This window comes from Pantherophis guttatus, chromosome 1 (assembly GCF_059756535.1).
Source record: "Pantherophis guttatus breed Tessera chromosome 1, ASM5975653v1, whole genome shotgun sequence".
NCBI classification, from domain to species: Eukaryota; Metazoa; Chordata; class Lepidosauria; order Squamata; family Colubridae; genus Pantherophis; species Pantherophis guttatus.
The window spans coordinates 207056582-207200760 of NC_142063.1; the positions used below are offsets into that span (position 1 = coordinate 207056582).

Here is a 144179-nt window from a genome sequence, read left to right on the forward strand (position 1 = left end):
GTTCTCGGTCATGGCCATCTCACATTCCACACCCACTTTTCCTGTAGCTTCTTCCAAACAATGATTTCCCAGTGGAAGATAAATTAGAGTGACAGAGTTTATTGCCGTTTAAAAGGGCAGATTCAGGGAGAAGAGGAAATGTGATCTGGATTTAATTTCACTTTCTTTGATTGGATTTCTAATCTGCAAAGTATTCAGGGTACCTAACAGCAACAAAACACAATCAGGCAAGTCCCACCATCGAGTAAACCTAACACATACACCAAAACAGGCTCCATAAATTACATTAAATAAATGTTATTATAAAGCAGCAGAGCAATAGGATAAAGGATTTAGGCTGAAAAATCCATTTGTGTGGTCATTTAATGAGAAGATTCAGACCTCAGAGAAGAAATCCAGCACTGAGTCCTACTGAGTCCCAATTTTTGTCTCCTCTCAGGGCAGGTCTTTCATATTTTGAAAAATTCTATCTTTAGAAAGCTGAAAAGGAAGAGTGGTAAGCTTTTGGGCACTGCCCAAAATAAAAAGAATTGAAGATAACTCTCCTAATCCTTTGTTTTTCAAAACAAGAAAAAAATTTATACTAATTTTAGTCATGGTTTAATTAATTTTGATTTAATTAATGGAACAGATGATTTTATAAGAAAAAAAATGCAGAGGCAGCAGCAAATGCTGTTGTTTCCTGCCAGTCTGTCTCTGGTAGAACCTGGGTTGCAGTAAAGAGCATTCTTGCTTGTCAGTAGAATTGCTGTGTTCTGGAATCTAATCATCTTTTTGGGTGCTGAAAATGCACTCGAGCAATACTGAGCATCCCTAGAAAAATCATTCCAAAACAGGATGCCATATTTAAGGTGCAATTCCATTTTCTGTTAAAGAAAAACCATGTTTTTATTGAGCTACAGATTGTAGCTCCAAAATGACTGCCATGAGGACTAGGCTTCTTGTCTTAAAAAATGGCTGCAGGGATGGATATAGTCAGCCAGAAATACTGAACAAAAATGATTAATCACCCTCTCCCCTAAGCCCTCTTCCCTCCATGCTCCCTACCACTCCAGCTAAGCCATCATCTTTCTCAAGGCAAATAGGCATACTTCCAAACAATGCACTGGATTGTAGCCATTTATTTATTGAGAAGGCCTGTAAGCCTCAGGTGGGCCCTCTCAAGCAAATACCATCTTGGAAATATCACTATTCTGAATTAAGTTTCATTATTTGTTTTTTAAGTCAGGATGCTAGCATGTGCCAAAGGGGATGTCCACATGGATAACATCCCATTGGCTACTCTTGCTCCATAACTTCCTTGGCAATATTCTGTTATAAATGTCATCCAATTTTGTGTCAAAAAGTCATTCATCTAATTAGCAGTGCTGGGATATATAATATTATAAAAATAGTTTTGGTAGTAAGGGAATCTTGGTGATCTCTGAGTTTGGGTGTTTTCTTGCAGATGTTTCATTACCAAACTAGGTAACATCATCAATCTAGTTACCCAGTTTGGGTAATGAAATATCTAAGAAGACAACTAAGCCCAGAGAGCATCAAGGCCCCTGCATTTCAACCCTACAAATATTCCCCTCTATCAGTTTTAGTATTATAGGTTATTTTCCCTGTTCCCATTATTTGAGGAATACCAGAATCCATTTTCCACAAGCCAGAGATCAGAATGGCACCTGAGGATGGCTTTAAAATTAAAAGGCATCGTTTTCAGATCAATGGTGCTTTCTGCTTCAGAGATTTTCATTTAATAAATTGAGTATCCGTATTATGTCATTACTTGCGACATGCATTCTTTGCTGATTGAAGATAAATTATTTAAAGGACAGGCTGACCTTCCAAGAAACATTTCTCAGGTTATCTACAAAATAAATAATAACAAGGAAGTTAATCCTTGGTTTATCTTGTATACCCATTACCTTTCAAGTAAAAATAAATAAATAAATACTGTTTTCTGATATTAGTTGAATTATAAATAGCTGTGTTTAATTTATTTGCCTTAGCACATGCTGAAGTCATTTTTGTAAGAAAAAGTAAAGATGAGAATACAGACTTTAAAAACATGCATTTTATCTCTGGGACAGGAATTTTGATGGTCAGGGAAGTATATGGAATGTCACCTTATCGCCTGGTTATCTTTGCAGAAAACTTACTGTATATTGTCATTTCTCCGTCATACCTGATTTAGGTTTGGGATTTTCCTCAGAAGTTCAGTTCTTTTTATCCCAAATTAGAATTTATTTAGGATATTTGGATGAAGCACACAATTTGCCTGCAGCTGCCAGGTACACAAGAAACATACAGCCTGTCTCGCCAAGGTCTACTGCCTGGGGCAGATAGCCAGGTCTGGCAGAGTTAGCTTTGATTCCCAGCAATACTCTATCTGTCTGACCCAGATGAAACAGCTAGGCACTGAATACTCTGTTTTTGTCCTGTTTTTGTTATTGTTGTTAGTTGCGAAGTCATGTCCGAAGTTGGAATGGGGCTTGTTCCAAGCATGGCTGAATTACAATTTCCAGCAACTCTTGTTATTGGTCCCGCTAACTGGAATTGCTGGGTTGGAGATCATCAACCCCTAGAAGGCCAGAGGTTCCTCTCCTTGATTTAAGGTTTTGTTTTAGGGAAGCGAGCCATCATGAAAGCGATGTTGACTTTTATTAATGTTCATTAAAGTATCTGGAGACATAGTATTGAAAGGATTGTGTATCTTCTTGTTAAAGGCATGAAGTAGAAGACCTAAAGATTTCTGGTTATTTCCTTCTCAGTAAGTGTCATGTTTATCTGAGAAGAAAAAGTAGGCTAAACTTTTAGCATATACCATTTATTTATTTATTTATTTATTTATTTATTGAATTTCTATACCGCCCTACTCCCGAAGGACTCAGGGCGGTGCACAGCCATGAAATAAAACACATAGATATACAAAATTTAAAATCGAATAAAATGAATTAAATAAATTTGGCTGAATTAATACCCAATTTAAAATACCCATATTTTAAAATCCATTAAAAATTTAGAATTTACACTTTAGAAGGGAGGAGATTTAGGCGAGGCCAGCTTGATGAAACAAAAGCGTCTTCAACTCGCGGCGGAAGGTGCGCAGATCCGGAATCCTCCGTATCTCTGGGGGGAGCTCATTCCAGATCGTCGGTGCCCCCACAGAGAAGGCTCTCCCCCTAGGGGCCGACAGCCGACATTGTTTGGCCGACGGCACCTGGAGGAGCCCCTCTCTGTGGGAGCGTACTGGTCGGTGGGAGGCTGTTGATGGTAGTAGGCGGTCCCGTAATCTAGAAACTGCTGAGAGTCCAGATAATTGAAGAGAAGGAGAGAGAGGGGGGGAATGAAGAAGCAGGAGAGAGAGGGGGGGAGAGGGAGAGGGAGAGGGAGAGAGAGAGAAAGAAGAATTAGTTGATAATCTCTTGCTTCGGGGAGATTATCAGCCAAAACTCTTAGCCAGGATAAGTACAATGGGACTCATAAGAACCTGTTCTCATATCCTTCCTGCCATCAAATTCACTGGCCAGAAGGAAAGAAACTATTATATATCTGCTTCCCACCAGTTAATGACGTATAGGACCATGTGGAAACATCCCTGCTTGTTTCTCCAGCAGCCACATTATTATCAGCAGAATGAGCTGGCTGTCAAAGGACAGATCACTAGGCTTCTGCTGCCAAATAGTTGTAGGATCCCATCCATCTGAAACAGGCTTTTGGAGAGGAGGAGAGAAATTGATTTAGATGGTTGGACTCTGGTGTTTGGAGATAACATTTGTGTGTGTGTATTGATGAGTGTGCACAGATGTGCAAAGATGTGACCCTCAGGACATCTGGCAAGCTGAGCAATGATTTCAAGTTGAATATTTATTCTCTGCAAAGCTGTTACAGTGCAGCTATTTATGTCACCAGAACAGTACCATGCACACACAAGAGAAAAGCACAGGTAGTCCTCGGCTTACAACCACAACTGAGCCCAAAATTTCTGTTGTTACGTGAGACATCTGTTATAAAATGAGTTTTAACTCATTTTATGACTTTTCTTGCCACGGTTGGTAAGTGAATCATTGCAATTGTTAAATGAGTCACATGGTTGTTAAGTGAATCTAGCTTCCCCATTGACTTTACTTGTCAGAAGGTCACAAAAGGGGAACACATGACCCCAGGACACTGCAGCGGTCATAAATACAAGTCAATTGTCCAGCACCTGAATTTTGATCATGTGACCACAGGGATGCTGCAATGGTCTTAATTTACTTTTTTTCAGTGCTGTCGTAACTTTGAATGGTCACTAAACAAACTGTTGCAACTACTACACTCAGGAGGTGGTCAAGGTTTAGAGAAGCAGAATGTATATTGACAGTGGGACTCTTCCTTTAAAAAAAAAAACAATACTAAATTAAGTATTTGAGTGCGCTTAGTGATAATAAAACTCTAAATTTCTCTTGTAGGAAAAAAGTGAGGAAGACCAAAGCATGAATGAAATTGAATATTCTGAGAGATGACATGACTGGATGGAAGTCAGGATAGATCAAGTAAATCTCCTGGGTCACATTTCGTTATAAGTCCCATTGGCCACTTAATATATCATGTAGGGCAGAAGACTATTTAGATGTCTTCCAAACATCTCAGAATAACAGGAAGTCATTTAGTTGTGCGCACAGAGCCTTGCTTTTGTGATGGTGTGAAATCACACCCACTTGTAAAGAATGTCAGCCTCAGGAAGAAGAATACATTATGTGCTCTGCCAAGGTTTGCCTCAAAAACTGGCAAGCTTCGATTACTGGTCTGTTACAAAACTACACGTGATGTTGATTTGTTACCCTTTTTTTTTGTTTGCCTTCTGATACTGAACATTAACAAGCAGTGACACACAGGGAACTGCTAGCAGGTTTCAACAGCAAACATCAGCTGGAAGTCCATAAAACACAAAGCTTTATCTGTCTTTCTGTGATTTGTTAAAATCTGGTGCAGAAAATCCACAAAACATAACACTACCTCTTCCAGGCTGATTTCGGGCCTTGTTTGTTATGGCTACCTTGTCTATTTTTCCCATCAAGAGTTCAGCTATTCTACCAGTAACAACTTTTTGGCTGGTAACAGGTTCATGTAGCAGACAGCTGCATTCGTTTTCTTGAAAAAGAATTTCTTTTACACAGTCTTTCCAAGAAGAGAATTTCACATAAATTCTCAAAAATAGAAATAGCATGAGCAATAGCCCTTAGATTTAAATACTTCTTCCTAGTGCTTTACAGCCCTCTCTAAGTGGTTTACAGAGTCAACCTATTGGCCCCAACAATCTGGGTCCTCATTTTACCGACCTGGAAAGGAGGGAAGACTGAGTCAACTTTGAGCCGGTCAGAATCAAACTGCTGGCAGTCGGCAGAGTTAGCCTGCAATGCTGCATTCTAACCACTATGCCATCACAGCTCTTGTATTGGAGCTGTTCTCTTCTTGCATTGTTTGATGTCACGCCCAGTACGTCTTTCATTCTACAACATCTTAGCCCTACTGCGCCACTGGTTTCCCACTATATTTCAAGAGACGAGATCATGAGGAAAGTCTTCCAATGGGGCTTTCTCAGTAACACAGCAGCATCACTGTTGAGTCATGCCCTTGAGAAAATGGGGGAGAACTTCAAACCAATTTCTCTGCCTACAAATTTGCTCAGGAATATCGACAGCTCATCCAGAAGATGCCTACTGGCATGTTTTATCATGTTATGAGAATGTCTCCAGGAATAGGGTGGTGGTGCTAATGATGGATTTGCCAATCTTCTTATGGCCAGCTTCACCAGCTGGCATCCCTGCCAGTTAGTTGCCAGTAGTTGTCATTTTTTTCCAGCCCATTGAGAGACATTAAATGTGGGGCGTGATGGAAGTTTAAAAGAGCAGCTAGGATCAGAAAAGATGTGCTCTTCTGGAATACTGCCTATTGTTGTTGGTAAGCCCACTGGGATCCTTGTGGTAAAACATGTCCTTCCAAAATAATTTGACCTTTTCCTTCCTTTGCCTGAAACCTGAATTCCTATAAAAGCCTGAATCAAGAGGTCTTTGATGCTCTCTGAACTCAGAAATGAGACCCCTCATTTCAACCCTGAGCTACAAATATTCTCCTTTATTGGAGCCTGAATCAAGCTCTGCTGAAGGAAGGTCAGGTGTCTCACTCTTCTTCTTTTGCATCCTCTGCAGCTCTTTCTTTCCCAGTTTCATGTTAGTACCTCAAATGACATTATGGGCAGCCATTTTTTTTTCTAGACAACCCAGGTGGCATATAAAAATTAGTTATATAAATGATATACACTTAATAGTGGAATGGTGTGCTGTCTGTTTTCTGGGAAGTGACCTTTGCTTCCTCTTAAAATCGCACTCTTTCTGCTTTATGTAATCCCTTTTCTAAGTTTATGGTATCATAATCCTTTGAGCAATTTACTGGAATTAAGAACAGAAACAGACATCCAGGAGAGAAAACAGGAATGTGGAGATCCTGAAAAGGAATAAATAACATAGTAGAAAGTATCATAAAATAAGCAAAACAAAACAAACTACAGCTTGTCACAAATGCTTTAAAATAGGACACGCTTTTTTAATCCTGTTTAAATAAAACAATTTACTGTAGTTCAGTAACTGACAAATCATATTTCAAAACCATAAGGGCAGTGTTTACAGAGCTCTCTTTCCAGCCAATCACAAACAAAGGCGGGACATAATGACTCTCACCATTGGAACCAAATGAAGACAAAATTGGCATCAGCTTGCTGACTCTTCCATTGGCTGAGAAGTAGAGAAAAGGGTGCTGAAGCAGGACCATAGAGGATCCTCAGGACATTTGAATGGCACAGCCAAAGGGAAGCAAGGGAAACTGGATGGATCAAAGAACAGAGAAGAAAACCACAGAGATGGCTTCATTGCTTTACAGTGCCTCATCTTTCTCTTTTTGTTCACTATTTTGGGACATTACTTGTAGCGGTCATGCTGGTTCTGCCACTGCCCTTTGGTTATCGGCTTCTTTCACAGGGTTTGGATCTGGACAAGTTCAGCCATATCATTACATCAAAGTGGAGTAACATCAAGCAAGCTCGGAGGGGGGGGTTGGTGAAAGTGATGGTTTATTGTTTAATTTCCTGTTCCTCAATTTCTACAGCAATGGGAAAGATGCTTGTGGTATGGCTATGAATGGTGCGGCAAGTACCTTGATTTGGAGAAATTGGAAGGTCTATCTTAACTAGCAAAATATCTTAAGCAGACCTAATATTTCCAGAATGGAAGTGGAAACATAAATTGCATCACAAGAGCAAATTCTTTCCTCTATGGATGGTCGGATATATATATATATTTTAAGGAAAACTGGAGTGATGTGGCTGCCTATGGTGCAGCTAGCTAATTTTAGAACCTCCTCTTGCTTTCACACCTCTTCCCCACTATATGTCTTGGGACTATGCATACTTTTTGCCAAAAAAATAATATGCATGTAGAGGTATAACCAGGAATGTCTGCAGCCTACTACCAAAGAGAAAACATCACTTCAAATAGGTCCAGAATATCTTCTTAACGACATCATCTCTCATCTGCAGCTTCTAGATAGTCTTTTTGAGGTCCACTTTGAATTTAGCCCATTAAACCTAAGGTCCACAAGCCAATTCCTGCTTTTGTGTAAAGTTCACAGCAGTGTTTTCACTTCTAAATGAGCAAGAAGGACTCCTCATTTCAGAGAAGATATGTGTAGTATGTGATAAAAGGTGTGAGGAACAACGATAGGATATGAGAGAACTTAGATTTACCAAAAGTTGGAGTTACCACTGTTATGGGGGAATCTGGTGTGCTCCTTGCAACATGTTAAATTCCATCAGAGTTGAATCCAAGCAGATCTTAGGCTCAGGTTTAGCAAAAAAACCCTAAGTTTGGTTAAAATAATGAGTATGATGCCCACTCAAACCATAGAGAACCAGCAGATGCCTAAAAGGCAAATTGCAACAAATACAGCACCCTCTTTTGGGTAAGCTGAGTAGTGATGGTTTCTATTTACGGTATTTATTTTTCAATGGATGCTCTGAGGCTGTTCAGCAGAACCAAACTTTACGGGCAATGTGGTAAATCAATAAGTGAGGCTTTCAGTTAAGATTTCTATGGTACCTGAAAGTAATAAGCTGTCATGAAGAAGAGGACAAATAAAAAAATAACACTCTTTGTGACAGTGTCTGGAGTAGATGCCCTTGAACTGTACTGCACACTTATATTCGTGGAGGAAGAAAAAAGCCCTGTGGCAAAAAAAATAAAATAAAAATGAGGCCTTCGAAAGAATTTAACATATGAAAGATTTGTTTTCCAGTTATGCTTACAAAAGGAGCTTGAGACAGTCAAGGAATTTATAAAATGAGAAACTTAGGAGCAAATCTTGGGATACTGGTACGTAGACCGAATCTTTGATCAAAGATCACATTGCTCTGTACTTAAGGAGTAAAACAATGCAAGCAGACTTACTTAAAGAGGTGAACTTGTACCTAGAAAACACTACATATATACATATACATATATACATACAATACTCACATACATACATACTGTACATACAATTAACTCAAAATTGAAAATGTTGGGATATAGCAAGAAAAATGCTCCAGTATTGGCCATCATCCAAGTTAAAGACTTACTTAAGTCAGAAAAACAACTTTGACCCTCAAAAAGAAGAAAAAACAAAACAAAACAAAACCCTCAGGCAAAAAACGTTGGAAATGCAAACATCATAATCAAGGTGATATGACACATACCTAGAAAAAATGTTCAGCATACGGGCAGCAATGTCACAAGTATAGAAAGAAAAACCACATGACTAAAATGGGCAAAAAAACCCAAAACAATTCCAGGTATGAGAAAGGAGACTAGCTCCAAACATTACTTCCTAGTGAAATTCCCACTGAATACAAAATAAATACTAGTGTGCAACTCAGTCTAAGAGTTGAAAGTGACTACAACTGATTAAAAGCTAGGTCAGACTTTTCCTTAGTAGCCATAAATCTAAAGACACATACTGAAAACCCAACAGCCACACTGGCTGGCTATGAACCCACTTTGAAAATCATTATGATAGAAAAACATTGATATCAAATCTGTGAAGCACCATCCTGGGTCTAGAAGTATCTGAAAAGTTACAAATAGTGCTGACTCAGTCAGTAAAAAAACTCACTGGAAAAAAACCCTCTATGGTTAATCACATAAGGGAGGGTTTTTTTCATGGTATTCGGTGTTTCCCAATAACACATGACGTTACTTTTAATATAGAGAGAATGGTACATGCTATGAGAAATGTACCAGTAGATAATTGAAAATAAACTAAAACTACAGCAAAACTGGATGGAATAGAAACAAGGAATTATTCACCAGCAATTGTTAAATTGTTCAATTGTTAAAGTAACAATTGAATGGTCCACTTACATCTGTAGTTTACAAGACAGATAGATGGAAGCCTTACAAAATTGCCTGGATCCAAACATTAAACAAGCGTATAGACAGAGAGCATTATTAACAGAACTGGCAGGCACAAACCTATTCTCTAAGCCAAATGCATCTTCTGGGTTGTGGCATAGACCACCGGTTGAAGAAAACATGAAACTATGTACATTTAACATACCATACGGTTGATCAGCTTTAAATGCAAGCTCTGGGGATTGTGGTCTGCGCTTAGAATGTTTCACTGTACCATGTAACAACTAATGGAAGGCTTATAACTAATGATATACACAATTGTCCTACTTGCAAAGGGGGTCACAGAAGAAAAACATGGTCAGTGGTAATAGTAAAAGCCTAGTCCTCAATTATTAAGTTGGAAAAAAATGTTTTGTTTTTTTTTAAATTCAAGAAATACAGCAACTGGGAGAAATAGGAGCAAAAAATGGTCAGACCAGGCTAAAAGAAAGGCTTGTGTGGATGTGCCAAACCTTACATATCTGAGAGAGGTTTAGAGGAGTATGGGAATGGTAAATTTAATCCCTAAAATCTTGCCTGCCTGTATCACAAATCTGGGGGTGTTTCTTTTCAAAGACACTATTTGGCTTCATCTTCAGCTTACCACAAGAGTCTAAATTACATAAAGAATATTCTAAGCTTAAAACCATTTTTTCCCCTCATTATTTATTCTTCTAAAGGAAATAAAGTCTTCGCACATGTTATTGTACAAATAACACAGAACAGACATGCGATCAAGAATCCAAATGGCCTTTATTAAGACCCATATTAACTATATTTTCTATACATTGGCTGAAATTAAAAGAGAGGGGACAAGAAGAAACTGGAATAATATAAAGAGAAAAGGGGGGAAATGTAAAAATTAGAAGAAGATCATCACGAAATAGCTGTTAAGACAGTATATATATAAATGTTGTATGTCTTGTAATGTCATTTTATGTTATAACAACAACAACAACAACAACAACAACAACAACAACACTGAAGAAAGAGACAGAAGGCTTGATTCTTGCAGCCCAGGAACAAGCCATCAGAACGAATGTAATCAAAGCCAGAATAGAAAAATCTGCTGATGACCCCAAATGTAGACTCTGCAAAGAAGCAGATGAAACCATTGATCATATACTGAGCAGTTGCAAGACAATAGCTCAGACTGATTACAAACAACGTCATAACAAAGTCGCTCAGATGGTCCACTGGAACTTGTGTCACAATTACCATCTGCCTGTAGCAAAGAACTGGTGGGATCATAAGCCTGGAAAAGTGGTTAAAAATGAGCATGCAAAACTACTGTGGGACTTCCGAATACAGACTGACAAAGTTTTGGAACACAATACTCCGGATATCATGATTGTGGAAAAGAAAAAAGTGTGGATCGTCGACATTGCCATACCTGGTGACAGCAGAATCGATGAGAAACAACTTGAAAAAGTCACCAGATATCAGGACTTGAGACTCGAACTGCAGACACTCTGGCATAAACCAGTGCAGATGGTTCCAGTGAAACTCAGCACGCTGGGTGCTGTGCCTAAAGACCTAGGCAAGCACTTAAAAATAATTGGCGCTGACAAGATCACCATTGGTCAGCTGCAGAAGGCCACCTTACTGGGATCTGCTCACATAATCCGCCGATACATCACACAGTCCTAAACGCTTGGGAAGTGTTCGACTAGATACGAAATCTAGCATGGTCATCTCGTTTGCTGTGTATACTGTCATAAAAATTAAATAATAATAATAACAACAATAATAATAATAATAACAACAACAACAACAACAACAACAACAACAACAATAATAATAATAATAATAATAATAATAATAATAATAATAATAATAATAATAAAAGCATCCAATGGTCTGACTGAAGAATATTGAAAGTTTCACAAATAAGTTATTTTATTTAGAAAAAGAAGAATGTGAGAAAGTTGAACCTCTTTTAGGAAAATTCCTACGCATGTTCCTTGCAGTTAGTTTAGTTCCTTTGTGATTCAGGTCAGATATGGATCTAAGCTGATCTTCTATCAGTTTGCTTCTTGTGTTTTTGTCTTCTCATAAATGAACACAAAGTGGCCAGACTTTGTACTTTCCCATCATGCATTGCAGGGGTGCTAGTCACTTACCTTTCCTACCGGTTCTCAAATGTGCGCACTCGCGCTCAGTTTGCTCGTACGCGCCACCTCCACGCATGTGCAGGGCATGCGCAGAGTGTCAAAAATGGGACATGATAACGTCCAGATGGGTGGGCGGAGCCTCGCACAGCCGCCGCTACCAGTTCGCCCAAACTGGATAGAACCGGCTGAATACAACCACTGATGCATTGATTATTCACTTAAATAAACTGCCTGAAATGGGGTATCATGATGGCCATTGCATAAGGGAAATTGGAAAAACAACCTCCTACCACTAACTTTTTAAAAAAAAAAATAGCCTAATATAGATCCAGATGTTGCACATGGCTTTGATATTTAAAATATTCAGTGCACAGGTTTGGGTAATAAAAACACTGCACTTTTTTTCCCTGGGAAATTAAAGGTCAAGTGGTCTGGGAAGCATCAAAAGTTCCTGCATGACAGGCATACTTTATAGCTTGGGGAGAAATCACTTACACCCCTCTTCCCTCCATTCTTCTGAATGAGCTGTGCTGCCAAGAATGTTGTTTATTGCTCAAGTAAAGCATCATAAAGGGAATTGCTGCTGAGCAATCTGCTCATGGATCATCCTAATGGACAAAGTTACAAATTATTCTGATGACCTTGTATCCATCCTGTCTTGTGTGTATGTCGAGACACACAGGGTTTGTAGGAATGGTAACAGAAAATTACTTGCCTTCAGTCTACTAATGCTTAGCAGGGGATTCTATTTGGGAAAAGTTCTTACAGAGACCTATTACATATTGAAAGTAACCTGAAATAAATGTTTTTGGATCAAGAAAAACCAACACAAGTTACGACCCACCAAGCAGCCGCTGCCATGGGTTTTGTATGCCCATGGAATCTTTATATCATTATATTGGCATCTGCATCTATATATCTGAAATGGTGAAGTTCCTTGTTTTATCTGGCAGGTTGATTTTAATCTCCACTTCTGCATAGCTGCCTGTTCTACTTTGCTACTTACAAGCAGGATGCTACTTCCTCTCATGAGCCGTGATGGCGCAGTGGTTAGAATGCAGTACTGCAGGCTAATTATGCCGACTGCCGAGTGCCAACAGTTTGGCAGTTCGAGTCTCACCGGCTCAAGTTTGACTCAGCCTTTCACCCTTCTGAGGTCGGTAAAATGAGGACCCAGATTGTTGGGGGCAAGATGTTGACACTGCAAACCGCTTAGAGAAGGCTGTAAAGCACTGTGAAGTGGTATATTTATTTATTTTATAAGAGCCTTGGTGGCGCAGCAGACTAAAGCACTGTTAAGTAACATCAGCTGCCTGCAATTACTGCAAGTTCAAATCTCACCAGGCTCAAGGTTGACTCAGCCTTCCATCCTTTCGAGGTAGGTAAAATGAGGACCCAGTTTGTGGGGGCAATAAGCTGACTTTGTATAAAAAAGAACACCACTTGGGGGGAGGCAAAAGCCCTACTAAGCAGGTATATACAAAAGTATGAAGGCTATTGCTTAACGCATTGTAAGCCGCCCTGAGTCTCCGGAAAAGGGTGGCATATAAATCGAACCAATAAATAAATAAGTGGTATATACGTCTAAGTGCTATTGCTATTTGCTTGGATATCCAATAAAGCCAAGTAAGTACCCCTCGGAAGATCTGCAGATCTGCACAGTTCTTGCATGAGATTGATAAAAGACAGACCACTTTAATAAATAGCAGAAAGCGGCCATGCTCACCCAAGATCTGAAGACATCTTCCAAATCATTTTCAAAGTATGCATAATGATTAAAAAAAATGGGGGGAAGGTTAAACTGCCTTCTAGTTATATGTGAAAGCCTATTAGTTGAGTTTAGTTGATTCACCTTGCATAAAGACGTGTCAAACTTTCTATTTATTGAATTGTGCAACAAACACATGTGTTTCTTCCCTTTGTACCATTCCCTTTCTCCAACGGTTACACCATGGTGTCCTTTCCTTTTTACTCTCCTAATGCATTGTGGTCTAAAACTCCCAGGTAATGGCTTCTATTCACAGCTGCAACACCAATATAAGAAAGGAGGACCCTGAATCCATATTCCTTTCCCTACCCCTTTCTCTCCACAAAAAGAGGAAATAAATATAATGCTAAATTGGCTCAATCCCAACTGATTGGGATTCTTTCTTTTTTTTTAGGGTACACATCCCTACCTGTTCTCCTTAAGCTTAGCATTGCATAATCAAATGTATGGAAAAAGTGCAGGCCCTGGGAAAAATCAAATCTAATTTCCCATGAGACTCTTCTGGAGACAGCAGGAAGCTAGCTATCCAGATCCTTTCAAGTTCAACGCTTTCCTACAAGCTGTGTAAGCTAGTCAGGAAACAATATAATTGAAACCCAAAGCTCATCAAGTATTCAGTCCCAACGGGTGAAGCTTTGCCTGCTAAACGAAATGACATGATCACATTGTTGCCTGCTTGTTTTGTATCACCCCAATCTCATTAATTATGGTCCAACTAGTGCCCTCCCAATGGACTGCACATGTCCGGAAAATTCATACCATGCATACCGATCACTGAAAGAATGCATGAAGAGATCAAAGACGATAATACAGGCTAGCTACTTTTGCTGATGTTGTTGCAACCATGGTCTTTGGTCTCCTTTCTCTTTTCATTTTCTAAATTTCTTTTATTCGAGAAAACGCAGATACGTTGTCTCTTGGCCAGAAAGTTTTCATATCAGTGTACAGAAACTCAGAGTGAGTGCATCATTACAAAAACATAGATTTTGCTTCCATCTCTGCAATAAACATACTGTATTTTTCGAAGTATAAGACGCACCTACCTTTTTTGGGGAGGAAAACAAGAAAAAAAAATCTGCCTCTGCCTCCCAGCAATTTTGTCTCTTTGCAGCAAACAGCAAATAGCCTGCTTTACTTTCATTTTCGTTTTCAGCATAGCTTGATTAGCACAAGAAAAAAAAAATCTGCTCCCAGCAATTTACCTCCTTGCAGCAAGCAGCAGAAGCCCATGCAAAACAGCTGAAAGCAAAACAGCTGAGAGTCGGGAGGCCAATCCAATCAACTTGTGCTAATTAATCTGTGCTGAACCTGAAATGAGCTCTTTCTTCTTGCTGCTTGCTGCAAGGAGATAAACTGCTGGGAAGCAGAGGCCAAAGGGTGGGGGCCAGTGGGTGAGCGGGGCTACATTCAGTGTATAAAACGCACCTAAATTTTCACCCCCTTTTAGGGGGAAAAAAGGTGTGTCTTATACTCCAAAAAATACGGTACTTCTAACGTCATATATCTAATAAACAGAATCAGCCATTAGCAATGCAGATGCTAAAGATTTTAGATCAGGCTGGAGAGCAGTTCCTTCTCGAATGCCGGAGTTTCATTTCTGAAAATTGGGCTAAGTTTTATCATTAACCAATTGTAGGACTGCAACAGTGTAAAGGGTATCTGTGGTGTTTGCTATGAGTCACAATGTGCAAATAAGATTGTTCTGGCCTGCATCTTAGCAACCAGCAAGAGGTTGTCTAAACAAGGCGGTTCTCTGGGAACACCCACTAGGCAACATCCTGAGCAAACATGTTATATTCTGAGGAAATAAATGGATGGCAAAGCCTTGCCTGTCTTGTCATCTCTTACTCCTTCAAACTCTAATTGATAGAGCAATCCTGTCAATCAAGGATATAAAACACGAGGCCTAGAGCAAAAATGTGCTGTTGACACCTCCCTTCATGCTCATCAGGTTCTTGCCCCCACCTGGCATTACTTTTAAAAAAAGTTTCTTTGTATAATAAAATAATTATTCTACGGCAACGTGCCAACTTCCAGTATCAGCTTTATTCCCAGTAATGGCTGACTCTTTGAAAATGCAATTTTAAAAAATCCTTTACTATATATTTAAGAACAGAAAGAAAAGGAAAGTGTGTTTGTGGGTGTGATGTGTGTATGTGTAGTGTGTATAATATATTATATATAGAGCCTAGGTGGTGCAGTGGTTAGGGTGCAGTATTGCAGCTACTTCAGCTGACTGCTAGTTCAGCAGATCAGCGGATCAAATCTCACCGGCTCAAGGTTGACTCAGCCTTCCATCCTTCCGAGGTGGGTAAAATGAGGACCTAGATTGTTGGAGGCAATATGCTATTTAGTATACTGTCTTGCATTTCATGCATGTGTATAAGTATATTTACAAAATAGTTTCCTCGAGTTACAACCAGAACTGAGACTGGATTCTCGGTTGCTAAAAAATGCAGTTGTTAAGCAAGTCATCATGTGACTGAATCCAATTTTACAACTTTTAATGCCATCGTTAAGCAAATCGCCATGATTATTAAGCAAATCAGTGAATGAACCATATGGTTATTAAGTGATTCCAGGTTCACCTATTGACTTTGCTTGACAGAAACTGGTCTCAGGAAAGTCACAAATCACAGTCATAAGCCAGTCATAAGTCTTTTTTTTTTTTAGCACCAATGAAAACCTTTGAATGGTCACTAAATGAATGGTTGTAAGTCAAGGACTTCCTGTACTGATTATTTGCACCAAGACCTACAGTTGTGGGTCTCTAAACTTTAATCTGTGATCTTACTTTGAAAGCTCCACTGATGGGAAGCAGAAACATTTAACTGTAGTTGATATAAAATAATAGCCAGCGGCACAGAAAAATTCTAGATCACTCCATTAAGACAGTTTTAGCCTTATCTCATTTTGCTCATGTCTTAGAAATGATGAGGATGTGTCCAAGGTCTGACATATTTCTATAAAACATCCTTTCTCTGCCCAGTTGCCTTCCGCCTTCATTGAGCTATGGCTCCCAGGTTATACAGCTACTTCATTAATAGCTACTTTGTGTTTCTGGACCCAGAGCAAAGCTGTCAGTTGGACCAAATCATTCTTTATCACTACATCAGGTTGAGGAGAAAAAATGTGAGATCAGGCTTAAGTTCTCTGTAAAGTCTTCTCCATTTTTAGAGCTTTTTCTTCACTGATTTGTGTCTTGTCTCTTTATTGTTGTGACGGTGTGCCTTTGGAAAGTTCTGAATGTTCCACCGTATGAGCTTGTAAATTTGCACACTAGTGACACAGCCATAACTACTTTGATTTTTATGCAGATGCAACAGCAAAAATAATGGAGATGAAACAAGGGCTGTTATTTCTCAGACACTTAAGTTAGTGCCAACATCACATCACTTATCCCCAAACACTAAGATATTGAAATGTTTTCTCCTTTGTTTAGTTATGCCTGGTACATTTGGGGAGGGGAAAAGGGAATGTTGAGCGTATGCTGTAAGCTACAGATGCCATCAAAATGAAAGATCTCTGGATGTTTGAGTTTTTGAGATGGAAACTATTTTTCTTACCTAAAACAAAACTTAGCAAAATCAGATGACAACCTTCTGCTTTAGGTGTAGCATCATTTGGGGTGCAAACTGAAACCCATAAGTTCTCTAATACTAAGATTCCATGAAATAGCATTCACCTCTTTTCAGATGTTCTTCAATATCTTTGCCACTAAATGTTATAACACGGGGTATTACTTTCAACCAATATGCAGGGTTGACCAACAGAGGAAATTGAGTATATAAGATTCCAAAAACAGATGATTTAGAGTAACTAATCCCATTTTCTTGCTTTGGCAGTCCAGAAATCAGGAGGAAGAGGTTTTTTGATCACTAAGAACTTGGCATATCAACAGCAATGCTTCTGAATAACATATAGTATATCCATTTTTAACAACTACCATATCTACCCTTTGCCACAATTTCTTTGATCTCCCAAACAGCCATTTAATTACATGACCATTATTTTGTAGATAAATATTTATTTTTATTTAGTTGTTTATTTATGTGTTTGTTTGTTTGTTTGCCAAACATCTCACTGTTGCAGTGACTCTGGGCAGCTTATAGAATGGTAAAAAGATAAAAGATGACACAAAATGATTAAAATTAATGAACATTAAATAAAGATTAAAGATTAAATAAAGATTAAAAACCAAGAAGTCAGGCAACATGGGGATAGGGATTTTCTCTCTACCCCATCAGCCACCCCCAGAATACAGGGCCCCTCTTGGGGTCCCAGGCCAGCCAGCAAAGCCAGGTTTTAATGCTCTTCTGGAAGGCCAGGAGCATGGGAGCTGACCTCACTTCTGGTGGGAGAATATTCCAAAGGATGGGGAGCTACAGCAGGAAACGTGCTTCTCCTCGACCCCACCAGCTGAAGTACTTTGGCAGACAGGATCCAAAATAGACCTATTCTGCTGGAGTGACTGAGATGGGCCAATCACATTGGGGTGAAATCCAGCAGGATCTGACAGGTTCTGGAGAACTGGTAGTGGAAATTTTGAGTAGTTCGGAGAACCGGTAGCGAAACTTTTGAGTAGTTCAGAGAACTGGCAAATGCCACCTCTGGCTGGCCCCAGAATGGGGAGGGAATGGGGATTTTGCAGTATCCTTCCCCTGCCACGCCCACCAAGCCACGCCCACAGAACTGATAGTAAAAAAATGTGGATTTCATCACTGGGCCAATCTCATTGGGGTGAGATGGTTTGTCAGATAGAGCCAAGGTAGAGCATTCTCATTTACAAAACAAAGATAAACCTGGACATCCCACTTTTAGAAATGGGGAAGTTGAGAGTTTATTAATATTTTATGACTTCAAATTAGCCCGAGAAAGCTGTCGGATCTGACAGCTTAATAAATATTGATATTGTTGATTGAAATCAGAAATGAAGCTGGGGATCAAGTGTCCCATTTAAACTCCTGTTCAGATTCTGAGCTGGATTTGCTTGCCATGGCTGAACTTCGCAATGAATATTTGACACAACGATCTTGTAGTATATGTGCTCAGACTAATGAAAGTTGCACACAGATACTCCCTCATGACACCTGAATCACAAGTCCCAGAATCTGCAGAAGGAACATTTGCCTTGCCATCTGCCTTGAATTGTATAAGGCTGTGTTTTCATTCTGCTTGCACAGGATTTATCAAAGGAAAGGGAAACATGAAGGAAAAGGGTAACATGAAGTTCTGGTAAAGGGCAGCATATGGTTAGGACAATCTAAGCACCAACTTCAAAGCAGCAAGAGACAACAGCGGCTTCTACTGAGTAAAGGGTGGAGAGTCCAAACCTCCCAGGACCTGTGATTTGACCCTTAGTTTAACAGTCTCTTTTATCCGGGTAGTATAGAACTGAAACTTTACAAGCATACTTTAACATCAATTGCAGCTCTTTTAGGGAAGAACCCTAAGCTCTGTAATGCCTAGGCTTAGCATGGATAATCTTCCTATGTGTGAACTGATAACTACTCCATGACAAAAACGCCTGTTAGATCAAAAGAGGAAGTTACATTTTCCAAATGTTAAATTTTGTACTTGAAGGCACATCCTGTGCTCTCAATCTCTTTTCTGTTTATATGCAGGATTGGCTCAACCATACAGACAATCTGAGAGCTGCTCTGGGCAGCACAATCAAGGCAAAAGATGTATTATGAATCAAGGAGCTATTGTATTGAAGGGACATAATAATAATAATAGAATAGGTAGAATTAGTGGGACATAATAGTAGAGTCAGTAGAATCGGTTTGACTTTCTGTTTTGCTTCTGTAAGAATTGCTTTGCTAAGAATTGGAATTGCCTCTGCCATTTGCTTCTACCAGTGATCTAACTTCTAGTATCTTGTTTTTTTTGTCCAACTCCGTGCCTCGTAGATATCTCAAGAAGCAGGGTATGTTATGGTTTGGCAGGGTTACATCGGGCAAATACCTGTGTTGCTAAGTACCCAGCCCCTCTGTTGCTAAGCACTCAAACCCCCTGTTCCTCGCTGCACTGCCAAAGGAAGGCATGGGCCAGGGGGTCAGAACTGAGTACTAAGCTGATGTCTCTGAAGGTATAAAAGGATGCCATACCTACCCCAAGGTGTGGCCTTTCACTGCATGCTCTTTGTCTGTATGTAGTTGTATGGTCTACCTAGCTCTTCTTTGAACAAATAAAAGCTGATATTTTTTCCACGCCTCTTCTTGGGTCTCTCTCTTTGGCATTCTGGTGACCCAAGTACATTTTGGGACCTTACAGTATAATCAAAGAGAAGCACACAGATCTGAACTGTACATTTCAAGCCACAATGTGGCTTCTGCTTCTATTCTGCACGAAAGTAGTATGGCTTTTATTTGGCAGTAAATCAAGTATCAGCTAACTGGAATAACATCTTGTTTTGGAGCAGGTCCATTTTTTTAAATTATTATTTTTTTATAGTTAAGAATATTCTTTGCATTGATCCAGAAAGTGACAGAAGGAGTGCTTCTGTTCTGTAATTTCTTTTCTAGCCATTACAAGCAAACAAGCCCATTTTCTCCCACTGATTTCAACAGAGGGGAAAAAAGCATGAGGACCAGCCCAAACTTCTTGCCAATTGAGAATCACAGGATATATCCAGTGGTGGAATTCAAATTTTTTTACTACCTGTTCCATGGGTGTGGCTTGATGGGCGTGGTGTGGCTTGGTGGGCGTGGCAGGGGAAGGATACTGCAAAATTCCCATTCCCTCCCCACTCTGGGGTTAGCCAGAGGTGGTATTTGCAGTTCTCCAAACTACTCAAAATTTCCACTATCGGTTCTCCAGAACCTGTCAGAACCTGCTGAATTTTACCCCTGGGTATATCGAAGCTGGATGACCTCTCGCTTTTCAGCTCTGTGGGATCTCTTTGATCTAACTGTGCTTTCCAGAATGCCCTCCTCGGAACTACAGGATTTGCAATACTAATTGTAGAAATTATTTAAACAGTGCTGAGCAAATATAGTTTTCCGGGATATCTTATTTTCATTAAGTATATTGAATTTCATAGATGCATAGTGAGCTACCTAGTTTTGGATTTTTTAAAGAAAGAAAAGTCTTGTGATCTGTTTACGCATAAATAAACATCCTTCACTTCAAATTTCATAGGTCATACTCTACAAGGCCATGAAGTCCCTGACCTTAAGCACTTTACTATTCATATCAGTAAGCTTGTGAAATTTCTTATTAGACAAAGTAGTCTGAAAACATTGGGCTACCAGCAAAGTACCTGGCTAGCTGGATATGAGCCAATTCAGTCTGATCTAGTTCAATACAAACAGCTTTTCTCCAGCCTTCCTGAACTGTAGAAATGCACATATAGTTTAAACATTAAACTTTGTCCTGCTACCACTTAGAAGAGCAGTCACTGACTGGTGGTCCGTGGATGACTGGTGGTCAGTGAGAAAATTTTGGTGGTCTGCAGAAAAATTATTTGCATTTTTTATATTGCACTAAATCAGGGGGTCCTCAAACTATGGCCCCTGGGCCAGATACGTGCAATGAACATTTGTGTTGCTGCAGAGAGTCTCCCCCTTTGGGGTCTTTTTGTGTGGGTCGGAGGGCGGCAGAAATTCTGACTTGGGGTCTGCTTCAGCCTCCTTGTGCGGGGCTTTGGGCAAAGGCTGGAGGGAAGTGCCGCTGGTGGCAAAGAGCCGGAGGGCCTCGTTCCAGTGGGACTGTATCATGGCCTGGAACTGGCTGACTATCTCAGCCCGCTGAGCCTCCAGGCGCCGGTACCTGGCCTTGCACTCCCGCAGGTCTTCCCTCTGTTTGGAAAGCCTATGCTTGTAGTCCTCACTGAGGTGCTTCTGCTGAGCCTCCTTCTCGGTCAGATCCAATTTGAACTGAGCCAGCTGTTTTGCCAACTCTTTCTCATGGTGGCTGCTTAGCTCCAACAACTGCTTCCTGTTGGGGCCCTAAGGAGCCTGGGCAGGCAGGCGAGGAGTGGCTGGGAGGGGAGGGGCGAGTAGAAGCCAGCAAGGTGCCCCTCGACGTGAGTGACATCAAGTTGGCTACACTTACCCAGTCACACGCCCACTCAGCCAGTCATTAGGCAGATCATATTAGTGGTCCGCGGGATTTAAAATTATGAGGTTATTGGTCCCTGAGGTCCGAAAGGTTGGGGACCCCTGACTTAGAAGACATTGGTGCCTTCTTATGAATTTGTGCCAAACTGGGACAGAGCACTACCATTATGCCTTATCACCTGGATATTTTCACTGAGGCAACACTAGTGCCACTTTACCATTTCTGAATAATCGGATTGCTCTTTTAAGTCACGTTTGAGATTATCACATATTGATATCTGTCAATTCACTTCATCATTACCGCTCGGAAACCAAGCATGTAGAAATGTTGAAATACGGTTTGCTCATTTGCAACCAGATCACCGATTGAGATTATCTTGAATTCAGTTTCCATCCTAAGCATCAGCTGCTCTTTCAGTTTGGTGTCATCTTTTGATAAATATTCTGTATTTATTCCTCCCTGTCATTGAGGATGATAGTGTCTACATATTGTTATTTTTTTCTAACTTGACAAAGAACCTTTTTTTAAAAAAAACTAAATGTCAATCAAATACTATTGGGTTGGTGTTTCATCTTTTTCCTTTAGAACGTATTTTCTCTGAAGAGGAAAAAAAGGAAATATCAGGCAAGAAAAGGGTTCATATGGAGGGCATCATCTCTATTTTTAAAAAATTGCAATTGTACAAAAACAAAACAAACTCTCCAATCCTATTGTCAGCCTCTTTTCTTTCAGGATAGTTTGGAATGTCCAACCTACTAGAGCGTCACCCATTTTCTATAAAAGGAGAGAAAAGATTTGATCTCACCACTTGTTATGTATATAGTTTTGGCAGGAGATTTAAACAACAATAGGTCACTTGTGATTGGTCAGCTCCCTGGCCAGCAAGGTATATAAAGGGAGCTGTTTGCCTGTAACTTTTGTTGAAGTCCCACTATACATTAAAGAGCTGTTGTCACTACCTTGCTCCTGCCTCTTCATTCCCACGACTCAACACCAATGCTTTGATAAACTTGATCATCAGAGAAGTTTCACCTTTAGTATATTTTCAGTTATGCTACTATTGACTTCCTTCCCAGATGGCACATTGGAGGTAGGATCTGTTTGCAAACAAAACTTCCGATCTACTTTTCATGCTTGGCACTGAGCTTTGCAACATGCAAAATATCTTTCTCTAACCTGGTGCCTCCATATGTCACGGTTTATTACTCCCTAAATTTCCAAGATAAGACGATGCTCACTACAAATTCTGGAATCTGTTCAACACTTTGGGAAAGTATCAAGTTGTCAAAAGTTTGTTAAAACCAGTGATTAAAAAGCAGGCACTTTAAAATGAGCAAAATATTTATAATATACACTCTTACATAAAAAAAGCTTCCAGGTTAGATAGGTTTATTTTCAAGGTGGTCCTTTTGTTTAATAACCCATTTTATAGAAAATTACAATCTCTTGTAGAAAAATAAACCACTGACGAAGGTTTGTTATGCTAATTATGTCCAGAATCACAGAGAGAATAAAAACAGGAAATGTTGCAACTTTCTAAAAGAAATGAGCAATTAATTGTAGTGTGTCCTGATATCAAGACATGAATCCATAAAAGGTTTATTTGCTGACAGTCTCCATGCATCTCCAGGAAGTGACCCAAGGAAAGCAATAGATATACAGATTCCAAGAAAGGGGGGCTACAGAAAATCCTTGCAGGGCATTTGACAGGTGGTAAAACAAAGCCCCCGAATCCTGTTTATACAGACCAGGTTGCCCAAACAGGAAGGGATGACACTAGAAATCTAAATCCGTCTTCAAAAAATTCTGGCACAGGATGCTTAAGGCTGGCCAAGTCTGCCTAGGTTAGAAATTCCAAGCTGTTTTTATGCTCAGTTTCTCCATCCTTTTGATGCATACAGAGAGGGGGTGATGTGTAAAGTTTAAAAGCAGTTTATGGCTCTGGCTCTGGAAGTTTGGAACTCCACAATTTCTGCTGTGGGTTTGGAAAGGAAGCAGGAGAAACGGTTTCCATGAAACAAGACTACTGGATTGATATCACTCCCGCTGAAACTTTTGATGTTGGGATGCAGGAGGCAACCTTGAAAGACAAGCCAGATAAATGTTTTGTTGCTATGTTCAGAACTGCATAAGTGGACTTTTGTTTATGCAAGAGAATTTTGTTTTCTTCCTGTCACAGAACAGATGTGGAGGTTGCAGTGGAGAAGGAGAATCCAATCCACTCTCACAATGTCCTTTTGAATTATGCATGGATTCCACTGGTCACTGAAGGCTATTTATCACTTCCTATTTCCATTCATTTCCACATATTGAGAATTCCAGATAAACTCTGCACAATTATCTTTTTTTTCTTAAAAAAAAATCCCTGTTTTTTTCCTCTGCATATTCTAGTTTCCTGTTATATTATTGTAAAAGAAGCAAGGAAGCAAGCAACCCTCCTACCTTCTGTCAAGATGGCAACAAAATAATCCAAAAGAGGAGGCAGGGGAAGGAGAATGAGAATGAGAATCCTCTCCTGAATCTTGGTTGCTTAACAATAGCTAGATCTGCAAATGAGGTTTCCACCATGCAAAACCTGTTTTGCTCATAATGTCTTCCTGTCTCCTTCTTTGTGCCAGAAATCAGACCGCTGAAACCCAGGGATAGGCTGCTGGGGGTTTGCAGGGGTTCAGGAGAACCTCTAGCTAAGATTCTGTGCAGTTTGGAGAACCCCTAAATCCCACTCCTGTCTAGCCCCCCACAGCCCACCCCGCCCTTCCCAGGAGTCCCCATGTGGCCAGTTTTTGACACGCAGATGTTCGGGGAGGGTGAAAAACAGGCCTACTGGAACTTCGGGAAGCCTGAGGAGGCCATTTTTGCCCTCCCAGTGGCTTGAGGAAAGCCTCCAGAGCCCAGAAAGGAACCCCCCCCCCCCCGCCATGGTGCAGGAGGCCAACTAGGCCACACCCACCATGTGGCCATGGTAGAGAACCCTTGCTAAAAATTTTGAAGCCCACCCCATGAAACCAATTTCCTCCTCTGTCACTGAAACTTCACCTGATCATCAAGTTTCCCATCAAAGCCAATAAAACACGAAAAGAGAGACCTCTGTGACAAAAGCTCTTTGTCAAGGTAAGTTTGCACAAAGCCAACAGGGAGAGCAATCAATATTGGAGTTTGAGCTGATGACCATAACATCCAGATCCGTTAAACAGGACAGAGTTTTAACCCTTCTCCTATTTGACTGCATGCTATTACTAACGACCGAAAAAGTGTGCCAAGAAAATAAAGTTCTGTCATAATAAAGGCAACATTTCCAAATGAACAGTGTGTTCCCACTGCAGCCTAAGATTTAAATGCCTCTTGGGTCTTTTTAGTCTAAAAGGAACAAGAAGGCCTGAAAGTCAAGTTTCAGATACAAGGAAGGAAGGAAGGAGGGAAAGGTTAATGTGTAAATTGAGAGAGAAAAGGGAACATATAAGTCAGTTTAAGATGGAATTGGCAAAGAAACAAGTAATTGGAAAGTTGACAATAAGATGACCTGTGACCTGTTCACCAGTTGTTAAAGGCACAGATCACACATTAGCACTTTGCCCAAGGTGATACCTTCCAGCAGCTGCTGTTTTAACTATTTGTCCCTTCTTTCTCCTACGTTTTTCCAGACATCTTGGAATCCCAAGTAAACCTTTACAGATATGCATCCTAAATTCACAGTTTTTGAAATGGCCTTTCCATGCCCATAAGAATTTCAGATCTAATTCAGCACTAAGCACTTGGGTGCTCTGCAGGTATTCTGAATTTTCCCTGGCTACTATATCCAGTGGAAAAGGTTAATGGAAGTTGCAGTCTGATGCATGTGAAGAATATCAGTTAGCTTCTTCCGACACCAGTGGATAGGAACAAATGCATTGGCAGTATGTGACAGGGCATGAGAGCTAAGAAGCAAGACCAAAACTTCACAAAAATAGGGTACTGAAGCATATTTATTACAGAATTACAGAATAAGAGAATAACTGAATTAGAAGGGACCTTGGAGGTCTTCTACTCCAACTCCCTGCTTAAGCAGGAGACCCTATACCATTCCAGACAAATGGCTGTCCAATCTCTTCTTAAAAACCTCCAGAGCTGGAGCACCCACAACTTCCAGAGGTAAGCTTTTCCATTAATTAATTGTTCTCGCTGTCAGGAAATTTCTCCGTAATTCTAGGTTGGATCCCTCCTTGATAATTTTCTATTGGTTACATTTTGTTCTGCCCTCAGGTGCTTTGGAGAGTAGATCAACTGCCTCTTCTCTATGATAGCCTCTCAAATGCTGGCAGACAGTATCCTGTCACCCTAATCCTTTTGTTAGTCTTGACATACCCAGTTCCTTTAACCAATCATTGGACGACTTAGCCTCCAGACCCCTAACTACCTTTGTTGCTCTTTTCTGCACTCTTTTTCAGCATCTTTTTTGCATCATGCAGACCAGAACCGTGGGGACTTTCCAGTGCAGTATAAAGTGATATTAATACTTCACATGATCTTAATACTATTCCTCTGCCTACAACCTAGGACTGCATTCAGTTTTTTTGGCAGCTGCAGCACACACCATACTTAAGTGGTTGTCCTTTAGGACACCTGGATCCCTGTCACAGTTACTGCTGTTGAAATAAGTATTGCCCATACTTGTACATTTGGCTTTTAGTTTTCTCACTTTTCTCACCATTAGATTGCTTTTTGTTGGATAGATGAGAATGTTTAAGCCTGTGAAGATCTTTCTGTATCTTGGGTCTATCATCTAAATTATTGGCTATTATCCCCAGCTTAGTGTTGTCTGCAAATTTGATGAATTCCCCTATTCCACCTTCTGAATCATTTATAAAGTATTAAAAGTATTGGGGCTAAGACAGAGGTACTTCACTGCATGCTTCTCTCCATTTAGATGTAGTTTCACTGGGGACTATGTGTTGAGTACGGGTGGTCAGCCAGGAATGAATCCATCTGGTGGTGATGCTGTCTACCCTACATTTTTCTATCTTACCAAGATGTAAGATAGAAGGCGTAGATAGATGTAAGATAGATGTAATGCGTATTTGCCTGATACGCCAGTTGCGCCCCTTTCTGGATCGTCACCTCTCATCTGGACTATTGTAACGCTCTCTACATGGGGCTCCCCTTGGGTACACCCGGAGGCTCCAACTGGTGCAGAATGCGGCTGCGCGGGGGATTATGGGAGCGACGGGGCGCTCTCATGTGACTCCTCTCCTGCGCGAGCTGCATTGGCTTCCGGTGGACTTCCGGGTGCGCTTCAAGGTGTTGGTGATCACCTTTAAAGCGCTCCATGGCTTAGGGCCAGGGTACTTATGGGACCGCCTTCTGCCACCAATAGCCTCCCACCGGTCAGTTCGCTCCCACAGAGAGGGCCTCCTCAGGGTGCCGTCGGCTAGACAATGCTGGCTGGCGACCCCCAGGAGGAGAGCCTTCTCTGTGGTGGCACCTACCCTTTGGAACAATCTACCCCCAGAGATACGAGTGATCTCCGACCTCCGGACTTTTCGTCGGGCCCTAAAAACTCATCTCTTTCAGTTAGCCGGTCTCTCTTGATTTTATGATTTTATGGTTGATTTTAAATTTTGATATGGATTTTAAATTGATAAATTTTAAACTATGGGCCAAATTTAATTATTTTAAATCTATTTTTAATCGCACTTTATGTATAAATGTTTTATTTTGGCTGCTCACTGCCCTGAGTCCGAAAGGAGAAGGGCGGTATAGAAATTTGAATAATAAATAAATAAAATAATAAATGTAGTACTTTAGTATTACTTTACCAATTCTGGTCTGGTCATTGTCTTGTCTATGAGACAGAAGGTCTGGGCTGATATAATAGTTTTCTACCAGTACTTGAGATGCTGACATAGAGAAGAAGTGGGTCAACCTATTCTCCAAAGCACCTGAGGGCAGAACAAGAAGTGGTCTTTCTTGTAGGCCAGTTTGCCTTCTCCAATACTCTGTAGGCCTTCCTGATATACTAGTTTCAGTGCATCCTCTTGCACAGTCAGTCAGATGTTCAGACTGGATTTAGACTCACCTACTGACTCCTTCCTGAGGACCTGGGATAGGCAGGTGTTGATGTTTGATGGTGTTAGAAATATTATTGCAGGATGTAAGCTGTTCCAAGCAAAACTGGCTTTTGCAATTGACTGATGGTGATTTTAACAAGGTTCCTGTAGCCCAGGCAATGACAGAGCTGGAATGCATCTCTTTTAATTATGTCTCACCATCTTTATGGCAGAGACCCTGTTGGTCTGACCCCTTTAGTGATGAGGAGGTTAGACATTTGCCCAGATGGAACATATTAACTTGGCTGGAATGGATATTGCCCAAAGAACGTTTGATGTCTTCCATCTGGGTGTTCTTGAGTTCTTCTTTCTTAGCATCCCAGGTACTCAGGACAGAAACTTGCAGGGCATGACCATCTGCATCACATACAAATTGCTGGAAGCCTTTTCCTCACTTTGATCTCAAGACGTGGATTCCAAAAGCAATTTCTTCAGGAGCATCATTGGTGGTGAAAGAGAATTTTCATAATAAAGGTAGTCACCATATTACAATTTCAAATGGGATGAAATTTGGACCAATTGCCACTGTTGTTGTTAAATGAAGAGGTGCAAAATCTGATGCCACATGACTGCATCTCTTAGCCACAGCAATCCAGCCAGTCCTGGTTGTCCCAGGTTGGATTAAGCCGTAAGAGGAAGGAGTCCCAGAAATTAGTACAGTGTCTGAATTCACTGAAATAGATTAAGAAGAAGTAGGTTAGAATAGAATCACATTAGTACAATCCTGTAGTTGAGGACTGCATTTGAAGAGAAACCAGATCTCCCTAATTAAAAAAATATATAAGTATTTCAATGAAAAAAACAACTAACACATTAAATTATATATCAAATAGCAGTTTTATCCAATGCAAAAGATGACATCATGTGCTCGGTAGATATTCAGTCTTTAGTTACTAATGTTCCACTTCATGAAATGGTTGACTATATGTGCAGTTTAGTGGAATCTAACCAGTAGTGGGTTACAAATCACAGTGCTACAGGTTTGCTATTGGTAGCGTGTGCCCGTGTGTACTCATTTCAGGAGTGCACGGCGCTTCTGCGCATGCCCAGAGCATTTTTGATGATGTCTGGGCAGGTGGGCGGAGCCTCCCGCTGCCACCGCTACCGGGAGCAACCCACTACCAGATATCAGTCCTTATACAAACTGACATTCTCAAACAGACTGTATTTACCTTTTGTATGCAATCAGGTGTTTCCTTGGACTCTTCTCTGGCAGAGACTGAAAAATGTGAAACAAATATTTTAGAACAAAGTAGTGAGTCATCAATTGAAACACATCTATTTCTCTCCAAGAAACGGAAGGACAAATCTTACTGTCTTGGTCTTCTCTGACAGGTAAGACAGCTTCTTTTAAGACCTCCTGTAAAAAGAAATTGATGAAGTACAATCAAAATTAACTTTTAATGCATCATAAAATCTCGCTTAAAGAGGTTGTTCTAATTTCTTATTATCATGCACGATACTTACAGTCTTCATTCTCCTTATGGCTTTCTGGTACTTTTCATATTTGTCCTTTAGTACCTCGTAGTCCTCTCTGCCAGCATCTCCTAGCAAAAAAATAACAAAAGAACTAAAACTTGTACAGTCATGCTTAAATTGAAATAAATCACTTTTCTTTTTTGAATGAAAACAATTAAATGTTGTTAAGTTAAAATGATACTCACTTTCTGGATTGTCTTTTATTTTCTTCTGCAGCTCCTTATTCTCCCTCATAAGGTGAGCCATTTGCTGGCTAAATGGCTGTTCTCCTCTTCCAACTAAGATGCAGAAATTACAAGAAGCAAATATCAGTCATATAATATAAATATGTGGACAAAAAGAGGAGCTTAAAACAGCATTGTAAGGGAAACGAATGATTTACAGCTCTTCTGGCGACATCTTTTTCTGCCAGCTCCCTTTCTTGCAGCAACCTTAGTTCTTCCATTTGCTTCTTTTCTGTATTTTTATGGAAAAAGACTTGTGCTATTAAACAATATTCACAAAAGACATTACATATTAACCCACCAAGAACACTGAAATTTAAGACTAAATAGGAAGGGTCAGGTGTGATGCAGAGGGAGGATTGGTTTTTTATCCCCACTCCTGCTACAGGTTCTCACACAAACAAAATAGTTGGTTGCTTACTTTGGCCTCTTTGATGCTATCTGTAAATTTACTGAGTATTATAAATCATAGTGTGGATACAGTTATATTGGATGCAATTGCTTGTTGATTGTCTCTTTTGCACAGTGTGTAGATGTTGTTTATGCTTATGTGCCTCTTGATGGCCAGTTTGTCAGAATGCTAGGCTTCCAGGAATTCTCTCATGTTTTTGGACTTGGCTTGGTCTAAGATGGTCAATAATATAGATGCATAAAGGCAACCTCTGTTCTGCCCAATAAGATTGTGCAACATTTCTGGGTCAGAAAACCAAACATTGCCTCATAATCTTTATTTTTCCTATAAAAGTCTATCTCATAATTAGGGCCAAATTTAACATCACTAGATCAGAGTTTCTCAACCTTGGCCGCCTGAAGGTGGGCAGATTTCAACTCCCCAAATCCATCCATGCTGGTGAGAGAATTCTGAGAAATCAAGACATCTTCAAGAGGTCAAGGTTGAGATACACTGTCCTAGTTAGTGGAGATGGGGAGGGGGAGTTGGCAAGTAAAAAAATAAATAAAATGGAGGATCTCTTACCTCAAAGAGAAGTTTCCCCCATAATAGAGGAATGTCTCCATCCCTAATGCCCTGAACTTAACTATACTAATCCTAAACTAAACGTATTAAATATAATAAATAATATAATAAGTATATATAATAAGTAAAAATAATAAATATGTTAAATAAGTACCTTTTCTTTAAGCTCTTTTGTTAATTTATCCATCTCAGCACATTCTAGGATTTTTTTTATCAACTCTTCTTCTGTTGGTATATTTTCTTTTTTCCAATTTTATATGTATACTATACGGGCAGCTGTTATAATATGTAAAATCAAATATTTTATTTCCTTAGTGTATTTTTCAGTAAATATCCCTAATAAAAATGTCTCTGATTTTCCGCTTATGGGTGTTCTATTATTTTCTCTAACCATTTTTTAACCTTAGCCCAGAACTTCTTTGCAGCTGGGCATGTCCACCAGAGATGGTAATATGTTTATACAAGATGCTTGGTAATATATCTCCCATTCTGGGGGAACTCCCAAGTTTTTATGGTCCTTACACATCTCGACCTGATGCCGGGCCCCTTCCAAGTGATGTCTCCAGGACTCAAAGGCCACCTTTATGGCCAGATGGTGTAGTTGCACTCTGCCAGATTGAGCTTCTGGGAATAATAGGCACAACGGAAGAGCGTACTGCCGGGTGCGTGCTCCTGGAGTAACACCACCCCCACAGCGTTGTCAGATGGATCGGCCTCCATGACAAACGGATGGTGCAGGTCGTGATGCTTCAGGATGGGTTGATGCTGTCATGAAGGCTTGCTTCAGACTCTTGAACGCTCGTTGCTCCAGGGCACTCCACTGGAAGGGAATTTTTTTCTGAAGGAGCCAAGTGAGAGGCACAGTCAAGGAAGCAAAGCCAGGGATAAACGTCTGGTAGTAATTCACAAAGCCCAGGAGTCTTTGAACATCCTTGGCCGATATGGGGCCTGCCAGTTATGCAACGCCTCAACCTTGCTAGGTTCCATGGCTATGCCCTCAGGGAATATGCGGTGACCCAGAAACTCCACGGTCGACTGGTTGAAGTAGCATTTCTCCAGCTTGGCATATAACTGGTGCTCCCAGAGCCATTGCAGAACTAAACGGAGATCCTGTTGATGGCTCTCCTGGGAGGGGGAGTAAATCAAAATGTTGTCAAGGTAAATAACAACAAACCGGTCCAACAAGTCATGGTAGTTTTCATTCATTAAGTGTTGGAAGACAGCTGGGGCACTGGTCAGGTCAAAAGCCATGACTGTATATTCGAAATGCCCATACCGGGTGTGAAACACTGCCTTCCACTCATCTCTAGCCCTGATCCGAACCAAATTATACGCCCCCCCCAATAAGTCCAGTTTTGTGTCCAATTCAAACGTTCCTTTGAGCCATTCCAATTTCAGTCTTTGTTCTCCCCGCTCCTCTTGCAATCACATTCTAGATGTTTATATTATTAATCATAGAAATGATTAAAAAATGGAAAAAGGAAATCTTGGCAAAAATTGTAACTGAGTAAAATGTATTTGAATTTGTTAAATTGTATAAGTTATGATAGGGCCAATACTCTGTTCATAAAATATCCCATGCCACTTCCTCCTCTGATTCAGTTGCTGGAGGGGCCGGCGACCGACAGCTTGATGCCTAGATTCTGTAAAAGAATAAACACTGTGTTGCAAAATTGATTTTATTTTTATTACCAAATGTTGCATAACAACTTTTCTACAGAATAAAAATATGTAATGTCTTAAAACTGTATCATTTACCTTTTGAACGCAATCAAGTGTTTCTGTGGACTCTTCTCTGGCAGAGACTAAAAAATGTTAAACAAATATTTTAGAACAAAGTAGAGAATCGTCAACTGAAACACGTCTATTTCTCTCCAAGAACGGAAGGACAAATCTTACCGTCTTGGTCTTCCCTGGACTGGTAGGGATACAATTTCAGAGCAGACGTCATCAATTGCCTGATCCCGAGCCCTTACCAGTTCTCTGGCTTTTTCCATTTCTTTTGAAACCTCCTGTAAAAAGAAATTGGTGAAGTACAATCAAAATTAATGTTTTTATATATATATATATATAGGTCTTTGGTTATTCGGGTCTTCTCCCACTCTCAAGGAGTATATGAAATCCCATGCACCGCCTGCCCCACCACATACATCGGACAAACCAACAGACGAATAAGTGCACGCATAGAAGAACACAAGAACTCAGTCAGAAAAGAGGAACCAACTTCTTCCCTGGTCCAACACCTTAAAGCCACAGGACATGATATTGACTTTAAAAAGACCAGAACTATCGCCAAAACTGAACACTTTAACAACAGAATAATCAGAGAAGCCATCGAGATAGAAAAACGCCCACACAGCATGAACAAACGAGACGATACCTCCCGCCTACCAGCCATTTGGAAACCCGCCCTTATTGACAAACGAGTCCCTAACACGACGAATGACACCAGACCCACTCTCACGAAAGCCGCACAGGATGTCACCACCACACATCCACGCAGAAAACAGACTCAAACCCACACTGATAATGAGCCACGACCAAGGACCAGAAGCCAGACCGCAGCTGCATCATTAGCCACTTTAAACCCCTCCAATCCATACATGAAGCAGACTGATACCCACCATGAAGAGCTCGCACGGCCACAAACACGAAGCCAAACAACAACAACGCAGCTCACCAGCTCAAATCCTCCTGCAACTCAGACTAAGCTGAGCACAACCAAGCCCCCACCCAAATAGAACACACCCCCAGCCAATCAGAGCACAACCAACCCCCCATCCAATCAGAGCACAGCCAAGCCCCTAACCAATCAGAACACACCTCCACCCAATCAGAACACAGCCAAGTCCCCACCCAATCAGCTCACACCCCCACTAGCAGTTAAAAGGAAGAGACAGCTGCGATCTCACATTGCTCCTGGAAGCACGAAGCCGAGAACACCAGCCTGAAGATGACAAATGAGACTTCGTTGAAACGTCGCCAAGACACTTCCAATTTTACGTGGGAGAAGACCCCAATAACCAAAGACCTACATACAAACACCCGCGAAAACCTGAGAAAACAAATATCCCACCTCTACGGGGAGGAAATCCACCATCTGACCAGGACCTATGAAAAACTCGAAGTCCAAAGAGCTTCCATTTTATGTGACCTTGCATTCCTACGCCACTGCCGAGATCAAAATTTAATCCCCACAGGCTTCCAACTGAAATTCCACTTCAACTCTGCAGCCACCAAACGCATTCTGAAAAGAACAGAACTAGCCCTAATCAGAAATGAACTCCACAGAAAAAGATTCCTCCTAGACCGAATCAACAAGGATCTCCTCACACTTCACCTCAAACTCAGCAACAAGATCCACCCCGCACTTTGGGACAAATCCAAACAACTTGCCATCTGGAGAGCCGAAACACAGACCACCCTCAAGACAGACACACACACCAACAAACTCCGAAGACTACAAGAACGCCAGAAACAATCCCCTCCACCCTCACAGCCACACATGAAACAAACAGCGCATAACATCTCAGATAGGATCCTCACCAAAGCCGAAACCAATGTCCTTTCCAAAGGATTCAACTTTGCAGTCGCTCCCAAAAGCATCCCCACTGAAACCATTATATGCGGAGTTGAAACCAGCCTGACCAAAATCAACCCCGACGATGCAAACAGAATCAGACTCGAAATCACCAATATCCTCTGCACCAGCAAGCCACCCAAAAGTAACTTACCCAAAGAGGAACAGACAGCACTACTTAACCTGAAAGAAGACACCAGCATAATAATCCTACCAGCAGACAAGGGCAATGCCACGGTGGTTATGAACACATCTGACTACCAAACCAAATTAACCAACCTACTCCAAGACTCCATATACAAACCCCTAAACACAGACCCCACCACCTACCTGGAAAAAACCACCAGATCCAAAATAAAAGCCTCCCCCATCAGCGAAGAGATTCAGCAAAGAATCATACCCAGAGAGAAATCATCCAGATGCCCTAAGCTTTATGGTCTCCCCAAGATACACAAAGAAGGAACCCCACTTAGACCCATAGTCAGCTCCATAGGCTCACCTCTACAAAACCTAGCCAAATTTCTCGCCAAACAACTACAGCCCTATGCAGAATCCATCACCTCATACATAAAAAACTCATTCCAGTTCATAGACATCATAAAGCAACAAAACTTACAGCCCAGTGACCTACTCGTGAGCTTCGATGTCATATCCCTCTTCACCCAAGTACCAATCAAAGAAGCCTTGACAGTTATCCAAAACAAATATAACCCCCCCAAGCACATCTTAGATCTGACCAACCACTGCCTATCCAACACATACTTCATCTATAATGGACAGAAATACAAACAAACAGAAGGAGCACCCATGGGATCACCCCTCTCACCTGTCATTGCCAACCTCTATATGGAATACTTTGAAACCCAAGCTCTAGAAAAATCCGATCACAAACCCAAACTCTGGCTCAGATATGTGGACGACACCTTCATAATCTGGCCACATGGGAAAGAAAAACTGGACAACTTCCTCACACACCTCAACAGCCTACACCCCAAAATACAGTTCACCATGGAAACAGAAGTGAACAACCAACTTCCCTTCCTGGATGTCTTAGTCTACAGAAAATCCAATGGCTCCCTAGGACACACCATATACCAGAAGAAAACACACACAAACCGCTATCTGCACGCACTCTCACACCACCACCCTGCCCAGATCAACTCTGTAGCCAAGACACTCATTTCCAGAACAAAACGCTTAGCTGACGAACAACACCTAAAAACCGAACTACACACCCTCACTAACGTACTCACATCCAATGGATTCCAAAGAAATAAGATCACCAACCTAATCCAAAAAGAAACCCCCACTAAAATCCAAGACAGAGAACAAGAAAACGGCAAGGCCCTCCTCCCATACATAAAAGGCACCACAGACAGAATAAGCAAAATCCTCCACAAACATAACATCAAGACAGCATTCTGCACAAACCGAAAAATATCCACCATCCTAAGGAACCCCAAAGACAAAATTGAGTTAGAAAATCAAGGAGTATATGAAATCCCATGCACCGCCTGCCCCACCACATACATCGGACAAACCAACAGACGAATAAGTGCACGCATAGAAGAACACAAGAACTCAGTCAGAAAAGAGGAACCAACTTCTTCCCTGGTCCAACACCTTAAAGCCACAGGACATGATATTGACTTTAAAAAGACCAGAACTATCGCCAAAACTGAACACTTTAACAACAAAATAATCAGAGAAGCCATCGAGATAGAAAAACGCCCACACAGCATGAACAAACGAGACGATACCTCCCGCCTACCAGCCATTTGGAAACCCGCCCTTATTGACAAACGAGTCCCTAACACGACGAATGACCCCAGACCCACACTCACGAGTGCCATACCTGATGTCACCATCACACATCCACGCAGAAAGCAGACTCATACCCACACTGATAATGAGCCACGACCAAGGACCAGAAGCCAGACTGCAGCTGCATCATTAGCCACTTTAAACCCCTCCAATCCATACATGAAGCAGACTGACACCCACCATGAAGAGCTCACACGGCCACAAACACGAAGCCAAACAACAACAACGCAGCTCACCAGCTCAAATCCTCCTGCAACTCAGACTAAGCTGAGCACAACCAAGCCCCCACCCAAACAGAACACACCCCCAGCCAATCAGAGCACAGCCAAGCCCCTAACCAATCAGAACACACCTCCACCCAATCAGAACACAGCCAAGTTCCCACCCAATCAGCTCACACCCCCACTAGCAGTTAAAAGGAAGAGACAGCTGCGATCTCACATTGCTCCTGGAAGCACGAAGCCGAGAACACCAGCCTGAAGATGACGAATGAGACTTCGTCGAAACGTCGCCAAGACACTTCCAATTTTACGTGGGAGAAGACCCGAATAACCAAAGACCTACATAGATATAGGGGAATACGAATATTACAGTCCACCCCCATGCCAGAGACCTTTTTTTTCCTTTTATTTTTTCTTCTATAACAACTATAAAAGATATACAATATATTCTAACTGTGCCCTTATCCCCTCCAAAACAACATATATTTTTGAGTAGGTTTATTCCCTTTGCCTTCCAACAACACTGATTTTATAAAATCCCTGCACTGATTTTATAAAATCCCCGCATATTTCATTATAATAGTTTGCTTTGATCATCCCTTTTTAAAATTTAATTTCTGTTGTTAATTTATCATTATTATCATACTCCAAGTTTCATGATACCACTCATTTCTTTGAATATCCCAATTTCGTCCCCAATATTTAGCCATCATTAATCTAGCTGCCATTACCAAATTTAGGATCAATTCCTTTTTTATTTCATTTATTTACTGTTTTTGCAACAGTAATGCAATTCTCAATGACGTATCTAAATTTACATTCAGAAGTGCTCTAATTTCTCTAAGCACCATGTCCCGTATTTTTTGTGCACTATCACAATCCCACCACATATGTTTATGTGTTCCAACCTCTTTCTTGCACCGCCAACAAATATTTGTATATTTACCATCTATTTGATTTAATTTACGGGGTGTTAGGTACCATCTCCATGGTATATTCATTTTCCTTAACTCTAATTGACATATTCTTATATACTCTTCTATTTCAAATATTTTTCCAATCATTATCATTTATTTATCCTAAATCTGATTCCCAAATTAATTTTAAACCTTTTGCCTGCTCTTCTAATTCAGTTAATATTCTATATATTTCCCCAATTTTTCCTTTACCTATATATTCTTCATTCACCTCACATTCTTTTATAATTATTTCAAATTTTGTTAACTGTCTATCTTTCTCCTCAAATCTTTCTTCCACTTTGATTCATTTCTCTAATTGTATTAAATTCAACCAATTTAATTTAATATCTGCTAAAATGTTCTTTAGTTGTGTTACACTCTTTATCTTATTCTTCCAGTCTTCCCATTTATATATCTGATTTTCTTTTGGTTTACTAATCCATTCTTTCAATTCAATCTTAGGGAATTTCTCCATTTCCACCACCAGTGTTAAAGGAGAAATTCCTGGCATTAGCCAATATCTCCATTTATTCCACAAATCTAAATTTTTTAAAAAGGGATTTTGAATCATTAAAATTAAATTTTAATGCAAGATGAAATCTTGATTAACAAGGTTGTTCTAATTTCTTACTATCATGTACGATACTTACAGTCTTTGCTCTTCTGATGACTTTCTGGTACATCTCGTATTTCTCCTTTAGCACCTCATACTCCTTATCCATATCTCTGTCAGCATTGCCTGGCAAAAAAATAACAAAAGAACTAGAACTTGTACAGTCAAACTTAAGATAAAATAAATCACTTTTCTTTTTAGAATGAAAACAATTAAAATATTAAATTATAATGATACTCACTTTCTGGATTGTCTTTTATTTTTTTCTCCAGCTCCTCATTCTCCCTTATAAGAACAGCCACTTTGCTAGCTAAACGCTGTTCTCCTCTTCCAACTAAGATGCAGAAATTACAAGAAGCAAACATCAGTCATATAATATAAATATGTGGACAAAAACAGCATGGTGGGGGAAATGAATGATTTACAGCTCTTATAGTAGCATCTTTTTCATCCAGCTCTCTCCTTTGCAGCAACGCAAGTTCTTCTATGCATTTTATTTCTGTATTTTTATGGAAAAAGACTTGTACTATTAAATAATATTCACAAAAGACATTAAATATTATCCCACCAACAACACTGAAAGTTAAGGCTGGCCACTAAATAGGAAGGGTCAGGTGTGAGGCAGAGGGAGGATTGCCTTTGTACCCTCACTCCTGCTACAGGTTTTCACAGAAACAAAATAGTTAGTTACTTACTTTGGTCTCTTTGATACCGTTTATATTTCTTCAGACACACCTGCCAAAAGAAGACATTTTCAACATCTGAGGACAAGCCAACTGGAGGAGGTGAATTTATTAAGTATTATAAACCATAGTCTGGATACAATCATACTGGCTGGAGTCTTATCTAGTTGCGATGTTCTTTGGCTGTGCTCTGGCCGTTTTTTCTAAAACAATTTGCAGTAGTTCTGGCAAAATGCTTGGACCATAAAGCCACCTTTTGAAAAGCAAGGTAACTACATCAATCTATTGTCAATCTTACATTGTGGCATCTTCATGTTTTCAGTGGAATTTATATATGCCTCCTCTAAGGAAAATGTTAATACATGCAGTGCGGACAAAGTATGGTAGATTTAGATTTTTAGCAGCAATCCTTAAACAGGCTGAATACAGATGAAGCTGCTGAGAGTAAGTATTTTGTCGACCTTCCCTCTACTTCGAAAAATCTATAAGGAATCCTTTAGCTCTAAATATGTGTGTTTGTTTGTGTGTGTATGTGTGTGTGTGTGTGTGTGTGTGTGTTTCAGGGGTGAAATGCTACCGGTTCACTCTGGTTCGGGCAAACCAGTAGTGATAAAAACTACGGGTTCAGGTGAACCGGTAGTTAAAAAAAGCTACCGGTTCACGCGAATCGGTAGTTAGCTACCAATTAGGTTGAACCGGTAGTTAAAAAAAGCTACTGGTTCCTCTGAACCGGTATTTCCAATGATCAACTGTGCAGCAGGGTTTAGCTTTGCTAGAAAGCAGGAAATCCTGCTTTCTAGCGAAGCTAAATCGCGCGCCACAGCTGATCCCCCCCGTTACTACTTACTTTCCCAGGCCTTTTGGCACGTACTGCGCATGTGTGCACGTGAAGAGCATGTGTTTGGTTGCACTGTGCATGCGTGCACATGCAGAGCGTATGTTTGGTCACACTGCGCATGCATGCATGTGCATTTGGTTGCACTGTGCATGTACACGCAGCGTGCATTTGGCGCACAGTGCGCTTGCACAGCCACCAAACTGGTAGCAAACTGGTTCGGACCACTGGTGTTTGTGTGTGTATATATATATGTATATGTATGTATGTGTATGTGTATATGTGTATGCGCGTGTGTGTGTGTGTGTGTATGCTTGGATTAATGAAAAGGGTTCATTTTTATGTGCTCTGCCTCTGCAGCTAGTAGAACATAATAGATTGTTTTCTGTTAAGTTAAATCAAGCTAATAAAATAGGAGCTAAACTGAATTTTCTTGGGATTTTATTTATTTCTTTATTCATTTCTGGGGAAGTATGTCTCTATTGAAGTCAATGTGAGAGAAAAACAGCAATTTCCATAGGCTGTACAATTTGGCAGATTGAGCCCATTTTTTAAAGTATATTGTTTCTAACTCTCTACACAATAGATTAAAAAATAGTACAGCAAAAAGTACTCCTAGAATTTGTTTTCAATTTGGCATGCTGCATCAAGTGAAAATGGTGAAGCCCACATTTTATAGGATCAATGTCCGGGGATTAGGTTCTTTGTTCTTTCTCCACTCCCTTCCTTGTCCTAATGTTTTCTTTTATTCGTATCCATTTCATGTATTTATAATTATGTTTACACTTGTATCTGTCTTACAATACATGCTTGACGAATAATACAAATCATCTTTGTTTACTTGCTTGCCATCTTTCCAGAAGTCAAAATCAACATGATGCCTTATTTATGCTGAATAAAAAGTTTCTGATGTGAACATAGGGGGCTATTTCTGTATAACTGAACAAGGAGAAGTAGCGCACCTCCTGCCTCTGGCCTGTACTTCTGAGGCAATACAAAATGTGCTCAGGCAGCCCAGTTTTCCAAAGATGCATCATGAGACGCTTGGCCTTGCGTCACTCTAAGTACACTCCCAATCCTATTTCTTTATGAACATCCACACTGCTGCTGAAAGTCACATCAGAAACATGCTTGAAGAGAAAGGACAATCTTGAGAAATTAAGGGTCCTTGGTGTTTTCTGAGCCTGGTTCCTTTCTTGCAGATGTTTCATTTCCCAAACTAGGTAACATCGTCAGTGCTAGGAAGGAGTGGGGTTTGCTCTCAATTTATTTTCTAGTAGCTTACCCCGTCACTGTTGGAGGGAGTGGTCTTGGAGATTTTTTGCTGCGCTATTTACATTAGCTTGTTTGGTACTTCCTTGATTGGGGTATTGTTTACTTCTTGATTGTTTGTAGGATGTTAATCTCAGTGTTAGTCTATGCTCATATAAGTGTTGTTTCGGTGGGGAAGTGTTTTGATCTTTTTGTTCCCTTTTTCTCTTGTTGACTGTCTCTTTTGTACAGTATGTAATTATTCTTTATGTCTATGTATCTCGAGGGCCAGTTTGTCAGAATGCTAGGCTTCCAGGAATTCTCTCCTGTTTTTGGACTTGGCTTGGTCTAAGATGGTCAATAATATAGATGCATAAAAGCAACCTCTGTTTTGCCCAATAAGATTGTGCAACATTTCTAGGGCAGAAAACCAAGCATTGCCTCATAACCTTTCTTTTTCTTATAAAAACCTATCTCATAATTAAGGCCAAATTTAGCATCACTAGCTCAGTATTTCTCAACCTTGGCTACCTGAAGATGTGTAGACTTCAACTCCCAGAATTCATGCTGGTGAGAAAATTCTGGGAGTTGAAATCCAGACATCTTCAAGAGGTCAAGGTTGACATACACTATCCTAGTTAGTGGAGATGGGGAGGGGGAGAGAGAGAGAGTGAGACCCCCTACTGACTACATCCATGTTTTCATTAATTTTTGTGGCAGCACAAATCAATGGTGGGCAAATGTCTTCTTTCAGATTTTGTTTTTTAAACTGAGAAATAAAACAATTCTGGGAAATTATACTTCCAAGGCTTTTCTTCAGATGGTCTTTTGCTACTGGGGTCAAAGCAAGTCAACTCAATTTTGAAAGATAAGTTTCTGGACACAGAAGGTCACTTGGATTTTTTAAAATACACATATGGTAGAATTTTCCAATTTTGGAAAAAAGATTAACAGGAACAAAAGTTCCATTGGATCCCGTATGCTAATCTTATTTATAAAGTTAGAGTGAATCAACTCAGCTAGTTCATCCTCATGTCCCTCTAACCATAGCATGAAGACCTTCACTAACCATTGTTAAGCAATAATCCGCATGACATCACCTGAATTTCACCTCTAGCCAGCTGCAGGGACAACTGAAGCTGCCTTCAGTTGCTCTGCTGTTAAAATGTTTTAATGGCACTCTTCTTCCAAGATAAACCTTGCGGTACAAACAATTGACAGGGCCTCCAAGATAGTGTTGATGACAACATGGTCTGAAGCTAGGATCCTCCCATCTCTAGTTTAGTGTAAGGTGATTCTGGGCCTCGTGACTACTAGTTGTATGGATGTTATGCAGCTGTTTGTAAATTGTCAAGACTTCCTATGGAGCCAGCAGTATAAAAATACTATGTATTATTAAATCATACAGCCTGAGCCAGCTTCTATCCATCTTTCCTCTGATACAGTTGTCAGAGAAGACATTGCTACATCTACTGTTCTGGTTCCAGTGTTGCGTATAGTTAAATTGACAACATAAGATTAAATCTCAGCTTCTTCATTTAGAGCCGGGGTGTCAAACTCGTGCGGTAACGGCAGCATCACGTGACATATCAGGACTTTTTCCCCCTTCACTAAACTGGGTGGGGGTGGGGCCAACATGTGACGCATCCAGCTCATGGGCTGCGAGTTTGACACTCCTGATTTAGAACCTAACAGCCCCCAAACACTTGGTCAGGACTTTCACCATATCCGTGGCACATCCCTGGGATAGGCACTTGGTTTTCCTCAGTGTATCAGTGATCCTACATCCAAAAGTGAGGGATGACCTTCCCTCAGCAGCTTCATGTACTCAAGTGAGCAGCCACTGGATGACTTCTCCTCTCCTCCCTTATTTCCAATAACTGGTATAACCCACTCAGAAAGTAGCAGCATCACTACAAGTTGCTCTCAACTTCCTACCCTTCTAAGCAGTCCAGGATGTTTTGGTGAATAATACTGAAGCCCCTAGAAATGTAAAAGACCCAAGAAAGGTGCCCTTCCCCAACCATCCACCAGGGGCAACCAGTGCTGTTTCTGCCCAAATCTTGAGCCTCATCACTTTTTCAACAATTTCCCTAAAGAAATTACCAAAGAAGCAGATAGAATTTCAAATCCTGAACTAATCCTAGAGTTACACATACAAGTTGGCAAGTAAATAAATAAATAAAACAAAGGATCTCTTACCTCAAAGAGGAGTTTCCCCCCATAATAGAGGAAAGTCTCCATTCCTAATGCCCTGAACTTAACGATACTAATCCTAAACTAAATATATTAAATATAATAAATATAAATATAATTAATAAATATAAGTAAATATAAGAAATAAATATAAGTAAATATAAGAAATAAATATAAGTAAATATGAGAAATAAATGAATAAATCTAAGTAAACAAGTATATTAAATAAAAAATAAGCAAATAAACAAACAAATAAGTACTGAAAAGTTAAAGAAAGGCAAAATCTGATCTAAGTTACCACTAGTCAATGCGCACACAGAGTAAAACTCGTCAGTGAGCAACTTTCATTTAGCCCACCCAAAGATTTTATATACCTCCCCTTTGTGAGCTCATCTACCTCTCAGCACCATTATGAAGCATCACCTCACAAAGGAAAAGCAAAGCAAACTCATGGGCTGAATGAAGGTTACTCAGAGTTTTATTTGTTTTTCAATATTTCAATATTTTTCAATATGGGTAAAAATGTCAGTACAAAATCCTGTTGTTGTGTTTGGTGGAATCAGAGGATTAGCTAACAAGAAAAATGCCATAGAAAAATTAGTGCCACTGAAGAAAGCAGGGAGATCTCTGGAGAAATATGCACAATTTAGAAGGGAAAATGGTGCAGAAGAGAGAATTGGAGAGATTTCTGTAAACTACAGTAGGGCTTTTGCTCCACCATATTGTACTTGCCTTTTACACTTGGGGGAAAAAAAAAGTTCAAGACAAACACAATATTCAAATTTAATTCAGCAACAGCTGAATTATTTTCTGCATGAGCTGTTGATATACAACTGCAGTGTGTTGCATAGCCATTATTACTGTGATACAGTGCACTTTTCTTGTTTTTTTAATTATTATTATTAACTGAATGCAAAATACACAAAATTTAAAAATTTTAAAAAAAAAGTTAGATAGAAATATTTGAATTTTGTGAAGATGAAAAATATATAGGGGGAGGAGGGGTTCAAGTTTTATAAAAAGGGGATTTTCATTGGATTATATTCTGTGGAAGTCCGGGGGGGAGGGGTGGTTGGGGGGGTTGGGGAGGGTTAGGGAGGGTTAGGGAGGGTCGGGGGGGGGAAATGGGGAGAAAATGTAATTGTAAAACTTTTTCAATAAAAAAAAATTAAAAAAAGTTGAAAAAGAAGAAACATACAAGAAATATATTTACAGATAATAAATTGATGCCATAATTCATTGCGGACACCCATAGTTGACCTATAGTAATCAACTTTTTGCAGTCATATGTTTGTCTTTCTGGTGCTGAACAGCAAGTCTTGTGATACTAAATCCATTTTCTTTGTCCAAAAGTAAAAAATAAAGTGTTAACTTCACTGCATCTCAAATAACAAATGATAGGGAAGATTGGATTGGCTGTGATTTTGTTAGAAAAGTAATCCAATCATATTCAAAATCAACACATTTTACATATAGATCCATTTGGGGTTTATTGGAATTTCTTTCAACAGAACTCCTGAAGTTCTGAATACAATCACTATTTTTTCCCTAGAGTTATAACCACTGGTGTCATCTTGCAGCTGCTATTCCACCCAGAGATTTAAAAAGAGTCCCAGAGGTTGGATCAAGGTGTCACCAAGCTCTAAGTTCCAGACTGATCAGTCAAATATGGTCAGGCACAGATCATATTTCAGTTCAGATCATCGTACAAATAACAATTAAAAATATGTGTGCCATTAGGGATTGAAACAGTATTGTTTGCAAAATATGCATTTCTTAAAATACGTTCTACGCTCACTGTTCAGAGCAAGCAGAGAAAACAATATTCTTTTACTATTTAGTTTGCCATGAAACTAAAAATTAACCAAATCTATGGCATATTTAAATAGGAAAGCTACGATATGCACTTTTAGATCAATGTACATTGCTTTCTTTTGGCAAAGTTGCTGGTGGCATTTCTCTGCAAAAGCTGAACAAGGATAGATTCTTCATGAAATCTTGATCCTTGTTTAGTCTTTGTGGAAAGACCTTCAGGGAGTCTTTTTTTCCTCCCAATGTTTAAATAGATTTTTATTTTAAGAAGTCTGTGAGTCAGACATCCCTGCTAATTTTTATGATATGGCCATAGATCAGGAGTGCCATTCACCAGAAGAAGCTAGATTTCACATACTGTCCAAAGCTAGTGATGGGAATGTATTGGAGAAAGGAATAAGCCTGGACGTTTACGTTTTTCATGTCAACACAAAGATTCACATTTTTCTCTTACAAGACAGGACAGCAGAAAGGAAAGAAGAAAAATAAACAGGAGACAATCACATTAGTTCAGGCAAAATATAGCAACAAGAGAGAATAGACAATGTAATCAATTATTTTTGATAAGTATAGATGGAAACGAAAAGAAATTTACAGAATAACAGAATTGGAAGAGGCCATGGACATCTTCTAGTACAACTCATTGCTTGAGCAGAAGACCCTGTACCATTCTATTTTATTTATTTATTTATTTATTTGTCAAAATATATAAGATAACAGGTAAAAGTATAAATATAATTTGAATACATGAAAAGAGTAAGAGTAAAAAGGAATATTAGGACAGAGACGGTAGGCATGCTGGTGCACTTATGCATGCCCCTTACAGACCTCTTAGGAATGGGGTGAGGTCAACAGTAGACAGTTTTAGGTTAAAGTTTTGGGGGGGTTGGGGAGGAAACCACAGAGTCAGGTAGTGCATTCCAGGCATTGACCACTCTGTTACTGAAGACATATTTTCTGCAATCGAGTTTGGAGCAGTTTACCTTGAGTTTGTATCTATTATTTGCTCGTGTATTGTTGTTGACCAATAGTTGTCCAATCTCTTCTTTAAAACCTCCAGGGATGATCAGAGGAAACTGTGCTAAGAAAAGTACCGGAGTATGCTGAGATGGATAGACTGACAAAAGAAATAAAAGACAAAGGAGAAATGGAGTAGTATTTGGTATGGGATATATGGTACAAATGTTAGAGGAAAAGTTAAGAAAATATCAAATAAAGAAGATTTAGGAGTTAGAAAACAGTAATAAATCTGTATAAATATATATGACATAAAATGTATGTTTATAAATCAGGATATTAATATATTAGTATGTACAAAGGACAATGGAGCCACATGTATAGATATATAAATGTAAAGGGAAAAACGGATATATAGCAGATGTATACCGATTCGGAAATGTTGCAAAGAGGAAAATTGTTAAAAACTGTTAAAAACTGTTTAATAAAAATATCTTTAAAAAAAAACAAAACCTCCAGGGATGGAGCACTGCAACTTCTGGAGGCAAGCCATTCCATTGGTTAATGGTTCTCACTGACAGGAAATGTAATTCTAGGTTGGAGCACTCCTTGAGAAGCTTCAATCTTTGCTCCTTGTCCTGCCCTCGGGTGCTTTGGAGAATAGGTTGACCCCACTGGTCTCTGTGACAGCCCCCCAAATATTGGAAGACTGCTATCATGTTATGATGTCATGTAAGAATATATGCTATGTATCATGCAATGTTATGCATTAAGAATCATGTTATGCATCATGCAAGAATGCATAGTCTTGCAGAGGTAAACAAAGTTTGCCTGTATTAGCAAACCCCTGGTATTCTGTTTGCAAACCATTTAGTTTAAAAATCAGATTGAAGAAAGATTATGTTGCTTTGTTTACTTCAGCTGTAAATCAAGCAGAGATTCCAGGAAGGAGGCAAAGCAATTCTAGTGCAAAACATAAGAGGGCAGTGGTCTATATATCAGTGGGAAATGGAGCGCAGTGGGATCACCCATAAAGATTCGGTAATGAGTCAACAATCTGTTTGATACTTTTTTCCTGAAGCACAACTATTTACATGCCATGTTCCTATTGTGGCAGGGGACAGGAGCTTCTGGCAAGTGACAGGCTGTTAATATCAACTGTCAGTCACAGTTTCAGTGCTATTGAATTGCTAACTTGCTTCACACTCTGGAACCATCTAAGCTGCCAGCAGCACAGACATCCAGTGTCACAGGTCTATTCGATGTTATTTTTTTTTTAAAAAGACAGAAATCTCTCTCTCTCTCTCTCCCTCCCCCCTCTCTCTGTATCTTTTTCTATAGTGACAAAGTATAGAATAACAGAGCACAGAAACCGACACAGACTTTTAATTACAGAAGAGGGTACAATTATGCTGTCCCTGAATATATGAAAACAGTGGGGCCCTCTGCATTATATAAGCCCCCTTTCCATGGGCCTCTGGAAGTCTTATTTTAGAATTACAGGAAATCCCCAAGACTATATCATTAAAATCTGGTGTCAGTCACAGATGACCTGATGGTTCTCAGCAGGAAAGAAAAATGAAGGAAGGGCTCTGGAAAACAGAGAAGCAAAAACAGAAGCCAACAGGTTGACATGTAAATGACGATCCAGTCATCCAGGCCAAAAGTATCTAAAAGGTTAAACCATGGCAACTGGACCAAAGTTTAACCCCCTGCAGTCTGTATGGTAAGAGTTGGTTCTTCCCAACAACTTTCTGACTCTCTGCCTACACAAATTTTCATTTTGACTGAAGAAGTTACTTGGATGAGTAACGCAACATCTCAGTTTAAAAAGAAAAAACAATTTTGGTCCAGTTGCCATGATTTAAGCCAACAGAGCCCCAAACTTGTCCCTAACCATTATCCTCTCTGTACATGTAAAGGAAAGAGCTTCTTATTCTACCCATACTGGTTAGATCTATTTCTTGTTCCTTTCTTTATATCCCACTTTTATTATTTTTATAAATAACTCAAAGTGGTAAACGATCCAATGCTCCTTCCTCCTGCTTTTTTCTTCACCATAGCAACGCTGTGAGGTGGGTTAGGCTGAGTGATCACCCAGCTGGTTTTCATGTTTAAGGTAGGACTAGAACTCCCTGTCTCCTCGTTTCTAGCTTAGCGCTTTATCCAGTAGATCAACCTGGCTCTCTAAATCCAGTAGCCAGGCCTCAAGGCTGCAAGTTTTCTTATTACTTGCTACCTGATCCTCTTAAGTGGAGATGCCTGGCAATGAATCTGGGAACTTCTTTATGAAAAATATGCATTTTTCTCCTAGAGACATGTGTGAGGAGGAACAATATGATACAAGCATTGACAAAAGCCAGGCCTTTCCCACATTAAAATAACGTGAGCCTTTTAAAAACCCATGCTGCTCCTGTTTCCCACCCTTGCCTACCTCATCTTCACAGGGCTGGCAATCCATGACAACTCCCTGCAGGAGAAGGAGTTGCTAGTAGCGCTGAAGAAACTTTTCAAGAGGCAACAAGCAGATTGAATCCTACAATATCAACCTTCCCTTCTGTAGAAAGAATTTTAAGACAACGGTGACATATCAAGTACAGAGCATCGTAAATGAAACAAGTCATCTGGGCAATTTTCAGTCAGAATTCAGACTTCAGCATGGGGCTGAGCTGAGGTGACTTCAGGGGTGAAATTCAGCAGGTTCTGACAGTTCTGGAGAACCAGTAGCAGAAATTTTAGTTCGGAGAACCGGAAAATACCACCTCTGGCTGGCCCCAAAGTGGGGTGGAAATGGAGATTTTGCAATATCCTTCCCCCAGGAGTGGGGAGGGAATGGGGATTTTGCAGTATTCTTCCCCTGCCACGCCCACCAAGCCACATCCACCAAGCCACACCACACCCACCAAGCCATGTCCACAGAACAGGTAGTAAAAAAATTTGGATTTCACCACTAATGGTGGCTTTGGTTATTTTGGTTATTTTTGGTTATTTAATGACTTTTCTTGTCTTACTGCGGTTCTGCTCCTTCTTCAACAGACGGTTGCAATCAGTTGCGGTGGGAGAAGAGAGGTTAACTCAGTGGCCTGTAATTTTTAACATCCACATGAAACGTCCGGGGGAGATCACTCAACAGTTTGGGATGTGGTATCATTAAAATTATAAATCTCCATCACAGGCTGCAGGAGAGATGCTATCAGTGTACTATCCAGGAACCTGGAGGAGGAATCTGAATGGGAGAGAACAGCCTAACCTTGAACCCAAGCAAGATGGAGGCTTCTTCAGCTCTGACTGGATGGTGGGGAATGGACGGATTTCATCTGACATCCAGTCAGAGCTGGAGAAGCTTCTGGGATGAGAAACAAAATGTCTTCAAAGAAAAAATAAGAAAGTCCAGTTGCCTCCTGAAAAAGGACCTTTGCGATTCTCAGTGGTAGCATTGTTGTTGTGTGTTGCTGCAGAACACTCTCCCCATGAAGATTTCTTGATGGCTTTCAGAAGGCTATTAAAACTGAGCTTTTTTTGGAGAACATTCCAGAATGCTGATAACTGAAAATCAGTAAGTGATTTTCACCCATCGTGCCACATTTTATTGCTAACTGTTCATTTTTGTTATTATGGTGCATGCTGTTCTAAACGTTCTCCCCTCTCTTTATGTTATTTCTGTTTTAATTTTACTGTGGATGTTTTAATTTTTCCTTTTTATATTTTGCATATCTCCAAGTCATGAGATTGTGGTAAAATATAAAACTAATAAAGGATCACAAAGTGTCTTTACAGTACTAAAACTAGAATGCTATCAATTAAAAAAAAAGTAAATGCTGGATTTGACCACAATAAACTTATCATCAAGGCAGAGACCGTTTTCGAGAAAAAAACTAAACATTTTTAGAATCAGAACTATAATAGTGTACACGAGAGCACTTTGTTTGCTATGGACTATAGTACTACAAGATTATTTTTACCCAACTCTGTGTGCCATAGGATGTGAATGGCCTGTCAGTCAGTGATAACGTGAGTTACTTTCTCAATCTCTTGTGACACAACAGGTCTCTCTTGAAATCTAATTGGGCGGGTGTGGGTGGGAGGGAGACATTTTAAAATGAGTTTCAGTTGCCTCCATTTCTATTCTTACAGTTTGTGGATTCTGAAATTTCATACGTGTTCTGCCAGTAGTGTGGAAAATTGTAGCTCCTGACCAATGATACAAAAAACACTTTTGCCAGTCACATAGAAAAGAATTTGAAAGGAGCAAATCCAGTAATTGCTGTTGGGTGAACTTCCTTTTATACACTAAAAATCATTAAAATAAACAACATTTTTATTTTTCTCCCTTCAGTATTATCAGTGTGTGTGATTGGCCTTTATATATTGATTTTCAGGCTCAATATAAGGCAGAGAGCAACCAGGATTGCCCCAAGATACTTAAAGATATCTGCACATAATTTAGCTGCCTTCTACCAAAAGCAAATAAGCTGGCTGAGGTTAACAGGATCCTGTCAGTCACAGCTGACGATGATAGTTCATGCTTATTCAGAAGTTTTCACATGGCAAACCTGAAGAAATCAAGATGTTAATTTGTTCAACAAATACATGTGGGCTTGGGGGAAAAAGGTGAAATGCCTTCCCAGTCCAATTAGGAAGATTTTTTTAAAAAAACTAAACCAAGAAGGCCTAATAAAATGTTTATTTCTTCCTATCATTTTATTCATTGTGTTTACTTATTACATTGTCTTGTCTAGCCCAGGATTGAGTCATTCACATATGAACCCTGAAAATTAATAGGCCTAAGGCTGACTTTCTCACTTCTTTTAAAACCTTTCCTTGTATACTATCCTCATGCCTTGGTAATGTCTCTCAATTTTTGATTACAACCATGAAATCTTGACCTTCTCTTTGATTTGTGTTGTCTCCTGATCAGGTTGTTGCCTAGGATATAAAGATGGAAAACATGAATATATTTCTCCTTCTTATTCTATATAATTTTTTTGAAGTTTATTAAACAAATTGCACAATACTCCTGTGTAAGAAAGCTGCAAAATTTCAGCTGAGTAGACAGAGGGAGGGAGCCAGTTTGGTGTACTGGTTAAGGCACTGGGTAGAAACTAGGAGACTGAGAATTCTAGTCCTGATTTAGCCACAAAGCCAGCTGGGTGATCTTGAAACAGTCACACCCTCACAGCCCTAGGAAGAAGGCAAGAACATCAGCAAAATATACTGATTTTCCCCCCCTTCAGTTTTAAAACTATGTTCATCTACTTCCAGTCTATCCACCTTTAATGTATACTTGGCAAATAGGTTTAAATAAATAAAGGAGAGATACAGCCTTGTCTCGCTCGTTTGCCAACCTGGGAGCTGGTCTGTTTCACTATGTTCTGTCTAGATTGTGGCTTGCTTTCCTGTGTGTATAGTTTGCCGGATGTAGATATAGACACAGATGCAGACATCACATGAGAATGCTAATTAATGCAGTAAATATAATTACCAAGCAAAATAATAACTAGTCCTTGTCTCCCAAATTCCAAATTATAGGCCCTTGCGTATAATTTATACGACCTGAATTGCTGCATGATCTTTTGTTCTGGAGTTAAGTGTTCCATAAATATCACCACACTTGTAATTCCTTATGTTGTCTCTTAATGATTGGAAAGACAGTCAATGGACCACTGGAACTTGACTTGGAAGACAAAAGTAGCAGAAGGCAAATAAGGATACCAGGTCTGAACTGATTCCATTTCTAAAAAGCAAATAAGCCAATCAGCAAAGCTTGGTTTTGCATCTTTGCTCCACTAAGGTGCCAAATATGGCCAAACTAATCCAATTCATGGATCTTGTGAATGTATACCTTCGCTGTTCAGACTATGAAATGTGATCAGAACTGCGGGGGGGTGGGGGGTGGGAACAAGAGGGAAACATGCCACCAGAGTGCAACTATTAGTCACAGCATCCTGGCTCCTGGAAATATTCATAGGTGTTCTGTCCTCACTACACGTTAGTCTGTGTGCAGCTCGACATGCAGCTAAACCCACCTATCCTCCAATAAAACAGACCGTGGGCATAGATCTGAATGCTTTATTGAAAGAACAGGATGGTGAAACTGGGAAAAATAGGGATACATACAATGAGAACCAAATAAAAAGATAGACAGTATTGGGTTACTGCTGAGCATAACAATTAATAAATACAAGCAATCTAAATCTCACCAGCGATGCTGTGTGTGTGGGATGTGGGTTTGTCCTTGCATGACCATGTGCCACAGATTAAGATGGATTCTTCTTTGTGCTTCTGCCTTCTCCAAATGCTAAAGGAAATGGAGTCTGGCTTCCCAGCATGCACTTGTTTTGAGAGTGTGGGTTGATATGTAAAGGGGTGGGGTCAGCTTCAAACAATATACTTGGTATTTGTCTCTCTGGCCACTAGATGGGGCTAGAGAGCAACAACAGTATATAAAGATAGTATGTTGGGGCATATTTGTCCCTCCAGCCACTGGATGGGACTAGAGAGCAACAACAGTAAAATAAAATAAAATAAAATAAAATAAAATAAAATAAAATAAAATAAAATAAAATAAAATAAAATAAAATAAAATAAAATAAAATAAAATAAAATAAAATAAAAGTTATATGCTGGGGCATGGCAATAGGTATTGATCAGGCATGAAGTTGCAGGCCTATAGCTCAACAGCAATCTTCAACAAAGATGGTTGTTCAAATGGTAGATACACGGCCATTTTATTGGAGAATATGGGAGTTATTTGGATTGCATCCAAGCAATGAAAGAGTGAATAAAGATTGCATTGCAAATGAAAACCCAGGAAAGCATCCATGAAGAGGAATGAAATTTAGAAGCTACAGAGAGTTATTAATTGGAAATAAGTAATTTGTTTTTCTACAGCGAAGAAAACCTCATTTTAATTGGGAATAAGTCATTTTTTCCCCTGTATCTAAGAAATGAATGTATTAGTACAAGATGATAAAATCTCAGTTTGCCTAAGATATACTTAACTGCCTTAAAAGCACATGAACGTGAATACCATCCAAGTATCAGAATCATTAGTTCAAAGGATTTCATGCCAGTATATCTTGTTACTGATTAGGTAATAACAGTACATAACTGAAGTTGCTGGCTTTCATGATTGAGGTATTTTTCTGTTTGCTGACTATTTTCAAATATTTTTAATAATTCATTTTAATGATGGCAATTAAAGAGAGCTCTCTTTTCCTCCCCTAATGGCTCAGAACCAAGAAAGCAGAGCTTGATTTTCCAAAGAAGAACAACAGGTGATGTTTAAAGCCAATTATCCCCACCCCCATCCCTGTATTCTAATTTTGACTCCTAAGCATCTGAAGTCAACAAGAGCATTTTAGTGCTGTGAAAATGGAGCTTACAGAGCATACAGAGCATTATCAAGACGTGTGGCATAAATGGGTTATATGAGTTTAAAATTCTGTCCTACTTTGGCAGAGTTCTGAGTTAAATTTGTATTTGATGATCCAATTCAAGAAGGGAAAGGATCATAATGTGAATGCATTTGAGCTCAGTCAACTAGCATGGGTTGGTCTCTTTTCATGCATAATATGCTACATATCTAGACTACATCGTCTCATTTGTTTTGCTGCCCCATATCATCAACACCAAGGCTACCCTGTATAGAAACACTGGAATTAAAAACAAATCAGGCCGATGGCTAACCATTAAGAGAGCCTATCAGCAAATGAACCTACCATGAACCAGTCTTGCCATCAATGGCCATGAAGCACCTCCATCAAGATGGTCCCATCCTTAATTCCTGACTGATTGGAGTAAAGGCATGCAGGATAGCAGGAAGCAATATAAACTGGCCGGTGGTGGGATTCAACCAGTGTAACAAGCGGTTCGTGCGCGCGGTGCAATTAAAAACAGCTCTAAAACATGTCTTCTACTTCAGCCCTGGTGAGTGAAACAGCTGACGCGTGGCAATCCACTCTGCCACGCCGATCAGGTGGGTTCAAACACAGGAAATAAAGGTCAGTATAGTGCAGGGGCGGGCAGGCCCACCTGATCATTCAAGAGAACTGGTTTACTCTCAGCTGATGATCGGAGCTATCGGTACACCTGAACCGGTGCAAACCGGTAGAATACCATGTTATTGTCCTGCACATTTGTTTGGCAGTTTAGGGAGAAAATGAGGGAAATACGGTAGCATTGCTTTGCATATAAGCATATGATTTTGATATGGCCTGCCCCATTTTCCTTGTAATAGATGCGCAGGGAAAAGCTTCTTGATAGAAATACTGAGATATCTGGAACTTTCTTCAGATACTTGTCTGTATCTTCTTTTCTCTTAGGGCAGTGTTTCCCAAACTTTTGACATATGTGTACCCCTTCTATAATTTTCGTAACGCTGAGTACCCTTCATAAAAAACATATGGTACCCCTGGGGGTACGCATACCACACTTTGGGAAACCCTTAGATAACACTGCAATTCTCCGGCGTTTAAACAGCTCCGCGGCTCAACGTCAACTGTTAATGTTCCCGCAGTTTAAAAATGGCCGAACCTGAGCTGCGTGAAGGATGTACAGAAGTTCCCGCCATAATGAGTTGCGATACGATGTACGATGGCCCCAGTTCCCGTGTAAAAACTGTGATACGCGCCTATTTCTTTCCTTGTTCTGTGGGCGCAGCTAAACACGGTGCAGTGGATATTCCCACGTGATCCCCACCAAACTCCGGTGCAACGCGTACCCACATCAAACTCTTCCCGTACCCCTGGGGGTACGCGTACCACACTTTGGGAAACACTGTCTTAGGGAATGCAGTTATGGTTTCTATCTGTTCATGCTGTCTTCACAAGCTCTTAGTTTAATCCAGTATTTCTTAAAGTCAGCAACTTTAAGATATGTGGACTTCAATTCCCAGAACACCCCAGCCAGCATGAGGACAGGAAACACTGGTATAATTCATACTTGATGCAGCAGAAATAATGTTCTACACTACAGAATATATACCCCGTTGTTTTTATTTGAAAGTACAGTAACAGAGAGCCAGTTTGCTGTAGTGGGTAAGGCATCAGGCTAGAAAACTGGAGAGTGTGAATTCTAGTCCCACCTTAGACACAAAGCCAGGTGACCCTGAGCCAGTTGCTTTCTTTTGGCCCCAGAAAGCAGGCAATGTCAAACCTTGTCTGAAAAACCTTGCCAAGGAACCTGCAAGGACTTGTCCAGGCAGTCTCCACAAATTGGACATGATTGAAGGGAAGTGTTGGATGGAAAAATCCATCTGGTTCAGTTCCAAGCTGGGAGAAAGACGCTGGGTATAAAATGGAGGCTGGAGGCTGATTGGAAAGAAGGTCCATTTATTTTTATTTTTATTTTTATTTTATTGAAAAAGTTTTACAAATACAAATTTTCCCATTTCCCCCCCACCTTTCCCTCCCTAACCCTCCCTAGCCCTCCCCTCCACCCATGACTTCCCCAAGGTGAAATCCAAATCCAAATCATTTTATATCATATCATACTTTACCGCCCTTCTATTCTCCCCTCTGTGTACTATACATTTCTACATAACATTAAACTATTCTACCCCCTATATACTATACATTTCTACACAACATTCAACTAAAAGCTATCTGATACTTCCTAGTTTGGTATTTATTCTGCACATAATCTATCCATTTCTTCCACTCCCATGCATAAGTCTCTTGAGTCCGGTCTTTTAAGTATGCTGATATCTTCGCCATTTCTGCAAAACTGGCCACCTTCAAAGTCCATTCTTCAATAGTAGGCAAAACATCCCTTTTCCAATATTGACCAATCAGTAACCTAGCTGCTGTCACCATGTACAATATCAATTTTGTTTCACCCATTGAAAAACCCTTAACTATGCCCAATAAAAACAATTGAGGAGAAAATTGGAGTTTTTTCTTGAGAACATTTTGCATAACCCACCAAATTTTTATCCAGAGAAGGTCCATTTATTGATGAACAGAACCACCAGGGTTTGGGGTTCTGGATCAGCTGAACAAATGGTTGAATGAGTGAATGGATCTTTATAGGTTTCTGTGATGTTGAAGTTTGAACTGCTCTGGGGGTAGTGCAATGAAGTGTCTTGTGCTGTGAAAGGATGTTGGGCAATTCCTATTGTGGCTTAATGGCTTTCGTCCTGTATTGAATCTTGGGTGAGGGGCTGCTTTCTAATCCTATCATTCTGGCTTTGTTAGCTGTCAAACTTTGCTGCAAGGACTTTCGAAATACTCTGTCTTGAATGGGCTTCTGCTGGCAGTATTTGCTTTGCTTATGGATAGTGCCATCTAGATACTTGTCTTCCTCTTTCAATAAGCTCCTTATCTCTTAAGTGCTGTCATCTGCTGTGGGCTATTAAGAAAGACTGGGGGCTGATTTATGTCCTTAAGAGCATGTTTCTCCATTTCTCCTTTAGGGAAAATATAATAGTCTGCCTTTTTAATATTTCCCAAATTTTTCATTCTTCCGGAGGGGGTTGACTTCCCACAATCACATCAATAATACTTGTAGAGGGGTAATGCAGATATTCCTTTGCCATGTGTAGGTATGAAGAGACTCATCCTTAAGCCATTATTCAAAACAATTTTTTTTTCTAAGTAACTCCTCAATGAACAATCAACTTTCTTGTCCAGTACATACTTCTGTACTGGAATGGCTCACTTTTTGGGGGGGGGGGGTAGTTTCTTTGCCATCCATCCATTATAGTCACCTAGTATCATTTTTTTCCTCCTGGGTCATAGTCATTCAGAATGTTGCACAGTTTTTCGCCCCCCAAATTCCCCTTTGGTTCTTCCATTTTTGACAATTCACTGGAACATAACATGTAGCTGTAGCAACCTATAAATTCCTATCTTCTTAAATATGCACAGTAAACCTAGAAGATACCAATTGATACATTCTGATATACATTCCACATGATTAGAATGCTTTAATTCAGATCTGTTGCATCCTTTTCCCTTTCTCCTAGTTTCCCAGATACACAATTTACCTGGTTTTCTTTAATTCCCTTCATTCAAACATTAAATCATGTCCTTTGCTATTTTCCTACAGTCCAAGTCACAATTTTTCCTTTGTCATGATCATTACCAGATGGACCCATAAATAAATATTGATCTCTGACAGTGGTGGAATTCATTTTTTTTTAATCACCGGTTCTGTGGGCATGGCTTGGTGGGCATGTGGTGGCTTGGTGGGCGTGGCAAAGGAAGGATACTGCAAAATCTCCATTCTCACCCCACTCCAGGGGAAGGATATTGCAAAATCCCCATTCCCATCCCACTCTGGGGCCAGCCAGAGGTGGTATTTGCTGGTTCTCTGAACTACTCAAATTTCCCCTATCGGTTCTCCAGAACCTGTCAGAACCTGCTGAATAGCACCCCTGACCTCTGATACCCAGCCTGCCTTTGGTCAATACACTTTTTAGTAAGATACTGAAAATGCAAATTAAAATTGGTTATAGACAGGTATGCCACATGAAACACGACTTTCTAAAAGCAACAAGATATGCTATAAGAACAGCCAAAGCCATTTTATTCCACACTGCTCTATGAACTCAAGTCAAGAGACTACATTACAAACCGATGGGCTCATTCCACCTGTTAGGAATGCACACATTCAGGATAGAAAATATTTTTGATGCAGATTTTGTTGGCGGGAGCATATCTAACTGGGCAAAAGAGCAAGACGTTTTAGCAGATAGCTATCTAGTTAAGGTGCCTTTCTCCCTTTGTATTGTTTGTCTTGGCAGTATAAAATTCTGCCTTTAGAAACATTTGCAAGCCGAACCTAAATCACTTATTTGAAATAAGTCCAGTTTGTATGGGTGCACTTTTGACAAATTTATATTCCCAAATGGATGTTCCTGAATTGTTTTTCCGAGTATTGTCCAATTCAATAGTCGGTATATATAATAGCAAATCCTTAGTTGACATTGCTGGAAAGAACACAGGAAAGCAATAAAAAATGGCCCCTTTGATAAAAAGATTAGGGACCACTGTTAGTCTGGTTCGATGAGCAATGCGGGTCTATTGAGAAAGAAACTTACTGCCAAATACACAGACACAGGATTGCAATCAAATATTATATAAGGCTGGAGTCGGAAAGCGCAGCTGAAATAACATTTGTGTGTGTGTGTGTGTGTGTGTCAATGATGGGTTTCAAATTTTTTTACTACCGGTACTGTGGGTGTGGCTTGGTGGGTGTGGCATGGCTTGGTGGGAGTGGCTTGGTGGGAGTGGCAGGGAAGGTTATTGCAAAATCCCCATTTCCTCCCGATCAGCTGGGAATTGGGAAGCATAGATGGGGGCGGGGCCAGACAGAATTTTTACTACCAGTTCTCCAAACTACTCAAAATTTCCACTACCAGTTCTCCAGAACTGGTCAGAACCTGCTGAAACCCACCTCTGGTGTGTGTACATGTAACTTGAAAAACATAACTATCAAGTGAAATACCCTGCTGGCTATACTGGATAGCTACATATTTTATACTCATGTGTGTATATACATTTACAGATTTGCAATGATTGCAGTACTTGACAGGTGACTGACAGTTGAGATATACTGAATCTCCAAGAGAACTTTCTTATATAAACTAATGCGTGCACAATTTTAAATTAATTTTATACAAAATTAAATAATCTTAAATGTTATTGCTTTAAGAACTCATATGTTGCTTTTAGATATAAATTGACCTCTTGCAATTAATACAGGCACTCCTTGACCTACGGCCATAACTGAGCCCAAAATTTATGTTGCTGAGCGAGACATTGGCCCCATTTTACGACCTTTCTTGCCACAGTTGTTAAGTGAATCACTGCAGCTCTTAAGTTAGTAACTCGGTTCTTAGGTGAATCTGGTTTCCTCATTGAGTTTGCTGGTCAGAAGGTTGCAAAACATGATCACATGCCCTTTGGACACAGCAACCATCATTAATATGAGTCAGTTGCCACTTTTTTTTCAGTGATGTTATAGCTTTGAATAGTTGCTAAGTGAACTAAGTCGAGGACCACCTGTATAAAACAAGCAGTAATAAAATATCTGTACAAGCAGTAAAAAATAGCACTAGAAAACCTTTAAATGGGAACAAGGAAGAAGAGAGGAAATTAAATCTCTGAAAAAATCAGTGTAAGTACTAAATGAATGACTTAGTCAAGAATGTCTTACAGATCGCATGCAGTGGTGGAATGCAGCTGGTTCATACCAGTTCAGGCGAACCTGTTGTTAAATTACCTACCCACCTACCTGCTATCAAAATGGATCCTGGGCACCGTGCTGCGCTGCAATGGAGAAATGGGCAATGGGAGAAGGCCGCTTTCCTTCTTTCTTCTTCCTGCTCTTCTTCCTTCCCTCATGCCGGCCACTCTGTTGCCCATTTCTCCATTGCAGTGCAGCACCCAGGACCCACTTTGATAGCTGGAGGGTAATTTAACAACTGGTTCGCCAAGGATCAGGTTGCCCATTGCAGAAGTCTCAGTCCGCTTGTGCAGCTGAGCTGAAGGATGGGGATGGGCCACGCCTCCCACGACAGCTAACCTGACCCTGGGCGAAGTGGTTGTTGAATTATTTGAATCCTATCACTGGTCGCATGCTACCATTGAGAAGACAATTTTGCTCATTGTTCTCCGTTTAATTTCAGATGAATGTACTCAGTATATGGACAAGTGAATGCCAGACTTGATAATTCTTATAGGGCTTACACATCTGCAAGATTTACAGCTTTTGTTCCTTAAAACCTCCCAAATTCTCAAAAATGCATTATAAAAAGAATAAAAATATTGAACTTGCTCATTCTAGAGAGGCTCTGGAAGATACAAAAGAATTGTTTTTTGTACTTCTGCATTAAAGTTTTCAATGCAAGAGCCAGATCTTTGAATTATCCTAAGAAATGTAGTACAAAAGTAGTTGCATAAACACTGGGAAATACATTGCCATTGTCTAGACTTAGCTATTCCTTTCCTGGCTGTGTTCTGACTCAGCAACCAGAGAGTCTTCAGAGGCAGCTTCACACATACACATCTGTGGTATCTGGCACTTATTTAAACGTAGTTAACAATGACTCTCTCTCTCTAACCAGAAAAGGTCATTGCTGGTACACCCAGTATGACAGGCCCTCATGGAAGACCCCACAGTGCATATCAACTAGTGAATCTGGGACAGAGTTAAGAATCTGATGGACTTCAGAAGGTTTGGACAATTCTCAGAATCTTTGGCTGTAAGTCACCCTAGCTGGTCCTGATAAGAATTAATCTCCAAAATGTGTGAAGGTCAGCTAGATTGTTTGCAACTTCTTGAGAAGTATCTTCAGGTAGCAAACCTATTGATCTGAAATGCAGCCTTATCCGACTAGCTCAATCCCACTTTCTAGGTAGAACACCAGCCACAAAAATCCCTTCAAATTCTTGGAGATCCTTCATTCTTTGTGGGTTGCAAATTGTGCAGACTGAGCAAGCCCAGGCAAGGTTTGGGGCATGTGTGTGTGAGATCCTATCCTTCCTGCATTACAAATGAATGTGAAACTGAAAAATAAGAAACAATTTGCAATTCAGGCTGGTGGTCTCATTTAAAGAAAATCAGTTCAAAATCAAAGACTAACAACCCATAATTGCTCTTTCAAGGCAAACTATTTTTTAAGGTATTAGCCATGGATTTGTGTTATTTATGTGCCGATTCCAATTACCTTTGATGTTGGGAGCTCTAATGCAAAATATCAACCTGAAGTTGAACAAATGTTAGCATTAACATTCTGGAAATTGTGACATGATCCATCTTGTTTCCAGGCCAATCAAATAAACTGATATAAATAAGTACAAATATTTATATGTAAATTGTGCATTGAGTTTAAAAGAGATGAGGTTCAAAAACAAGGTAAGTCCACATCTAAAGAAAAGAGCAGATTTGATTTGGTGAGTCATACATGTTATGTAGAACCTTGTCAGGGACTTTACAGGATGGAACATGTGGGACAAAATAAAATAAAATAAAATAAAATAAAGGACGTATGATCAAAGTACTGTAAATAAAATATATGACTGCTTCTTCCTATGCAGTGTGGCTTCAGCAGTATTAGTACTCCAGTGTTCAGTCTTCAGCATTCCCAATCCCAGTGCATTTGGAAAGTTTATGATTGGGGAAGGTGAATAGATGAAAAATATAATCATATCATCAACAGGCACAGAGAGTTAAACAACATCTACATACCAATCAAAAGACACAATCAAACAGCCAGAAAGGAAATAAAAAGACCAAAACAACTCCCCACTAGCAATCAACACCCAGATCAGCAGAGATTAACTAGAGCAAAAATCAAGAAGTAAACAATACCCCAATCCAGGAACTCAAACAAGTTAACAGTAAACAACAGCCTAATCAAGGAAGTGCAAAGACCACCCCCACTAACTCTGACAGGGCAAGCCACTAATTTATAAAAAGAGAACAAACCCCACTCTCTCCTAGCACTGAAGATGTTATGTAGTCTGATAATGAAACGTCTGCAAGAAAACAACTAAACTCAGAGAGCACCAAGGACTCCATAGTTCAACCCTGAGTTACAAATGTTCTTTTCTTTTGAAAATTGTAATCCTTGCACATCTGGAAGATGAACAATCAAGTGGGGAGGCAGTTTAGCAATGTCTGTCAGCCAAGTTTCTGTTTTACTAATCCTTGTCATATAACTTATTTTCAGTAATGGAAATATTTAATGGGATTTTTAGCTAATCCAAAAACAAAAGAATTGTTATTGCTTAAGTCTGCAGTGTCCCCTTGAGCGTGGCTTATGATAAAATAATTTCTCCTTGGCTCCAAATTCAGTGCCAAAAATAGCAAAGCAGAATGCTTGGTGGCAGTTTTATCTTCATCCTGGGTATAGAAATTTGCTTGTCCTGGTAGTAGTTAAAATAAATTCACACACCCTCATATCTTACCAACACTTTCAAAACCATTATTACTAAAAGGATAGTTTTTGCGGCTTCTGGTAAATGTAGTCTCAATACTACTGGAAAACCTTAGATTCAGAAGGCTCAATGAAAGATCCTTGGATTGAGTCATTTAAAATAGGCTTGACTAATTTAAGGCTGTCTAGATTACTGGGACCACAACTACCATCATTCCCAGCCGACTATGATGGCAAAAATTGATATAGAAGAAAACCAGATTCCAAGTGACCTGCCTCAGAATCAGCCCTCTGATGTGTCCCAGAATTATACTGCTCATTTTCTAACAAATGTTTACCCTTTTTGTAAGAAATGTAAGAAATAAACGCTTTAAACTTCCCAAAAGCTTATCACAGATATTAACACAATAAAAGCCGTCCAATCTACCGACAAGAGGAACACAGACACAAAAGTGGAGTTTGAAAATTCTAGATCTGCCTTCTTCAGTGATTCCATAACGCAGGGGTCCCCAACCCCCAATCTGTGGCCTAGTGCTAGGTTGCAGCCCGTTCGGAACCGGACTGCGGAAGTGGTGGGGGAGCACACGTGCACATACTCACATGTGTACAAAGCTGCATTTGTGAAAGTGGCATGCGTGCAAAACCATCTCTCTCTCCCCCACCCCACTGCTGCTACCTCCGACGGTCTGCCAAACCGAAGTGGTTTGTAACTACTCCATTCCCTGTAGCTTCCTGAGGGGGGTGTGGTAATTTAAAATGAAACTGCAGCTGTAACAAGTTTGCTCACATCTGCTCTGAAATTTCTGCGATCTTCAAGCTTTTCTTTAAATACGGTAATTAACTCCTACTCACTAACTCCTCTCAATAACTTCATATATTGGCCTTCGTTCTGGGGATGGAATTAGAAAACATTGGGAAGGCAGAGCTCCTTCCTCATCAAGCACAACACTCTTCCATTTTTAAGGGTGACTAAAGTGGCTATTTTGTGAAAGAAAACTTTCGGGGGGGGGCGCTATTAGCTACAGCCGAGACACTCAAACCTCCCACATCTGCTAATTCATTTTTCTTCCATGAAAAGCTACGTGCAGCTCCATGTACTCATGTCCTGACTGTGAGCAAAAATTGGAAAAGAATTCTGCATTCGAAATTTTCTTAGCCCTAAGAGGATTGCATGGTGCATGGCTGAAAACAGCTTAAAGACTCCTGTGGTGTTCAGCAGAAGTTAACAATCCTACAGGTTCCATTAATTTCATCACAGGATTAGACTTTCTCACACATATAAGCCAAATATTATCGATGATCTGGAATCAATGTGACAATTGCCAGTCAACTTTTTAAAAGGCTCTTTGACATTTAATTTTATATTTAAAAGTGCACCAAGCAAGTGGCTGGTTGAGGTGTTTGGCTAAAGGGCAGCTAATAAATCTTGTACATCGATGACCTAGTGATTGGGAAACCAATGGACTTCAGCTCTGGCAATAAAACTTGCTTTTTTGGAACCATCATGAAAAAGCACTGGGAAAAGTTTGAGCCTTGTCTGAGAAAATTTAGAAAATGTTTCCGTTTGGTACAGTTGCAGTCTATTAAGAGAAAAGAAGGGGAAAAGCTGCCAAATGGGATTAGAAAAAGTCAAGACCTTTGTAATTGTCCCAAAGAATTCTGAGAATAATTCCATTCTCCTTTCTTGAGGGTAGGACTTTCTAGGAATAATAGATTTTGGGAGAGATTTGTCAAAAGCAGATGGTTTTGAGAAAAAGTAGAGACAAGAAATTCAAGAGGCCATCAGGCCAGCTTTACAGTGTATATGGTCTCTGTCTGTAATCAGAGGAAGGCAAACCAGAAAAAAATATCTATCTATCTATCTATCTATCTATCTATCTATCTATCTATCTATCTATCTATCTATCTATCTATGAATATTAATATGAAGGCAACAACTCAAAGAATCTCTTGCCATTGGGTGGGAATGGAGGTCTCAAACATCTGATGGGTTTTATCAGGACAAAACCAAAAGCCCCATTCATCTAAAGGGAATAATACTATATATGGGATACTATATTAATATCCTAATGTTAAACAAAGACCTAATCAGGAATCACATCTTTGAACTAAAACCATGTGTAGCATATGTGAGTAGCCAATACTTTTTTCAAATTATTTTCTTTCACAAGAAAACATCAGGCTAAATAGGATGGGCACCATTCCTGGTGGTAATGTGTGGAATGGAGTACTCTGGAAGCATTTGAAGAAAACTGTGGGGATACATCATCCCCATCGCCAAATTGTTTCTCCCCCCCACCTCCTCCAAGGTTCAAAACAGAGGAGGGATCCCCCAGTGTCTCACTTTCTATTTCTATTCTGTTGCTGTTACACACATAAAAGGGTGAAAATTGGAATAAGCAAAGGGCACTTCCTTTGGGACAGTCCATGCTACTTACCCACAGTGCTGTTTCCTCTGTTGTGTTCTTTTGAGATAGATTATGTAAACTGTTTTTAATATATTCATTTCTCCCTCTGCCTGCTTTGTCTTTTATCCAGTTTTTCCTAGTTAATGGTTTGGGGAGGTGGGGGTTGTATTTCCTGATGTTTAATAAACAAACATGCTGTTGCTGTTTGACTAGCTGAATTGAGCAGCTTGCCTGTCTACTCTTATCTGGATATAAGAATTGGCTGGGAATCTGTTGGGTGCACATTACTCACAGTAATTTTCCAACAAAATCAATACAATGAAACGATTTAATTTCTCCTGCCCATTCTGGGCAGAAATACTAAAAGTAAGTTTCATAATCTTCGAATAGCATGAACAGACAGTCATAATTCTTTATTTATTCACTAGCTACTTAGGATCAGGAAAAATAGCCAAGTTGTTAAGCAGAAAACGTGGTTTATTCTACAATGTTCTCTAAAGTAACACTACCCTCTTTTGAATACAAACACATCTACAGATAGTCCTCAACATACAACAGTTTATTTAGTGACCGTTCAAAGTTACAACAGCACTGAAAAATGTAACTTACGACTATTTTTCACAGTTACGACCTTTGCACCATCCCCATGATCATGTGTTCAAAATTCAGATGCTTGGCCACTGGTTCATATTTATGACCGTTGCCATGTCTCAAGTTCATGCGATCACTTTTTGCAACCTTCTGACAAGCAAAGTCAATGAGAACCCAGATTCATTTAACAACCGGGTTACTAACTCATTCACTGCAATGATTCATTTAACAACGGAGGCAAGAAAGGTCGTAAAATGGGGCAAAGCTCACTTAACACATGTCTTATTTAACAACAGAAATTGTGGGCTCAATTGTGGTCATAAGTTGAGGACTATATGTATTTAATTTTTTGTTTCCACAATCATAAGCCATTTTTTAAAAGGATTAATTTAAAAACAATAAGGGAAGATGGAGGTAAGACCTTAATACACCAGTATTAGAGTGCAAAATGAGGAAGAGAAGAATTCTCAGATCTTTTGCCAAGAATCAGTAAGATTTTTCATTCAGCACCTTATTTTCTGTTACTCTGTGGTGCTTACATCATCCAAGAGAGTTCTCATTGGCATTTCTAAGGTTCCCAAGGGCCTTTTGCAATGCATCTCATTTCTACATATTTCTGAGACGGACATTCCTGCAATGAGCATGCTGTAAGACTTGCAACATCCATGTCTTGTACCAAAAAAAAAAAAAAAGTTGCTCTCTAGGTCTTTTTTTGGAAGATACAAATGCAGATTCCATAGTCTCAGCAACCCCATAGAGATCAGGGTCAAGATGCAGGGTATTGCTGAATACATCCATAGGAAAAAGTGGTTTTTGAAAACGTGTGTGCTCCTACGCTGTTTCCCCGAAAATAAGACCCAACCGGAAAATAAGTCCTAGCATGATTTTTCAGCATGCTCATAATACAAGCCCTACCCCCAAAATAAGCCCCAGTTAAGCTTATCAGCCAGATGGGTGCATTTAGTATCGTATTTTCCCCCAAATAAGACCTAACCAGAAAATAAGCCCTAATGCGTCTGGAACAAAAATTAATATAAGACCCGGTCTTATTTTTGGGGAAACACGGTATTGGAAGCATTTTGTGCTGAATTAGAAAAGGAAACTGTGGCATTGATAATCCTGGCACTTGTGAAAGAAGTTCATTTTGGTAATATCCTTTTGGGGATGGGAAGAAATTAGATCAAGGTGGATAGTTTGTTTCGATTTACTTATATTGAGCTTGCCACAGAAACTCAGAAGCGGCAAAAAATGGAAACCTCAGTAAAACTTTAACTCGTACAATGATAAACATATAATTCAAAATGAAAACAAGGGTTGAGAGTAAAAAAACAATATAATATTAACCCATCTGGGCTTCACTAACTTCAGGATCCCTGAATTTATGCAGGTACTCACTAGAAGTCAATCTGACGTAAAGACCAGTGGTGGAATTCAATTTTTTTTTACTACCGGTTCTGTGGATGTGGTTTGGTGGGTGTGGCTTGATGGACGTGGCAGGGGAAGGATACTGCAAAATCCCCATTCCCTCACCATTGCTGGGGGAAGGATATTGCAAAATCTCCTTCCAACCCCACTCTGGGGCCAGCCAGAGGTGGTATTCGCCGGTTCTCCGAACTACTCAAAATGTCCGCTGCCGGTTTTCCAGAACCTGTCAGAACCTGCTGAATTTCACCCCTGGACAGAGGGAGAGGAATCACTTTCAAAAACCACCCAAGGAGAAGAGTTTCAAGACATGATAGAAGAAAAATAAGATGGATCACTTCTTTAGTGCCTGCTAATAATGCTACATATCTTTGCTGATTCCTTGATTTTATTTTCTTTGCACTTGTAAATCACTTAGTAAACAGTGGAGCAGGAAGGACAGCTGTGTAAACCTTCCTACCATTCCAAGAAGATGAGCATCCGTCAATCTGAGGATTCCCAATGATCTAAGGGCTGGATATAGCAGAGTCTACAATGAACCCTTGATGGTGACGGGCATTTGCTGAGCTTTCAGGAGTTCTCAATTTGATAACAAGTAAAAGGTAAGGTTGGTGGAAGGTAAAAGCCCGTATGACACCTCACAGCCTAGCCAGCTTACACATCAACCCCAACCACCTCTGATCCATTGACAATCTAGGAAATAAAGATACCAAGAAAGTGCTTAAATTTTTTCCTCCTGCATTGACATTTGGGCTGCAATCAATTAAGCACAAATCTTCCGGAAGTCAATCTACGCCAGTAGAACAATCATGAAATGGAATCTCTTCAAGATAACAGAAATATTTTATCACAATACTGCACCCCAACACCCCAAATCTCATAAAATTCCACACCTAAGAAAATATCTACACAGCTAATTCAACATAACCCATTGGGCAAGAAATGACTTTCCTCTCCAGGCTTCAAACATCCGTAGGGCTGCTAGATTTATAACATCCAGTACACCTCACGATCAAAATCCATTACTACTATAAGTACTACCACTTTCAGTATTCTAACTTTGTGCCTGCCTTTGTCAGCTGAATTCTGCATTTACTTCGCAGCTGAATAAACTCTACCTCCACTTCAAGTAGGCACTTATTTACCTGGATGCAGAACAAACCAGAATTTTCCTCTAACAGTACTTCCAGTGACTATGTATTTCTGCGTATTTATTGCCAAAATGTATGGTATAATTAGATACTGCATAATATTTTTTAAGGGTCAGAAAGCACATCTCAGTACAAGAAGGCTGTACTATGAGCCTTTGTTTCTCGTGTACACCATCTATGAACCTGAACACTTTCTTCGGCTAGATATAGAACAGAATATCTGTAGCTCAAGGTTGAACTATGGAATTGTTGGGGCTGCCTAAGCTTGGTTGTTTGCTTGCAGACATTTCATTACCTGATCAGATAAGATCATCGGTGCTGTGACAATGTTTTCCAATTGGGTAATGAAACAGAATGTAAGTCCCTTGAATGAGAGAGGTGCTGATTGGCTTTAGCTGCTTCTATTATTAGGATTCCTGTTTACTTTATGAAAGAATGTTATACACTGCTCAAAAAACTAAAGGGAACACAAGCAGAAGACATCCGAGATCTGAATGAATGAAATAGCCTTATTAAATACTTTGTTCGTTACATACAGTAGTTTTGTGTTCCCTTTAGTTGTTTGAGCAGTATAGTAGTTTTGTGTTCCCTTTAGTTGTTTGAGCAGTGTATAAACTACTGTATGTAAAGAACGAAGTATTTAATAAGACTATTTCATTCATTCAGATCTCGGATGTCTTCTGCTTGTGTTCCCTTTATTTTTTTGAGCAGTACGGTATATTATATTTCTATTTCTTGGTTTTAAAATTTATTCAGTTTGAAATAGTGTAGAATTAACTCTGGTTGAGAAGCCTCTGTAAACCGCTTAGAGAGGGCTGTAAAGCACTGTGAAGTGGTATATAAGTCTAAGTGCTATTATTATTATGATTCCTGTTTGCATTATGAAAGAGGACACAGGTTGTTGTGGGCAATATGCTGATTCTGTAAACGGCTTAGAGGAGGCTGTAAAGCACTGTGAAGCAGTATAAGTCTAATTGCTATTGCTATATTATATTATATTTTTAATTCTTGGTTTTTAAGTTTATTCAACTTGAAATAGTGTAGAATTGAATCTGGTTAAGAAACCAGGCATTGGTGGTGTGTGTGTGTGTGTGTGTGTGTGTGTGTGTGTGTGTGTGTGTGTAAGAGAGAGGGGGGGAGGGAGAGAGAGGGGGGGGAGAGAGGGGGGAATGTCTTCAAATATAATTTGATATAATTTGTAGTTTGAATTTGTACAGAAGTACAAAATCTGAAAATGTTGAAGAGGATAGATGTGGGACTTCGGAAAGAAAAATCCAAAGCTCATAATGAATGAAAAGTCTCAAAAGACTTCTTTAAAGTCAATTCTGGGAAAAATAACTATTGAAGGACCAGTAAGATCAGACTAGCTGATGGATATAGAAACAGTGGGAAAAACAATGGATTTACATTTTCCCAGCTACCTTCTTTCCTTCCTTTTTCTACTTCAGACCCCCACATAAACTATCAAAGCTCGCTTAGTATTCCTGCTTCTGGAAGAATGGACTTGTAAAGACTATAGAAGACCAACAACTCCTCTGGGTTTTTGTTTCAACATCCCCCCCCCTTCCCAAACGCTTTATGATTAATGAACCCCATAAAATCATTAGATGACTGGAAGCTGTAATTCAGATCATACCTTGGGGGTTCAGATGTCATACAAAGAAGTCCTGGAATGGAATGAGAGTGAGAGGTTGATCATAAGCAGGTCTGTTGTTTTTTTGAGAAAGAACCTGACAGCATTTCACACAGCCATCCATCTTGGCCCCTCTCCAGTCCTCACCTTCTGATATCCACAAACTTTCCCCATTCTCCCCACCAATCAGCTAAGGGCAGAACATTTTTAAAAACAAACACATTGGTGTTTAAGTGAGCACTTTCCTCCTGCCTCTTGGTTGTCTCACTTCAACTGTTCTGCGGCATGAGGGAAAATAAAAACACTCCTGAACAGGAAGCAGGAGAGTCACTCTATAAATCAATCAGGAAGGGTGGGAGACAATCTCAAGGTATTTCTAGGTGAGGGAACTTCCAGGAAATAAGATGGGGCCTTAGCGGGAAAAGTGTCTATTCAGCATTACCTCTACAGCCACAAATGAAGCTATTCATTTTGAAACTTTGCAAAGAATGACAGAAGCTCCATTCTGCAGATCAGATACTGAGCTTAGATCATTTCAACCCACACATTTGGAAGAGACAGAGAGAGAGAGAGAGAGAAAGAGGGAGGGAGGGAGGGAGAGAAAGAGAGAGAGCGCCAATTAAATGGAGGTGTGATGGAATTTTGGTGAAAGAAAGATGGGAAGTGCCTACTTCCTACTTCTTGGTGACTTAGTCCGGCTTGGTGTGTTCTAGCACCCCAATAAAACAAAAATAGGCCAATCTGAGAAAACTGCAAATTTCTGTACCTAACAGGCCCTTAACCAGTCTAGAATCAAAATTTTAATAAAATCAAAGTGCAAGACAGAAAAGCCAAATCATCAGTGAACCATATTAGTGGGTTATTTAAAAAGGAAATGCATCTCACTCAGTCATATCTTTCCTATTTTTGGTTTTTCAATTTTTTTGTTTGACATTAGCTCTTGAGAGTCCCCTGATTTACATCCTGTTTTCTAAGAAAGGGGGGGGAGTGGAATAGCTTTAAAGAGACTGTGTTCTTGCAGTTTCCCAAGTTTTCCCTTCTTTTTTTTTTTTTTAGAACTTATTGATATTTTAAAGATAAAACCCTGCTTTTTCCTGAATTTTGTTTTCTGTCTGTTTCAATTGGTCCCTTCTAACTACCATCTAAATGGAAGGAGCTACACTATGCTAGTTAAGTAAACTTAGAATTATGGTTAACTTATTGGACTGAAGGAAATCAAGGTTAACACAGAACTAATAACTAAAAATCAAATTTCTGCTATTTTGTCTGATTTTTTTTCCCTTGCAAGGGTTAAATTGTAGCTTTCTGTATACATTCTTACCTCACAGATTGTGTTTCATTCTTCAAATATCTCAGCATAGCATTCCAATCCTTGGGAGTCTGGAATGAACAAATTAAATCTATTTCCAATAAGACTAACCACAGCCCTAAAGCCGTATTGTTCTTTTATATGAAAAGAGGCATGCCTTTGATATAAAATATACCTGCAGCCACCAAGCTTTTCAAAGTTAAATCTATTTCCTGGATGTTATGTGGCTCCCCAGTATGTGTGTACAATGAAGTAAAGCTCTTAGATATCATCTGAGAGCATAGCACAGATTTTTGATGTATTTTCCCCCAATTTTAAAACCATGCTCACCTGTTTTCAATTCAGCATATAGGATGAATACATAATGGGAGAATATTCAGCCTTGTCCTACTTACTTTGTTGCCTACCTGGAGCAAATTTGTTTTGTTATATTCTAGATATATATACATCTTCCAACATGACCTCCCTATCTCTCTCCCCCCCCATCTATCTATTGAAACATTTTGGGCTTTTATTCCCAAAATAATTGTATAGTCTGTTAATTAATTTTAATATTTTAATTTCTTAGTTTCCTGTCTGCAGTTACACTGTTATAATGAAATACTTTATTTAGTTAATTTTAATAAATAGCTATGCTTTTTAATTTGTACTATGTAACATTTTATAATAATATTATAAAATGTCAGTCAGTGACCTGAATAAAATTACTTAATTAACACATTCTTACTGTTGCAACTCATTTTGCTTTGGAGTAGATAATATTCTTTTGCATGTCTTGTACTGAATTTTGCTTATATAAAATATGTTTTTATGGTTCTGCAATAATTTCTCTAGCATATAGCTAGTTTGGTGTAGTGGTTAAGGCACCAGGGTAAAAACCAGGAGACCGTGAGTTCTAGTTCCAATTTAGGCATGAAAGCTGATTGGGTGACCTTGGGCCAATCTGTCTCTCTCTCTCAGCCCAAGTCACCTCACAGGGTGGTGGTTGTGGGGAAAACAGGAGGAGGAAGGAGATGTTAGGTATGTTTGGCATGCCACAGTGGTGCAGTGGTTAAAATGCAGTACTGCAGGCTACTTCTGCTGCCTGCCAGCTGCCTGCAATTTGGCAGTTCCAATTTCACCAGGCTCAAGGTTGACTTAGCCTTCTATCCTTCTGAGGTCGGTAAAATGAGGTCCCAGATTGTTGGGGGCAATATGCTGACTCTGTAAATCACTTAGAGAGTGCTATAAAGCAGGGGTATCAAACTCATGATGACACATTGTCATGTGATATATCGCAACTTTTCCCCCCTTCACTAAACCAGGGGTGGGTATGGCCAGCGTGTGACGCATCCAGCCCGCAGGCCGTGAGTTTGATACCCCTGCTATAAAGCATTATGGAGCAGTTTATAAGTCTAAGTGCTATTGGTATATACAGAGAGAGATATATAATAACATGCATATATTGAAAAGTACTCCCTGTTTGGATATGACTACAACTTTTGGCACACCAGAAGGTCAGGAGTTTGATGGTTCCTTTTCTGGATAACAAATGTTATTAAAAGATCTAAGCTTTTGTAAGCTGCATCTGATGAAATCAGTTGTAGCTCACAAAACATTTATCATTTAAGAACATTTGTTAAATTGTAAAAGATGTTGCCAGAAACCTGATTATTTTCTGCCACTGTAAACTCACATCGTTTTTCTCCGTTATTTCCCCACAAGATAAGGCAACCGAGGAACCAAGCTAGAGTTGAATCTCATGAAATGCCTTAACACCTGGATGCTTCCTTACATGGAGAATTTGGGGAAAGTCGATATGTTTTTGCAGCCATGGAGTTGCGCATGGATTTTTTTATTTTTAAATACTAAGTCATAAAGAAACTTTGGGAAGGTTCAGATTCAGGTTAGTTTGGAGAGGCTTTACTAAAATTCAAGCATTTTCTATATTTTCCCAGATATGCCCACTTTAATCTGGGTCTCATCCAAATCAGATGTATACCATTTTAAAAATCTGAAACACTACGCTGGCATTTTTAATGGAACTGAAAATAGTTATTTTTAAAAAAAAAAAATAGCATAAATGACAGAAGGATTACTATTATATTGTACAGTATCTAATATTGTCAGAGTGACATTTTGAAAAAAAAGTGATATTTAAAGCTTTTCATGCTGATTTTCATAAGAAGGAATTAAAAAGTATTGGGCATATTAACATTCTAAATAACTTCTTTATGGAAAAGAAAAGAACACACATCTTAAATTGTTTTAATAAATATCTAGGATATGTGTTTTCTGAAACCAAGCATATTTCCTGACAATTAAGTACCATTATATGCAATAGATTGATTCCAAGCTAATGCACACTGTCTTTTTAAAGCTGATTAATTTATTTTTAATAATGAATATATTGTTGCATTTTATATAGAGTGGTTTTTTCCCCGCTGCTCCCAGTTATATATTCATATTATGCAGTTTGACTGGTGAATAAATCCCCACTGATTAGCCTGACAGCTTGCATTTTATGTTGCTATGGCAGATATACGTGCCATTGAAGCCATGGTTATTTGTAGGAAACATTGAGAATACATCAAAGACATTTCCCCTGTGCACAACATGCAGATTAGCGTCTAACCAGTTTTTATATATGCTGGTGGTACATAAGGATATTTACCACCAGCATATATATGGATTTAGCAGAACGTCTTCTGCCTGCAATCCTCCCCTCACTGACATGGGAATAAACCCTGCTAAGCATAATAGACTATATTTTTGAGCAGATATGTAGAGGATTGCATGGTGAAACAGCTAATTACAATATGGCCCAGTGGGAAAAAGATTCTGAGTAAGATGAATTGAGCTCTCCAGCATGACAGACAGATCCTATTAGCCTGTCTGTGGGATTCAGAGTTCTTTTTATGGAAGTTGGAGCAACCCCCTCACTCACCCACCCACCTCATTAAATCTTAGCTATCAACATTTTGTAAAAGAAACCCCTGAAAAGCCAAACATCTGCTTCTCATTCCAGAATTGCCAATAATAGCAATAAGAAGCCTACTGCTTTGGGGCTTGGAATGCTAAATATAATGTCAGAATATCTCTTTTTCAGACAGCTTGCTTATCCCTGAGCAAGCCTCATAACTGGAACTGACGAACTGCTAAACCAGATTTTCCCAACCAGACAGTCTTGAGATATAGTGGATTACAGCTTCCAGAGTAGTGACACATTTGAAGGATGCAAACTGTAACGCCCCAATGTTAAGATAGTTTGGAGGAGTGGCCCACAACCTTTTGGGCACCAGGGACTGGTTCCGTGGAGAGCAGTTTTTCCACAGACCAGAGGGGGCGCAGTTTTGCATGCTGCCTGCATCCCGCGATTGGGCCTCTCTTCTTTACACGGCCCGGTTTCTTACATGCCGCGTCCCGGTGCTGGTCCACAGACCAGGGGTTGGAGACCCCTGATTTGCAGAACCCTTGCTTTTATCTAGAACAATTCTTTTCTGTGTCTAGCATGTTCATTATTTGCATGAAGCATAAAATGCAAGGGACAGCACATCTCTACCACATTTGATTTCTTGGCTATTTTCTTCACCCAAATGAAGGACTAAATGCCTTGCAATTGCCTGGGGCCCTATTGCAACTGACATGTTTGTTTTGGCCATGCATTTGCCTGTGTTGGGTCATATTTCAGACCTACTGGGGCCATGCAGCACTTGGATTCAAGTTGAGGCCTCACTTCCAGGTAGATTTGAAGAAGCCTAGCTGTTGTTATTCTTTGCATTCTTCCCAATAGGCAGGCAAGGGGGAGATAAATAGCATAGGACTCTTGCTTGTTTTGGAAGTGCCTTTGTGTCGAGTGTCTTCACTTCAGCTTTGTTGACTCTATCCAAAATGGGCCTTTTTCGGGAACGGCTTGTAAGAGTTTCACAATTCAGAGAGGACCTTAGTGAAGCAAACATAGCAAAATTATTATTTGAGCCTTGAATATCTGGACCTCTTGAATACTTCTGCAGGAATCATTCATGTGGGATACTGTAAAAGCTGTTTTTCTTTAAGGATGTACTTAACAGAGCTTCTCTGTCCTGATTATTTACAGAGTGATGACCTGTTACAAGAGATATTAGCATCTTGTTTGGTCTTTTCTCTGATTATCTCCTTTTCCTCTCTCCCTCCCCTTTTTATCACATCCGCTGCCTTTCTAATCTTTTACCCACCACCTCCCACAGAGTTCTCTCAGTCTTTTGCCTGCATTCCTTACAGCAAGTTTTCCAGGTCTTTGCTTTCTACCTTTCCTCAGAGCTACCCTTTTAATTTCCCATGGTCATTGTAAAACATAGAATTGGAGTTCTCCTACAGCAGTTGGAAGAGCAGTCTTTGATTCAAGGTATTGGGAGGGATCTAGGACATGGGATTAGGCTGAAATCTGTTGTAAACAACAGCCCTTCCCTCTTGGCTGCTGTGATCAGCCACCAAAGTTGTAAACGAACACCTTGACTTTTTTTAGTGGATTAAATTCTATTAATGGCAAGCCAGTATCTGCTTCCTAAAATGTAGAAATCTTATGGTTTTATTCTCAAGTTAAATTTTACTTTATTGAGAGAAAAATTGCCTTTGGCTGTACAACTCTGATAAATACATACAAAAATAGGGAAGGGCACTCTAATTGTCTTTGTAGAGAGTTGAGGTTTTTTTTGTTTTTTTTTAAGAATCCTATCTGAAGGGTGAAATATAATGGGGTTGGCATTTGGCAGACTTCATTGCTCATGGGGAGATGCTGCTCCATAAATTAGGGACAGCAATTGAATAGGTTGACTTCTGAGATTCCTGTGGCTATTTTCTGAGAGGAAGGACTAGAGTAGGGCTGTCAAACTCCTGGCCTGCGGGGCAGATGCATCATGCACTGGCCACGCCCACCCCCATTTTAGCGAAGGGGGGAAAAGTCCCAATACATCATATGACGACACCGTGACGCCATGGGATTTGACACCCCTGGACTAGAGGGAGTCTCTCCTACCTGATCAGCTCAGGTGGACAAAATAGGTGGGAGGAAAAAGATGACCACAGATATTCTGATAAATTCTATGTCTTCTTGTTATGCTAAACCAAAAATAAAGATACAACATTACATTACATAAGAGCTGTGATGGTGCAGTGGTTAGAATGCTGTATTGCAGGATAACTTACTGCTCACTCCAGGAATTCAATTCTGAACGGCTCAAGGCAGTGGTGGGATTCAACCGGTGTAACAGCCGGTTCACTGAGCGCACGCACAGGGCATTTGAATTCAGCTCTAAAACTTACCATCTACTGCAGCCCCGGTGAGTAAAACAGCTGAGGTGCAGCAATCTGCTCTGCTGCAGCGATCAGCTGGGCTTCAAACAAAGGAAATAAAGGTAAGTAAAATGCAGGGGTGGGCGTGCGGGCCCAGCTGATCATTGGAACAAACCGGTTCACTCCCAGCTGATCGTTGGCGCTACCAGTTCACCCGAACCAGTCCGAACTGGTAGAATCCCACCCCTGGCTCAAGGTTGACTCAGCCTTCCATCCTTCCAAGGTCGGTAAAATGATGACCCAGATTGTTGGGAGCAATATGTTGATTCTGTAAACTGCTTAGAGAGGAATGTAAAACACTGTGAAGCTGTATATAAGTCTAAGTGGTATTGCTATTAGCAAATAACCTGTTTTGCTTGATAGTATGGGCTATGAAAAAGCAAGAGTAGCTTACTATCAGGAAATATTAAACATTCCAAAAATATGCTAATTTCTTCTTTGGGGGCATAAATATCATCTTTTTCAGCATTTTGAGTAAGAAGGCTGCAATGTAGAGAAAGATATATTCTGAATATGAGACCCATGCAATTTAAGTCCTACTTCAGCAGGAAAAAGTTGAGGAATTATTCAATTTTGGTTGGCTCATGTCCAATGTTCCTTATTTCTTTCTGCACTGTAAGATATTTATATATGTACATATGCATATATACATACATAGCCTATCATTTTTTTTAGTGTCTCAAAGCTTATTGACCTTTTGATAAAAATAATCTAGCTGCAATCTGAGATTTTCCAGGAAGTTTTTGAGGATTTTGTGTACAAAAATGTATTCAAAATAACAAAGTCCCAGGAGGTAATATATCAAGTAACCCCTGAAAAAAAATCTAACTTGGATACTGTCTTGAGATACAGAATACTGCATTTGCTACTGAAGACAATTAAGCCAAATGTTAATGGATATTTATGAGAGTCTGTATAACATTTAACATGCAAACTATTTTAAAGCAATTTGTTTAGCTAGCTAGCTAAACAGATTAAATGAAAAAAGAAATCTTACTTGTTAAATATTGCCGGTATTTGTTTTCTTTTTAAAACAATTTTTATTAAAAGATTTTTAATAAAAAAAAAACAAATATAAAAAAGAGAATAAAAAAGTGCAAAGAAAAAAACAAAACAAGTCAAGAGAAATAATTAAAGAAACTGAAGTAAATGGTATTGAATAAATTCAAGTGTATTCAAATTTAAATTGAATTTGAAATAAAAAATAAATAAAAATAAATGACTTCTGATCTTTTAAACAGATATTAACACTCATCATTTCCCCTTCCTTTTAATTTATATAATCCTCATTAAATCCATAAATCATTTCACATTTTTAAGCAAAAAGCCTATAAAAGGTTTCCAGTTTTTCAGAAAAATAGCAAAAAATTCTTTTTTCCCTACTATACTGGACTATAATTTTCTATAATATAATACATATTACAACTATATAAAATATAACACTATAATTTTCATCCGGTATCTAACCTTCCCTTTTAGGAAAAGGTGATTGAGAAGATGGTTGTGCAAGAGCTCCAGAGGACCATGGATAGAGTAAATTATCTGGTCCCATTTCAGTCAGGATTCAGATCCATGTATGGGACAAAAAGAGCATTGGTTGCACTTTTGGATGATCTCTGGCATGGGCGAGATGGGGGTGGTACAGGGGTGAAATTCAGCAGGTTCTGACAGGTTCTGGAGAACCGGTAGCGGAAATTTTGAGCAGTTCAGAGAACTGGTAGCGGAAATTTTGAGCAGTTCAGAGAACTGGTAGCGGAAATTTTGAGCAGTTCAGAGAACTGGTAGCGGAAATTTTGAGCAGTTCAGAGAACTGGTAGTGGAAATTTTGAGTACTTTGGAGAACCGGCAAATACCACCTCTGGCTGGCCCCAGAGTGAGGTGGGAATGCAGATTTTGTAATATCCTTCCCCTAGAGTAGCGTGGGAATGGAGATTTTGCAGTATCCTTCCTCTGGAGTGAGGTGGGAATGGAGATTTTGTAGTAACCTTCCCCTGCCATGTTCACCAAGCCACACCCACAGAACCAGTAGTAAAAAAATTGGGATTTCACCACTGGGGTGGTGTATCCATCCTTGCCCTACTTGACCTGTTGATGGCTTTTGATTCAATTGACCTACTATCCTTCTGAATCAGCTGAGAAAATTGGGGATGGGCAGCACAACAGTGTGCTGGTTCATCTTCTTTCTTTGGGGCCAACAGTTTGTGATAATTGAAGAGGAGAAAACCCACCATAGGTCCCTGCTATATGAATGTTGCAGGGTTTGGTGCTGTCCTCTCTCTTTTTAAACGTCTACATGAGGCCACTGGGTGAGCTCATCTATCACCATGGGGTGAAGAATGCTGTTGATACTGAACTATATATCTTGGCCACTGGAGAAGTAAACAATACCATGAATGTTTCATCCTGGTGTCTGGAAGCTGTGAGGATCTGTATGGAGAACAAAAGGCTTCAGCTGAATCCTGGCAAGACTGAGTGGCTCTGAGTTTTGGGGCTTACTGCTTCTAGGACTATGCTATCTTTGGTACTGGATGGGGTCACACTGCCACAGACAGACCCTGTGCACAATCAGGGTGCCCTCCTAAATTCATGTCTCCTATCCGAGGAGCAGGTACTATCTGGGCTAGGACGCCAGTTGCACCCCATGCACAATTCTGGATTGGAGGCACCGCTCAGTCATTCATGCCCTAGTCACTTCTAGACTGCATTATTGGAATACATTCTACACAGGAATGCCATATAGCTCTTGGCTTGCTCACCGAACCTGGGTACTCTGAAGAACCACACCTTAATCACAATGCTCAGGTGCTGAATGTTGGTTTATTCCTACTCCAGGTTGGATGTAGTCAATACTGAGTGCAATAGTGAAACATAAAGTCAGCGCTGGGAGCCACCGCCTCCCAGCGCCCATTAAATAACCCGCAGCAACCCATCAGCCAATTGGCATTATTTCCGGGGTCCGTAGGCCGGCCGCTACAAGCCCTGTGATGTTGTCACTCATTCCTCCCAATGGCAAAGTGGTGGAGTCCTGGCGCGGATATGCCTTGCCCGGCCGCAGGTTGCCCAACCGCCTATTCCAGTGTCCTCGCTCACCCTCACCACTGGTGTATGCACCCCTCTCCCACCCGTCTTCTCAATCTCGCCAGGCTTCGGGACATCGGATAACAATCGGGGTCTCCCGTAGGTGGTATTTGGGGATTCCAATCCCCGATGCTCCTTCCTAATCCCCAATGTGTCGAGCCTATGTGAGTCTCGACAGTAGCTGGTACACAATGCAGCAACATGGGCAGTTATTTGTGCTCCTAGAACATATCACACCTCTGCTCTGCAAACTGCATTGATTGTCAGTTTGTTTCCAGGTCTTATTAAAAGTACTGGTTTTAAATGTTAAAGCACTTCATGGCATGGGACTAGGTCAGGGGTGAAATCCAGCAGGTTCTAACAGGTTCAGGAGAACCAGTAATGGAAATTTTGAGCAGTTCGGAGAACCAGCAAATACCACCTCTGGCTGGCCCCAGAGTAGGATGGGAATAAAGATTTTGCAATATCCTTCCCCTGGAGTGGGGTGGGAATGGAGATTTTAGAGTATCCTTCCCCTGCCATGCCTAGTAAGCCACACCCACCAAGCCACACCACACCATGCCCACCAAGCCACGTCCACAGAATCAGTAGTAAAAAAAAATGGATTTCACCACTGGACTAGGTTAACTGAGGGTCTACCTCTATCTGATTACATATCAGCCAAAGGCATTAGAACTGACAGAGAGGGTATGCTGCAGGTGCCATCTGCCACGGGGACCTGTATTTGGTGGGTTCCAGGCAGCAGGTCTTCTTTGCTATAACATCTCCCTTCTGGAACATGGTCTCCTTGGACATCAGGTTAGCTTCATCCTTTTAGTATTCCAGAAGTTCCTCAAAACATAGATGTTATGCCATCAGGCCTTGCGGTCCCAGGGAACAGAGACTTGTTTAGATTAAGGTAGATATACTCTCTTTTCCCCCCCTCCCTCCCTCTTCTTAGGGTTTGTATATTTTAAGTTCTAATAATCTCTATTTTAATCTTGATTTTGCTATTTTTAAATGTCTGTTATATACGTATAAGTATGGTTACTGTATATGTGTGTTTATATATAAATATATGTGTATACACATACTCTTTTTTATTCACTATTGTACACCACCAAGATTCACTTCTCATGAAATAGGCTATATAAATTTGAAAAATAAATGAATCAAATTGAAGCATGCATCTTTTTCTCAAAATATGAATCAAATTGAAGCATGCATCTTTTTCTCAAAATATGCACTTCTTATCCAATCTTTTCTTCGAATGCATTTTTCTGAGTGTGTTTTGAATAGCTCCTTAAGCCAAGGATTCAACCGCTTGGAGCTTATTAGTTCAAAGAGTACAGATCAAGTGTCGCTTTTCTTGGAATTTACAAAGGCCACATTCCTCCGTTTCCTTAGCAGGCTAGATCCTAATCTATAGGTTTTAGTGGGAACCCCCTAGCCCTAAGCCAAAACTATCCAAGTAACTTTAGGGCTTAGAACAGTGTGTGAACTGAGTTGGTGGAAATTAAATGTTGGTTAAAAAATGTGGCTGTGGAAGGATCATGCACAAAACAGAGTATTTAATGGATGCTGTGTATTTTGGCTCTTGTGAGAGGCAGTGCAGAGAAAATACTCTGTTTTTTGTTTTTTTAAAGAGAAGAAAAATAGGAACATTTGGAAGCTCATATGTAAAGTGACGTTTTGGGCCCAGAGCAGAGAAGGCAGTTATCTGTCACCATAGAAGAAAGAATGCATTGGCAAAAAAAAAAAAAAGGACAAAAAAGAATAATTTGCCTATTGTGTGCTAACACTGATTTGGAGGGCTATTCCCACAGTTTAATTTTGAAGTGGGGAAAAATGATTTGAAGCATGCAAGGGTGTTGACACAGGGCTTGTTTGCAACAGCCTGAAATAGCAATGTGTTGTTCTTAAATTTTATTTTCATTGCTTTTAAAACAGTAACAAAAAAAGGAAAGAAAAAAGAACAAGACACAAAGATAATTATGAAAGAAATACATACATTGCCAAAGAAAAGAAAAAAAAGATAAAAGATACCCTTTAAAAAGTAAAAAAAAATACAACAAAGGAAAAAGAAAAAGAAAAAACACAGTACATTATTTATATATATATGGAAAGTCCATTTACGTTGTCAAATTCTATGTGTTAGGCATGTAATTCAAGAGAATGTTATCTTCTAAACATTTCAGCTTTTGTCACACAATCATGCTAAAAATAACCCAATACTTTCTCCCAAAAAAGAAATTAGAGATTAGAAAGAATGATAATTATTTAAAAAGAAATTTAAAACATCTTATTATGATAAGCGGGTGACGACATATCCTGTGGAAAGTCTTCAATTCCTGTTGTCTCTTCGATTGTTTTTTTCAACAACTTTTCAAACAGAAGATATTGGTCATCAGATAGGATTCCTGCCTATCCATGCATAGCCAATATTTATCTTTCTTGCAAGATTCTTTCTTTAGGGTGTGGAGCTTAAAAAGGCATAAATCTTGATTCAATAGTTCAGACATCCTTAGGAATTAAAAGTAAATAGACAAGTATGGTCCTTGTCTTAAATCAAAGGCCTTAACAAAACTGTTATCAATTACAAACCAAAATTATTAGAGCCACTCATTGTGGATCTTCAAGTCCTAATCTAGTTTAAGATTCAAGATGCACAAGCTTTATTAATGTTGACTACGTTTCAATGGGTAGAACAGAAAACATCATTATACCTAGAAGAAAGGTCACGATTTCTAAGGCTTGCAAACAAGATGTATAAAGTGAAAATATCACATAACTTTTTCTAACCTCTGACTGCTCTCAAATACAGCATTTTATACTGGAAGCTCCCAACCTCTCCCTGAGGACAGACAATACATGATCCAACATGACTGGAAACAACAGCTTCAGCCCAAGCAGACTATGCATCCTTCCTAAGGTGCTTTAGTCACACAATTTTCTTTTGTTTGCCATTTAGCTTTCAGCATGACTGTAGCAAAACTGTTGAGATACCAAATATGGAGCAATGGAACGTGCTTCTGGCATGCTTCTTGTACTAGGACTCAGGTCCTCAGAGACCTATCTACCCAGTGTCTTATGTTCTGCATCTTGGTTCTCTGATGCAAATTCATGTTCTGGAGCTTTGTATTCCTGGACCAGTTTCCCTCAATTCCCTGAACACCCTACAGATATATTGGACTTCAACTCTTAATATTCCTAAACAGTATAACCAAAGGCAATCCTGGACATATGGATACACACAGCAAAATAGAGCATTATTATTCTTTTATGTTAAAACCAGTGGTAGTATTCAGCAGGTTCTGACCAGTTCTGGAGAACCGGTAGCAGAAATTTTGAGTAGTCCCAGCTGATTGGGAGGAAATGGGGATTTTGCAGTAACCTTCCCCTGGAATGGGATGGAAATGGGGATTTTGCAGTAACCTTCCCCTGGAGTAGGGAGGGAATGAAGATTTTACAGTATCCTTCCCCTGCCATGCCCACAGAACCGGTAGTAAAAAAAAATTTGAATCCCACCACTGGTTAAAACCAACATCTAATCTATCCAACATTTTATTCCCAGTAGTTAACAGCAATCAGAAACCATTAGGAAATTTATCTCAACAGTGCATGAAGATTATAATGGGGAGGGAATATGTCAGCAATTATATATTTGTCGGAGTCCCTTCTTGCAGTCTAGATTAGAAATAGTTAATCCAAGGAACAACATTCTAAGAGCTGTAGCTTCTTATATTTATCAGAAGGAAAGCTAAGGTTACAACACAAAAGTTCTAGATCAGGGGTGGGCAAATGTGGCCCTTTTACAACCTGTGGACTTCAACTCCCAGAATTCCTGAGACAGCCAAGCTTGGCTGTCTCAGGAATTCTGGGAGTTGAAATCCATAGGTTGTAAAAGGGCCACATTTATTTATTTATTTATTTATTTATTTATTTATTTATTTATTTATTTATTTATTTATTAAATTTATATACCGCCCTATTCTTAAGGGACTCAGGGCGGTGAACAGCGAACGATAAAAATACATGTAATACAAATGTTAATAAAAAAAACCAATTAAAATATACTAAACACTCTGGTCCTAGATAATTCAAGACATCCCAGTTTAAAATAAAATCAAAAAGCAATATAAAGGGAAAGTTAGGCCAGGCCGGCCTGCTGAAACAGGAATGTTTTGAGGGCACGGCGGAAAGTGCGCAGATCCGGAATCTTCTGTATCTCTGGGGGGAGCTCGTTCCAGATAGTGGGTGCCCTCACAGAAAAGGCTCTCCCCCTGGGGGCTGCCAGTCGACATTGTTTGGCTGACGGCACCCTGAGAAGCCCCTCTCTATGGGAGCGTACTGGGCGGTGAGAGGCTATTGGTGGCAGAAGGCGGTCTCGTAAGTACCCCGGTCCTAAGCCATGGAGCGCTCTAAAGGTGGTAACTAAGACCTTGAAGCGCACCCGGAAGACCACAGGGAGCCAGTGCAGCTCGCGCAGGAGGGGAGCCACATGGGAGCGCCATGCTGCTCCCATAACTACCCGCGCGGCTGCATTCTGGACCAGCTGGAGCCTCCGGGTGCTCCTCAAGGGGAGCCCCATGTAGAGAGCATTACAGTAGTCCAGGCGTGAAGTGACGAGGGCATGAGTGACCGTTTTTAACGAGTCCCGATCCAGAAAGGGACGCAACTGGCGAATCAGGCGAACCTGATAAAAAGACCTCCCGGCCACAGCCGTCAAGTGTTCTTCTAAAGACAGCCGTGAGTCCAAGAGGACGCCTAAGTTGCGAACCCTCTCCGTGGGGGGCAATGACTCATCCCCAATAGTCAGTGATGGCACCAATTGACTATATCGGGACATCGGAAACCACAGCCACTCGGTCTTGGATGGGTTGAGCCTGAGTCTGTTCCTCCCCATCCAGATCCGTACAGCCTCCAGGCACTGAGACATCACTTTAAGGGCATCATTGGGGTGGTCCGGGGTGGAGATGTATAGCTGAGTATCATCAGCATACTGATGATACTTCACCCCAAAACCACGGATGATCTCACCCAGCGGCTTCACATAAATGTTGAACAGAAGGGGTGAGAGAACCGACCCCTGTGGCACCCCACATACAAGGGGCCTCAGGGTCAACCTCTGCCCCCCTGTCAACACAGACTGCGACCGATCAGAGAGAAAGGAGGAGAACCACCGCAACACGGTGCCTCCCACCCCAACTCTTCCAACCGGTGCAGCATGATACCATGGTCGATGGTATCAAAAGCTGCTGAGAGGTCTAATAGGACCAGGATAGAGGAGCAACCCCTGTCCCGGGCCCTCCAGAGATCATCTACCAATGCGACCAATGCCGTTTCCATGCTGTATCCAGGCCTGAAGCCCAACTGGAACGGATCTAGATAAGCCGATTCATCCAAGTACTGAGGAAGCTGTCGCGCTACCACACTCTCAACAACCTTCGCAACGAAGCGAAGGTTGGAGACTGGACGGTAATTAGCCAACACTGCTGGGTCCAGGGAAGGCTTCTTGAGGAGAGGCCTCACCACCGCCTCCTTCAAGGCGGCAGGGAAGACACCCTCTCTCAAGGAAGCATTTATAATCCCCTGGAGCCAACCTCGTGTAACCTCCCGAGAGGCCAGCACCAGCCAGGAGGGACACGGGTCCAATAAACATGTGGCCGCGCTTAGTCTGCCCAGTATCTTGTCCACGTTTTCCGGAGTCACAGAATCAAACTCTTCCCAGGTAATATTCTCAAGACTTGCCTCCATCCTCCCTCCCGAATCTACCCAGTCAGAGTCCTAATTTTCCCGAATCTGAGCGATTTTGTCATACAGATATTGTACAAAGTCCTCGGCTCTACCCTCCAAGGGGTCCTCCCGCGCTTCCTGGTGGAGCAGGGAGCGGGTCACCCTAAACAGGGCGGCCGGGCGATTATCTGATGACGCAATAAGAGCGGAAAAATAGTTACACTTTGCCGCTTTTATTTTATCATTATCATTTTTTATCATTTTATTAAATTTGTATACCGCCCTACTCCCGAAGGACTCAGGGCGGTGAACAGCCATAAAATAAAACATATAAATACAAAATTTAAAATAGATATAAAACAAATTAAATAAATTTGGCTGAACCATATTTAAAACCCCAATAATTTAAAAGCAAATTTAAAATTCCCATTTAAAAGAGGAGAAGTTTAGGTCAGGCCGGCTTGCTGGAATAGGAACGTCTTAAGCCACCAGGTAGGTCTTAATATGAGACCTTACCAGTGTTCGGTCAGATTCAGAACGGCTGGCCCTCCAACTGCTCTCCAGGCGTCTTTTCCGGCGTTTCATCTCCCTCAGCTCCTCGGTGAACCAGGGAGCCAGGTGAGATCGACGCCAGGTCAGAGGCCGCAAAGGCACAACCCGGTCCAAAGCTCCAGCGGCCGCCCTATCCCAGACAGCCACTAGGTCTTCAGTCGAGCCGTGTGCCAGAGCCTCAGGAAATGGCCCAAGCTCCGTCTGGAACCTATCCGAGTCCATCAGGCGCCTGGGGCGGAACCACCTCATCGGTTCCGCCTCCCTGCGGCGGGGTGTGGTGGTTCGAAGGTCAAAGCGAAAGAGGGAGTGATCTGACCATGACAAGGGCTCGATCGCTATATCCCCTATCTCGAGACCACTCAGCCACTGACCAGAGACAAAAACCAGGTCCAGCGTGTTTCCCCCCATGTGAGTAGGGCCATGAACTAATTGGGTCAGGTCCATGGCCGTCATGGAAGCCATGAACTCCTGAGCCACCTCAGACGCCTCACCGACGGATGGCAGGTTGAAGTCCCCCATGACCATAAGCCTAGGGGTATCAATCGCCACCGCGGCTATAATGTTGAGTAGTTCAGGCAAGGCCGCTGCCACGTGGCAGGGAGCCAGGTACGTAACCAGCAGGCCCATCTGCACCCCATGACCCCACTTCACAAGGAGGGACTCACATCCGGCCGTCTGAGGAACATTTGCCCACCCCTGTTCTAGATTACAAATCCATAGTGACAAAACTGCAAGTGTTTGTTTTTTTGGTGATAAGCATTATTTTCACCTGTATGAAAAACAACTTTCACACTGTTGCTGGTTTCTAATTTAGTCCCTAGCATCTCCAGTTAAAAAGATCATATAGCAAGTGTTACAGCTTGAGATCACTTAAATCTGCCGTTGATCAGCTTTCTCCAGGGTGGAAGCCCCCAGACTGTTGGTGTGTAGCATGATTGTGCAGATCAGAACTAATAACACTGGATCACAATGAAAATGCTCCTAGTAAGGAAAAAGTTTATATCTTAAACGTTCAAGATTAGAATTGGGTCATACAACATACTAAGCCATAATATTGGGAGGTGGGTGGGTTTTGATTGTGATTGTAAGTCGAGGACTATCTGTAGTTCATTTTCAAATTCCAGTTTATGTTCTTCAGTTCCAATTACCCTTTTGTCTATATTAAATATTTCTTTTTGCAGTGTATATGAAAACCATTGAGAACTCTGTAGTGAGTTCTTTTCATTTCGTCTTGAAGTTCTCCCTCTTCCTGTATTTTCTCCGTCTTCCTGTACAAACTTGACTGTACAAAAAAAAACAACACTTTATTGTTTAGCATAGTGTATATACATTCAGCCAACTATGGCTTACTCAATAAAGCATAATTAAACAAACCAAGGTTTAGCACAATGCCACAGTCTGATGTGATTTAAATGAATAACATAGTGCCAGTATACATGGCAAATTGTTTAACTAGCATGACCTTTAACCCTCTTTGACCATCATCACATGACTAGTCACCAGCCTCTGAGTGAGAAAACGACTCTTTGTGGGAAAATTCAGAGCTACGACTAAACCAGCCAGACCAAATGCATGAACTGTCCCATCTTTCATCTGGGACCAAAGTTAAAGTAGTACAAGTTATTTATTTTGATTTTTCTGCAAACATTTCCAAGGTGGTCAGACAGATATTTCAGAATGCCCAGAAGCCATGCGTTTCCTTGAGTAATACCAGCTGAAGACCATCATCAACTCTCTCACAGAAGGATTACACTGGGAAAATATCTGCTCTTCCAGTTCCCAGAGAAAAAGCTTTGGCGTGAGATGCCATTTATTTCAGTCACAAAGAGGTGATTATTATTATTTTTTTATGCCAGCCTTTCCAACCAACTTGGAATGCCTGGAACAGAATGGAAAGGATAGGAGGCGATTTCCACTTTTGCACTGTTTTTGGCTAAGATAAGAAGTTATGAATTATGTTTCGCCTCTACAGCATTGTGGTCTCATAGAACATACACCTATCTCAAACTGCTAAAATATGTTCTCTGGAAATAGTCCAAGTGCACCAAACATCTATTTAAAAAGACCTCCAAATGAGTCATGGGAAGAGAAATACAGCACTTAGTTTTTATTGCTGCGAGAGAGGAATGTATTAGAGAATAATATGCTGGTTTATTTTTACTTTTCTTTTCTTTAACTCAGAAGCATTTCTATACTTCACTTCTAAGGAACAACATGTTCACCAAGTATATATTTCCATGACAAAATCCAGTGATGCCAAGGCAAATATGCATAATGTATCATTTCCCAACTAACATAAATGGAGTTGCCTATTGAACAATCCCTGTGACATTACTGTTTTCTTTAAATAGTTTTTATTGATTTTTTTTAAAAAAAAAGAGCCAATAGAAATAGAAAGGCAAATGATAGCTATAATACAAGAAGAAGGTAAACCCAACAGGTGACTTTGCAAACTTGTCATTTTGAAGATCTCTATCATCCTGGAGATAGTTAAATAGGTAATTTCTGAAAATGATTAGAAACTGGGTATCACTGTTGAGAAATAGTACAATTCCACTTAGCATATCAGCTTGTTGATTGAAAAGTCAGCAGTTCAGTGGTTCGAATCCCTCATGCTGCGTAACGGGGTGAGCTCCCGTTACTTGTCCCAGCTTCTGCCAACCTAGCAGTTCAAAAGCACATAAAAATGCAAGTAGAAAAATAGGGGCCACCTTTGGTGGGAAGGTAACAGCGCTCCATGTGCCTTTGGTGTTTAGTCATGCCGGCCACATGACCACGGAGACGTCTTCGGACAGTGTTGGCTCTTCAGCTTTGAAACGGAGATGAGCACCGCCCCCTGGAATTGGGAACGACTAGCACATATGTGTGAGGGGAACCTTTACCTTTACCTTTAAAAAAAAATCCTGATGCCGGGGTCGAGGAACATGGGAGACTGGGAGGCCAAACTTGTTTTCAACCCAAATGATAAAATGAACGCTGGGATGAGATTCTGAGTTGAATTTGATGCTTTAAAATGGTGTTGGTTCCTCTTTTTAAAAATCAATCACATTTTGTCCCCAGCAAAGAAAATTCCTAATGCTGGAGTCAGGGATGAGTGGGGCTGAGAGGCCAAAATTGTTTTCAATCCAAATGCTAAAACAGACACCGGGTGAGATTCGGAGTGGAATTTCATTCTTAAAAATGGTGCTGTATTCAAATAATTGAATATTTTTGGTTCCTGTGGAACAGTATTACTAATGCTGGGATCAGGGAAGCAAGTGCCCAAGAGGCCAAAATTGTTTCAAACCGAATGCAAAAAGAGATGCCAGGATGAGATTCAGAGTGGAATTTCATGCTTAAAAATGGTTCTTCTTGCTGTTTTTTAAAATAGAGCATTTTTCATGCTTTGGGAAGAATATTCCTGATGCCGTGATCAGGGATGTGGGTATCCAGGCAGCCAAACTTTGTTTCAACCTGAATGCAAAAACAGACACTGGGACAAGATTAAGGATGAAATTTCATGCTTAAAAATGCTGCTGCTTGCTGTTTTTTTTTTTTTTTTTAAATGAGCATTTTTTTATGTCCAGGGAACAAAATTCCCAATCCCAGGGTCAGTGACCCCAGTGCCAACTGGAACTCAAACCTTAGTGATCATATTGTGGCCCAGATGTAGTATTCCTACCAAAGGAGCAATGTATGTATGTATGTATGTATGTATATGTGTATATGTATGTATTTGTGTTTGTGTCTGTCTGTCTGTCTGTCTGTCTGTGGTGGCACAGTGTTTAGAATGCAGTATTGCAGGCTAATTCTGCCAACTGCCAGGAGTTTGATCCTGACCAGCTCAAGGTTGACTCAGCTTTCCATTGTCGGAGCTTTTACAAGTACAGGGAGCCTTCCAATGTATGCATGGTATATTGCCCCCTTGGTAGGGAATCACTCTGCCCTCGATCCCCGCCAAAGTGCTGTTCAGTAGACATTAGGATTGCTTTAAAAGTTTAATTTAAAGTAGCTTAATAAGACATGCATCCCCCCCCCACACACACACATACACACACATGCATACTAACTTAGCATTATAATTGCAGTCCATACCATGAGCATTTGCCTTTTCATTGTCACTGCGTTTTTGTATTTACTAGCTGAGCTCTCATTTCTGGACTATCAGACTTTCCGTAGCTTGCCAAGAATCCTTATCAGTAAGCTAAACTGCGCATGTGTCCTCCATCCACATTCCTTCACACACTTTCCTTTGTTCTCTTGCCAGAAGTCCGATTGCTGAGAAGAAGCCGGCACGAACTTTTATTCAAAATGTAACTTATTAGATCAGTTAGGTGTTTTATTTTCTTTATAACGAATAAATGAGTTTTCTTAGAATATATCTTCGGGTTTTGTTTTCTTAAAGTATACATGCAAGGAAAGGTCTCGATCTGCCCCTCGTAATCAGGTGCGATTATCCCAAAAGCAGAATGGGATTAATCAACTCTCTGACATTCATGCTACCTGAGAAAGGACCCAGTCAGGTTTGGGAATGAAGCAGAGGTCATATTCAGCAGGTTCTGACCAGTTCTGGAGAACCGGTAGCAGAAATTTTGAGTAGTTCAGAGAACCAGTAAATGCCACCTCTGACTGGCCCCGCCCACATCTATTCTCTGCCTCCCGAATCCCAGTTCAGGAGGAAATGGGGATTTTACAGTAACCTTCCCCTGGAGTGGAGAGGGAATGGAGATTTTACAGTATCCTTCCCCTGCCATGCTCACCAAGCCACGCCCCACCACGCCCACAGAACCGGTAGTAAAAAAATTTGAATCCTCCACTGGAATGAAGGTATGGGAAGAATCACTTGAGGATACTCCTAGATATTTTCTCTTGACCCCAATAGATACCAGTGGTGGGTATGTTTTTAAATTGTAGTCGTTCTTCTATTACATCAAGTCAGCTGTTAGATATCTTTACAGTTGCAGTCTGACTCTTTTCAAGCAGTGCTTGTAAGAATAGCACAGAGGCAAGAATATTGCCAGGAAATTCCTTTTTTTTTAATTTTAATTTTAACAAATAAATGTTAAAGTGCACAGATTCTGTCCAGAAGCACATTTAGCCATCCCAACTGGTCTACGCCATGTCTTCATGGACCATGTGGAACACTAGAAGCAAAATTTTTCCAATCTTCTGAATCAGATGCCTGAAATGCCTTTGGCAGCAAGCATTTGAACGGAGCACATGCTCCGATGTTGAATAACACACACTCAGCAGTTTTAATCTTCAGAGATGTTGCTTTAATTTATTTTAATAGATTTCCTGTCTGTACCTTGCTCCACTAAGTTGCAGGAAAATAGAAGAGAGAGAACTGTTAAACGCATCTCATTTCTGTCTTTACATTCGACAGAACTGAGCATTTCAGTAATTGTCTGCATTTCCAAATTCCATTTTGTAAATTCCCGTTTTGTGCCTCACAAGGACTCTTTACAACATCTGCAATATGTTGCATTATTTGCCTATTTCGTGTAAATACTATGCTATCTCATTTAAAACATATTAAATTCTGGATACTGATTTAGAGTGCACAAGTTTACAGATCTCCATCTCTCTCATCAGAATCTAGTTGAAGTTCATTACTGGGTTTGTCAAGCAGCAGTCAAAAGTCTGAAAGCTTCAGGAATATGGATCTGCTAGACTCTAAGCATAAATCACGTTGGTATGTGCTTGTTTTTAAACTGTGGTGAAATACTAGTGCTCCATATGTTCTTCTATAAATGTATTAAACTGATTGTGTCTGACATTCCTATTTGTGCTGTTAAGAAGATAGCTCCACTAAGGAACAACTTAGCTGAAAAATGAATGTACATTAAATATGTGCATATTAAGAGCACTGCTGATATAGAATATTAAATGTAATAGAGCTAATATATATCTACCGATAAAGAAAAGCACACAGCCAAAAACAGAAGGGAAGCTGATAGACAGTTTCCTGTGCAGCCAGAGACTCTATCCTGAAATCTGTTTGTGTGCCTCTTCCAAAATATACCGGTCACATTGTGAACAATGACTGGCATCCTATTCGAGGCAGACATGACATCACCCTCAAGACTTTGCAATCAGCCTCAGGGCTGGTGCTGAATTTCCTCTGGAATTGCAGCAATGTGGGGAGAGAATGAACTGGGAGCTTGGCAATTGCATCTTTCTAACCAAAACTATTCAGACTCAGTTCAAAATGGCACAGGGAGCCCTTGTCTTTGAAATTATTTCACCCAAAGCATCTCCAAACATGTAGGTCAAAAGCAGAGGTGTAAGGACAAAAGTGGAATATACAAGTATCTTGGCTCACTTACCCTCAATCTGTTTTGGCTACTTAGGGAAAAGGCATTTTCCAAATATTGAATATAAATTGACAATAGATGCAAAGCTGGCAATCTAGGAGCAAAATAATTAATTGAATGTTAATGATACCAACAGTATAGAATCCACATTTTTCACTCTGGTGTTAGTGTCCAAAATACAATTATTATCAACAATGGCAGCTATTGAATCATATAACGTGATTCTTTTATATCCAGTGGAAGTCAGGAGTCTAACAGGATGAGAGAAGATGGACGGGTACTATGCTGAACTATCGGAACATAAATTTGGGCAGCCCTGGTCATTAAGGCAACAGGCCACAAACTGGGAGATTGTGAGTTCTAATCTAGATCCTTAAGCACAAACCAGCTGGGTGACCTTGAGCCGGTCACTCTCTCTCAGACCTAGAAGGGAGACAATGACAAACCACCTGAAAAAAAAAGAATGCAAATGACCAGTTGTCTGCAAGGAATATAAATCCTTCAATTCCCCACCATCCAGTCAGAGCTGAAAAAGCTTCTTGGATGAGAAGCGAAATGTCTTCAAAGAAAAACAAGAAAGTCCAGTTGCCTCCTGAGAAAGCACCTTTGGGTCACCTGAAAAAAACTTGCTAAAAAGAACTGCAGGAACTTGTCTAGGCAACTGCTAGAAGTCAAACCAGACTTAATGGCACAAATTTCAATACATTTGATGATTCAGTTATCAAAGTAATTGTACTATTATGAGCTCAGAGACAAAATAATTTAAATCTTACTTGGAGGGTCCATTGTCTAAGGATTTCCCATTGAAAGCTAATTACAATAAGCTGACAGTAGTCAACCTAGAAAGACCTTTCTACTACGGTCTTAACCTTCAGCTAGCACTAGGAAAAATGGAAATGATTTTTATCTTTTTGCCCAAAGTGAGAAACAAAATTGAACAAAATTGAGTGACCATCCTCAAATCGGAAGGAGTTGCTATGCAAACATGCCACTTTGCACATGAGTAATTCTCCTTTTAGGTGTGGTTGCTTTGCCCAGTCAAGCAAAATGCTTCCTGACTGAGGATGTGGCTCTTGTTAGGAAATCAGAAAATTCCCTGGCAACTGAAACCACCTTTCCCAGTGGAACTATGGTTGAATGAAAAATACATTGACTACTTTGAATGACACTGCATATAAAGGCTGAACGGAAAATGGGGGAGAGAATGGAATGGAATGGAATTCTTTATTGGCCAAGTGTGATCAGATACACAATGAATTTGTCTCCAGTGCATAAGCTCACAGTGTACATACAAGCAGCAAGTGATAAATCATGATCATAATCATTATAAAATACATTCATCATAAGTCATAAGATACAACACTCAGTGATAGTCATAGGATACTAAATAAGCAATCAACATAGTAGGTTACTAAATAAAACAATCAATATAAATAAAAAGATACGAGCAACAAAGTTACAGTCATAAGACGATAAGGAAATAGTAATAGAGATAGTAATAGTAATAAGAGCCTTGGTGGCGCTGCAGACTAAAGCACTGTTAAGTAACACCAGCTGCCTGCAATTACTGCAAGTTCAAATCTCACCAGGCTCAAGGTTGACTCAGCCTTCCATCCTTTCGAGGTAGGTAAAATGAGGACCCGGTTTGTGGGGGCCCTACTAGGTAGTTTGACAGTGTTGTGGGAATTAGTTGTTTAGCAGAGTGATGGCATAGGGGGAAATAACCTGTCCTTGTGTCTAGTTGTTTTGGCTTTCAATGCCTTATGGTGTTGTCTTGAGGGAAGAAGCTTGCTGTGGCTTGTCAGCTGCCAGCCCCTCCAGCAGCCAAATCAGATGAGGAGGTGGAGTGAAAGTCGGGATCAGCATCAAAGTAATCTGAGAGCTCCGAGGGGGAAGAAGGAATGGAGCTATCCAAGATAGAGACAGAGGCAGAACCTGGGCCATCCATTAGCCCCCAGGCGGAGAGTCAACAGCCCCTAGGCCCAGAGGTGGCTGATGAGGAAGAGGAAGAACAGCTGGTCCCATGCCTGATGCTCGGATGTGCAGAAGGCAGAGGAGAGGAGAGCAGTGGGACTCTAGGGGCCGGTCCTTGGGATGGAAGAGCCACCGCTGCTAGCTAAGCCCCACCCTAGCTCTGGGGATAAAAGGCAAGGGGCAAATAGGTATGGCAGACAACTATTCATCTCCCTGTCAGTCAGCCACTGATAGTCCAAACTTCTGAATCCTGTTTGGAACTATATTGGACTTCTTTCTTGGAATCTGTGGCGCTGAGAGTTGGGTGCAGCTTTGGAGTGTGTGTGTGTGTCTCCACTACTGGAAAAAGAGTGGGCGCATCTTTCAGGACTTTTGTTATGAGGGTGCTGAGTGAGAGAGACTCCTGGTGTGTTGGAGCCATTTCAGGGGGAAGAGAAGCGAGCTTCACTTTCCACAGGTACTTAGAGACTTCGTTAGCCTGCTGAGACAGAGTCCAGCATCTCCTCCACACAGCAGGTCCAAAGGGTACAAATTTTGGTGCAATTCTTGTTGGGAAGATGTTTTCCTCCTGGGGATAATCAGAAGTCCAGGGAAGGACAGAAAACTTTCCAATCATCCATTGTTTTTATCTCCTGATCACAGCTATCTACTAACTATTTACTAAATCTGCACTACTATTAATCTTCTCATCGTTCCCACCACCCATCTCCTTCCACTTATGACTGTATGACTGTAATTTTGTTGCTTGTATCCTTACGATTTATATTGATATTGTTTCCTGATTGCTTATTTGTACCCTATGACTATCATTAAGTGTTGTATCTTATGATTCTTGATGAACGTATCTTTTCTTTTATGTACACTGAAAGCATATGCACCAAAGACAAATTCCTTGTGTGTCCAATCACACTTGGCCAATAAAAAAAATTATATTCTATTCTATACATAGATGATAGCAATAGTGCTGTGGCCAAATTAAGCATTATATTTGCTTTGTCAAGCAGAAGGACATTTACTGTTCCACATCCCTATTTCTTTCTTTCTTTCTTACAACTAGTTGAGAAAAATGTGCAATTGAGACAGAAAATAAAAAAGTACAGGTGGTGTAAATGTGATAGAAGGCGGGGAGTATCAATGAGTAGGAATTAAGGGGGAGTGAAAGTGTAGGTGAAGTGGGTCCTTCGCACACCATGGGTGTGCGAAGGACACCCCTGACTTTGGTTCCACTATTCCCTCAAGTCAAGCCACTGATAAGTTTTACTTCTCAATAAAGATCCTTAATATCACAGCTGAGTGTTTCAATAAAAAAATAAATCTATTTAATTGAGCAATAAAATAAGGTTGGCTAGATCATTTAGAGCATAACTTTATGCATGTCTAATCCGAAATTAAGATGTTTGGGGAGGAAATTTCCACTGTTTTTGTAAATACCATTTTTAGAAAAATGTGTTTCCACTGTAATTTGGATCTTCTTTGTGCTCAGTATTTTATATGCGACAGAAATGTTCTCTAAGGATTGTCAGGAAGCAAATACCATGTAAGAATTTTTATTGAATATAGGTTTTCTTCCCCCCACTATGGGAAATTTTAGTCTTGTGGGGACAGCCAAACTGTTCAGGCTGCTGTTTATGGATGCTTTTTGTACAGCTGTTTTTATATTTTTCCAAATATATATGTCATTACATCTAAATTATTAACTGTACCTAATGACTTAATAATAAATCAAAAGAGTTATGATCATCACTGAGAATAGTTGCTACCATCCTTCAACATTTCTAATTGTGGATTTCCCCCCCAAAGAAATCTGTTATTTAAATATTTAAGTTCCCAGATAACAATGTCATGGATACTTACTATACACACTTATCCAGAGGAATCCTCTATGTTAAGCCCCATTTAACATATAAGAATCTTCTGCATATATAGTGCAACTACTCCATAGAAACTTTTTGCAACTTGCTGCCCTCCAGAGAAGCTCACTACTACTCTCTTTTTTTTCCTTCTTAGCCTGCTTTGGGACTTGTTATCAGGTTGCAGAACCAGTATTTGTAGAAAATGTAGGATGAAACCAGGAGTGGGTTCTACTTACCTTTACTACCAGTTCACATCGTGCCCGCACATGTGCAGTTCACTTCTGATGACGTCCAGGTCAGCAGGCGGAGCCTCCCGCAGGTTTTACTACTGGTTCTTGCGAACCGGTCCAAACTGGGGGCAACCCACCACTGGATGAAACACAAAGCATAACGCAATGCAGCATCCAAAAAGAACATCTCTACAGTATGTCCAAGTGGTTTATTCATTCATTCATTCATTCATTCATTCATTCATTCATTCACTCACTCATTCATTCATTTACTATAGGCAATAAAGCTGTTCCAGAACAGTATTGCCTGACCAACATAAAATTATAATGAACAATTAAACCACAATGATTTTCACCTACGTTTTGGCCATTACACATCTTGTTTGAAAACCTGTAATAGACGTTCCAACAAATTAAATGCCTCATTGGACTGTTCCCAGCTGGATGGAAGCATAGGTGGGAATGATGCTCTTCTTTCAATGACGTTGATTTCTCATCATTGATCAATAATAGGAGGGAAATAATTTATACCAATGCCAGGGCTGGCCAATTTTTTTCTCTGCACTGAAAGCCTGTCAGAAGGCCAGAGGATCCCTGGATATTCCTATTACATCTTTGTTTGGTGCCATTAATGCATTTCCCTTCTGAGAATGGGGTCTTATTTCTGATTCCAGAGGTCTAACTCAAAGAGTAATGTGTCTTCCAGGCAGGGGTGGGATTCAGCCGGTTCTGACCAGTTCGGGCATACCGGTAGCTCCAATGATCAGCTGAGAGCAAACCAGTTCGCTCCGATGATCAGATGGGCCTGCCTACCTGCCCCTGTGCTATAACCTACCTATATTTCTTTTGTTTTAAGCCCAGCTGATAGGCACAGCAGAGCGAATTGCTGTGCCTCAGATGTTTTACTCACTCTGGATTCAGTAGCAGGTAACTTTCGATCGTAATGTGCATGCACGGAAGTGCGAGTTTGGCGCGCAGGGGAGCGAAGCAAGCGTGCAGCAAACTGGTTGTTACAACTGGTGAATGCTTCCAGGGACTATACCACTGCAACCAAAGGGCTTATCTACATTACCCATTATCAGAATGGCCAGGAACATTTTTGGAAGACAAAATGCACACTATTGCTATATACTCAATCCTCTCCCATTGCAGATGTGAGCTCTGGGTACATTTTTTGTTGTTGTTTTAAAGCATTTGTTTTACTTCTCATGTCCCCTTGAGCATTCAGTGTAGCTGAATGTAGTTAGCTAGCTACTCAATGGAGGTAGGAATGCCCTCTCAATCAAGGCACTGATTATCATGGTGCTTAATGTCTGTTAAGGCTACTTTTACTAGTAAATGCTATAATAGCACAATGGTTATAAAACTAGCCTTCTAAACAGAACAGGTTAGGTACAGGTTGTCATGGAGAATTTCTATGTGGCTGCTAACAGTCAACACCAATTTGATGGTAACTAATTAAAAATATCAAAATAGAAAATTGTGGTTGGAAGCCTGAAATTTTTTTTTTAAAGTGCTATTTTTCTTTTCCTGAGCTACATACATTTTTCTAAGCTGTTAAAAATTAAGTTCAGCAATGTACCATTTCATCATTTTTTCCATTACTTCTGTCCCTAATAATTTGAGGTAAACTTTTCTCGGGTGACTGGAGGAGTAATAAAATGGTACATTGGTAGAGGTATTAAAAAAACAAAAATTAAAAGCCGAGGGAAAAGTGACTAAGCCAAGGGGGAAAAATACTAATTAAAATATTGTGTTGGTCTCAATTCAGCAACCTTTGAAAGGCAAATGTTACAACCACTGGAGTATTGTGGCGTTACTGGTAAATATTGCACTAGAAAGTATTAAAATGTTACTGGATGATAAGGACAATTTTTTTATTTTAAAATGGTTGATTTAATTTGTATATTTAAATTTAACAGCCTCTTATATATATGCATTAACAAACAGGTACACAGCAGGGGTGAAATCCAGCAGGTTCTGACAGGTTCTGGAGAACTGGTAACGGAAATTTTGAGTAGTTCAGAGAATCAGTAGTGGAAATTTTGAGTAGTTCGGAGAACTGGCAAATACCACCTCTGGCTGGTCCCAGAGTGGGGTGGGAATGGAGTTTTTGCAACATCCTTCCCCCAGAAGTGGAGAGGGAATGGGGATTTTGCTGTATCCTTCCCCTGGAGTGGGGTGGGAATGGAGATTTTTCAGTATCCTTCCCCTGCCACGCCCACCAAGCAATGCCCACCAAGCCACACCACACCCACCAAGCCACGCCCACAGAACCAGTAGTAAAAAAATTTGGATTTCACCACTGGTACACATACTTAAAAATATATATCTCAGGATGACCTGCCGGCAGAAAGGAAACCCACTGGTTGTTACTTTCCTAGAACAAAAAACTGGGAGGGAACAACAGCAGGGAATTGCTCAATGGGAGGAACTGGTGGACTGCAATGGTCAAAGGGTCTCCGTCTAGACAGTCTGCTTTCTAGAAAAAGCTGAAGATAGACCTTTTCTGGAGGGCTTTTGGGGCCTGATGCCATGTACATGTGTCTAGATTTCACCTGTCCTATATTTGTGTGTTTATATATCATTGTGTATTCTTCCGCTGTAGGCATTTCTTTTCATCCCATTTCATGGAGCCCATTTAAAAGTGGCTTGCAGTCCTTCCTTCCTCTCTTTCATCAACCGTGTATTACCAGAAGATGTTTTGAGAAATCGGAGTGGTAAATTTGTGAAATGCTAAACCAGCCTTCTCCGAACCAGGAGATTCCTGAGAGTTGCAGAATTAAACAACATGGCCACGCAGACCATTCTGTCTGAAACATGCAAGGTTGGGAAAAGCTGTACTACTATGTTGAAATATCCAGAGTGCACTTGTGAAAGATGATAAGTGTGTTGAAACTGCATTGGACAGTAAGAAATGAAATTTATGGGATACAGAGCAACATGTGCCTATAGCAAGCACATTGATCTGACGAAAGGAAGCTCTGCTTCACCCTTCTGCTTACACACAGGGTGACCTGATTCCAATTATAATCTTGGCCACCAAAAAGGAACCATAGATACAAGACGCAAAGAACACTAGAGAGGGGTGATAATTGATATTGACTGAAAACAGAACAAAACAGAACAACAAAAATACCCCATTATAATAAGAAACAGTTCTCTTGCTACTCAGCATGGTATCCCTCAGAACACAGGAATAAAATAAACACGAGAGTCTAGCTAAGACTTTCTGCGCCAGATGGAAACAAACTGTAATTTGGCTAGTATACATTCTTTTGCTTGCACACTAGGAAGAAGAAAGGGGGCGGGAGGGGGTTAGTTGAAGAAATGGCTCATTTTCCTGCTGACCAGAGGAGGATAGCAGACCTGAATTGTCCACTTAGCTTTAGAGAACTCATCAATAAGTACTGATCAATAACAAAGTCAAATCACTGGCATACCTTCACAGAGTAGCAGAAAAATGGCACATCCTTCTTTGTCAAGTAATTAAAGACATGAGGGGATATTTTCCTTTGCAGGGACAGAAGGAGGCAAGCATTATGATCCCACTTGAGTTGAGCTGATACTTCTTTCTGGGCCCATAGAAACACTGAATATCTTCTGCAGATACCAAAGTAACTCCCTGAATGGCCGCCTTCTTAGGTAAATCAGACAGGAATCAGAACCAGATGGGCTAATTCTACTTTGTTATAATGCTACATTCACAGAATCTTGCAAGTGCGAATCTCATTCTGTGTTTTTTCCAATCTGAGAAGTTAGGGAGATTTCCTCCTTAGTTCTTTCTTTGCCTGTTGTGCAATGGTGGCTATATCCTCTCTTATCTGAACATTCCCTAGATAGAATCTCTTCCCCCCTCCCTTCCCATTACAATGGCAGATCAACAGGTCGAGTATGTACATTTTTAAAAGATTGATTTTAATATTATTGTCTAATCTCTAAGGGCAACAAGTATCCCAACTCCATCATATTGTTAGTCACCTTGGGTTGTATATTAAAAAAAATAAAGGCAAAATACTCATAAATTAATATTACATGAAAGAATATAACTGTAGCCAATACTTTCAATACAATGGTTTTATTTAACAAAACTATTAGAAGGATTATTGTGTCTGAACAAACCATCTATTTAATTAACATGACAAGCAGGCTGCAATAGAGAGAGCTTCAGACATCAGACTTCAGAGCCCATACAGTTCATATGAATACTGATTTTCCTCCCAGTAACCTTCAATCCTACTGACTGGTTTTAGCATACACAGTAAGATCTTGAATCCCAAAAGCTAGTGGGCACACTTCCAATGCAAACCAAATCATTTCCCCCCTGCCATCTTGCTGGGAATATATACTTCACTCCTTGCTTGTCTGAATCTCCTTCCCTCACCCACCCTAGATATGTCACAGAGAACTTGGCAATACCTCTAAAAACAATCAAAGTTGTGTAGCTCTGCCCTATGCAGTTAGTTGACGGAGTCATGGTGCCTGGCATAGCAGTAGTACTTTTATTGATCAGGCCTATCTAACTAAGCACAGCAGAGGTGGGTTTCAGCAGGTTCTGACCAGTTCTGGAGAACAGATAGCGAAAATTTTGAGAAGTTCAGAGAACCGGTAGTAAAAATTTGACTGGCCCCACCCCCATTTATCCTCTGCCTCCCAAGTCCCAGCTGATCGGGAGGAAATGGGGATTTTGCAGTAACCTTCCCCTGGATTGGGGAGGGAATGGAGATTTCATAGTATCCTTCCCCTGCCATGCCCACCAAGCCATGCCCACCAAGCCATGCCATGCCCACCAAGCCACACCCATAGAACCAGTAGTAAAAAATTTTTGAAACCCACCACTGAAGCACGGTATCAGAAGAGAATAAAATAAGGTTGCAACATAATGCAATCAATCACAACATCTCAATATAAAATAAGGAGCCTCTGAACAAAAAAGTCAGTGGCCTATAATATCAACATCTGTACCTTCAAATTAAGAGTAAGAATGTTTTAAAACAATTTTACGAGGGCTTTAAAATCTAAGCAATATAACAATAAGACATTTGCAGCTAGGGTTGATAGGGCAGAAGGAGGAGTGATAAATGGTGGAAGGAGCAACTAGGAAGCCATTTTGGAAATGCTTAGAAATGAAAATACGTAGTGTAAAAAGTCTTTATGATGGAGAAGATGGGGGAATCCTTAGTAAGACCACACCTAGAATACTGCATCCAGTTTTTGATCAAAGCTGTTGAGACTCTAGAAAGAGTGCAGCGAAGAGCAATAAAGATGATTAGGGGGACTGGAGGCTAAAACATTTGAAGAACAGTTACAGGAACTGGGCATGGCTAGCCTAATGAAGAGAAGGACCAGGGGAGACATGATAATACTGTTCCAATATTTGAGGGGCTGCCACAGAGGGGAGGGGGGTTCAAGCTATTTTCCAATGCACCTGAAGGCCAGACAAGGAATAATGGATGGAAACTGATCAAGGAGAGATTCAACCTGGAAATAAGGAGAAATTTTCTGACAGTGAGAATAATCAATCAATGGAACAGCTTGCCTTCGGAGTTTCATCACTGGAGGCTTTCAAGAAGAGATTGGACTGCCATTTGTCAGAAATGGTGTAGGGCTCCTGCTTGGGTTGGGGGTTGGGCTAGATGACCTGCAAGGTCCCTTCCAACTCTGTTAATCTGTTCATCTGAATGGCAGGTTTTTTTCCCCCCACAATGGAGATACAGATAAAAGTTGTATTTTCAGGGAAAAACTTCAGCTGCACTGACGGACATCAGAATATAGACTATAAAGCACCCCTTTATCTCTTTCTCATAGAAGAAAAGCTAATGTAGTGCATGAGGAAAAAAGGGAATTAGGCAGAAAATGAAGAATTGCCGGAAGGAAAATGGTACTCAGAAGGAGACTGCAGCACCATTTATTTATTTATTTTACAGTGCCACAGCCTAAAATTCAAGAATCCAATCCAATTTGGCTTCAGAGATGAAAAGCTGTCAAACTGACAGAACAATTCGTAAAGGCAGAAAACTTCCCAGGGTTTCAGCTTTTCAACTGTGCGTTTTTGAAAATTTCCAGACTCCTTTCCTGAGGCAATAATAACCATGGCCTCCAAAAGGGTGCAGCGTCAGGATGACAAGGAAAGCGAGGCTGATAGAAGAAGGGAAGCAGCAGCATAAGCACAGCTCACCAGGCCTCAAAGCAAACCCTCAATGGGACTGGCCAACACAACATTAATCAGTTAAAGAGATTAAGAAATTGAGGACGTAAAAGTTTTCTGGAATTAGCGCTTGTAGGTACATACCATTTCTGGAGAGGAATAGTAAGGGTGGTGATGGCGGCTTGGTTTCTTGGGGGAGAAACAATACCAGAGCTACTTTGAGGAAATCCAAATGACCACAAGATGGAAACAAAGAGTGAAAGTTTTTGGTATGTTTGCTGCCATCTAGTGGTCATCTTATTCATTACATACTGAGGCTGGCCCTTTCTGCCTGCTGCTGTGCCTCATCCATCTTGTCACCCTGGACAAATTTAAGGTCTCTCTATAGTTGCACCTCACTTTTGCTTTGACTGTATTTACACCACCTGTGACAGTTTGCTTGATTAACCTTTTTATTTGCAGCTCAGAAAGGCAACCTGGAGCAAATTCCCTTTTTTGTGTGTGTGAACATAGGATGAACGAGTTCTGCAATCATGAACATTCCCCAGGAGTTCCACAACAAGAACGGAATTGTTTACTCATCAATCTCTGAAAACTACACTCCGCAAGATTCTCTAGGATCATGACAGCGAACCTATGGCAGGCGTGCCAGAGGTGGTACGCAGTGCCCTCTCTGATGGCATGAGAGCCGTTGCCCCAGTTCAGCTCCGCTGTGCATGTGCACGTGCCTCCCACAATCCAGCTTGTCTTCCGGTCTCTATCATGCATGTGCAGGGGGTGGGGTGCATGCAAGGGGCCGTGCGCGCATGTGCAAGGGGGGTGCGTGGGGGTGTGGCATGCACATGCACAGGGCAGGGCACATGTGCAGGAGCGAGGCAAGTCACAGGCGCAGGAGCGGATCAGGGTGCATGCAGGGGGTGCATGTATGCATGAAGGGCAGGCTGCAGGAGTGGGGACCACGCACGCATTGCATTTCGGGGGTTTGGGCGCACCTGCTTTGGGCACTCGGTCCGGAAAAGGTTAGCCATCACTGCTCTAGAAGAAGGCAGTGTACAGAGGAGTTCAGTGTGTGTTAAATCAGCGATTTACCCACCAATACCATGTTTCCCTGAAAATAAGATGCTGTCTTATATTTTTTTGAACCCCGAAATAAGCGCTTGGCCTTATTTTCGGGGAGGTCTTATTACTTTCGCGTGTGTGGAGCAAGATGGGGTTCCTCTTCCTGTCTTACCTGATTTCCAGCTCTGTCTCCCTAACCCTAACCAGAGGAAATGGCGGGGACCGGCTGTGCATGCATTTAAATATTTTCAGGGAGGGCTTATTTGGGAGGAGGGCTTATTTTCAGGGGGGGCTTATTTTAGGGCATGCGCTCAAAAGCACGATTGGGCTTATTATCAAGGGATATCTTATTTTTGGGAAACAGGGCATTTTTGTCCTCTTCAAACAAGCACTCTGGCATGCAGGCTCAACCTAAATCACTTATTAAGAACAAAGAGAAATACATATTCAAGGTCATTAAGACACCACTGTCATATATTAGGAAGCAGTGAAGTTGACAAAAAAAAAAGAGCTATAAACAAGTCTGCAATCACAAAAGCATGAGCTATTATTGGTTATCTTCGTAGAGCGGAATTAACTAAAGTTTTTACCATGCTCAGAAATCTTAGGAACGCAGGAAACTATAGCCTGTAAAGAATTCTCTTTTTCTGCATGATGTTTTTGCATACCTTGGGGGAACTATGGCATTCTTTAAAGGGGGGCATCTGTGCGTCACAGATTTATTGCCTTCTGAATGAAAGATTACCCCAAAAGAAAAAGGAAAGAATGCCACCTAAGTGGCCGCTGTGTGTCTTGCCTTTTTCTGATGAAATAACACAAGGAAATCTCTGGCTTTTGCTCCCTTATTTCCATCTCTTTGTGGTGTTACTCAGAAGGTGACAAATGAACAGTTGGTTGTAGCAGGAAAACAAGCAGATGCCAAGATGCAGCAGTGAAGGGTCTGTTAATGACCCCTGGAAAGGAAAGGAACAACGGCATTAAATCACATCTCCATCTTTGCATGTTGCTGTAGCCAACAATATGCAATCAGCCTTTCACTAAGGAGGTCTGTGTTCCTTATGCAACTTCCTTATCACAACAGGCAGGATCATTTCACATATCATTTCACTTAGTTCCCCAAATAAGATAATTTGTATAAATCACAAAACATTCATCAACTCCGCTAACGCACAATGTGCTATTTGTGTAGTTTTGGCTTAACATGTTCTATGAATTCAGCCAATTGTGGTTTATTCAGTAAATCTTGACAACACTGTTGCTTAGGACAAATTGTCAACCCAATATAAGCAGGTCAATTATAGTCTCAGAGCTCAGAATCTGCTACAAAACGCACTGGGGGGAGGGGGGGCTGTTCTGACCAGGGGTGAAATTCAGCAGGTTCTGACAGGTTCTGGAGAACCAGTAGCGGATATTTTGAGTAGTTTGGAGAACCGGCAAATACCACCTCTGGCTGGCCCCAGAGTGGGGTGGGAATGGAGATTTTGCAGTATCCTCCCCCTGCCACCCCCACCAAGCCACGCCCACAGAACCGGTAGGGAAAAATTTTGAATTTCAACCCTGGTTCTGACCCAGCTCCCCAAATGTGACAAACCCTCTGTAGTTGAAGCAATGATTCCTTTATTAGGAGTGCCAGCAGCCGTGGCAAAAAGTTTCTCTCCCACAGCATGCTAACAAAGTCTGTCTGGCAGGGAGATGAACAGTTGTCTGCCACATCTATTCATTTCCGCCCCCTGCCTTTTATCACCAGAGCTAGGGTGGGGCTTCGCTAGCAGTGGTGGCTCTTCCTTCCCAAGGATCGGCCCATGGATTTCCATTGCTGTCCTTTCCTCTGCCTTCAGCGTATCTGTGGGTCAGGCACTGGACCCAGCTGTTCCTCCTCTTCCTCATCAGCCACCTCTAGACTTGGGGGCTGCTGACTCTCCATTTGAGGGCTGATGGACAGCCCAGGCTCCGCTTCTGTCTCTCTCTGACAGTTCCATTCCCTCTTCCCCCTCGGAGCTCTCAGGTTGCCTTGATGCTGACCCTGATTCCCACACCTCCTCCTCATCTGATTTGGTTGCTGAAGGGCCGGCTGCCAGCAGGCCACAACAAAAACTAATGTCCTTAATTGGGGTTTGGGAGGCATAAGAGGACTGATAGCATCTATTGTTCCTTCTGTCTAACCCAGGGATGTCAAACTGGATGTGTCACGCGCAGGCCACACCCACCCCAGCTTCACAAAGGGGAAAAAGTCACAATACGTCATGTGATGGCAATGTGATGCCGCAAGTTTGACACCCGTGGTCTAGCCCAGGGGTGGGCAATTGTGGCTCTTTTACAACCTGTGGACTTCAACTCCCAGAATTCCTGAGTCAGCCTCAGGAATTCTGGGAGTTGAAGTCCACAGGTTGTAAAAGAGCCACAATTGCCCACCCCTGGTCTAGCCCATTAAATTAATGTAAAGCTACTAGATCTGGGTGCAATCATCTAGATGACCACTAAATGGCAGCAAAGAGAAAGAAAACTCTCTTTGCTGCCATCTTCTGGTTATTTAGATTTTTGCAAATCACATTAAAGCTCTTGCCTAATCAGCAATAGGCAAATGGGATGTGAAATGAGGATGAGGAAAAGAAATTATAGCAGGCAGAAGGCACTACAGCCATGTAAAAAATAGCCTTTTAATTGGATCTCATTCTGGCTACATATTTTGGATGAAATTGCTAGAGGTTTGCAGACTTTCTTTTCCTCACTCTAGAGTCTCAGTCTCATCTTTCTCTTGCATCTCAATGTAGATATTTAAATGTTCTTTTCCTATACCCTTTTTTTACACAATAGTCCCAGTAAACTTCCCATTTTCCCTCTTTTGGTTTATGTTTGCTGATTTGCTCCCTTGCAAGAAAATACTTGCTCTCTTAAGCAAGGAAAATCTACCTCTCAAAGCCGAGTTTGTTTTTGTTTTTGTTTTCTTACTCTTGGGACTACGTGTCCGAGATGAAAGAAAGGAGTGTGGCTGTGCATGTGATCAGGCTCACTGATACCATAAACAACATGAGCTTTGCCAAGCTCTTTAATTCCCTAAGGCCTCTGATGATTTTTGATGAGAAGCAGCTTTTATTGTAGTGGGCATTGGGTTCCCTTTGCTTTATTTTATTTGTTTTTTTTTTTTTAATGACATGTGGTTACCCATTCTGAGCAGATGGCAAGATACTAAAGCAATGAGCAAATAAATAAACTGAAGGGCTTTGTAGAAAAAAAAGTAAAATTTGTTTATGGCTGGCTGGTTGTTTTGCCAAAGTGACTGTGTTATTATGGAGGTAATTTTCCAAAGATAAAAACATAGTCAATACATGCATATACAGTATAAGGGGGAGGGATGGTGGTTACCCTCTCAATGTCATAAAAAGGAGAGGGAAAATATTCATATGAGAATCAGCCCCACTGAAGTCAGTGAGACTTATTTCAGAATAGACAAGAACAGAATTCTACTAGAAATATACCTTGTGAAAGCAGCCAATGTAATCTTTCATATGCTTTACGCAGAGGTTTGTTCCTTTGATTGCAAATGACGATTCCACTATGCATAGAATCGTGCCTGGTGTGCAAGCTTAAGGGTTAGCAAGTGTAAATAGTGTTGCAAATTTTCTCCGTGGCCAGAGTTTTAACGTGGGGCCTGGGATCACCGGTGGGTAGGCCTACAGAAATATCCCTTGGCATCCAATAGCCTTCCTGTTCCAACTGATGGTATTTATATATCATTTTAGTGCAATCAAGAAATGGGAAATTAACGTATTACAAAGTCTGTGCTAGCTATTATCGTGATCAGTTTTTTCAAGAATATTTCTGGACTCCATACAGTATAGCTATTCTTAGAAAACTAAAATAGTGGGTGGCTACAGCCCAGTGTTTTCTTTGGAAATATGCTCACTTTGCAAAGAAAAGGAAAAGTTAGCCGAGATGGTAGAGACTATTCTTGGGAGAAAACTCACAAATTGCCTTCTGATAACCCAGACTTAGGAAACTGGTCACATCTACCCTGTAGCCATTTTGCAAAACTTTCAGCCACATTATGAGAGCATCCATAACATACCCTCTAGTCCAGTGGTTCTCAGCCTGTGGTCCGGGGGTAGTATTCACTTACCTTCGGTACCGGTTCGCAAATGTGAGCACGCACGCCTCCTCCTTGTATGCACAGAGCCTTCTGCACATGCACGGAGGATCAAACATGGGACGTCCGGGCGGGTGGGCGGAGCCTCCCGCTGCCAGCGCTACCAGATTACGCAATCTGGATAGAGCCGGCTGAATTTCACCACTGATGTGGTCCATGGACTCGGGGGGGGGGCATGATATCATCACAGGGGGTTCGCAAAGGAAGAAATGTTATCATTTAAACTTTGAGTTAAGTCTTGGGGGTCCATGGCCATGGTCCATGGCCACAAAAGGTATTTAAAAGGGGTCTGTCATGAAGAAAAAAACTGAGAACCACTGCTTTAGCCTAAAGGAGATCCCAATTTCTGGCTGAATATCTCTCATATGTGCCAGCTGAGAGCAGTTTTTCCTCTCACTTGGCTGTCTGATATGTGGAGGGAATGGGTGGTGGTGGTGGTAGTGGGGAGAACATTTAACATGTGGCTTGAAGAAGGTGGTAAAGTATTAAGCACTCTCTCCTGTAAATCATTTAACTTCTTCTCACATTATATAAATTTAAAAAAAAAAAAACATCTCCAGGTTCACCTTGAAAGACTGAGGCCTCTTCTTGCGCACATTCTTGGCCTTGGCTATAGGGGGCAATAAATCAGGAACTGTAGCCAAACAGTCAGGAAGACTGAAGGATAAATTAAGGACATATTTGAGAAGAAAGACAGGAGGTAGGACCTAGAATAGAGGGTCAGAATCTAGGAAAGTATAATTGGAACTGAAGCCATTTTATAGCACTTCCAGGAGAAGTTCGGAGGCTCATAAAGTTTAGGAGGCTGGGCTGATGATCAGCAGACCCGTGTTTGAGACCCGGTTGCGGTCGCGGAATGGGGTGAGCTCCCATCACGCACTCCAGCTCTTGCCGACCCAGCAGTTTGAAAGCGGGAGACTGCAAAAATAGATATCTCTTTAGTGGGTGATTTAACAGGGACATGAAAGGAGCCCCCAACTCTGTGCCCCCCCGCCAGACAATGGTGATATCACCAGCTGATCTTTTCAACCCAGAAGCTTCCAACATGACTGTAGTAGTAGTAGCCCTGTCAGAACAGGGTTCCACAAACTTCATTTGGCTGAAGAAGCAAAGAGAGACGCAATGTCGAAAACAAGACACAAAACAAAACAAAATCTTGTTGGGATCTAAATCAATCAATCCCACAGAGAGGGCCTCCTCAGGGTGCCATCAGCCAAACAATGTAGGCTGGTGACCCCCAGGGGGAGGGCCTTCTCTGTGGGGGCACCTACCCTCTGGAATCAGTTGCCCCCAGAGATAAGGAGAATCCAAGACCTTAGTGCCTTCCGCCGTGCCCTTAAAACTCACTTTTTCCAGCAAGCCGGGCTGGCTTAAGAAGAAATTTTAAATGTTTTAATTGGTTTGTATTTTTAATCTTGGGCCAAATTTATATATATTTTAATTGTTTTTTAATATTTGTAGTCCATGTTTTTTAATTCTGGCTGTACACCGCCCTGAGTCCTCAGGGAGAAGGGCGGTATATAAATTGGAAATAAAATAAAAATAAAAAATAAAATCACATCAGTGATGCTCCCTTGGAAGAAATAGAGAGAAATAAAGTTTACTATTTGGAGTGCTCATTTAGTTTGGGGAAAAAAATAATATTGCAATTAGTCTTTTTTTTAAAGGTTTCTTTAACCCTCACAAGGAAACAAACTCCAGGCGACCTCTCTGAGCATGAAACAAGTAATGTCAATATCATGACATTCAGACAAGGCTCACAAATTTGACACGAAGTGAGATAAGCATCAGTTCTGCTTTCTATCATCCACGACTGCAAAATGGCCATGTAGTCATCGTACAAACCCCACACTACCTATGGGAAAGGTCAGATAAAGTCCACTCTCCATTTCTAGAGAAGCAGATAGTTATGGAGAGCGTTGGTTTATTGAATCTTCCCCTCCCCCCTTTTTTTTTCTCATAAAGAAAGATTAGCAGAAACAGCCACTTCCGACTATGCACAGTAGCCTACGGGCACTTGATCTGAGATTAACTCTTCCTGCTCTTGAAGGATTTGTCTGCAGTTTTGTCAGTACAGTTTTGTGAAGTGCCTGACAACCACACAGTGCTTCTTTCTATAAGGAACAGCTGTGTGGCTCACACCAAAGACCTATCTGATCAAGCTTTTTTTTCCCCCCACAGGGGCCAGTTGTAGGTGAGCAGCATCTCACATGCAGAATACTATTGCAAGAAACCTCTCCTGCACCTACAGTTAAGCCTATAGCGGGCTGCCTCTGAGATCTGATCTTCCATCCCTGCATTCCCATATTATAATTATCTTACCAGGGTATTCACGCATCGCTGCTTCCTTGCCAGTTTGATGACTAGTCGCTGATCCTGTGAATTGATTTTAGCAATTACATTGGAAATGATATGGAATAATGTGGAAGCTGTGTCTCTGTAATGCCTCCACAGGCATCTGTAGTGTTTCACTCACAACAAACCTATTGCAGTCATCAAGTGATAAACTGGGATAAGTGATAAGCCCCACAGATCAGAGTCTTTTGGAGATACTACAGTGCATCTTTACCTCTGTGAAGTCTTAGTTTTTTGGCTTCTGCTGTACTCCTTATTTCTTTGTTTTTCATTTCCTCACAGTGCTTCGCATTTGAAGGCCAATAGGTGCTTCTCACTGTGCAGAGATGCAAATCTTTAAACCTTTTTCCCTGGGTTCATGTGGCAGGCGCAACTGTTTATGTAACCATTCCACATTTTTCTCCCTGCTGAAGATAATACAGTATTACTAGCTGCACAATCACATTAAACATCTCGGAAACAAAACACATTCTGCAAATATAATTATTAAATGTATTTATTTATTAAATTTACTTGCTGCCCATCTCACTACCCAGAGTGATTCTAAGTGGTTTACAATGGCATAAAAGCATAAATATTGCTTAACACATTATATATATATATATATATATATATATATATAAACATTAAAATTAATAACAATTAAATAAAGATTAAAAGCAAGAGCATATAAGCAGGGGCTTCTCTCTCTCTCTCTCTCTCTCTCTCTCTCTCTCTCTCTCTCTCTCTCTCTCTCTCTCTCACCCTTCCTCCCTCTCTCTTATCATTCTGAAACAAGTAGCAATGCAAATGGATGATAGCTACTAAAACTGACTGCTACACTTACAGAACCCCTTGTCATTTGGGGTAATTACTTTATGAGTCATTTCTATTGAAGACATACAGCCTACTGAAGCAAGGTGGGAATTTCAGATCCTTTTTACCGCCAGTAAAAAAAATGTCATTGTCAATTGTTCATGAGATACTGCCCTTGAATGACTGGAAACTAAGTTTCAAGCATATATTTCAACAGAATAAAGGTGCTCCTACATATTTTAAGGATTGTATATGCTGCTGACTTTATATGCCGCTTACACGGATTACACCCCTGTACTGGGGCACCCATTAAAGGGCAGACAAAGCAGACATGAGTAACTTGTATCACAAACAAGGTGAGTTCTCCAACAATACTGTTTTTGTTATATTAGGCTCCAGTGGTGGGATTCAATCGATTTGCACCACTTTGGCCAAACTGATTGTTAAATTGCTGGCTGGCCCCTCCCCACCCCTTCCAGAAGTCCCCATGCACCCCGTTTTGGCTCCCAGGTAAGTACAGGGAGGCTTACTAGGGCCAAAACAGGGCACAGAGATGCGGCACAGCCCCCCCCCCCGCGGCTCATTTTTGCTTCCAGGGGGGTGCAGGAGGCATGTCACACCCCCTGGCCAAACCCTCCATGGCCACGCCCACACATCCGGTCATTAGGGCAGAGAACCGGTTGTTAAATTATTTTAATCCCACCACTGATTAGGCATCTCTTCTACAGTATTCCAAAGCTCTTGGCTTTAGCAGGAAGTTTCCATTAAAAGTTCATTTTGGAAAACAATTCTTCCCCATTTCCTAGTTTCATCCAAAGTAGATACTCATCACTCATGCTAAGGACATGCTATATACTTATATATTGGTGTTTTTCAAACTTGGTAACTTTACGATGTTTGGATTTCAACCCCCAGAATTCGCCAAGATAAAAATGGCCAAGATTGAGATACACCGCTATATATATATATATTAAGGAGTAGACCAGAGGTCAGCAATCTGTGGTTCTGGAGCCGCATGTAGCTCTTTCACCCCTCTGCTGCGGCTCCCTGTCACTCAAAATATGAGTCACAACCACCAATGTGCGACACCCACCAGCACGCAATTTATTGAGCTTTTCAATCCCCGGTAGGCCAACCATGGATAAATCCAAGAAAAGAAAATTTTCAGAAGAAAACAGAATGTTTAATTCAACTACATATGCTAGTTTTGTGGCCACTCAAGAAATAGTCAGGCACGAGAAGGGTTTTGTGGCTCCCGGTGTTTTCTTTTCTGTAGGAAACAGGTCCAAATGGCTCTTTGAGTGTTTAAGGTTGCAGACCCCTGGAGTAGACAATACAGATCAAATGATCAAACTGAAGTCACAAGTCACTGCAAAAACATGGTGAGATGGGGAAATGTAGATGTTCCCATTGTGTTCATATATGACTCTTAAAATCACCTTTTGACTCCCCCCCCCTTGAAAATGAGGGGGAAAGAGGCAAAAGAGAAGCTTTTTGTAATATGGTCAAGCATTTTATTCAGGGGTTAAAAAGTTCAAAGAGTGATCACAAAAGCACACAGTTCCACCACCTTTCACACCTCGCATGTAAACAAGGGCTGGGCTTTAATCACAGTCACAACCAACCAAGTTGACTTTTTAACCTCCCATGGATACTCCTGATTCAGTTCCATGTAGGCTTGACATCTTGCATAACAGAATTAGTTAGAAAAACAGAGTTTCCTTCCTTCCTCTATGGAACAGCCTAAGACAAAGGCAAGGCCTCCTTGGCCTATAATTTCTTCAGAGATGATGTTCCATTTACATAGGAAAGAAGAAACTGAGGCAAATGATTACCACTCAGGCAAATGATTTTTTCCCTCATCCATCCTTCTACACATATATAAGTTTCCATTAAAAGTTCATTTTGGAAAATAATTCTTCCCCATTTCCTAGTTTCATCCAATGTAGATACTCATTACTCATGCTAAGGACATGATATATACTTATATATTGGTGTTTTTCAAACTTGGTAACTTTACGATGTTTGGATTTCAACCCCCAGATTTCGCCAAGATAAAAATGGCCAAGATTGAGAAACACTGCTATATATATATATTATATATATATAATATATTGACTTTTTAACCTCCCATGGATACTCCTGATTCAATTCCATGTAGGCTTGACATCTTGCATAACAGAATTAGTTAGAAAAACAGAATTTCCTTCCTTCCTCTATGGAACAGCCTAAGACAAAGGCAAGGGCTCCTTGGCCTATTTCTTCAGAGATGATGTTCCATTTACAGAGGAAAGAAGAAACTGAGGCAAATGATTACCACTCAGGCAAATGATTTTTTTCCCTCATCCATCCTTCTACATATATATATATATATATATATATATATATATATATATATATATATATATATATATATATATATTTATAATTTCTGAGGTTATAAAAGGTTCATTGTAATCACTAGGCCTGATTTCTGTCTGATGAAATGTACAGCATGATATCTTCATAGTTATCCCACTTTGGAGTCAGATAGGTGGGTTTAGTTGACAAAGATAAAAATATTATAACTTGGAAAAGCTGAAGAAGCAGAGTGGAGGCCAAGAAGCTGATGAAACTGAGTAGTGGCTAGAGGACAAATTAAGCAATGAGACCAGGGGTGGGCTACTGGGGGTTCGCAGGGGTTCAGGAGAACCTCTAGCTAAGATTCTGTGCAGTTCAGAGAACCCCCAAATCCCACTCCTGGCTGGCCCCACCCACCCCACCCCGTCTAGGAGTCCCTACGTGGCCCGTTTTGGATGCAGGTAAGTGCAAGGCGTGCACAGAGGCTCAGGGAGGGCGAAAAATGGGCCTACCGGAAGTTCAGGAAGGAGCCCGTTTCCAGCCTCCAGAGAGCCTCCGGAGCCTAGGGAAGCCTTTTTCACCCTCCTGGAGGCTTGAGGAAAGCCTCCAGAGCCAGGAAAGGTAAAAACGCCCCTCCCGCCATGGTGCAGGAGGCCGACTAGGCCACTCCCACCATGGCCATGCCCACCCAGCAACTGGGCAGAGAACCCTTTGCTAAAATTTTTGGAGCCCACCCCTGAATGAGACCTTAAGACAAAAATAATGGGGACGGAGCTTGCCAGAATGGATAACGGAAGCTGAATTTCTGCCTCCTCTAGGCCATTGCAGAGAATGGATTTAAAAAATATAACACCCATTTAAAGATTATGAAATCTAAGAGATTATGAAATATTTCCCTTGCTTTTCTCCTGAAGATTAGACTGTATTTCACTTGAAATTGGACATTTTTCAGAGGAGCTTTGAGCTCAGGCATTTGATTAAAAGTCTTGAGAGGTCTTTGAAGGCGGACGGGAGAGGAAGGGCCCAATGACTGAAGACTGAGAAAGAACTTGGAAAGAAGCCCATTCCTGAATGAGACTTTAAGACAAAAATAATTTTAGCCACTAGAGTTGAAAACTGTTACTTGCAGTGGAAAGACAGCAAACACCCCCCCACACACACACAATTTTTGCTCATCAATAATGATAAACTAATTCCCAGATATATGGGGACAACGGATTAGCCATGGAGAGGAGAAGCTCATGTGCCATCCCATGTACCAGCAATTACAAATAGGAAGAGCTCCAATGGGCCACTTTTTCACATAATCAGGTCTCTGCTAACTTCCTTCCAAATTTTTATCCTCATGGTACCTTTTATGGAAATGCAGAATGACAGAGAGTGATGGAGTTCAAAATCATACAGTAACAACAAAAACAGGGATTTAATTCCAGGATTTTTAAATCAGATTTTGCCATTCCACTTGCTGTATCATGTTGGTTAATGCCACTCCATTTTGTTTGTTCATACTCTGGGCTATATAAGTGTATTCTTGTGTATTCTTCCCACCTGGTCAACCAAAACTGGCAATTACATTACAGTCCAATATAAAATAAATTCAGTGTTGGTATACTTGGCATCAAAAGAAAATAATAAAGGAGTCAGGTGAATTCTCTGAGAAAAGAATGTGGCTCTACAGTGACCAGGTCACCTTTGCCATATAATGCGGGTTCGGTTTTTGTTTTACAGTTCTAGGAAATATGGTCGCTGAGCAATAATGATTTCTGTGTGACATGAGATCCATGGATTTCCTATCAAGGATCAATCGTATGAAACTTTGCTTGGAATTGAGCTCCCCAATATTCACTATTTGTCCATAGGTTTCTGTTTAACTTTTCTAAACAAATTGGCAGAGAGATTAGCACCGGGGCTGTCTTGTTCTTGGTATGAGAGTGTGGGTTGTATGCGTTGTCAAGATGATATCTGCAACCATATGAAGCCCTGCCTCATTTTTGTATGTGTGGAACAGTGATGGGATTCTACTGGTTCTACCAGGTTCAGGCGAAATGGTAGTGGTGGCAGTGGGAGACTCCACCCACCTACCCAAACGTTATCATGGATGCTCTACGCATGCGCAGAGGTGGCACGCGCGCTCACATTTGCGAACGGATAGCAAAGGAAGTGAATACCACTACTGGTGTGGAAGACACACACACACTATTGGGGTTTCTATTGAATGGTCATAATTGCCATTTTGACACAGTCCTGTGGATACCCTTGAAAGATCTGTCAGACTCATGTCACTTTCCCCTGAAAGTCTTCCAGAAGAGACAGCCTAAACAAAGATAGCAAATATAGCAGGAATTCCTTTCAAGAACTAAGTAGCACTTTTAATTTCACGCAGGATAATTGGCATCCACGGTGCTGTAGCTGGGCAGCACAAGCAGCAGCTGATGCTCTCTGACCCATTTCTTGCCTATGATAGATGCCAATGCAGTAACAGGCCCTGCTCTCTTTGCCTTAACCTCTGCCTGCAAGCCATTCCCCACAATTGGATTAGTGCTATCTCCCCTCCCCAAGGAGTCCGTCTGTGACATAATCTATCTTCCCTGGCACATTGGCGCGCGCCCTAAAGCCTCCTTTCTTACTAGATTAAACCACAAATCCTGTGCATTCCAACTTTCCTCATGGGCTTTCCATATTCCCAATTGCCTTCCTGGCCCCTCTCTCTTTGTTGCAATCTGCCTTTGTCCCTCTTAAAAGATTATGCCAAGAAAGGGGTCCAAGTCAAAGACAGCAAGTGGAATTAAGTGATTAAATATCTCCCAACTGTCTCAAGATCAGGCTTTCCAGCTAATCCATCCCCAGATCAGATTTGTATCAAGGGACATTGCCGGCTACCCCGGCTCAAGTTCTTCGGCGCTCTGTGAGGCGGCAGCTCAGATGGTACAGCTTGTTCAATGACCTCCAGGCTTGTTTAAATACAATAAATATTACAGAGTGCAAGTGAACTGTGTGTTTATATCAGTGGCTGGAGCCAGGTGAATGAATAACCAGTCTCAGTTAAAATGAATAATTCAAAAGGCAGTTTATTCCTTACCATGCATATTGTTTGAAAAATTAACTGAGCCTCTTTATGAGTTATCTTTTGTTTGAAATGGCTTCTTTAAACAGTGGTTAGAAAGATGTTTTCTGGAAACCACCAGCTGCTCTAAATGGCCAAATATAGAACCTGATCCACAAACTGATTACATTTAAGTCCTTGGATGTAAGATGATAGAATTAAATTGGCTTGTGTTAACGCTTTCCCATCTAATTTGAGGGGAGGTCTAATCTTTCCAGTTACTTGCTCAAATAAAATATAGACGGAGAAAAAAATATCACCCCAAATCAGGCAATCAGGCAGGGTAAATGAGAGAAGGTGTTCACGAAGCAATTCTAATTTGTTTGACACCAGACCAACTTTTGGAGGGTTAAAAATGTAGACCATAGGAGAAGAGCTGGTTGAGCTGGAAGGTGGAGTTAAATGTGTCATTGGTTTAGAGTCATTGCGTTACCACAAGTGACCCAAGTCCAACCCCTCCCCATGAATTCCGTTAACTCTTATCAGTGGCTAAGACGCTGAGCTTGTCGATCGAAAGGTTGGCAGTTCAGCGGTTCGAATCCCTAGTCCCGCGTAACGGGATGAGCTCCCGTTACTTGTCCCAGCTTCTGCCAACCTAGCAGTTCGAAAGCACGTAAAAAATGCAAGTAGAAAAATAGGGACCACCTTTGGTGGGAAGGTAACAGCGTTCTGTGCGCCTCTGGCGTTTAGTCATGCCGGTCACATGACCATGGAGACGTCTTTGGACAGAGCTGGCTCTTTGGCTTTGAAACGGAGAAGAGCACCGCCCCCTAGAGTCAGGAACGACTAGCACGTATGTGCGAGGGGAATCTTTACCTTTACCTTTAGAGCCAATTTAGTGTTGACCATTAGTTGACTAGATTCTTGTATAGAGGTAGCAATAATAAACTCTTCTGTGAACTTTACAAATGCTTCTGGTTATTTGCATCTGACATAGACTGACAACATTAAATGAATAAATAACTAAATTGGATTCTCAAGATCCACTCTTCTTAGCCTCCCACTCCCAACCTTGCTTCCTTTTCTCCTGGCTAGTTAATTAGTTAATCCTATCCCACCTGCCTGTGATGCTTTTGAAGAGCAGTGTTGGAAAAAGTTATTAAAACAAATAGCAAAGGTAGAATATTGTAGTAAGTTGGTGCATGGTTCCTCCTACCTCCTCTCCGATTAGTTGGGCTCCCTTGGAATTCTGGGAATTGTAGTGTGGAAGTCACTAGCCCACAAGAAACTGCTTTGGTAGCTTTTTAACACTATCTTTTTTGAAATATTTGACTTCCAACAAAAAAAAAAAAGGGTAAAATGTCCAGTCCTAACAACAATATCTCTGTTGGAGCATTGTCAAATAACAGTCAAGGGTTACCCATGACTGGATCTGTTATCTGAGTTTCAGGATTCAGGAAGTAAAACTTTAGAAGGCCCCAAGAGAAGCAACTTGATTGCCGAATTTTTGAACCTAAAATTGTTAAAGGCACTGGGATGGAATTGGCAATTAAGCAAGCATTAAGAACATATGGATAATCTGTAGGCCACAGGCCACATGCTGTCTTCAACATGACGTACTGGAGGTGTCCAGCTGCCATCAATGTGCTGTGAATGCCCACCACTGCTTGATCTTGCCCAGTACAGCCTCTAGCAAGCTGGCTGGATAGCAGAGTTGCGAGATAAAAGTTATTTCTTCTCCTCCTGCCCGCTTTCAACAAATCTCTGTTTCTTCACTCATGGAATATAGTATCTGCGAAGATTCCAGTTCATCTTGCTTTTGAAGGTGAAATGACAACTCAGAGTCAGCTAAGCTCCCTTTTCCACCTCAGGCAGGGGAACAGCAATCGGGAAGCTCCCTTCCCTAACTATTGCATGTGATAGCAGGATAATTTAGGAGGTTGTGAGGTTAACTATAGCACCTATGCTTCTTCGCTGCCCTCCAAGACAAGCAAATGGTGGGGTGAGGGAGTCAAATGGAATGACTGAAGACTAAATGGCATCCTAAGGCTGTTCTCTCCCCCTGAGTAATCGGCACTTATTTCTTTGAAGGTATGGATACAAATAAAGGAGAAAGTCTGTAGCTCAGGGTTAAAATGAGCGATCCTTGGTGCTCTCTGAGCTTGGTTGTTTTCTTGCAGAGGTTTCATTACCCAAAACTAGGTAACATCATCAGTGCTAGGTATGGATACAATATCAGCAGGCAGCAATAATAGAGCTGACATGTTCCACACACCAGACTACAAGCAGTAGGAAGTTGCAGTTAATAGGCATGGGACTGAAGCAGTAAAAAGGCTGTCATCAGGAGGTCTACAGTGTTAAAAAAAAGTGAGCATGCTCTAGTGAGCCAAATTCTATCTATGTTCAATAGGTATTACATGCATTGAATTATATGTTAATAGAGGCCATCTGGCATTTTGACACTGTTGAACAGGGATGTCAAACTCGTGGCCCCCGGGTGGATGCGTCATGTGCTGGCTTCGCCCCCGCTGTTAACAAAGTGGGGGAAAGTCCTGATACGTCACGTGACATTGCCGTGACAACGCGAATTTGACACCCCTACTTTTGAACATCAATACCACTGCCATCCTGGGTAGACCTCCCTGACTAGAGTTTTAGAGTTGCTTCCCTTTCAACTAACAACTGATATATTTTGAGCAAGGCAAGGCAATCGAGGAACAAATAGTTATATGTATGCATTTGGAAATTAATTATCCTGCTGGATCTTAGGAACTTGCCTTCCTCTGAATCAGACCAGTAGTAATTCTTTTCTGGCTGGCTGGGCACTTAAAAGGAGAAGAAGAAAGAGCCTTTGAGGGCAGCAGAGAATGTAGCTGCAATACAGTGACATCTTTGAAGGAGGAGCCATTTATTTGCTGGGGGGAGGGAGGTCTTTAAAAAAAACACAATTGATTGTTTGTTGCTTAAATAAATCTCAGATTTCTTTTCACTGAATGTTCTCTGGTACAGGCTAAACTAGGGAAGATCCAAAGCAAAGGGCCCAAGACCAGATTAGTCTGTCAGAATAACAATGCACAGGTCCGTTGAACCATGTCTTCTATCTCTTATGACACACAGGAGTTTGCAGGTGCTGGGACATAGTGTGGGCCTTGTACCATTGCTTTGTAATAGCTAAAATAAAACTGTATTGGAAGGATCTGTGCCTTCTAGTTCTAGTGCTGGTCCAGGTGAACCCAGACAACTTCTAAGAGAACTTTGCTACAAGGTTGTTTGATTGAAGCAGCCATCTTATGGAGTAAGTAAGCCCTTTTAAAAGAGTATTAGGTTAGCAACCCTGTATGTGTGTATACTTAGAAGGAGTACCAGTGACTTTAGTGCATCTTTCTCCCATGTATGAGTGCATAGCTATACAGTCTCTCCATGTATGGTTTAGGCAACATAGCCATTTGGGTGAACTTTGTTAACACTTCCAGTAATGTAACAGGTAGCTTTAGCACACAAGAAAATAACTATTTGACTTTGCCAAAACAATGGAAATGTGTTCTGTGAAATCAAAGGCTGCTTTTCTACATTCCAAAAATTGCAGGGCATTATATTTATTATTCACCTATACAACACAGCTTCCATTTTCTCAATATTTTTTAGAATGCAGCGCTCGCCAGCAATATGGTACAGAATAATACCTGTGTTATTAGAGGATTCATAAATTAACTAAGCCTTTTTTTTCTTTTTGCAATGCAGGTGGTCTTCATTGATTGAAATTGGGTCTGACAAAGCCATCACTAAGTAACATGGTCATAAAGTGGAAGAATATGGGACCATGCTGACTTTGACATGTTCTGGCTGCAGTTGTGAAATGAATTGCTCAGTTGTGGTCAATAAGTGTTACATAATGTGATCATCTCTTGCAACTTCCTGCTGGCTTCTCCACTGACGTTGCTCGGAAAGCGGCTGTGAAGTCACAAATGGCAGTCGTAGGACCACAGGATAGTATGATCATCGTAAACATCCACCAGTTGCAAAGCACACACATTGCAATCACATGGCCATGAGGAGGCCGTGACAGCTACAAGTTCGGAGACCAGTCACAAATATCCTTTTCAATGCCATCATAATTTTGAACAGCTGCTGAAGGAGTTGGTAAGCGAGCACTACCTATGTGCATATGTGCATATGTGCACATGTAAGAGGTTTTAAGAATTAAGATCTTTAATCTTGGACTGATAGCTTCTTGAATAAAATACTTATTCCTTTTTGAAACAGTGTATAAGTCTCTTGTGACTGTGTGATATCTCTGAAAAAAAGTCTGCTGGTGGGTCAGCAGACTAAAGCACTGTTATTAACATCCACTTACATCTGCTGCCTGCAATTACTGCAAGTTCAAATCTCACCAGGCTCAAAGTTGACTCAGCCTTCCATCCTTTCTAAGGTAGGTAAAACGAGGACCCAGATTATGGGGGCAATAAACTGACTTTGTATAAATATACACAAGTATGAAGGCTATTGCCTAACACATTGTAAGCTGCCCTGAGTCTCTGGAGAAGGGCGGCATATAAATCAAATTTTGTATATATGTGTGTGTGTATATATATATATATATATATATATATATATATATATATATATATATATATATATATATATATATATATATATATATATATATATATATATATATATATATATATATATAATTTCCATTTTTATCTTTACACTTATGCAGCAATACACAGTTCTTCATATCTTCTTATTATTTTCTTTTCCTATTTTTATAATTATGCAAAAGCACAATACAGTCTTTCCTGCTGTGCCTTGCTTCCTCCCTATGTCTTTGTTTTGTTCAAAATGCTAAGCAATGTTATGCCTTCTAATATGCTTCTCTGTAAAACAGGCTGTATTCAGCCTATTTCAAAGGGTGCATTTATATATGGCCTCACTTACTTCTCCCTAAGTTATTATTTGGTCTTATGCTTATAAATCCCGGCCAAGTCATCTCTGGAAGAACTACATCATTCAGACATTTAATTAATAACTGTTTGGATTAACTGCTAGAGCTAATGCCTTGGCTTACATACCTGCCATTTAATGATCCCCCAGGAATCTCTACTCTATTTCTTAGCTCTCCAATTAAATTTAAGGCTATTAGTCTGAGGGGAACAATGTAGCTCAGAGGACACGGTCTGTCCAATGAAACTTACTGGTCTGCCAGGTTGCAATGCAGAGTGAAAAAAAGAGAGGATGAATCTGAATCTCAGTTTCATTACAGAGTCAATGAGATTCACTTTAAAAGATTAGTTTGAAGGGATCTTCTTCAGGGGCAGTTAGAAACTTAGATATTATTAGATACTAATAATATTTAGATACTTTTTAGATATCACTTCTATGAAAAGGGGTCAGGTCTCAAAGATGCTTCTGATCTCTCGAAGGATATTTAAAGGCTGATAAATACGAATGACATAGAAATCTTCCAAAAACTTAATGGTAGTGTGGATAAATAAATAACTAAGGATGGCTTTAACAAGGAGGGGTCACCCATAACAGTCCAAACTCAAGTTTCATCACCAGAACCTCTTGTGTTGTAGAATTCAGTGACAAAAAGAAGGATTTCAGTAGTGTGTAGGTTTGGAGGTGTGTTTTGGTTGATCGGTTGTGGTTTTTTTGCATTTTAATAATGAAACAAAAGGTAAAACAGATGTTTCTACATCTGGCAGACTTTTTCCCTTTTTGCAAAGTATCCATAGGCTTATGTCGGTCAGAGTCTGCCTGCACTTCAAATTAATATAATGCTATATTGCTTCCTGTGTTAACATTCTCCTGCCATAAAGGCAGGGCTTCTTAATATAATCTTCAGAATTGCATTTTGTGTAATTCTATTTTTTTAAACAATTCAAGCAACTATTATAGGGCAGCCTTGTTTTCAGAGTTTATCAGACAGATCAGAACTAGAAGATTCAGCTGAAAATTTCAGATGTGCCAACAGTTATGTATTTTCTGGACTTCTTGGGAAAGTCGGGGGTGTTTCATACTTTTCTTTTGGCTGCAAATCAAAGTTACCTTTGCATGCAACTTCATTTCTACAAAAATAGTATTTTCATATGCTCATCATTTTACAAACTGTATATGCTTCATTTCTACAGGTGCTGTTCAGGAGAACACACAGAGCAAGTTTCTGAGATCGGTGCCCCCTAGAAAAATGTAATAACAGTTCCAGTAATTTTCTACTACATGCCATACTGTATGTATGTAATCTTCTACTACATGCCATACCAGCCATACTGATTGGAGATAACAGGATATGTAACCCTACCAAATTGAAAAGGCCAGGCATAGAGATTATAAATATTTTTAAACCCTTGTTTGTGGACAATCTATTCATTTTAAGTATGCAATAGCTAATCATGGAATAGCAGTTAACAACAACATGACATATAAACATTCAATTAATCAGTGATTTATTCAGAATTCTTTCAGCACTCTGCTTATGTTTACTGGCACATCTTCCACTAATTCTAGTCTCCAACAAAGACCCTCCTTCAAAATCCTGTTTATTCAATGAATGCAGAGCCTACTTGGCTAACATATAGGGCTCATTAAAAGTGCATTAGGGGTTAGTGAAAGCCATCTTTTTGGTTTACATGCCATCTTGTTCAAAGGATGGACAGGTTTTGCACAGGATGTACAGGTAGTGCACAGGTTTTCACCTGGCATAAAATTTGTTAGCAGACTATGGAGGGAAGATTTGGGAAAAACAGAGGAAAACTGTTTATGGCGTGAGGTGGTGAGGCTGAGAGGCAGCAAAAGGAAGAGTTGACTTGTTCTTCCTGCTATTAAATAGTCACAGCTATGTTTACAGAATTCTTGTTCATAACATCATTTCAGACTCCCTGACTCACTTATAAGAAGCAAGCAAATCATGCTGCAAGCTGACTGAATGGTAACAACGTTATCTCTTCCTGGAAGCGAAAAGGCATAGTATGTCTGGCACTTTTCCTCTATTTTATTGGCTTCCTGTTTTTCTGTTACTTAAAGGCTGGCTAAAGATCTTTCATGTCTTTCTTTGGTTGTTGTTTTTTTCCTGAAGAAAAGGCACGGGAAAGAATGGAAGCCATAGCCCAACCCATGAAGAGAACATCAGGTTGTGCAAAGTTGCTGCGGTGACCAGCTGTGAACTGAGGTGCTCCCACATAAAAGTTCCCCCACAAACATTTCTGTCCTCTGTCATAGCTCATTCAGTAATCTGTGCCTCCAGTAGTGGGATTCAGCCAGTTCGCACCACTTCGGGAGAAACAGTTGTTAACTTTCTGAGCAGTTTGGCAAACTGGTTGTTGGAAGAAATCATTAGGGCAGAGAACCGGTTGTTAAATTACTTGAATCCCACCCCTGTGTGCCTCCATTAGCTATTGCTATTCTTTAGCTGTAATCATAGTGATGCTATTGTTCCTAAGGCCCCTTATGGGAAGCCCTGGGAAGTTCCCGCTGAACCCAAACCCAGATATCTTTGCAGGTACTTCAGAAAGAATCAAGAAAAGTCTGGATTGTGGTTTGGTTTTAAAATAGGAAGTTGGATATGCTGGATTGATGAAAGTAATGATAATGGTGATGGACTAAGCCTAGCTCCACTCCATGGAGGTGTCCATGCAGCTTTCTTGGCAGTAATATGGAAGCAATTTGCTATGAATATGGATTTGTGATTGGGAAGTTTTTCCAACTTCCCAATCTAATTTACAGCTTTGGAATTCCTGAATCATCTCTCGAAATATTAACCAGATCTTTATTTATTTCTTTAATAACCTCCTATGAAAATATTTGCTATAGGTGAAGATGACCAGGAGAAAACCAAGGTAGAGCCTCCCTCTTCTGTAGAACTATGAAAGGAGAGGAGCCCTGTCTTCCCTTCTTGTCTGGCACTGAATTTCATGCTATTCTATACCTCTAAGTCACTTGCTTGCATTTTTCTTAAGCCCTCAAGTCGTCCTCCAATCAGATTTAGTTTTGCACTGACTGAAGTATGGGCTCGGTTTCACCTTTTTAACCAGAAGTGGAATTTTACCAAACTAAGCATTCTGCAATATGCAAACATTTCCCTCTTTTATTAGAATTGCAGCTGTGAATGATAAAATCTTATACATGTTTAGTGGATTTCAATCTTACATTGGAGGGGAAGGATAGGATTACAGCCTAATAGTGCAACCCTATCTCTAACCCTAACCCTAACTCTATCGAGACATGGCATCTCAAATCAATGATGCTTATTTCTAAATAAGCAGATATATCTTGTTTGTTTGTTTGTTTATTAAATATCTATGCTGCCCATCTCCCCTACTAGATGATTCTTGTAGGATTACCACCATGATACTTTATCTGCCCAATCATTCAAGCTCTCTGACCATTTCATTTTATGTTCTTTCCTCAGCTCTCATTTCCCTAAGAGAGTAAATTGTTCTTGCCAACTAAATTTAAACCATGATGAAATTTCTTTGGGGTCAGTGTCAATAGTGCTTCCCGTTCTGTTTAACATTTGCTGTCGCTATCAGTCTGTTGACAGTATAGGTTCAGACAGAGAGGATGTCAGCCTGAAACCCTGAGAACTAAATGGGCCAAATGAGATCACTTTGAAAGCAGCGCATACTCTTGCATCGCCCATTAGATAATTTAAATATATATATTTACAGACTACCTATTTAAGGAAATGGGACCATTGTATAACCATCCTGCTCATATTAAGATCTTATGAACATTTTAAAATTATTATTACAATACCGGAGCAATGGAAGAGCCTAACTGGATCAGACAAAAAGTTTCTGTATTTATTCTATATTTGCTTTCCACAATGGCTAAACAGATACTGATGAGATCACAAGTAAAATAGGAACACAAAGAGGGCTTTCTCCTTGTGTTCCCCAGCAACTGGTAGTCATAAGAATAACACCACCAATAATAAATGTATACATTATGACAATAGTGGTCATTGATAATCTTATCCTCTACAAATTGAACTACTTCCATCTTGAAGTCATTCCACATTGACATCACTACATCATCTTGTAATGAACTCTATAATTCAGTTATACTTCCTTTATCATCCCAGAATTTCTCATCTTTTGTCATAAACCGAAGATTCCAATTAAGTTCAGATATTATAAAAGAGAAAAATGTTTCTTTATATATTAGTCATCATGCATAATTTTATAAATGTCTGCCTTTTGAACAAGCACCAGCATTGTTTAATTGCTCAGAAGCTTCTTTTATTATTATTATTTTATTTATTAGTCCAATTTATATGCCGTCCTCCGTAGATTCAGGGTGGCTTACAATGCATTATAGCAATAGCCTGCATACTTTTATGTGTATACCTGCTTATTAGGGCTTTCGGGGGCCCCCTAAGCGGTGTTGTTCTATACAAAGCTGGCTTATTGCCCCCACAATCCGGGTCCTCAATTTACCTATCTCGAAAGGATGGAAGGCTGAGTCAACCTTGAGCCTGGTGAGATTTGAACTTGCACTAAATGCAGGCAGCTGGCAGCTAAGTGCTAGCACTTAACAGCACTTAGTCCGCTGCACCACCGAGGCTCTACTGTATATCTCCATTAGGTACAGTACCTATAAGCCCAGATTGGAAAACCTGTAGCATTCCATATTTCACTATAAATACAACATGATCAATTATGAGGAATGCTAGAAGTTGTAATTCAGTAAAGTTGAAGAGACACAAGTTTCTTGATCTATAACTAAATATGGGAAGAAAGTGTGATACATGAGTATAAACTCTTTTTGATATATCTTCAGTATTACTATTATAAAGACAACAGTGAAATCAAAGCTACCAATTCTTTAGAGCCTGTTGGCCATCATTCACATAGAGTTCTTCCCAAGCAACTTATGATGTCATAATGTACTGGCATATGTGCAGATCAAAGCAGTGTGACCTTTTGTAATTGACAGATGGAAATTTTGTTGAAGCAAAGATTTTCTAAGTGCTATCCAAGATTTTTTGGTATGGCACCCAGTGTGCCGATAACCAACTGCCACCGCCGGTTAATGCCATAATCTTTCAAGTTCAATTTTGATCTTGATATTTATGATCTTTTTTGTCTTCTATTCTACTGTCCCATGGTAATTGCCACATCAATTATCCACAGTTTCTTCTTTTCAACCACAGTTAAATCTAGTGTGTTATGAGCAGCTCAGAGTTTGTTATGAGATGGACAGCTGTATGTTATAGATAAAATAAATAAAATAAGCCTCTGTCAGTTTATAGTCAGAAATCTCACAATATTTAACCTCTCATCTTCAAGTACTTTTTCAACTCTATGTTCCCGCTAGTTTCTCATTAGTGGCACATGATACTTTTCACAGATATTCCAATGAATCATTTCAACCTCTCATTGTTTATAATCAGTTTGTGAGATTTTTTTGCATGATCAAAGAGAGTCAGTTTGATTTAGTAGATAAGACATTAGAAAACAAAAAACTGTGAGTTCAAATCCCACCTTAGCTATGAAAGTCAGCTGGGTGACCTTGGGCTAGTCACATTCTTGTAGCCCAACCCACCTCACAGAATCATCATTGGGAAAATAGGAGCAGGAAGGTGTGTTGGGTATGTTCATCACCTTGAGTTATTCGTAAAAATATTACTGGTGGGATAAAATTAAATAAGTAAATAAAGTGATTTGTTGTTTCTTCTACTTCTTTGCACAATCTACAGCTTGAATCATTTGATGACTTTTATTACTATATTTGTATTACGTTTGGTCAAAGCAAGGTGCTGAAGAAACCTAATAGTCCTGCCTCCAATTTTCCCCAAATAATATTCTGTGAAAGGAGATCAAATGGGACAGATAACGTTTAAAAGACCATTCACCTTCTTCCCTGCAATAAATAAATAATCCCATATAAAATTCCTTGTGAGTCTTTTTTTTCCAGATGTTAGCTGCTAGTCCTGTAAAACATTAGGCTTGTTGCCTTGCTACATTTTATTTTAAATGAATAATAAAAAAACCTGCTATTTTTCGCTCACAATCATCAAAGGAATGTTTTTAACTAGTCTCGTAGTTCTATTTTTGGGTTTTAAACCTGATTGTAATTTTCAGGAAATCCACAAAGATAAACAAATACATATGGCTTGAAGGCCCTTCCTGTTTTGATCCTTTTTTTTTTTTCAATTCGGGATGCTTGCATCTATTCCTCTTGTGATTCCAATTGTTCATGAGGACCAGAACTAAAGAGGGAGAATAGAGCCAAAACGAGCTCTCTAAAAATACAATCCAGAAAGAAGGGCATGGCTCTTAAGTTTGACTAAAGGCAACCTAGAGAATGAAAATATTTCATTAAACCTGATTTGGTAGAAGGGTCTTCTGTAGACATTAAAGCATCAGAAAACCTTATAATGAACAATTTACTCTTTCAGATGGTCTTCTAGTTCCAAATTAGATTAGGTTTTCTAAAATCATTCCCTATAACTGAATCAGCAAAGAAACAGATTCTGGATCAACTGATATTTTCAACCACATTTTAAATATGGCAAAGGTTGTTGAGAGTGTGGTGGCGTGACAGCTTCCTGGGTACCTGGATGAAGCTGTTTATCTGGATCCGCTCCAGTCCGGCTTCAGGCCTGGGCACAGCACGGAAACGGCATTGGTCGCGTTGGTGGATGATCTCTGGAGGGCTCAGGATAGGGGTTGTTCCTCTATCCTGGTCCTGTTAGATCTCTCAGCGGCTTTTGATACCATCGACCATGGTATCATGCTGCGCCGGTTGGAGGGGTTGGGAGTGGGGGGCACCGTTCTGCGGTGGTTCTCCTCCTATCTCTCTGACCGGATGCAGTCAGTGTTGGCAGGGGGGCAGAGGTCGACCCCGAGGCGCCTTGTTTGTGGGGTGCCTCAAGGCTCGGTCCTCTTGCCCCTTTTGTTCAACATTTATGTGAAGCTGCTAGGCGAGATCATCCGTGGCTTTGGGGTGGAGTTCCATCAGTACGCTGACGATACTCAGCTGTACATCTCCACCCCAGGCCATCCCAACGATGCCCTTGAAGTGATGTTCCGGTGCCTGGAGGCCGTGCGGATCTGGATGGGGAGTAACAGGCTTCGACTCAACCCTTCCAAGACCGAGTGGCTGTGGCTTCCGGCATCCCAATATAGCCAGCTGGTGCCATCGCTGGCTATTGGGGGTGAGTCATTGGCCCCCACGGAGAGGACTCGCAACTTGGCCGTCCTCCTGGATGCACGGCTGTCTTTAGAAGAGCATATGACAGCCGTGGCCAGGGGGGCTTTTCATCAGGTTCGCCTGATTTGTCAGTTGCGTCCCTTTCTGGATCGGGACTCCTTACGCACAGTCACTCAGGCACTTGTCACTTCCTGCCTGGACTACTGCAATGCTCTCTACATGGGGCTCCCCTTGAGGAGCACCTAGAGGCTCCAACTGGTGGAGAATGCGGCCACACGGGGGATTATGGGAGCAAGGGGGCACTCCCATGTGACGCCTCTCCTGCATGAGCTGCATTGGCTTCCGGTGGTCTTCCGGGTGTGCTTCAAGGTATTGGTTACCACCTTTAAAGCGCTTCATGGCATTGGGCCTGGGTATTTGCGGGAACGCCTTCTGCCGCCAATAGCCTCCCACCGGCCAGTACGCTCCCACAGAGAGGGACTCCTCAGGGTGCCATCAGCCAGGCAGTGTCGGCACCCAGTGTTGGCTGGCAACCCCCAGGGGGAGGGCCTTCTCTGTGGCAGCACCTGCCCTCTGGAACGACCTGCCCCCGTAGATACGTATGATACCTTTTTTTTAAGTTTTAAAAAGTTTACATATATATCCCCCCCTTCCCTCCACCCTCCCCAACCCTCACCCTCCCACCCACCTCCCTCCCTACTTCCCAGAGCAAAATACAGGGTATAACATTCCACAATCATAATCTAACATAGTCTAATTAATTATAACCTCTTACATCCCTCTAATACTTTAACTCCCCATTTACCAAACTAAATTTGAATACATAATAACATTTCTCTATCTATTCGTAAGCTATTTGAAATTTTTTAGTCCGATATTTACTTTGAATATAATCTATCCATCTTCTCCATTCTATCATATATTTCTCATTTGAATAGTCCTTCAAATATGCTGAGATCTTTGCCATATCTGCTAAGTTTGCTACTTTTAGTATCCATTCTTGAATAGTAGGCAAATCTTCCTTCTTCCAATACTGCGCCACCAACAATCTTGCTGCAGTTATTAAATTCAGGATCAAATTAGTCTCTATAACCGTACAATCCATGATTATACCCAACAAAAATAACTGTGGAGTAAACTTTATCCTCTTTTTAAGAATATTTTGAATAATCCACCAATATTTTATCCAGAATGCTTTAACCTTTTTACAAGTCCACCATACATGAAAATAAGTAGCATCATCACAATCACATCTCCAACATTTAGATTGTAAATTTGGATACATACAAGCTAACTTTTTGGGGTCTAAATGCCATCTATAAAATGACTAACAAGTTTCTTTAGTTGGCTCCATAGATTTTCAATTGGGTTAAGGTCTGGGCTATTCCCAGGCCATTCCAGCAATGGAATATGATTATTTTGAAACAAAAAAAAAAAAAAAAAAGTGGTGTTATTAGCCATCAAACCTCAAAAATACACTTTCCTCAAAAGGTTTCCACAATTTTGGCCACTACTGTAGATCTTGTAAAGTGTTCTTGGAATCCAGTGGGAAGAGAAAGAAAGGGTTATTCCTTGGTATACAAGTGACACTGACACCTAACTCTTTGATTATAGATTACATTATAGATAGGCAAGAAAGAATCGTCAGACAAGTCCAATCCCTCACCAACCTCTCCCATGTGGTAAAATGTATGAATTCCATCATACATTTTACCACATGGGAGAAGTTGAAGCATAGGCCATGGCCTGAAATAATAATAAAGGAATAAAGCAAGGCAACCCATTAAACACTTGAAGGAATATGCCCTTGGATGTGCAAAGACTGGTGAATGGCTTAGTTTGAAACGAGACCAGATCAGGAGCCAACCACTAAGCGAAAGCCACACCTCAAGTCGTAAAATCTTGCTCACTCAGCAGTCATCGCAAATAATATCAGTGTCAGCCCCTCAAGTTAGATTTATTTTGAGATGACTTCGAACCTTGACAGTCTGCACAGTTAAGATGGAAAGTAAAAAAAAAAAAACTACTATGAAAAAGGGATGGATCGAAATCTGATTGTAAGACATCCTGTATACGCACAAGCAGTAGAATCACAACACACTTTTTTTCATTCCAGTCAAGTTTCTTAACCAGTTATTCTGGCGGAGTCTGATGAATAGTGTATGTGAGAATGAAAGCTACGTAGTATGTGTGCACGCCAGAGGTGGGTTTCAGCAGGTTCTGACCAGTTCTGGAGAACCAGTAGCAGAAATTTTGAGTAGTTCGGAGAACCGGTAGTAAAAATTCTGCCTGGTCCCGCCCTCATCTATTCTCTGCCTCCCACAAGTCCCAGCTGATTGGAAGGAAATGGGGATTTTGCAGTAACCTTCCCCTGGAGTGGGGAGGGAATGGAGATTTTATAGTATCCTTCCCCTGCCATGCCCACCAAGCCATGCCCACAGAACCAGTAGTAAAAAAATTTGAAACCCACCACTGGTGCACGCTTAAGCAAAGGCTTGCTAGTGGTCTATTATGATCAGTAAAGCTGCGAGATTACTAATTAATTAATCAGTTAATTAGAAATGGGGCACCGTGATACCTGTTACTTCCAAGTAAGGTGTTTTATTACACTTAGCTCATAAAAAGCATATTTTGTCATTGTCGGTCACTGGGATTGTACAAACCAGGTCCCACTTCAGGATCCAAGTGGGACATGGCTAGACAACATTGTTTCCCAAGTTGTCTCTTTTATTCAAGTTTCAAAGTTTGAGTATAAGTTTTCACCTTCAATACCATTAATTGTTCTACATTCTTTAGCAGTTTCCCATTTCCCAGACTACAGCAAATTACTAATTTAATAAGTATTAGACTTATCTTTGTACTCAAAAGCATTCTGAGTAAACAGAGCTTAACACAATAGTATGTGTGTGTTCCCAATATACTCAAACATCCCAAGGTCCCTCGCTGTTAGATCTACTCCTATTTACCCTTGTAGGTCTTAGGAAAAGGCTTATACGATTGATTGGCATATCATTCACTCCAGGATGAAGATGACTGGTCCTAGAGTCTTCAAGTCAAGTGTCCCCACAATGCTGTTCCTCTTCAGCATTTATCTCCCTAAGGCATGTTCTCAAGTACTTTGGTGAGTCTTGTCCTGGTCTCACCCAGCATCCCTTAAATTTTAGTTAGTGTCAACTAGTCATGCCAAACCAGCCAAACTTATTCTAGGTAAAAATTAACAGTCCAATAAACCACCTTCAACAGGTGTGAGAGATACCTAGTCTATTTTAGCATTGTAATATTGCTGCTAGCCACTTCCTTCGTTGCTCAACTTCTACTTGCCCAAATCCTCTGTTATCTTGATATGGTCTTCATGGCAGTTTCCAAAACTCTTTCCTTTATGCCAAATCTGTATCTGCATCGCTTTCTATCTGCATCTGTATCTGCATCTAATCCAATCTAAGTCCTATCCTTATCAGCAAGCAACAGCTTCATTTAGAAGTTAAGGAGAAAGGACTACCTGTAAGTCCTGGATCACCTGATATAGAAGTGGCTGGAGCTTTGTTGTGTCTTCTTCATCACTCTTGCTTGGAACTACCCACTTGGAAAGAGTAAAGCCACTGTCAAAGGAGCTCCAAACCCAGCTCTTGCAGGCAGCCTTATGATAAAAAATCACTGAGAGTTATAATAGGACCAAAAGAACAGTGCTCGCTCCATGCTGATTCCATTCCAGGTGATATATAGGAGTGACCAATGCAGGGTCTGTCCCATACCTAGATTTGAATCTATGTGGAAAAGATCCAGATCATCTGATTTTTTCCAAATTCCTCTGCAGCTCAGACCAAAATATTAGCCAGAGGTCATCTTGCAGCAGATTCAACCCATTCTTCAGTGTCCAAAGGATTGTATAGCTTCCAGATTATATGGCAAGATACTGTTGTAGGCATCTCAGTGGTCTTTGCAAAAGAGGCATTAAGCTCTGAGTGACAAGCTACCCATTAAAAGAACCAAAATGGTTTGTTAGTTTGAAAATGATTCAGATATTATGTTCATTTTTTACACAAGTAAATTCCTAGAATAGGTCTGAAAAATAAATGTACTACTGTAGTTGCTTGAAACTAATTTCTGCCATTGTATTCCATCCTTACTGTTCTCCACTTAGGGTGTAGTGTAACCATTGAATTTTGTAAACAACCCCAATTTACAAAATCACATGATACGTGATTTGTTCAACAAACTGTAGTTAAACATTGCGGTTTAATGTATTGTGCTAGCGTAGACATTAAACAGGAGCTTCATGGTTTATGCTTCCATTATAATTTGCAGTTCTGGCTTAAGTCCCAAGGCTAAAAGAAAGATTAAATGGATTACTTCTATTTAGAAATCAACCTAGAATAAAGATTGTAGGAAGAAAAAAAAAAGCAGCCCCTTTGCTGATGTTTCCACTCTCAACCGTGAAATATCCATCTGTTCTCCTCTTGGAGCTAGGTGACAAGCAAGTGTTCCCTGTCCCTCAGAGCAAAAAAGACAATTTTTGTACTGTGGGGAGAACTCTGATGCTGAGTAAGGGTTTTCTCCCTGAATTGTGGGGTCATATGACGGCTGCTCCTGTGCATTTCTGGCATTTTAAAAATGCAATAAAATGTTTGCAAGAAGCCTACCCAAAGGTTTTCTGATGGGACAGAGAAGAATTTTGAAAACTTGTGCAGAATCTGAAGCTAAAGAATTTGTGACTTCTGTGATCCCATCTTTTCAAGGACAACTCTTCCATTTCCTGTGTCATAACTTTGGGTCTTTTGCTGGGCTTCTGGTGGAGGGGGAGGTCACATTTTGAATGAGTCATTTAAAGGAAATGCAAACTGGTCTTTCAACTCTTAAAAGGACAGATTCCTCCTATCTCTGCAGTCCAGTTTAGCTGTCTTGAGGAATCTTTTGTTTGAATGAGAACTGAAGCATATGTCTACTGTAGACCTCACCCCATTCCTAAGAGGTCTGTAAGGGGCGTGCATAAGCACACCAGCGGGCCTACTGTCCTTGTCCTAATGTTTTCTTTTATTTGTATCCTTTATATGTATTTATAATATGTTTACACTTGTATCTGTCATAAAATACATGCTTGACGAAATAAATAAAATAAATAAATAAAAATAAAATACTAAGGAATTGCAAATAATATGCTCTTACAGTGGCTGAGTTCACACAATTAACTAAGAACTAAAAGCGAACTAACCTAACACACTTTCTAAGTCTGAAGTCTGAAGCAAATAAACAGCATTGTGACCTAACATGATGGTCAACATGATGCAACAGGGTAAGATAATGGCAGGGTTCAAATAAAATACTGCACCACAAATGCCGCAACCACATTTTAGATTAACCTAGGATGCTTTATGAATACAGACAGTGCATGGCTTCCAGTAACCAAGTTTATTATTTGCAAAACTTGCCTACATATGTGGGTAATGTTGCACCCATAAAAGTAAGGTTCCCCTTGCACATATGTACTAGTCGTTCCCAACTCTAGGGGGCAGTGCTCATCTCCGTTTCAAAGCCAAAGAGCCAGTGTTGTCCAAAGACGTCTCCGTGGTCATGTGACCAGCATGACTAAACGCCAAAGGTAAACAGAACGCTGTTATCTTCCCACCAAAGGTGGTCCCTATTTTTCTACTTGTATTTTTCACATGCTTTCTAACTGCTAGGTAGGCAGAAGTTGGGACAAGTAATGGGAGCTCGCCCCGTTACATGGCACTAGGGATTCAAACCACTGAACTGCTGATCTTTCAATCGACAAGCTCAGCGCCTTAACCACTGAGCCACTGAGCCACTGCGTCCCTGTTGCATCCATAGGTAGGGTTTAAAATATGCTGAGAACAAGTACAATTGGCATCTTGACTGATTTTCAAATGAATGTAGTAGAATCTGGTCTCGGCTTCCTACTTTTTTTCCCTTTTTTTAAACTTTCAAATTAGCCCATTTGTTTCTTTTACACATTTTAGTTCTTTATATACCGAGGAGGGAACCACCATGTGACAGTTGTTCAAATTACCATGTGATAAATAGCTACAACTTGAGTAATTAGCATGGCTGTGTGAAGTAGCCTATAGCAAAATGATCAATATCCAAACCAATTAAGGTAAATTATGTATTTTGAAACTGGTTGAGTAACCGTGGTTCCTTCATCTTAACTAAATGGTGATGTCAACTTCTGGAAGGAGGCTTAGTTTAACAAAACTTCAATAATATCCCTGTCCCCTTTGAACATATTTTGTAAAGCAACATGGTCCTTTATTTCTAAAGGTGAACTGAAGCACAAATCTTCTCTCCACCTTCTGTAGAGCTCACCATAGGGGATAAGGCCAAAAGAAAATGTCTTTGATATCTAGGTACTACAGCAGGGGTGTCAAACTCACGTCGCCCCAGCGGCGTCACATGACATATCGGGACTTTTTCCCACTTTGCTAAACTGGGTGTGGGTGTGGCCAGTGCGTGACGCATCCGGCCCACAGGCCAAGAGTTTAACAGTCCTGTACTACAGGATTAGATGAAATAGAGCTTCCTCAGTGCTGACTGTGGTTCATCAGGCTATGCACAGTTCCTTAGCATGCAAGTCCTGTGTGCAATTCCATGGCACTGGTTGAAACTGTTTACCTGGGCCCTCCTCTGGACTTTGGTGAGCACTTCTTTCTACCTGCCTTCTCACTACATTGATAATATGTTGGGAGAATCCTAACAGTCACTTCAGACTATTTGTCAATGGCTTTGGCCAGTACTCTGGAGCAAGCAAATGGTATGTCCAAAAGCTGCTATCTGGTCAGCTTCTATCATGCAGGAAGAACATCTTGGTGAACAACTCTAGTATTTGTCTATGAAGATTCTCAATCATCCAAGTCATGATTGTCCCAAAGGTGCTTTTTCAAGAGGCAACTAGACTTTCTGGGGGTTTTTTTTGAAGACATTTCGCTTCTCATTCTTGGATGAGTAGCAAAACATCTTCAAAGAAAAACCAGAAAGTCCAGTTGCCTCTTGAAAAAGCATCTTTGGAACAACTCTAGTGTTTGCTGCAGAATTTCTTGCAGTGCACAAAGGAGGTGGACAGCCTGGAGTGCATACTGAAGGGTCACCAAAATGGGCAGCTCTGGCACACACGATAGGCAGTCGGGAAGCCCCTCAGTCTGCAAGCACTTTGGCTACTACTGAGAAGCTTCCTTCCTTGGCACTTTTTAAGCAGTTCAAGGTTATTTGAACTGGATGGCTTCTTTGCTTTCCAAAGCAAATGACACGATTCAAATTGCTTATGGATTGCTTTGAATAGGCTTATTTCAGCAGGCAAATAACATCCAACCAACAAAATTAGTTCAGCAAAAGGAAAAAAAACTCAGTCCCAGGTTTCTGTCCTGGTTCTGCAGGTTGCCCAGACTTCTAGGACTCTGTTGGGAACACTCTATGTCTGTGATGGCGAACCTATGGCACGCGTGCCACAGGTGGCACGCGGAGCCATATTAGTGGGCATGCTAGCTCAGCTCTGGGGCACATGCGCGCACCGGCCAGCTGATTTTCGGGCCTTCTGGGCCCACCAGAAGTAGGGAAACAGGCTGTTTCCTGCCTCTGGAGGGCCTGGGGGCGGGGTGGGGAAGGCCCGTTTTTCTTTCTTACCTGGCTCCAGATCCTCTCTGTGTATCTGGGAATGGCGGTATCTTAGAGGCCCTACAAAGGCTGAAAGGGCCCATTTCCCCACTCCCGGTGGGACAGGAAGTGACTTTTTTCCTGTCCCCAGCCTCCAGAGACTCCTAGAGAGGCTCTTACAGACTCCTAGAGAGGCTCCTAGAGACTCCTAGAGAGGTTCTGGAGGCTGGGGACAGCAAAAAATGTCACTTCCTGTCCCACCGGGAGTTGGGAAATGGGCCCTTTCAGTCTCCGTAGGGCCTCCAAGGGAGTGGGAAAGGCTGTTTTCGCCATTCCAAGATACACAGAGAGGATCTGGAACCAGGTAAGAAAGAAAAACGGGCCTACCAGGCCATCATGTGCCAGGAGCGGGGGGGAGGGGGGACCGGGGTTGCGCACACATGCACATGGGCACGTGCGCGAGCAACCTTCCCCCGCCCCCCCCTCTCCTGGCATGCGATGGCAAAAAGGTTAGCCATCACTGCTCTATGTACTCATGTGGCAGATTTGGGGCTACATTTGAAACATGGCAGTGAATGGCTATTTACTCACACTTGTTGTGGTGATATTCTTGACCAGTAGGGCCATGCACGTTTTGTCCACTTCAACATCCCAGATGAAAAGACTAGAATCTGCCCTAACTTCAATGGCATTGCTCCCACCAATTCTTGCTAATGAAAGACAGTGGTGAATTTGAAAGCTTCTGACCAGTGTGTTTAATTAAAACTTCCCATAGTGCTGATGGAACTCTATAGTTAGTGCACTAATTTAATATAATGTTTTCTACAGTTCAGCTCCATCATATTTTTTCTGTCACCCAGCATGCATTCATGCCTGCCAGTTTTCATCATGGAGCATTTGCCTTTCGAAGAGGCAATATCCATTTGAGTCAAGCCTTTAATTTGCACTTTGAAGTCATAGCAGAGCAAAAAAGAAGCTCTTGTGGTTCCTAATTATTTTCATCCCTAACCCTTTTTTTGTACTTTTCTCAGCCTGGATTTCATTAACAGGAGCTAAAATGCAGAATCGTTCTTGCGGTATCACCAAAGCTGCAAATTGGAATGTCAGCAAAAATGAAGACTTATAAGGAAGTAATTTCCCAGGAGAAAAAGGAGGAGGCATCTGTCGTCTATAGAGAGAAATTACTATTTCTCTCTCTTCTTTGAAATCTTTTCAGCAAACAGCCTCTGACCCAGGGAAATGTATAATGCATTATAAGTAAAGTTGAAATGAGGTGAGCAACCAACAGCCAGTTTAGAGGCTGTACATCTCCTCCTGGTTCAGTTCTATAGATCTGAGTTTTCCAGACTGTATATTGCAGGATTGTTAAAGGTTGTAGGATTCTGTGAGAACTCAGTGGGGTTCTATGAGAGACTAAGATTTTTTTTAAAAATACAGTAAATCTACTTAAATGCAGACAGGTTTCTATCACTAGAGCTTTGATTCTTGCTTATTTTTAATTAACAGGTTCTGCAATCTAAAAAAGTTTGAAAATCCCTTCTATGGTTCGACCCACCCCAACAGGATCACTTCCAGATGGGTTGAACTGCACTTTCCACGGTTCCTAAGCCAGAAGCGTCTCCTTAGGCCACTGATGCCAAATTCTTTGGGCTTGATATGTCAAAAAGGTGGAATTTGGTCTTAATTTGATTTTGCTGGTGTGTCTCATACCCAGACAAAAACACCACATACCCAAAACACAAAGAGATAATTCTCTATGGCTCCACCCCAGTGGTGGGATTCAAATAATTTAACAACTGGTTCTTTGCCCTAATGATTTCTTCCAACAACCAGTTCACCAAACTCTTCACAAAGTTAACAACTGGTTCTCCCGAAGTGGTGCGGACTGGCTGAATCCCACCACTGCTCCACCCCCACCCCCATCTAGGCCACGCTGAAGAGTGGCACTCAGTAGCAGCACTGAGGCTGGGCTTGAAGTCGTGGCCCAGGCCTCAGCTTCAATCCTAACACCGTTGCTGCCACTCAAAAAGTATATTTTGTACCATTTTCCAAGGTGCATGAGCCTTGGGGAATGGCATGGTTGCCCATCCCCAGGATCTGGCAGGTACCGCTTACCTTCAGGTGGTGTTGTCTTTCTATTGGCAGACCCCTGCGGCCTACCCTGAGTCACATGAGGCCTTCATTCTAGAAGCAGCTTGGAAGAAGGCTCTTCCATAGCCACTGCAGCCTCCAAAAACCATGTGAAAAGCATCACCCCTTTCTTGTGCAATTTTCCAAGGCTCCACAGGCCACACAGGAGCCTGGCCCTTGCAACTTCCATAGGATCTGGAGGCTACCCAAGAGCACACACCTGATTCTTGCACGGCCTCCAAAATGCACATGAGAACAGGATGTGCTTTCAAGAATAATGCTGGTGAATGCTGGCACATCACCCCAAAGGTTGTGGTGTGGACCCCTTTAATATGGTAATATGGTATGCTAAGAACCGGAAGCTTTGGGGTTTTTTAGATAGTTTTTCAAATTCTATTTTAAGGGGATCTGGGAGGAAAGTGGTTTCCAATGTAAATAATGAGGCTGGGGAGCCTCCCGGGAGGGGGGTGGGTTGTATGGGTTCAGGGATTTACCCGCGAGGGATGGGGTCTAGTCCATCTGAAGAGCACGGCGGAGGAGATGCAGAATCTGGGGCCAAGGAGAGGGTTAGAACTTGTGCTGTTGATAGACATTACATCAGTACTGTAGGTGGGAGGGGCAGATATGGTGGGAGTAGGGGGCCACATCAAGTTACGGGAGTGCGCGCTCGCTGTCTTCAAGCGGTGGCACGCTCCGGCCCCCAATGCTCTTCTCGTTCCCCAGGTGGCACAGACCCTCAGGCCCTGGGCCTTCGGCTGATGCTATGCAATGCCAGGTCTGTGGTAAATAAAGCCCCCCTCATTTGTGATCTTGTTCAGGAGGGGGGAGCGGACCTGGTGGGTATTACGGAGACCTGGTTGGGCCAGGAGGGGGGAGTCCCTCTCATAGAGATGTGCCCACCCGGTTTCCGGGCATTTCATCAGCCAAGGTCACAGGGAAGGGGCGGGGGGGTGGCAGTTATCATTAAAGAGGGTCTTAGTCCGAGGGAGGCCACTGTTCCTCAGACGGCCGGATGTGAATCCCTCCTTGTGAAGTGGGGTCATGGGGTGCAGATGGGCCTGCTGGTTACGTACCTGGCTCCCTGCCACGTGGCAGCGGCCTTGCCTGAACTACTCAACGTTATAGCCGCGGTGGCGATTGATACCCCTAGACTTATGGTCATGGGGGACTTCAACCTGCCATCCGTCGGTGAGGCGTCTGAGGTGGCTCAGGAGTTCATGGCTTCCATGACGGCCATGGACCTGACCCAGTTAGTTCATGGCCCTACTCACACGGGGGGAAACACGCTGGACCTGGTTTTTGTCTCTGGTCAGTGGCTGAGTGGTCTCGAGATAGGGGATATAGCGATCGAGCCCTTGTCATGGTCAGATCACTCCCTCCTTCGCTTTGACCTTCGAACTGCCACACCCCGCTGCAGGGAGGCGGAACCGATGAGGTGGTTCCGCCCCAGGCGCCTGATGGACCCGGATTGGTTCCAGACGGAGCTTGGGCCATTTCCTGAGGCTCTGGCACACGGCTCGACTGAAGACCTAGTGGCTATCTGGGATAGGGTGGCCGCTGGAGCTTTGGACCGGGTCGTGCCTTTGCGGCCTCTGACCCGGCGTCGATCTCACCTGGCTCCCTGGTTCACCGAGGAGCTGAGGGAGATGAAACGCCGGAAAAGACGCCTGGAGAGCAGTTGGAGGGCCAGCCGTTCTGAATCTGACCGAACACTGGTAAGGTCTCATATTAAGACCTACCTGGTGGCAATAAAAGCGGCAAAATGTAACTATTTTTCCGCTCTTATTGCGTCATCAGATAATCGCCCGGCCACCCTGTTTAGGGTGACCCGCTCCCTGCTCCACCAGGAAGCGCGGAAGGACCCCTTGGAGGGTAGAGCCGAGGACTTTGTACAATATTTGTATGACAAAATCGCTCAGATTCGGGAAAATTTGGACTCTGACTGGGTAGATTCGGGAGGGAGGATGGAGGCAAGTCTTGAGAATATTATCTGGGAAGAGTTTGATTCTGTGACTCTGGAAAACGTGGACAAGATACTGGGCAGACTAAGCGCGGCCACATGTTTATTGGACCCGTGTCCCTCCTGGCTGGTGCTGGCCTCTCGGGAGGTTACACGAGGCTGGCTCCAGGGGATTATAAATGCTTCCTTGAGAGAGGGTGTCTTCCCTGCTGCCTTGAAGGAGGCGGTGGTGAGGCCTCTCCTCAAGAAGCCTTCTCTGGACCCAGCAGTGTTGGCTAATTACCGTCCAGTCTCCAACCTTCGCTTCATTGCGAAGGTTGTTGAGAGTGTGGTAGCGCGACAGCTTCCTCAGTACTTGGATGAATCGGCTTATCTAGATCCGTTCCAGTCGGGCTTCAGGCCTGGATACAGCACGGAAACGGCATTGGTCGCATTGGTAGATGATCTCTGGAGGGCCCGGGACAGGGGTTGCTCCTCTATCCTGGTCCTATTAGACCTCTCAGCAGCTTTTGATACCATCGACCATGGTATCATGCTGCACCGGTTGGAGGAGTTAGGGGTGGGAGGCACCGTGTTGCGGTGGTTCTCCTCCTTTCTATCTGATCGGTCGCAGTCTGTGTTGACAGGGGGGCAGAGGTCGACCCCGAGGCCCCTTATATGTGGGGTGCCACAGGGGTCGGTTCTCTCACCCCTTCTGTTCAACATTTATGTGAAGCCGCTGGGTGAGATCATCCGTGGTTTTGGGGTGAAGTATCATCAGTATGCTGATGATACTCAGCTATACATCTCCACCCCGGACCACCCCAATGATGCCCTTAAAGTGATGTCCCAGTGCCTGGAGGCTGTACGGATCTGGATGGGGAGGAACAGACTCAGGCTCAACCCATCCAAGACCGAGTGGCTGTGGTTTCCGACGTCCCGATATAGTCAATTGGTGCCATCACTGACTATTGGGGATGAGTCATTGCCCCCCACGGAGAGGGTTCGCAACTTAGGCGTCCTCTTGGACTCACGGCTGTCTTTAGAAGAACACTTGACAGCTGTGGCCGGGAGGTCTTTTTATCAGGTTCGCCTGATTCGCCAGTTGCGTCCCTTTCTGGATCGGGACTCGTTAAAAACGGTCACTCATGCCCTCGTCACTTCACGCCTGGACTACTGTAATGCTCTCTACATGGGGCTCCCCTTGAAGAGCACCCGGAGGCTCCAGCTGGTCCAGAATGCGGCCGCGCGGGTAGTTATGGGAGCAGCATGGCGCTCCCATGTGGCTCCCCTCCTGCGCGAGCTGCACTGGCTCCCTGTGGTCTTCCGGGTGCGCTTCAAGGTCTTAGTTACCACCTTTAGAGCGCTCCATGGCTTAGGACCGGGGTACTTACGAGACCGCCTTCTGCCACCAATAGCCTCTCACCACCCAGTACGCTCCCATAGAGAGGGGCTTCTCAGGGTGCCGTCAGCCAAACAATGTCGACTGGCGGCCCCCAGGGGGAGAGCCTTTTCTGTGGGGGCACCCACCATCTGGAACGAACTCCCCCCAGAGATACAGAAGATTCCGGATCTGCGCACTTTCCGCCGTGCCCTCAAAACATTCCTGTTTCAGCAGGCCGGCCTGGGCTAACTTTCCCTTTATATTGCTTTTTGATTTTATTTTAAACTGGGATGTCTTGAATTATCTAGGACCAGAATGTTTAGTATATTTTAATTGGTTTTTTATTATTAACGTTTGTATTACATGTATTTTTATCGTTCGCTGTTCACCGCCCTGAGTCCCTTAGGAATAGGGCGGTATATAAATTTAATAAATAAATAAATAAATAAATAAAATATGTGTATCATAGGTTCATCATCCCTGTCTTAAGCATTATAGGAAAGGAAGTTGAAAAAGTAAATAAGAGCAGTTAACTATTCCTTATTTCTCATTAAAAGACACTCCAGAGTGTGGCCTCTTGAGCACTTCTAGAAGGTGCTAGCGAATTGCTTCTTTGCATGTGACAGATAGTTAGAAATAATGAATATGTAAAAATGATTATATTGTAACTGGGTGCAATTAACTTTAATCACTTGGTTCAAATTGAATTTATAGTTTTTGTACTGGCTTGACTTACTTCTTTTCCTGTGACTCTGCTCTCTTGTTGGAATTGGATAAAGTTTCATGCCCCTGGCTTCACCCTATCAGTCTAGAAGTCAGGTAATCCTCAATTTATGACTGCAATTAGAACCAGAATTTCTATTGCTAAGCAAGAATTGTGCCTGGTTTTACGACCTTTCCTGCCACAGTTGTTAAGCAAATCACTGTAGTTCTTAAATGGATCATGCAGTCATTAAGCAAATCCGACTTCCCCCATTGACTTTGCTTGTCATAAGCCATTTGGGAAGGCCACACATGGTGATCACTTGAATCTGGGATGCTGCAGCCATAGTAAATACATGCTGGTTGCCAAGCACCCAAATTTTGATCACATGACTTTGGGGATACTGTAATGGTCAATAAGTGTGAAGACTGGTCATAAGTCACTTTTTTCAGTGCTCTTGTAACTTCAAACCATCGCTAAATGAGGGGCAGTAAATTGAGGATGTGTAATTCTATTGAATGTATGAAAAGTAAGAGGAGAATACAAGTAGGAAACTCTTGGTTTTTTTCAAGCAACAATTAACTCTGATGCTACCTGGTAACTACACTACAGTTTTCATCAAGCAGTTTTATTAGCATTGATTGGAAATAGCATATGTAATCTTTTTTCCAGAATTTTTTTCTAGCTGAAAACTTCTCTGCTTTTTCCCCAGCACTATGCTGTGTTCCCAAAAATGGATAGAACAACAAAAAAAATGAATATAACTTCATTTCAATTAATTTCAATTAAGTAAAAAAGCTAAGTAAAATTTAATGAAATATGTAATTTAATGTTTCAATTTTTATTTTTTATTTTAAAAATAATGTATTTACAGTTTTTGTATCCTAGTTCAAATTCAATTTGACCCAATTCAAAATCTCTGGGCAGTGGAGCACTGAGTAAAACCTAAAAGAGAAATTTTTTTGTTGTTAGTCGCAAAGTCATGTCCGACCCATCACGACCCCATGGACAACATTCCTCCAGGCCTTCCTGTCCTCTACCATCCCCCGGAGTCCATTTAAGCTCACATCGACTGCTTCAGTGACTCCATCCACCTCATTCTCTGTCATCCCCTTCTTTTGCCCTCAATCATTCCCAGCATTAGGCTCTTTCTTCTCCAGTGAGTCTTTCCTTCTTCTCATTAGGTGGCCAAAGAATTTGAGTTTCATCTTCAGGATCTGGCCTTCTAAAGAGCAGTCAGGGTTGATCTCCTCTAGGACTGACCGGTTTGATCGCCTTGCAGTCCAAGGGACTTGCAGGAGTCTTCTCCAGCACCATGGTTCAAAGGCCTCAAGGGCCTCAATTCTTTGGCACTCAGCCTTCCTTATGGTCCAACTTTCACAGCCATACATTGCGACTGGGAAAACCATAGCCTTGACTATACATACTTCTGTTGGCAGGGTGATGTCTCTGCTTTTTAGTAAGCTGTCTAGATTTGCCATAGCTTTCCTCCCCAGGAGCAAGCATCTTTTAATTTCTTGGCTGCAGTCCCCATCTGCAGTGATTTTTAAGCCCAGGAAAATAAAATCTGTCACTACCTCCATTTCTTCCCTACCTATTTGCCAGGAATTGAGAGGGCCGGATGCTAGGATCTTAAGTTTTCTTAATGTTGAGTTTCAAGCCAACTTTTGCACTCTCCTTCTTTACCCGCATCAAGAGGTTATTTAGTTCCTCCTCACTTTCTGCCATTAGAGAGGTATCATCTGCATATCTGAGGCCCTGCCTTTCTCATATTGTGCTCTGCATATAAGTTAAATAGGCAGGGCAACAGTATACGGCATACAGTATACAGTAAAGAGAAAATAACCATCACTAAATAATCAAGTCATGTTAAAAGCAAAGTGGAACAGGTTTGATTTGAGGGCTTTATCGAGAGGAGAGGGACTCATCAACCTCTGGAGGATAAGCGTTCCAGAACATTGGGACTTTCATCACAATGAAAAAGAGAAGAAGAAAAGGCCTCTTGCCTTTTGTCCCAAGTTATAATTCAGCAAAGTATCTGAGAAGTAATAATCCCAAAATCTACAAAGAAAGCTTTCATAGAGCTTCAATTTGTCCATTCCTGGCCTAATTCAATGGATATTTAAATACATAAAGAAACTGTTTACTTCGTGGGGGGGGGTGAGAGAAAGATGAGGCTTCAGTTAAAAACATCATTATGATTTTATTCTCAATAGTAGAAGATTCATGATGAAATTAAAATGGTTCTATGTTATCCCTGTATTAAAACTCAGAGAAAAACAAGACATGATTAATATAGAAAACTGAAGGATGATCATCACTCTCCTGTGTCGACCATTTAATTGTAAATTATTGCCATTGCTCATGAATTCCCCCATTCCTGATATGCATGCCTATTGTTAGGGTTTGTTTGTTTTTTAAATAGATACAGTCACGGAAAATTGAGCTGTGGGGTTCATGGAAGATAAGAGGAAAAATAGCTAAATGAATTTATTTATTGTTATGTGTATCTATGGCCTGTATAAATGACCTTATATGAGAACTGTTCAGTTAAAAGGCAGGGTATACATTAAATAAATAGGAAAAAAATGAAATAAATTTAAGAGTGATGAAAAAAAATCCAGTAGTTGGATTTCTGAGGTAGGAATCAACTACATCATCTGTCCCAGAGGACATGAATAAAAATAATTTGACTCAATAACCAATACTCTTATGAAAAAATACAGTCCATTCCAGTGGCAACCTCTTTGCTGTCTTGGCTGCTCTAAAAAAGTCAAACTAGTTTGGTACTTAGATAAGAAACCAGGGATGTAGAGTAGCCTGGGTATAGTCAACCAAAAAGAAAAGAAAATCCTCTAAGACAGCAATGGAAAATCACTTTCAGATTTAGTGGAATGTTAAATGCATGGATTAAAATACAGAGCATGAGAAATTCAGATTACAGGTTAGATATAGAGGCTTCAGACATATAGCCTGGTGAGGCTGCTAGAGTGAGAAAACAAGTGTTGCTAAAGGCAGGCATGGTCATTGTTACCCTGTAATGATCTGCAAATCATCTTCAAAATCACCTCAATCATATTTCCTAGTTAGGTCACCTTGAGAAGCCCTGCCTATCAGGCCAGAACTAAAGTGCTTCAGTTGGTTGCAGGTTAACCCCAGCGACTCATTAGCTTCTTTGCAGAGGAAGTACCACCTCTTCGTTTGTTATTGTAGACTCTAATAGGGTCTATATCCGTGATGGCGAACCTATGGCACGCATGCCCGAAGTGGCACATGGAGCCATGTCAACTGGCACGTGCGGCATTGCCCGTTCCTCTTCCGGGTTTCTGGCACACATGCACACATGATGATCAGCTGGCCTTGTGAAATAGCACAATGGCCAAGAGCTTCATTAACAAAGTAGCTGTTTGAAGGATACCAGAAATGTTTTGCTCTTGTCTGAATGAATTTATGAAGCTAGTTGTTTAGTCTGTTACTTCACTGAGCAGAATGAATTCTTTGCCTGCTATGCTCAGTCATGAAATTGTTAGGCCAATAAGACAAATAAACGTGGACCAGGTGAAAAACCGTGGTTAAAAGGAGCACCTTAAGCACACTTTGCATCATAGTTTGTAGAAGATAAATAGTTACTTTAACTGCTTTTACAGATCTGAAGTTGTAATTTAGGGCTTCATACAAAGGAATGGAAACTAGGAGTGTCTGTAAAATGGGATGGCTCTATCTTTGGCACTCTGCTGCTTTTAATACTTTTAAAGTCCTCCTTGGTTGTATGGCAGTAAAAAAGAAACACTAAGGGGAGAGTAAGGAAATCAGCATTTCTTCACCCAATTCATTGTGATTCTGATGCTATTTGGATAATTTCAGGTTTTAATCTCCTAT

General features: G+C 40.9%; 1 protein-coding gene and 1 long non-coding RNA gene across 5 annotated transcripts; both read right to left on the reverse strand.

Moving 5' to 3' along the window:
• Positions 1-25341: 25341 nt before the first annotated feature.
• LOC148116743 (uncharacterized) lies at positions 25342-30748 on the reverse strand. Of its 2 annotated transcripts, none has more exons than XR_015731288.1 (7): positions 30680-30748; positions 29340-29413; positions 29143-29235; positions 28946-29025; positions 28793-28838; positions 28651-28697; positions 25342-28150 (listed from the first exon to the last, which is right to left on the reverse strand). It is a non-coding gene; the product is annotated as an uncharacterized LOC148116743 (long non-coding RNA). The 2 variants fall into 2 exon arrangements; XR_015731287.1 differs by lacking the exon at positions 30680-30748 and adding an exon at positions 30312-30420.
• On the reverse strand, positions 30327-49033 carry LOC148116744 (uncharacterized). 3 transcript variants are annotated; one of them, XM_087882343.1, is made up of 7 exons: positions 47523-49033; positions 45115-45248; positions 37596-38089; positions 37392-37480; positions 32057-32169; positions 31916-31962; positions 30327-31800 (listed from the first exon to the last, which is right to left on the reverse strand). In XM_087882343.1, exons 3-6 carry the CDS (start codon positions 37717-37719, stop codon positions 31929-31931), a joined length of 360 nt encoding a protein of 119 aa, XP_087738469.1. In that variant the 5' UTR covers positions 37720-38089; positions 45115-45248; positions 47523-49033; the 3' UTR covers positions 30327-31800; positions 31916-31928. The 3 variants fall into 3 exon arrangements, with proteins under 3 accessions (XP_087738469.1, XP_087738468.1, XP_087738470.1); XM_087882342.1 differs by lacking the exons at positions 45115-45248; positions 47523-49033 and having other exon boundaries at positions 37596-39637; XM_087882344.1 differs by lacking the exons at positions 30327-31800; positions 31916-31962; positions 32057-32169; positions 45115-45248; positions 47523-49033 and adding an exon at positions 35910-36121 and having other exon boundaries at positions 37596-38311.
• Positions 49034-144179: the final 95146 nt, after the last annotated feature.

Coding starts and splice junctions, on each gene's coding strand:
- LOC148116744 (XM_087882343.1), bottom strand. CDS start 37,719: ATGTTTGCTTCTTGTAATTTCTGCATCTTAGTTGGAAGAGGAGAACAG. Junction 37,481..37,595: donor AATAAAAGACAATCCAGAAA/GTGAGTATCATT, acceptor TTTTTTTGCCAG/GCAATGCTGACAGAGATATG. Junction 31,963..32,056: donor GTCCAGGGAAGACCAAGACG/GTAAGATTTGTC, acceptor AACATTTTTTAG/TCTCTGCCAGAGAAGAGTCC.